At 44.0% G+C, this 144179-nt stretch overlaps 1 protein-coding gene across 2 annotated transcripts; it reads right to left on the reverse strand.

The window, feature by feature from the left end:
• Nucleotides 1-46448: 46448 nt before the first annotated feature.
• Nucleotides 46449-109384, reverse strand: NPFFR1 (neuropeptide FF receptor 1). 2 transcript variants are annotated; one of them, XM_085614854.1, is made up of 2 exons: nucleotides 109305-109384; nucleotides 46449-48000 (listed from the first exon to the last, which is right to left on the reverse strand). In XM_085614854.1, the coding sequence occupies exons 1-2, from the start codon at nucleotides 109382-109384 to the stop codon at nucleotides 47109-47111; spliced, it is 972 nt and encodes a 323-aa protein (XP_085470980.1). In that variant the 3' UTR covers nucleotides 46449-47108. The 2 variants fall into 2 exon arrangements, 1 of the variants encoding a protein (XP_085470980.1); XR_014966075.1 differs by lacking the exon at nucleotides 109305-109384 and adding an exon at nucleotides 87455-87569 and having other exon boundaries at nucleotides 47881-48000.
• Between the last annotated feature and the right edge of the window lie 34795 nt (nucleotides 109385-144179).

Consider the following 144179-nt stretch of genomic DNA (forward strand, 5'->3'; position numbering starts at 1 on the left):
ATAGCTGACCAATGTTTCTCTCTGGGGGTCAACCTTCTGCTAATAAAAGCTACTGGTTGATCCTGACCCTCTGCATTAAGTTGTGACAACACAGCCCCTGCCCCCAACTCAGATGCATCTGTTTGGACAATAATTTGCTTGGAGTAGTCAGGACCCTGCAGAATGGAAGCAGTGCACATGGCCTGCTTAAGATCATCAAATGCCTTCTGAAAGCTAACTGTCCACTGAATTTTCTTTTGCATTTTCTTGGAGGTGAGATCCTTCAAGGGAGTCACTATAGACCCATATCCTTTTACAAATCTCATGTAATACCCAGTCAGGCCCAAGAAAGCTCTGACCCGAGTCTGGGTAGTTGGAGCAACCCAGTCCATTATGGTCTGGATTTTGCTCTGTAGTGGTTGAACTTGGCCTCCACCCACAAGGTGGCCCAAGTATACAACCTTGCTCTGCCCTATCTGGTACTTAGTAGCCTTGATAGTGAGGCCTGCTTTCTTCAGAGCCTCAAAAACAATCTTCAGGTCCACCAGGTGATCCTCCAAGGTGGAGCTAACAACAGCTATATCATCAAGATGTGCTGCACTATAGGCTTCCAGACCTGTGAGAACCTTATTCACCAGCCTTTGGAATATGGCAGGTGCATTCGCCAAACCAAAGGCCATCAGAATAAATTGATAATGCCCACTAGAGGTTGAAAATGCTGTTTTTGGTTTGGCATCCTCAGCTAGTCTAATTTGCCAATAGCCAGCAGTAAGGTCAAATGTGCTTAAGAACTTGGCTGAGGCCAAGGTGTCAATAAGCTCATCTGCCCTTGGAATTGGATGAGCATCAGTCCTAGTGACTACATTGAGCCCCCTGTAGTCCACACAGAACCTCATCTCTCTCTTACCACCCTGGGTGTGAGGTTTTGGTACCAGGACCACTGGACTAGCCCAGGGGCTATCTGAGGGCTCAATCACTCCCAACTCCAGCATCTTTTGGATCTCTGCCCTGATGCAATCTCTGACATGGTAAGGCTGCCTTTAAAATTTATTCTTAACATGTAGACTCTCACCTGTGTCCTCTTCATGGGTACGCCAGGTGGTTTGACTGGGTGTTAAAGAAAACATGTACCTATATTGATTAAGGACCTTCCTGCAATCAATCTGCTGGTCAGTGAGGCTGCCTGCAAAAGCTACACCATCAACTGACCCATCATCAGGGTTTTGTGAGAGGCGTTCAGAGAGAGGCTCACTCTCTTCCTCCTGTCCCTCATCAGTTGCCATGAGCAAGCCCATGTCAGCCCTGTCTACAAAGGGTTTAAGCCTGACACATGGAGCATCCTGTGGGGGCTCCTGGGAGTGCCAAAGTCCACCAGATAGATGACCTCACCTTTTTGCTCAATTATTGTATGGGGTCCACTCCATTTGTCTTGGAGAGCTGCTGGGGCCACAGGCTCCACCACCACACCTTCTGCCCTGGCTGGCAAATAGCCAGAACAGCCTTTTGGTCATGCCAAGCTTTTTGCAATTCTTGACTTGCCTCAAGGTTATTGCTGGCCTTCTTCATGTACTCAGCCATCCTGGAGCGGAGACCACGTACCTAGTCAACAATGTCTTTTTTGGGAGGTTTGAGAGGTAACTCCCATTCCTCCTTCACCAAACACAGGGGACCCCTAACTGGATGCCCAAACAGAAGTTTAAAAGGGCTGTAGCCAACCCCCTTCTGAGGGACCTCTCTGTAGGCAAAGAGAAGGCAGGGCAACAGAACATCCCATTTTCGCCTAAGCTTTTCTGGGAGGCCCATGACCATGCCCTTGAGGGTTTTGTTGAACCTTTCAACTAACCCATTGCATTGTGGACGATAGGGTGTGGTGAACTGGTAGTCCAATCCACACTCCTTCCACATTGCATTTATGTAACTTGACATGAAGTTTGTACTGCTGTCAGTTAAGACCTCCTTAGGGAAACCCACTTTGGAAAAAATTCCCAGGAGGGCCCTGGCCACCACAAGAGAGCTGTGGAGGTTCTAAGGGGAATTGCTTCTGGGTACCTAGTGGCGTGGTCCCCCACCACTAGAATCTAACTGTGCCCATTGGCTGTAGAAGTGTTCATGGGACCAATTTTGTCAATCCCAACTGTCTCAAAGGGGAGGGACCCCCACCACTGATAGTGATATGAGGGGGGCCTTTGTGGTACCACCTGACTTACCACTGGCTTGGCAGGTGGTACAAGAACGACAAAACTCCTTGGTGTCCTCTGACATGTGAGGCCAGTGAAAGTGTGGGAGAAGCCTGTCCCAAGTCGTACTTTGGCCTAGGTGTCCTGCTAAGGGACTGTCATGTGCCACAGTGAGTAGAAAGCCCCTAAACTTCAGAGGTATGACCAACCTCCACGTGACACCTGGCTTGGGGTCTCTACCCTCTGAGTAAAGGAGTCCCTCATCCCAGTATATCCTGTGGGACCCACTGACACTCCTGGCAGCCTCAGCAATATCTTGCTGTCTGAGGGGTACAAGAGAGGGGCAGGTTTGCTGCTCCAAACTCTGCCCTGGAAGGGCCCCCTGTCCCTAAGAACTCAACCTGATTAGGCTCAAGCTCATCTGAGACAGTTCCTCCACAGGGACTGGGATCATCTCCCTAAAGAGAATGATCATCACTCTGAGTTTGGGGGAAGACACAGTCTTACCCTTTCTGCTCCTTCTCTTGGAAGGCACCTGGTCCATTGTTGCAGGATCCAGGGCCTGTTCAGTGTTAGTAAGTTTTGTCTGTGACCTGGTCACAGCAAACACATCTGTAGAGATGCCCAGTATTGCTGCATGAGTCCTAAATTCCACATCAGCTCAGGCTGATGTCGCCAAATCATTGCCCAACAAACAATCCACTGATGGGTCTGAGCTAACCGTAACCTTCTTAGGGCCAGTTTCCCCTCCCCAGCTGAAATTAACAACTGCCAAGGAATGGTGAGTCCTGACATTGTTTGCATTGGTCACTTGGTGCATATCACCAAGTATGATCTGTCCAGAAGACACAAGTTTCTCTTTCACCATTGTGACACTGGCACCTGTGTCCCTGTAGGCCATGGCCTCTGTTCCATTGATCAAAGGCTGCTGTCTGTACTTGCCCAAGTTACTGGGACTGATAAGTAAGGTGGCAATATCCATGCCACCATCGCAGACTAACACAGCCTGAGATGGAGTTCTGACTAAGCCAGAACCCACCTCAAATCCCAAGGTTAATCCCATTAATCCCTTGTTTCCTCTATCACCACTTGTACTTGTGCTAGTGAGAGCAGTTGCCTTAGGGGCCCTAGGGGCAGTGGTGGTAGAAGTAGTCTCCTTGGCTTTTGGACAATCAGCATATTTTGTCCAACGGGTCTTTACCTTACAAAAGTAACGCCAAGGTTTCTTTTGGCCTTTTCCTTTGTTGGACTGTGAGCCCCCCCCCCAGATGCAGGTTTTTGGGACCCTGATGAAGCCTCATTTTTGTCTTTACCCTTCTCCGGACCCTTATCTTGAGTTTTAGAATCTTGCTTCCTCTGGTCACCACCAGTGTTCTGGGTTTTCTGCTTCACCGTGGTCCTGACCCAGTTAACTGCCTTCTTTCCCAATTCTTGGAGAGAAGTTAGATCAGGATCCACCAGGTACTGATGCAATAACTGATTTTGGCAATTATGAAGGATCTGCTCCCTCATAATCAAATTATACAATCCATCAAAATCATGTTCTTTGCTGCTAAGCAACCGGTCTTCCAGAGCCTTGAAAGCACCATCCACAAAGTCTACCCAGTCCTGATTCTGTGCCTTCTGGGTGTCTCTGAACTTAGTCCTGTACTGTTCTGTGGATAACCCAAACCCATCAATGAGAGCACTCTTCAAAACTGAGTAATTGTCAGCATCCTCTTCTCTAACAGTGAGGAGCTTATCTCTACCTTTGTCAGCAAAGGAGAGCCACGAGATAGCTGATCACTGCTCTTGAGGGACCCTCTGAACTTTAAAGGCCCTCTCTAAAGCAGTTATCCATTTATGAATGTCATCCCCAACATGGTAGAGAATGAGGGACAATCTGCTCAAGTTCCTATTATCAAAGGAATGTTCCTTAACTCTAGGGACACTATTGCTGCCACCATGGGACTCTAGTCCCATCATTTTACAGCTCTTTGGGCTTCTAGGGACTCCTTGTCAAGGGCCAACTGCTCTTGCCTGAGCCTAAGCCTAGCTTTCTCAAGATCAAGAAGTTGGTACTTCCTATCAAAAGAGTAGTCCCTCTTGCTAGATACAGAGGTCCATACAGAGTGTCCTGAGTGATTCGATCCTGAAGAGAGAGATCTAGATCGCCTTGATAAACTCTACACTCTTCCAGGAGGAATGAAGAGGGGACCTTCAAGGCCTCCTCCATTCTCCTCTTGAAGATCTGAGTTGTCCAGGTGGGAGCCATCAGCTTCTCCCTGGTCCAGGTTAGAGTCCCTCCTGTCCTATCCTCATTCCCTGTCAGACCCACTCTATCCAAGAAAGAGTGGTCCCCTAACAGGATGGTTAAACACAAGTTCAAAGGGGGAAAACCCTACTCCCTTCTGAGGGACCTCCGTTTAGGTGAAAAGAAGCATGAAAAGAGGACATCCCATCTCTTTTTGAGTTTTTCAGTGAGCCCCATGATCATGCCCTTCAATGTCTTGTTGAACCTTTCAATAAGACCATTGGTTTGTGAGTGATAGGATGTAGTAAACTTGTGCTGCACTCTATACTCTTTTCACATGTGTTTGAGGTATGCAGACATGATATTTGACCCCCTGTCTGACACCACCTCCTTAAGAAACCCTACCCTAGTAAATACACCAATGAGAACAGAAGCTGTAGTTGTCCTAAGGGAAAATGCTTCAGGATATCTGGTGGCATGATCCACTACCACCAGTATACATTTGTTTCCTAATGCTGTGAGAGGTTCCAGTGAACCCACTATGTCCACACCTACTGTTTCAAAGGGAACCCCAACCACTGGTAGTGGAATTAAGGGGGCATTTGGGTGTCCACCTGGTTTGGCACTGGCTTGACAGGTGACACAGGTGCTGACAAACTCCTTTACCTTCTGGGGCCAGTAAAAGTGGCTAACTGGCCTTTCTCAAGTCTTGGTCTGGCCAAGATGCTCAGCTCGGAGGATGTCATGAGCCAAAGCGTGTAACAACTCTCTATACATTTGAGACACTACCGCTCTCCTAGTGGCACCAGGGTTGGGGGTCTCTGGCTTCAGTATACAGGAGTCCCTCTCTCCCAATAGGCTCTGTGGGTACCACTGATATCTCCCTTTCCCTGTGCAGCAGCTTGCTGTCTCAGGCCTTCAAGAGTTGGACAGGTCTGCTGTCCAAGGCACAGCTGTTCCCTGGAGGGTCCCCCTGGGCCTAAGAGCTCCACCTGGTACGGGTCAAGTTCCATGGGCTCAGTTCCCTCTGGGGCTTCTGAGGAGAGGAATCCTGAGTCTTTTGCTGTTCAGAAGCTGGTTTCCCAGTCACTCTAAGAAAACTCCCTCAAGACCTATATTTCTTTTTTTGTGATTCAACTATGAATTCAAACACGGGCTGTTCATACAGTAAATCATAACAAAATCCATAAACATATACACACTTATACTATTTGACTTTGTTTATTTATTTTCTATCTTTTATCAAAATTATTTTTATACCATTTTTTATCATTTGAACATATCAAATAAATATTGTCAGCATGTACAAATAACTTTACAATGTGAAAACTTTTTCATGTATAAACATCATCCACCCCAGGTAGAGAAATAACACAAACATACCAACCAACTCTCATACATTCATACCTCTTCCAATACACTCATAACCCATTCACAACTACATATATCTGCAAAGTGTGAGACATAGGGTTGTTTTCAGTCTCTGCGACCATTTGGGACAACTGCATATTGCAGGATCTGAATAGCCTTGGTCAACGCGTTTCGGTGGTTTATAGAACAGATGAGCACCACCTTCATCAGGACCCGCCGGATATCAGACCAGTGTTCTCTACACCCTGGGGATTCCTAAAAAAGTATAAATACAATCAATTCACAGCCCATGATATAACAATAAAATGATATCAATTGGGCCTACATACAAAACTACAACAAACAAATAAAATGCGGTTAAAACCAAGTGTGCCACATATCACCAAATAGTGCAAACCACCGAAAAGTGTGTCCTAACAATTGTGAAATAATGTTTATCATTCAACCCCTACTCACTAAGGGCCGAATACATGAAAGAAAAACTCCTTATAACTAAGCCACCAAGAGTAGTTTTTCACCACCACCAAAAATATGACATACAAGACTAAAAAATTATAAAAGACAAATCACAAACACAAGTGCACCATTCATTACTCGAAAGTGTACATTTTTAGAGTATGAGATTAGGCCAAAGCCATCCTTTCAATTGCAATCCGTATTAAAATACTTATTACTGCTGTTTCTCCATTAATCGAGGCAAAGATTTATAATTACAACCCTGTAGCACTTAATATTATTGCCGCTCTCTGTCAATGGAAGAATAAGTCCGTATTTTAAAATCAGTGGGGCTTATCAAACTAATGTTACCCCTGAGAGACCCACCACTAATTAAAAACGGCATCTTACCCTAAATAATCAATGTGATGTGCATCAACATCAATCTAGATGCAAGTTTGTTGTTGACGAAGTAGTCTTATATAGGGGATATAAAGAAAGTTTTTTTTCCAATATTGGCTAATATCAACCTCAAATATAGCCACTAAGTGACATATGTGCTTAGATTATCATCAGTCCTTTCATTATACCTTTTATATTTACTTTGGAGGAGCCTTAATGTCATTTGTTCTCATAATTCATAAAACCGGTCGAGCGTCATCTAGAATTGAAGTATGCTTGAGAAACGCCTCAAAAATGTGTTCAACAAAGCTGTAAAAAGATGGTATGTGCTGTTATTGTAGGGCGACACTATATTATTGTGCCCAACCTCTTCAACTCTCATCCATGATTGATTTTTAAAAGATATACAATTCAATATCGAAAAAGGACTTAATATGCTAGTATGTCCTCGCTGCATCATTTAATGAGTTTGCGGGGTATACATCTATCAACCGTCATTTGACATAGATTTATTGCCAGCGTTCCTCTTTTACCCCGTACTAAACATTTAACGGGCCTGACATTCTGGTATATCATATTGGTATCTAGTCCCGCTATCGCAGTTATGCCACGCTGTTACCTCATATGTACTTGACATCTATTCATTGAGCCAATAGTCACAACTTCCCTTGAACCTCTTCAGTGCCCCGCCCTTTCCCCGCCCTGTGCATGGCGTTGAATTAGCGGGCGGGGTTCATGACGAGATAGTCTCGTCATGGGCACAGCGCAACCGCGCTCCATGACGAGACTATCTCGTCATGGGCACTGAAGGGGTTAACAATACAGCGGTGACTTTTCAACGGTGTGCAGAGGCTCGATAAATTACTCAGATGATAGATAATGCTGAACCCTCTATCATATTTTAGGACCGCACAGACTCTCAATTAAGATTACAACGAAAGAGCAATCACATCAATTGAACCATTCGAGCTAACAATCACGGCTCCTTTGAAAAAATAGCACCGACTCTCAGCGTTAAAAAGAGACTCATAATACTTTTCAAAAGACAGATAGCACAGACCTTCGAACTCACCTTCTTATGTCACAAACTCCATATAAGAATCACAGCGGAGTGACGGTCACACCAATTGCCGCATGGAGACTAACGCCTAACAAATCGTGTTGATTTATAGGCGACACTCAAATGTGAAAAGCGCGCGCAGCCTCAACAACACTCACATGGTATATACATCGACACTGATGGCAGACTAACCCTCCACAGAGGGTCAAGCCATCTTTGTTTGGGCAGTGTTTTAGATGGCTTCAGAACGATATATTCTAAGTACCACAAGCAATACCATTACTCAGTAATTATTAGTATTATGTTAGTCATTTTTCAAATGGTGACGCGTAAGTCTATATTTCTCAAAAACTACACGAGATATTCCTCAGTATTGAATGCGCAAAAAAATCGACCTTAAAAACACCACTCATAATAAAATGGCTATTATCAAAAGTACAGTGGTTGTTGTCAAAGGTGCAGTGAACCAGTCTTCTTACCTTTTCTCTTGGAAGGTTGGAACATATTTACATGCTCCAACACTTCTTTTTCACGCTGTTTTAGGCTTTGTTCTCTAGTCTTGACACACACAATATCAGGGATGTCCAGTATTGCTACACAGGATTTCAATTCGACCTCAGCCCATGATTATGTTTCCAGGTCATTTCCAAGCAGACAGGCAGCTGGAAGCTTTGGAGACACCACTACCTATTTCAGACCAGTAAAACCACCGCCCAGTCTAATGTCACCATAGCGATAGCATGGTTAGTAGTAACACTGTCAGCGTTGGTGACTGGATAAGACTTTCCAGTTAGGTATTGCTCTGGGGAAACCAGTGTGTCTCACCATAGTGACACTAGCACCTGTATCTATCTGGGCTTCTATTCTAGTCCCATTTATCCAGGGGTATTGTAAATACTTCTTTACGTTGGGTGGCCACACAGCTATTGTGGCAAACTCAGCTTCACCCTCAGTGGCTAGAACTGCTTCAGTGTGAACCCTGATTTGCTCTAGGCACACTGTTGATCCCATCTGGAGATTAGCTATACCAGTACTCCATTACACTTTTACTTGTCACCACAAAATCCAGCTCCGCAGTAATTCTGGCGTCGCAGCACACCAGGGAGGCACTCAGCCTCTCCTGGTGGGGCCCTATGATGAAGCATGTCACCAACTAGGTTGGTGAGTGAGGGCTTTTTAAAGAATCTAGAAAGATTCTTCATGCTCACTCTTCTTGATAGAAGGCACACTCTTTTGTTGTTTATATTACTTTGATTGGGGGACCAAGAGTTTTCCTATTAAACTATCCCTTACTCTCTTGTTGATACCAGCCACCCCCTTTCTTTTAGTCACCCCCAGTGGTTGTTTTGGTTACCCTAGGCTTGACCCAGTGGTCTGCCTTCTTTCCCAATTCTTGGGGAGAAGTTAGACTTAGGTCTACCAGATGTTGATGTAACTTTTCATTCATGCAATTACTCAAAATATGTTCATATTGTTTCCCGCCAGTTAACCATCCATCTAGTGTCTTAATTGAGTAGTCAATTAAGTCAATCCAGGATTGGTTTTGGGTTTTGTGAGCCCCCCTGAATCTAATTCTATATTCCTCAGTTGTGAGTAAAAAGCCCTCAATCAGAGTGTTCTTCATGAGGTCATAATACCTAGCATCTGCCCCTGTAAGGGTCAGGAGTCTATCCCAGTGAAGAGTTCCCAAAGGCGTGCCACCCTGTGTGACATCCTCTCTTTTCTCATTTCACAATCCCTCTCAAAGAATGTGAACCATTTGGTGATGTCATCACCTTCCTCAAATTTGGGGACAACCCCTTTGGGGATTATGGGATCATATGTCTGCTCTCTGTACCTATTTAGTATGTTGCTGCCACCATTGATGGGAGCTAAACCCATCTCTGCTCTTTCTTTCTCCGGACCAGGAGTCTGGTCTCCAGATCCAATCTTTTGGTCAGCCTCACTAAGAGGTTGGTCTCCTCATAGAGGCTGACCTCAATGGACTCAGAAGTACCCGACCCACCTGTGTGGGACCTAGGTGCTATGAGTTTTATTCTTGGAGTCAGGGGCACAGGGACCCTGTTCTCCCTAGGACGTGAGGTGGAGTTGAAAGGTATCCTTATCCTCTCCATCCTCTTCCCCATCTGTGAGGTCTTCACCTTGCTCATGGTCCTTTGCATACCCTGGCAACAGCTTCTGGAGCCTTAGTTTGGAGGGATGGGACCCCATAGTAATGTTTTTAAGTTTAGATAGAGACCGTAACTCTTTAAATGCTAAATGGAGATAAGGGGTGAGTTCGAGCTCCTCAACCATATTCTCTATGTCATTGGTGATGTTTTCACTAACAGTTGGGCTCTTGTTAAGAGATATTCTGAAAAAAATTCTAACCACTCTCATCCCTAACTATAGAAAGCTTTTGTTTTTCTAAAATTCTAAAGGGACTTAACCAAGGCCCTAACAAGACTTTTAGTAATTTGAAAAAAATTGTCAATTCAAAAATTAGAATTCTAAAGATAATTTAGTGTGGGTGAGCAGTAAGGCCTTATCAGAGGGTAGTGCTAAGCATATATTGTGCAACTCAGGCAAAAAATCGATTCCACACACTCAAGGACTGAAATCTGACCAATTGGTTTGTATAAAAATATTATGTAGTTGTATTTCTTGTGTAGGACCAAGCCAGGCCTGGTACAGGTGCAAGCATATGCAATTTAAATACAGTTTGGATGCAGTGAATTAGTTTACAGCAGAATTACTTTGTATATGCAGATAGACTTACTTTGCAATTACTTTTCTTATGCAGCCAGGCATCTCTGGATGCAAGGCTGGTGCATTTCCTGAGGGATGGAAAAAGGAGACAATGCGTTTTGCAAACTCAATACAAGTTTACAGTACTACTCACAAGCCACATTTAGTCCTGAGAAGGCAGAACTGGGTTTACGGGTCCGTGGGTAAGATTTGATCAAATGGGCACTTGAGTCGCACCGCCAGCAGCACAGAGGCGGCAGGGTGCAGAGTGCAGGGACTGGAGCCATGTCAGTTGGTGTCCTCTTCTTCTCTCCGCATGCCTGTTCGGTCCTTCTTCTCCTTGCTTCTTTTTTAGCTCTAGTCTGAGGAGGAAAGATTCAGGGTTGCCCCTAAATACTAAATTTAGGGGCGTTTACAGGTAGGTACAAGTCGGGACCAATGGGTCCCTTTCTTGGGGTGAGTACACCCCCTATTATGCCACTCTGCAGTGGGATGGGGCATTATCCTTACTCTGATTGGCTGGGTCCCCCCATCTGCAAGATGATAGGGACTGAGAATTGTGCTTCACTTCGCCTCCCCACCTGAGGGGTGGGGCTGGCCAAGGTGGGTACACCTCTCCTTCTAACTTGGTTTTCCCGCTGATTCTCCTGAACCAGTGGAGACAGTTGCTGGGAGCAGCAAATGGCTGAGATAGCTCACAAAGGCGGCAAGCCTTTGAAGCTTCCCCTTTGTGGACCCTGCCCATCCTGGGAGAGGAGGCTTGGCACCTCGTCCCAGGATGTGCTTTGTTTCAGGACCCCGAGAGTGGCAGGCCCTCAACCCAGGGGTCCAGAAACATGTCTGATGGTGGCAGCTGGCGAGCAGCCACTCAACCAGGACATTAGAGTTAGGTAATGTTTCAGGGGGCCTCTCTAAGATGCCCTCCAAGTGCATTTTTCATTAAATCCCACACTGGCATCAGTGTGGGTTTAATGTGCTGAGAAGTTTGAAACCAAACTTCCCAGTTTTCAGTAAAGCCCTTATGGCGCTAAACATTTTTATAATTTCTCTCAGTGTTTCTCTTGAAGAGGTGGTGACATCACCCTCTTTTGAACACAATATATGAAACCACAGCCTATATGTTTTCATGTATGTGTCACGTGTTGTCTAACTTGGTTTATATCACTACTTGTTACAAATCACAAATTCATGCATGCTAGTATTGCATGCCTCCACAAGTACTATACTAGACTACTCTGTAAGGCACTATTTTATGATTTTTTGTCTTTCTCCCCCAGGTCAGTGATTTTCCATTCTGCAGGTACACCAATAGGTTACTTAGTGTTTGGACACTACTTGTTGCATCCTTGGTCCCAGACACTGCGTAGAATAGTTATAGATTTTACGGTCCTAAGGAATTGCCCTAGATCACATCTTGAGGAATTGATGGCCTGAAACATGTTGACCTCATAAGTCACCAGGGATCATTTTCCCCCCTGGAGACATCACATTTCTAATAAGTCAGGCATACTCACAGATTAAATTTTGATTTGAGATTTGTCTAGCCTTTTTAAAGTCACTAATTACAACATCGGCACATACGTTTCCTCAATCTACACAAAGGGCCCTTAACTTGCACTTCACATCACAGCTTTGCAGCGCCGACCCGACGAAGAACAAGGCTGATGATGAAGCATGGCACACGTAACGGTGTGTGAGGGCCCCAATTCTAAAAGGGAACCACTCCCCTTCTAGTGGCTCCTTTTCTCTGACCAACTCCCCTTCATCCTTCGTCCCCTTCAGGAACAGCATACCTTGGTCTTTTGAAAATTAACAGTGGAGCATGCATGCTGTACCTTTATGCGCTCCAGATCCCCATTTTTTGTGATGGCTTATCTGAATAGTCAGGTATTTAATGCTTTTCTGAATTATAAATAACAGGGTGCAGAGGTTATTTCAATGGGGAAAAAGTTCGATAGATTGGGAGCAATGACTGAAATTCTAGTGCTGCCCAGCTTCTTCCTCTTGAACTTGGGAATTAACATGTAGTTTAAATAGGCAAATTGTAATCAGTGCTTGGGAATGTACGTATATAGTTATGTTATGTTATGTTATTTCCACTTGTAACGCGCTCGGCTACTCAAGAGTGTCCCGGCGCGAACCTGAGGGCAAACAAAGACAATCAAGCGAAGAGAAATGTTTTAAGCTTCCTTTTAAAGACTGCGAGCTCCTGAGTGAGACGGAGATCAAGTGGGAGGGCATTCCAGGCCCTGCTGGCCCTAACCACAAGAGAGCAGCTCCCGATACTCTGTAGCTTATAACGCTGGATCAGTGCCAGGCCTAAAGAAGCCGAGCGCAGGGTCCCCACGGGGACATAGAAGGAAAAGCGTCTCTGAAGATATAAAGGACCCTGACCATGGAGAGCACGATGCGCCAGGATTAGAGATTTAAATTTGAAGAGAGTGCAGATGAGACGTGACACTCTTCCTCGAGGAAATACCCAGTAGTAGTCTGGCCGCCGTGTTCTGTACCACCTGAAATTTCTTGATCAGATAGCCAGGAGACCCCACATAGAGGGAGTTGGCATAGTCTAGCCGAGAAAGAATCAAGGCACAAGTAACTGTGACTCTGGCTGCATGCGGAAAAAAAGGAAAAAAATTCCTAAGGGTTTTGATAAGACCAAAGCAGCAGCCAGCAGTTTTCTTGATATGGGTGGAGAACGAAAGATTCTCCTCGAACCAGACACCCAAGTTCTTGGCGGGCTGTCCCTCAGCGAGAGGAAAAGGAAGCTCCTGAGGCCATAGCTGTTGACGAAAATCAGATGGAAAAGCACCTGCCAGCCAAGTGAAAATGGAACGAAGACACTGTTGGGCCGCAAGAACCGAGCTGGGGGCCTTATCCCAAGTAAAGAGTAGCTGGGTGTCATCGGCATAGGCCAAGACCTTAGCACCGAAAGCTTCTGCCAGATGGATCAGAGGCATAACATAAATGTTAAAAAGCAAAGGGCTAAGGGAAGAGCCCTGCGGGACACCCGTAGTGACCGGATGGGGGTGGAATGATAGGGAGGGAGCCAAATCTCACTCAACCCTGTCGGCTAAAAAGGACCTGAGCCAGCCCCATACGGCCCCAGACACGCCAATCTCAGTGAGACGGGTAAGCAGAAGATCGTGCGGGACCATATCAAAGGCTGCAGAGAGGTCCACCAGAATCAAAGCTGCTCTGCCCCCAGCATCCAGGCACGTCCGAATTGCCTCCACAACCTCAACCAAGACCGTCTCAGTGCAGTGGCCCGCCCGAAACCCCAATTGCGCTGGGTGCAGAATAGCCCCCGCCTCCACAAAGTCAGACAGTTGTTTGTGCACCACCTTCTCACAAACCTTAGCAATGGCTGGCAGGAGAGAGATGGGGCGATAATTACCCGGAATAAGCGGGTCTAAGGAAGGTTTTTTAAGCAGTGGTAGAATCTTGGCCTGCTTCCAGACCTGAGGAACCACCTCAGACTGAAGAGAAAGATTAATAATCAGAGTGACTTCAAGATAAATGCTCGCCCCAACATCAGCCAGAAGTCTGGCCGGGCAGGCATCTGCAGGGGACCCCGATTTAAGTCCTCTGAGAATTTTAAGAATTTCCAGAGGGTGGACAGGGATAAAATCAGACAGCAAAGTAGGCGGAGCTGCCCGCACCATCCAAGCCCCTGACCGAGCGCCAATATCAGGAGAGAACGAGGCCTGAATGGCCATGATTTTATCTCTGAAAAAACCGGACAAGGTATTGCACCAATCAAAAGAAGAAGGAGTCGAATTTGTTTGGGCCAACGGGGAGGTAAAGCTCTGCACTATGGAGAAAATGTATTTCGAGTTGTTCCTGGCCGCATCAATGCGAGCCGCATAGAAATTACCTTTAGCCACAGAAATAGCGGCATAATAAGATCTTTGCATCCTTCTGAGTTAGATTTTTGCCAAAGGGCAGTAGTTGCTCCTCCGCCAAACCCGCTCCAAAATTTTGCACTCATGTTTGACCGTTTTTAGGGCAGGAGTAAACCAGGGTCTAGAGGGGGTGACTCTAGCCGGTCTGATGGGCCGACAAGAGGAGATGGAATTCACTGCTCCGGACACCCAACCCGTAAACTCTGACATGCACTCCTCCAGACCTCCAGACAGCACGGGCCTGGCTATGTCCAGAGCCCGAGCAAATTCCAGAGGATCCACTTTCCCCAGAGCAGGCTTCGATGAGCCCAGCACTTGAGCATCAGCCCTAGAGACGGTCCAAGAGAAGTAGGATATGAAATGATCAGACCACGTCACTGGGAGAGGATCTGTGATCAGGATAGGGAAATTGGAGCAGATAGGGTCCAATATGTGACCAGCCCAATGAGTGGGACGGCTGACATGCTGAACAAGTTGGGCAGTGTGGAGAATGTCCAACAGGTCAGTTGCCTCCCTATCCTCAGGCATATCCATATGAAAGTTCAAATCACCCAACACAAGAAAATGGGAAAACCTGACCGCCCTCGATGTAAGAGCATCTCCCCAGGCCTGAAGAAAGGGGCCAGAGGGTCCCGGCGGCCGATAGATCAGGGAAACCCCAAGTGTAAAATGGGCTGACAGACGGGCACTAAAACCAAGAGCCTCGCATCCATTCCAGTCCTCTGAGTCGCCCAGATGAAGGTCCCATTTATCTTTGTATATAACTGCGACCCCACCTCCCCTTGACCCCTGGCGATCGACTCTGAGGACCCTATAGCCCACTGGGGTAGTCAGAGCAACTATGGGAGCAGAAGAGGGGTCAAGCCAGGTCTCAGTGAGAAATAGCATGTCTAAGGAACCATCCTCCATTAGGCAATATACATCCTCATGATGTTTTTTTAGTGAGCGGACATTAATTAGTGCTGCAGAAAGCTGCACAGATTTAGCCCGCTCCTTGAGACTGAGAGTGCCTTTGGAAAGCAAGCCACAACCCTCCCCTAGCTGGAAACCACAGACACTGCATGCTCCTGCCGGCCTCTTTGCCACATCCAAGGAATGGGGGTGATGATAGACCACTACCTCCATGTCTCTGAGAGCATCATAGGATAGGAAACCCGTGGAGTGGGTTCAGCAGAAACTAAAGCTTCGAATGTAGCCTCTCTGGCGCTGGTCGGTAATGGGGCGCGGATGGGCGCAGACGGGCTTGCCTTAGGCGCGCATATGGCGTGCCAGCGGCGCGCCCGCTGCGCGCGTCCGCTGCGCATCCGTTCAGCGCGCATTAGCATTAAATGCACCCTGGAGCCAAAAGTCTAGAGCGCTAACCGGCTCCGAGCGGCAAGATGGCGTCCCGAGGATCGGAGAAGCTCTCCAACCCCTCAAAGGGATCACCGCGCCAGTGAGGAAGGAGTAGATGAAATGTGCAAATGAGCAAAAGTTTCATTTTAAAGTGCGGGTATGAGTAAGTTGTTAGCAGCAGGCAGAGAAAATACAATTAACTTCTAAATCATTAAAATCAGATTCAATAAAAGTACATCCCATTAAAACACGCAGTCACATCAAAGGAATGTCTCACTGGTGAAACCAAGTAAGCCCCTCAGGCGGAGCGCGTCCGTTCGGCGTGCATTAAATGCGCCCTGGAGCCAAAAGTCTAGAGCGCTAACCGGCTCCGAGCGGCAAGATGGCGTCCCGAGGATCGGAGAAGCTCTCCAACCCCTCGAAGGGATCACCGCGCCAGTGAGGAAGGAGTAGATGAAATGTGCAAATGAGCAAAAGTTTAGTTTTAAAGTGCGGGTATGAGTAAGTTGTTAGCAGCAGGCAGAGAAAATACAATGAACTTCTAAATCATTAAAATCAGATTCAATAAAAGTACATCCCATTAAAACACGCAGTCACATCAAAGGAATGTCTATAGTTGGGAAGTGATAAGAGGAGTGTGGCGGGGTTGTAGGAATGGGACGGAGGCCAGGTCTGCTTGTGTAAGGTTTTATTTTGCCAAATACACGTTTGTGTCGGCTTGTAAGTCTTTCAGTGCTGAAAGCGACAGGATCCGTCTTGTACGGGGCCCGTTTGTTCTTCTTCAGGCTGTTAGGTTCTACCTCCCGGGGTCCGGTTTTTCTTGGTGATGTCCCCTCCGTGATGATGGCGAGAGAGAGAGAAAGGAGAGCAGTGTCAGGATACCGGGCCGTGATAATACTAAAAGGGACAAGGGAGTGAAGGGGCACCACACACTTTTGTGAGATCCAAAACAAATAAAGAATAACGGGTGAAAGTGCTCGGGTTAAAGGGAGCAAGCAGGGACGACTGAAAGGACTCTACAACTCCCGATTCAAGTGTTCGGCTGTCCCTCCTCCCGACCCACCCCGAGAACTTCTCCCGCACCTGAGCAAGCCACGCTCCTCCTGGAGCGTGTCTCAGTGAAGCGTGGGGATGGTGGCCTCCTGGCTCAGCCTGGGATCCTGATGGTCTCGTCCCTCGGTCCAAGCTACGGTCTTCTGCTGCTTCTGCTCCGCAAACTGTCACTTCTTCACTCGGATCTTCCTCTTCCCCTCCGGTGTCGACGCACACCCACTTCCTAGGATCGCTGGGCCTTATCGCGGTGAATGCGTTGACGTCACGCAGGGGTGGAGACTCGTTGTCCTGGAAAGCCCAGTTAATGGATCCGTCGTATTGTTCGTCGGCAGGTCTCAATAAAGCGTGACTGTGGGAACTCCAATCATCCTGCTGAGGAGAGACAAGGGGGGAAGGGAGTGGCGTTGCAGTCCACCAGTCTGATTTGTGGTCGTGTCCCCTGCTTATCGACCCCGCCCTGTCACAAGGAGTTTTGTTGTAGAGTGATTTGAAACTGATGCATCCGAATTTAAAGATCGTTCTTTGTTCTATAGGTAGCCAGTAGAGGTTTTTCATGAGACGGATGATATGACATTCCATTGGGTGGTCATAGATTAGAAGGGCTGCCTGATTCTGGACGATTTTGAGCTTTTTAATACGGCATTTGGGTAGGCCAACATAGAAAGAGTTGGCATAGTTAATTCTAGAAAGAACGAGGGTGATGACAGCATGGATAAAGGCCTCCAAGGTGAGGAATTTGTTGATTTTCTTAATTTTGCAGAGCATTAGGAAAGATGAAGAGATTACCGAACCAATTTGAGGCTTCATAGAGAGTTCAGCATTGATAGTGACCCCAAGACTTTTTACTGCTTTTTTTGGAATGGGTGAGGTGCCCAGCTTGGGAGGCCAGAGTGAGTCAGTCTAGTATTCGAGCTTGTTTTTGGTGCTAAGGAGCTCTGTTTGATTAATTTCAAGTGATTGCTGTTCATCCATTCGTGGATATGCAGCATGGTGGATGAAAATGTATCTTGGATTCGAGGGCGTTATTGAGCCTGAGGGGTATTTGCATGTCGTCTCCATAGTAGTACATGCTACAATTCAGTTTTTTGAGAGTATGAACCAGGAGGCAAGTGTAAATGTTGAATAGATGGGGGATAGGGATGATCCCTGGGAGACTCCAAAGTCTAAATGAATGTAGGAAGAAGTAAACAGAGTTAAGTGAACAGGCTGAGAGCAGTCTATCAAAAAGGAGGTCATCCAATGGAGCGTTGGGCCCTTCGGCCCAGCTGCTTCGGCACAGTCTACTAAGATGTTATTGTCCACCATGTCAAAAGCCACTGATAGATCAAGGAGCACCAGTGCCTCGGTGCAGCCGCTATCGCTTTCCGCACACATATCGTCCATCACAGAGAGGACGACTGCTTCTGTAGAGTGAGCTGGTATAAAAGCCGGCCTGACACAGGTCTAAAAATGTGGACTCTTCTATAAATTTGCTGAGGTTGCGTGCTACGAGCGCATCTAGTACTTTTGCTACATGAGGCAGGAGGGATATTGAGCAGTAGTTTATCAAGGTGAGAGGGTCACTGAGCAAACAGTGATTGGTATCATATTATTGGGGGTGCTCATATTTGAGTACTGATTAAATGCTCATTTTTATGGCCTTGAATTTATCCATAAAATAGGCATTGAGTGCATTTCATAAGGACTGGAAAGGGGTACTGGGTAGTGTAATTCTGTCTGGGTTAGAGAGTTCTGAGAATATGCTGAATATCTCCTTTTATTTGTTAGTAGACAGAAGTATTTTATTCATGAAAAAGGCTGCTTTGACTTGGTGAATGAGATATTTGTATTGTTTGAGATGTTGTAAGGTAGATATTTGTATTTTTTTTAGATGTTTTAGGTAAATACTTTGGCCTCTGTGTGATAGTTCTTTCACCATTTATGTTTGTGGCAATGTAGATCTAACTTAGCAAGTTTTAAGTCATTAGTAAACCATTTGGAGACTTTATGGTCTCTGGTCTGTTTTATTTTGCATAGGGGTGCATGGGTGCCACTGGCTGTAGCAAACCAGTCGGATACCGCCTTATCAAATTAGTCAATGTTATTTTCAAGATCGAGTATAGTTAATGCTAGTGAATTGTAATAGGAGTTTAGGTCAACCCATGACCATCTCCTGGAGAGGAGTCCCATATGGTGCAGGGGGGGGGGGGGTTGCTGAGATAGCTCTGTAAGTACAAATATAATGAGATGGTGGTCAGAATAGGCACAGGGGACACTGTAAAAGGACAGTGACAGATGTATGGATCAGACTTGGTCTAACGTATTGCCTTTTATGAGTGGGGGCAGACATGTGTTGCTCAAGATTTAAGTTTCTAAGATGGTCACAAAAATCAGAGGAAATATTTCCTCTCTTGTCATTTTTTGTCCAGTAGGTAAAGTCGCCTACCAGTAGAATTTTAGCATAGGCGACAAAAAATGGGTAGATAGCTTCATAAAACAGCTGTGGAAATTGCTGCATATAGTCTGGGATCGATAGGTTAGGGAGCAGATAAGGGAGGAGAGTTGAGATTCCAGGTTGATTGTGAGATTATATACTCCTGGAATGTTTAACGAAGTAAGTTTGGAGAACTTAAGGTGATCTTTGATTACTGTGGATACGCTGCAGCCGGCTTTTCCAGGGAGATGGTTTGTTTGAAGAATGTAATAATTGTCAGGCAGTGTGGTGACTATGTCAGGGATGATTCCTCTGTGAGCAATCTTTCGGTCATCAGAAGAGTATCTGGGGTTTCAGAGTCTAAAAATCTCAGTTTGATGTTTTGCAATGTTAACATCATTCGCCACCTTCTATATAAGTCCTGCACTTTGCTTCATCTTCATTTTTCCTCACTTTGAACTTAGACTTCTTCTATATCCTTATGTAGTTTGTTATAATGCATTGTCAGTCATTCCATCACTTTTCATCCTCAGCGCATGCTTAACACATTACCTGTTAACTTTGCAGAGTGGTTGAAAATTGTTGCTTTCTGAAGACAGGGGTCACCTTTGAATCACAGTGTTGGACTTAGGTTTGGATTTGCAAATCGTTTAGAAATGACACATTCCTTCAATACATCTATCATTACCCTTGTTTTATTGAAACATTTACACTTTTGGTCTATATTGTCCTTATGGGCCTAATGAGTGGTGCAATGAGCTCCTTTTCATTGACAGTGTAAACATCACAGTTTCTTCTCTTGTAATATAGTTATGAAGTGGTTTGCCATTCTCTCATTATGAACACAGTTTCTCCTGGAATAGGGAGGTAAGGATGCAACCACGCCGCACCGCAACAGACCATGCTCTGCTAGACCCCGCTTACAACACAGCATACACTCAAGACCATGAAGAGCATCCACTCGGGAGCCCCGTCAGATCCTTGCTCGTACAACATCTTCCACAGAGCAGCCGCTGCCATCGCCCCCTAGCTTCGTCTCACCATCAACTGCTCCATCGAAACCACCACCTTCCCTGATGACTGGAAACAAGCCGAGATCAACCCCCTGCTGAAGAAGCCGTCCTCAGACCCGACGGACCTCAAGAACTTCAGACTCATCTCTCTCCTCCCCTTCCCAGTCAAGGTCATTGAGAAGGCCATCAACGCCCAACTCTCCACATTCATAGACATGAGCCACGTCCTGGACATCTCACAATCCAGCTTTCCAAGTAACCAGAGTATGGAGACCACATTCATCGACGCCACCGACGACATCTGCTCCTTCCTAGACCGGGGTGAGACCAAAGCCCTCATCCTACTTGACCAATCAGCCACCTTTGACACCATCTCCCACCCCTGCTTAATCACAAGACTCCACGACGCCAGCATCTGCGTCAAGGCACTTGACTGGATCCACTCCTTCCTCATCAGCCGGACTCAGCGAGTCCACATGGCCCTCCTCGCAGCCATCATCAGAAGCCACAGACTCAACATTGTCTCCTACCCCGACAACACCCAGCTGATCCTCTCCCTCACCAACGAAACCACATCTGCCTGAACCAACTTCCACAGCGGAAGAAAGGCTGTTGGCACCTGGATGAGAAACAGCTGCCTCAAGCTCAACTTGGACAAGACAAAGGACTCATCCGGGACCCTCCCCTTCAGCCTGGGATGACTCTTGGTGGCTAGCTGCTCTGGGACCCCCTCCCATCCTGACGGACCACGCTTACAACCTCTGCATCATACTGAACTCATCGCTCACAATGAACCGCAAAATCAGCGCAGTATTATCAGCCTGCTTCCTCATGCTCCGCCTGCTTCGAAAGACATTCAGATGGATCCCCACAGAATCCAGAAAGATGGTTACCCATGCATTAATCACCAGCAGACTCGACTACGGCAATGCACTCTAAGCCGGTGTCACCCAGAAACAGCTCAAGAAACTACAGAACTTCCAAAACGCCGCAGCCAGACCGGTCCTCGACATCCCCCGCTCAGCCAATTCATGCAGCACCTCCGACAACTCCACTGGCTCCCAGTCTACAAGAGAATCACCTTCAAGTTCCTCACACATGCCTACAAAGCTCTCCATGGCGAAGGACCAGCATACCTGAACCACTGTGTCGCATTTCACGTACCTGCCAGACAATTCTGTTCCGCCCAACTCGCCCTAGCCTCCGTCCCCAGGATCCACAAGACCAGAACCTGTGGAAGTTCATTCTCCTACTTCCCTGCCAAGACCTGGATGTAGTGTATGCCTTTAAGGTTTCTATTGTTTTTATTTAATCCTGTATCGTGGAGCGTGGCGTGGAATCTCTCGTGGGTTCTGGACAGTTTCCAATCCAGAACGTCAGATACTGGCTGATGTACTGGAGAGGAAACTGTATATCCTGGCGCTCGCCTGTTCTTTGTAAAAATAAATATCACTTGGATTATACTGCTCCGACCTTCATTACACTGGCGACGAGGATGGGATTGCCCATGAAGACTCCTACACGTTAACTAAGCACTTCAGTTAATCAACGCGGTGAATCTCCGTCGAGGGACAGATCGCGAAGTGGGACATTATTTATTTTCATTCCTTACAGACTGAAGGAAATTGATCTTGAAATATACTGATATACAGCACATGGATCAGGGAGACCAAGCGTCCCAAACGGAAATACACGTTATGGCTCAACAAAATTTCTCCATAAGCTCCCCACATGCATTTTGGGTAAGTGGAGCACAACCCATTATTAAATGGATGGAATGGAAAGAGTACTTTGTGAATTATATTGAGGCCATTGATGAGGAGGGTAAGATGAAACCAGAACAAAAGAAAAGGCTGCTACTTCACTCTTTGGGTCCGGTAGGTTTAAAGACATACATGAGAATGCAGAATCTCAACAAGATAAGACTTTGACTGAGCCCCGAGTCAATGCGGAATCACATGGGGAGGGTTCCGTTCTTCCGACTAGTGTTCCCACGGTAAAGAAGGGGGAAGTGGGTCCTAGCGCATCCAGTATCAATATGGGAACGGTGAGTGGTGGTGACCCAGTTGGAGACAGTGGGAAAAGGAAAAGAGTTTTACCTGCATGGCTTAAGGAATATGTCAGGTAATGGGTAGGGGGTATAGCTGATTTAAAATTGTTTTGCTTATAGTGATATGTCCCTGTTTCCTTCCTTACCCATGCTCAATACCTTTTGTTTTATTTTTGGTGTATGTTATTTATAGTGATGTGATTTACATTTTTGTTGTTATTCCAAGAGAGGGGGATGTGTAGTGTATGCCTTTAAGGTTTCTATTGTTTTTATTTAATCCTGTATCGTGGAGCGTGGCGTGGAATCTCTCGTGGGTTCTGGACAGTTTCCAATCCAGAACGTCAGATACTGGCTGATGTACTGGAGAGGAAACTGTCTAGCCTGGCGCTCGCCTGTTCTTTGTAAAAATAAATATCACTTGGATTATACTGCTCCGACCTTCATTACACTGGATCACCCTGCCCTTCCACCTCCGGCAATCCGCGTCGCTGACCCAATTAAAGAAGGACCTCAAGACCTGGCTCTTCGAATACTCCTACACCCAGAGGGACCAGCAGCGCCCCCCCACCCCCTTCAGCGTCTTGAGACCCTCATGGGTGAATAGCTGCGCTTTACAAGCCCCTGATTGATTGATTGAAGGATGTAGTGGTGTGAGAGTCAGACTCACTTCATCACAGAGTCTTACATAGAAGTAGTGTCAGCTTGTTATTTCATGACATCCATTTAATTGGGCCTGGTCTCTTCTCTGGGTCAAAATCCTCTCTCATGTATCAAGGTTATGCTAACAGACATTACTGTGTGAACACAAGGCTTCAAACAGCACACACCTTGGATCTGCTTCAGTCAACACACAGGGGCACTGAGAGTAGGGATACAGGGGTGCTGCGGAACCCCCAAAGTAGCCATGCTGAAGCTCAGAAGGTGAACGAGCATTAAAGAGGACCTTAAATGTTGGTTTTATCCTTTCACATTTGTGGTGCCTTTGAAAAACAGAGGTCAAATGTCAGTCTGGTCTTCTGACAAATTGTTGCTTATTTTTTTGACATAGGGACTGGTGTTTACTTTCTTTCTCTTACTGCAAGTGTGACTATTTTTGTAAGTGAACTATGTGAAAATCTTGCTCTGTGAAATGCAAGGCTGTAGGACGTTTTCTTCCAACACACGACAGCATTTAAATACCTATGAATGAACTGTACACATATTTAAAAATAAATAACTAGGAAAGCCCAAAGGAAGTGCTTTATTTTCTAACAATTCTGAAGTGTGATGAAAGAAATAATTTAATAGGATCAAAGCAAATCAAGACACTTTACTTGGTGGTGTGCAAAAAACAAATATTTGCTGAAGCCCAATTTTGGCAAAACTACTGGCAAACTCTTGAAAAGAGAAGGCAGGAGATCCGAATCAAGACTTGGGAAGATTTTAAAAAAGCGTCTAGCCTGAAAGATTCTAGGTTATTTTGGGAAGTTGTAAGCCGGCCCTTTTTTTTACAGAAAACTCCCCAAGTGGTACAGAGTGCCATATACTCGAACAGGAATGGATAACTCACTTTTTGGCCATTTTTAATCTGGATCCGAAACTGACTGGCTGTGATAAGGATATTAGGCTTGATCCACTGTCGATGTAAGAGGATTGTCTGGCTGACCTTATAAGTCTCTGTACTGTTACCGCAGTTATCTTGGCCGCAGCAAGCAGTAAGGCTCCAGGCCCTGATGGGGTACCAATTGATCTTTTTAAACATAATATCTATCTTTGGGCCCCTCTCTTAACACATGTTCTGAAGGCTGCTGTGAGAGGTAGCTTAATGGAGGGAGGCCACAATAATCCCAATTTTTAAAAAGGATGAAAGGAATCAACCTCCCTTTTATAGGCTGATTTCATTAAATAATTCTGCTGCCAACATTTTGGGGAGGGGCATTTTTGAAAAAATGGGAAAATCCTTTTTTATCACTCTTTCAATATGGTTTTGACCTAAGTTAGGAACGGTGTCACAGGCCCTTAGTTTACATCTCATTTGGGTCAAATACGTCAAGGCCAGGAGAGGTGCCCTCCATATGGCATTTATGGACCTCTCGTGTCTTCGACTTTGTTGATAGGGAAAAACTATGGGTTTCAATGGATCAGGTGGGAGTGGACCCTAGCCTGCTGGACCTTGTCAAATGATTGCATTGGGATTCATCCCTTAAAGTGCGTTATACATATACAGGGGATTGCACAAAATCTATAAAGGTGACTAGAGGAGTGAGGCAAGGTTGTATATTGGCCCCCTTTTTGTTTTTAATTTACATTAACTCTCTTGATTCATCTTTGAGGGGCTTGCAGCAAAGACATCCAGTGGATCGGCTCACGTGTGGTGCCGGTTCTATCGTATGTGGATGATGCTGTCCTCTTAGGGTTAACAGCTAATGGCCTTCAAAGTCTTTTAGATGGTTGTAGTGATTTTTTGAGTAATTTAAGCCTCAAGGTAAATCACCAAAACTCGTATATTATGACTTGTGGCTCCAAACGCACTAAATTAAAAAAAAATACTATTGGAGGTACACCGATTATGAAAGTATCCTCTTAATTATTTGGGCCTTTTAATCAGTGCGAAGGGGTCTTGGGAATGTTTAATTAGTCAGAGAACACAAAAGATGGGGGCTGTTTGTAAAACGATATTTAGATTTGCAAAAAAGCTAGGGCAGAAACTGACTAATGTGAAGAACCAGTTAAATAAAAGTAATTGCCTATCCCTTGGTGTCTATGGAGCAGGAGTGTGGGGGTATACATTTCTTGGTCAGCTACAGTCGGTGGAAAATACGTTTTGAACTAGACTTTTAGCTTTACCAAAATCGACCTCTAGTTTTCTTACACATGTGGAAACGCGGGTGGATTTTTTGGAGGAGTTTATTAATTTAGCTCCTTTGCTATTGTGAGTAAAAATCTGGAGCACCCCTAAGGCTGTACTATCCAGGGAAGTTTTGATTGACTGTTTAAATCTTGACAACTTGATTACCATTCAATGGCTTGCTTATGTTAAAAAAAGCCTTTTACTCCCTAGGTTTGATTGATCTTTTTAATTCCACCGGAAGTTTAGGATCTCAGTATAACGAGAGGGTGAAAAAGAGTTTTGCCACACATCGTGAAGCGGTTAGGATTGAAAAGTTTCTTGGCTCTTGTTCCATTATTAATTATATGCAAATTTTTAATGTTTCTGGTATTGAACCCTGCTTAATATGATTTGCCGATCCAGGGCATAGACTTTATCTGACAAGGTTGAGACTAAATACAATCCACCGTTTTGTTGCTTTGCCCCTGGCGAGATCTTGGATCACTTCCTTTTCTAAATGTCTATGTGGCACCGTCTCAACCCATTGAACTGTGCACTTTATGCTATTCTGCTCCCAGTATCGTTTGTTAAGGGTTCGATTCTTACGTCCTATATTTCAACACAAGCACATTACTTCATATAAAGAGGGCTTAGAAAATATTCAGTCTATGGCCTACCCAGAAATCTGTATGGCCACATTTAATTATATTACTACTGCTATGAAACTTAGGAAATGTTATGCAATGTAATAAAATTTTATTGAGATTTTAGTATTTTAAATGAATTACATATATTTTGATTGACATTTGCGTCAACCCTATTAAACTGTGCACTTTATGCTATTTTGCACTTTGTATTGCTTTTTAAATGCCTGTTTTTTCAGCTTATCCCAGCACAATGTACTTTACCTTATATAAAGAGGGATTGGGTTATATTTGAACATGTACCCTGTTAACTAACCTGTATGAATACTTCTAATTATGTCAGTGCTGCTATGAAACTCAGGAAATTGTATATAAAGTAAAAGATTTTTATTGTGATTTTAATATCTATTGTGAAGCTGATGTCCTATCTGTCATTTAATGTGATCTTTGTATTTATTGTATGTGCTTTTATGACCAGTGTACTGGTTGAATATAGATTTTTGATTGATTGAAACACTTGTTCTTTAGTGTGATGCTTGGATTCTTCACAATCCATATGACTTCTATGATGTAACATTGATGGCAGCACGCCCACTCTGAAAATTGTTCTAGCATCACTGAGTCAACATGGCATTTACATGCTTTGTAGCACTTTAACTGAGCTCAGGTGCTAAGATCACATTGGATTTGTGGGAACGTTGGCAGTGTGCTTTCTCATTCTGTTGCTGTGAATCTTTTTAGTTTCAATCTGGATGTGCTAAAAAGGAAGTTGTTTCTTGATGTAAAGATCTAAATCACAGCTTCTGCTTGATAAAACGTTTTGTTTGTTTGTTGTGTTTTTCACAATGATAGTCATATCTGCTCGATTTTCTAAACCCGGGAAAAATCTTCACCCTTTCCAAAGAAACGGAAAACTGGCTTGTCTCTAATCTCTTCTTCTAAATTGCACAAATGTGGCTAAAAGTGTTAGGAGCCAGCCAGAGTAGGCAAATTACTCATCTGCAGATATTAATTTAGAACCCTATCCAAACTGAACTCAGTACACACACACATCTATTTTATAATAGTCTAATATTTAATATGTGCTATTTTTCAACAAATATTGTAAGAATGATCACCATAATTAATAATAACTCTGTGAATATAATGGACAAAAGGGTGAGCACTACAACACCCCAATCATGTTTCATTGATATGAAATTTTAAATATGATATTAATTTTATTTTGATCAAGTCATCCCAATATTGTATATTTAATACTTTTTTATCGTTGTTTTTAAATGTAAAAATTTATTTATAGGCTTTTACGTATATTTGTTCAACACATATTCGTATGTTTTATCTTATATTGATGGATTTTTTAGTATGTCTTTTATGAAGTAATATTCGCAATAAAGACTATTTTGACTTGACTTGTTTCATTACACATTCCTACCCAATTAGTCTAAACTCGAAATATGGGCATCATTTCGGTGCCGGACAGTTGGACTGCCGTCTGCCATCATAGTGGTACGGAGATCCATCGACAGGCTTTCAGTGGTCCGACCGCCCAATTACGAATTGACTGCGGTGGTGGCGGTCAGAAAAGTGACAGGTAAAAGGCTGTAGTAAAAGCCACAGTGTTAGAGAGCACTTTGTGCATATCCCTGCACCGTGTGCCATTCACCAAGTGGTGCATGGCACACGGTGCATGGATGTGCGTGGGGGCACTACATGTGCCCCCGGGCCACTTTGCAGTGACCCACAAGAGATGGGGGCCGGGTTTTGCGCCCCCGAAGTCCCTTTCTGACAACCTTTCATGGCAGTGGGAACGCCATGAAAAGGCTGTGGAAAATGAACATTGTAATCCCGACAGCAGTGCCTGCGCTGGCATCCTTGCCATTTTGGGGATATGAGTCTGACCGCCACCCCGACAGACTCCTAGATCCTCTCGGAGGCAGCGGTCTTCCTCTAATGGCAAATGGTCCAACTGCTGTTATCATAATCAGGCGGTCAGACCGAAGGCCTGTCAGCCGGTTGGACTGCCACCGACAGGCTATCGGTGGTGGTCCGACCGCCATCCAAATGAGGCCCTATATTTCTGTTAGCTGACTCACGGTGAAATTGTTTTAGAATATTCATGCTGTTTCTTTTAAAGCCTGTATACCTGAATGCACCTTAAGAGGGAGACTTCTCTTTCAGTATCCATCTAACAACTAGTCTGTCTACCTTGCCTTGTCCCAGTCACTGGTATATTTCATACCTTATGCGGTCTGTGTAGCGAGGTGGACTTATTTCATGCTTGGCTCTTGTACCTGCTAGGCAGAATAGTAAATAATACCATCATTCAGTATTTAAGGAGCTCTTGGACTTCCCACTGTCCCTCCAGTTCCTTTTATAGAGGAGCTATCAGGCTTCTTTACACTTGCAAAACAGATACCCAGTTATGTGTAATGTAAAATTGTGAGTGGAAATCAAATATTATTTTTTGGGTGTGAGCAATAGAAAAATGCTTGACATCTGAGAACATAGGACTGGCAAGTTTGCATAAAGCTGAAAGACCCACATTAGTAATGTCCAGGCCTGTCCTCTAGGTCCCAAACCACTGCCATGCATCACAGTGAATTCAATGCACAGCCAATTACCATCTTAAATGTAAAATGTAAATGTATGTGTCTTGTAAAGCGCACTGCTGCCCTGAGGCGTCCTGGCGCTGTAGACCGCTGGGGAACCCGTCCTGGCTATCCCTGTGAGATGGTCCCTCCTGAGTATCTCCAAGGTGAAACCAGGCATCCCCGGCGAATGTGGGGGGCCGTTGTGAGATACGGCAAGGCCTGTGTTGCATTCACCATTCATTATACACACAATGAAAGCCTTGCCTCACATGTCATGTACGGAGTGGTCAGTGTTGCTGGATTCAAATGGGATATTCAGTTTACCTAAAAGACATTACAACAGAAGTTGTTTTATTTGAAGTAGCAATGACTGTATTTGGTGCCATCTTCCTTTGTGCTTAATTTCTCTCAAATTACTAACTGAATTTCAAAAAGCCTCCTTATGTCTGACATAGTTACTTTTAAAGTGGCACTGCATTAAGCTATGCCCTTGATTTAGAGAGTGGGACGAAAATTGAAATGCGAAGAATACCAGTGGGTTTTCGGTCCTACACTACTGGCTGGCTAAGAGACATTCGAAGGCACAGCCTTTTTAAGGCATAGATTCCAATGCTTATTTCTGGTCCCTGCAACAATATAAAAAGTGCTGCCACTTTAGCACTGCTGTGGGCCGCTTTTGCACCACTGCTGCCGCTTTTGTTACAGGGGGCTGATATTGCAGCACTGCTGAAAAACCATCCCCCAGTAGGAAAACAGGCCCCCACCGCTCAAAAACCAACCCCCACCCTTCCAACCGACAGGGAAAAATCCCGGTGCCTGCTATGGCTAGTCTGGCCCTGGTGGCCCACGTGACAGAGCGTCTCATCCGTCAAACTATAAATAGGACTATAAATGACATTTTTCACACTTGAACCCATTCAAGAGTGCATTGCCATTCTGGACGTGTGCATAGTCTTCTCTACAACTCTGTTGAAAAAAAGGAAAGTCAAGCTACAGAGTAACTGTAGTCTGAAGCAAACTCATAACAGTCAATGGGAGTGCGTGCCTTTGAATGGAGAGGCTTTGAATATTGGATATCTGTCCTCCTGCAGGAACAGTGCGAGTGACCATTGAACATACTCAGTGTCCTTGTGGATGAGGTTGGGAAAGAGGTTTGGATACTGAAAGAGATGTATAGATGTGTTTCTGAAAATCAGACTAAATACTGAAGCTTAGATCAGGATCTAGAAGAAGACAGAAGCTGGTTACGATAGGATCAAACTGGGATAATGCAAGACACATTTGAGGCTTTAAGGGTGCTGCTAGCTATGCTTGGCATGTGGTGCTAAATGCCCCAGTAAGCAACAGTGTGCGCTCAGGGGTATCGATTATTGTACCCTCCTACACTAAGCACCACTGAGTTCAATGTAAGAGGGAAGAAAGGTGGAGGCATAACATGTGGGAATTATTGAATGAAAACAAGCATCCTCTGAATTGATGAACTGAAGGAGGTAGAGATAAGCTATGAAAGTGGAGCTGCAATACGAAAAGACACTGTCAAAATGACCAAGGGCTAACACTACCCTTATAGTTCCAAACAGACTCCAAAATCCTGATTTATCCACAGTCTTCACAAAAGGCGTGAAGCATCAGGAGGTGATTTGGCCTAGTGGCCAGAGCTGCAGACCTTTGAGTCTCAACCTCTTCTCAGCACCATGTTAGTCTATTGTAATCAGCACCTGGACCCTGCAATTGTGAGTTCTAACCTGCCAAGTAGTGCCTCACTAGTTCTGGACCTTTGGAAGTGGGCCTCAAGGTGTTCTGCCAGTTCATCTGTGGACACAGCAGAACCAACGCATCTCCTCTGCTGTGCAGTGTTTCCCTGAATATAAACAATGCACTGCATCTGCAATGAGGCTTCTTCCAGCTCAAACTCTGCATCGACCTGGCAGTCTGCAGCCTCATTGGAACCACTGCTGTGCAATGAATACCCAACACAGGCCTTCGCATCACAAGTTCCTCGTCGATGGCAGCCTCAATGACAATGAACAATTTCACATCTCAAGCCCTTCAGTCTCTTGGGAACCAGTCAGTGCACGACGTAACCTTGATGCAAGACTTCACATTGCAAGCTACCCTTGTTGATGGCCTCTTTGGCGACAATGCAGGACCCCACAGTGCAGCCTTATAGCTCCCTGAAACGGACTCTGTGTGACATACCTCCCACCTGGACCATGCAGCGCCTCGGCTGTGCCACGCATCCTTGATGCGGGACCTCGCAATGCTCCACAACCAGGATTTAAGGTACTCTTGTTCAGCGGGCCTAACTAGGTCCCTGTAGCCAGCTTCCACTCCATCTTGGTCAGCCTGACCTTGTGACCTTTTCTCGGTCTGACATGACAAGATATCCACAGTTGGCAGTTTGCACTTTTTGGTGCTATTTTCACTGAAATCTTTAAACTTTCATACCTCCAGTTCTACTGTTTGAATGTTTGTTGTTTTCATCTTGTTTTATACATTAACATTTGCTCTTTTTTTCTAATTTGGTGTGGGATCCTTCTTGAGTGGTGTTTTCACATTATTATGGTTTGAAGTATTGAACAAATACTTTACTCATTGCATCTGAGTTACTCCTGACTGCTCTGTGCCAAGCTACCCGAGTGTTGAGCACAGGTTAATTTAGGGTTTGCTTGTGACTTCACCTTGACAAGATTTGTGGTTACTAATGGAGTAGGGTTCCACCCCACTCAATCAGTAACCCATTTACTTACAAACCCGATAACCCACCACTGATGACAGGCCTTGATGTTTTATGTATTATCTGGGATTTGAAGGCCTGAAGGATGCAGCTTTTCAGTATCTGGGGGATTCCAGAATTGAAGTTATATTTCTCCTAGAGAGTCATCTGTCATGCCAGGAACTAATGTGAGTCAGTACCAAAAGAATAGACCAGCAAATAGTTACCTGCCAAAATGTAGTTTTAAAGGGGGCTTCAACATATTTTTAGATAATAGGGATGTGGCCGTGTACTAGCAGAGTTTAGTATAGCAAATCAGAAAACCACCATGGCATCCATGCATGCACCTTAGTCAGATGATTCCTTATGACAGTCCAGTTAGAATACACATAAGTAACTAACGTGTAACTAGAAATTGAAATGTTTAATTTTTCTTTTGATCCTCATATGGATAAGACTTTTGGGTACACTTCCGATCAGAAGCCCAAACATATGTTAGGCATTTTCCTCTTTCAGGTTCCACTGGGTGACCTTTGAAGGGAGCGCCATCTGCAAAACTGTGATTATTCTTTTTTTTCAAGACAATTATTGCATAGACATGATGCTAGTACTGCATGATACTGCTGATACATGCTGCTGCTTGTAATTGTAATTGTCATTTAAAGAGCGCATAATCACCGTCAGGTCTCTAAGCGCTGTGAGAGAGAGCCCTACCCTAGCACGTGAAGGAGATGCAATTGGTTAGGTTGTGCCCCAGGCTTCCGCAAAGAGGAGTGTTTTTAACCTCTTCCTAAATGGGAGGAGGGCGTGTTCTTTAAGCAGATTCTCCGGCAGCTTGTTCCATAGTAGAGGAATTGAGGTTGAGAAGGCTCTGCCTCCTTTAGAGGTCATGCTAAAGCAGGGACAGGCCAGCAGGCCGGCCTCCGAGGACCGTAGTAACCTGCTAGGAGTATAGATTGCTAGACGGTCTTTAATGTAAGTTGGGGCTTGGCCATAAATGGCTTTGTGCGCAATGTAAAGGCCCTTAAACCTGGTTCTCTGCCTGAACGGGAGCCGATGTAGCTGGCGTAAGAGGGGGGTGGCGTGCGCCCTCCTTGGCAGTCTAAAGATTAGTCTGGCAGCATCATTCATGATGACCTGTAGTCTGGCAAGCAATTTTTCTGGGAGGCCGATGTACAGGGAGTTCCCATAGTCCAGTTGTGACACTATCATGGCCGATACTGCCGTTCTGAGTGTTGCGAAAGTGAGAAGGGGGGCAAGTTTTTGTAACTGTCTAAGCAGGCCAACACATGTTCCAACTACGGCCGATACCTTCTGGGTCATAGAGAGCTTGGCATTGATTTTAATGCCCAGGCTTTTTACGGCCTGGGCCGGTTCGGGATTTGCACCTAGCTCTAGTGGCCAAAAGAGGTCGCTCCAGGGGTTGAAGTCTGTGGTGACGGCCAATACTTCGGTCTTATTAGGGTTGATTTTGAGTGAATTGGCCGTCATCCAGTTGACTGTGTATTTTAAAATGTTTTGCATTTGTGTGTGAGCAGCCGGGGAGTTGTCTATCTGGACGATAATTTGGGTGTCGTCAGCATAGTTATAGATCTGGCACTCCATGAGATTCAGTGCAGCTATCAGGGGCTGGAGGTAGGCGTTGAATAGAAGGGGAGACCACGCCGAACCCCGTGGTACCCCGCACAAGAGTTTGCCGGTATTAGACACATGGTCAGCCAGTTGTACTCTCTGTGATCGGTCAGTGAGGAAGGACGTGAGCCACTTAAGGTCCGTACCCTGGGTGCCTAGCTCCGAGATCCGCAACAAAAGTTGGTTGTGGTTGACTGTATAAAATGCTGCGGATAGGTCTAGCAAAACCAGGGCACATGGCTTTTTCTTATCGGCCCTGAGCCTGAGTTCATCCAGCACTGCCAGCATTACCATTTCCGTACTATGATGGGCCCTAAAACCTGCCTGATTGGTTTGCAGGAGGTGGTTTGCCTCTATGTGGTGTGACAGGGATTTCAGCACGTGCTGTTCCAGCACATTCGCCAAGAATGGAAGTTGGGAGATTGGCCTAAAATCTTTTAGGTTCTTCATGTCTGCCCCCGGTTTATTCAGAAGTGGGATGACTTGTGCTTCCGTAAAATCGGTGGGAACGCGGCCAGATTCAAGAGATTGATTTAGTAGCGTGAGGACCTGGCTTTCTATCCCTGGTAGTGCCAAAATGAAAATCCTCGGTGGGCAGGGGTCCGCAGATGACCCTGACTTAACCCGACCCATTAAGGGAGACAGGGAGTCATGAGTGAGCATAAGGAAGACGGTGAGTGGTTTATCATATGCGAGGGGCAGGGTTTCTGATGGTAGGGGACAATGGACAGTAGAAGTAAGGTGAATCTATGTCAATAGGTCCTTCACTTTCCTTGAGAAGAAGGACTGGAATTTGTTACAATCTTCAGGGCCGAAGGGGGGCTTCTGTTCCTGAACCTGTCTCAGCTTGATATAATATTTTTAGATCAAGCATTCAAGACCTCTTGTATATACTTTAGTATATACAGATATCTGTATGTACTTTGTGGGTTCTGGAGATCAGCCATAGGACTTGTCTGCTTCTGCTTAGGGACTTTTTTTTCTGTTCAACTGCCTCTATTTAACTGTCTTGATAGAAAACGACCAGCAGAGGTCAGTAAAATACCACAATTGCTTTCTGCTTTGGGACTTTCTTTTTTTATTTTTCTGGTAACTACCTTTATGAAACTTTCTGAAAGAGATGTAGAGATGTGTTTCTGAAAATCAGAATAAATACTGAAGCTTAGATCAGGATCTAGAAGAAGACAGAAGCTGGTTACGATAGGATCAAACTGGGATAATGCAAGACACATTTGAGGCTTTAAGGGTGCTGCTAGCTATGCTCGGCATGTGTTGCTAAATGCCGCAGTAAGCAACAGTATGCGCTCAGGGGTATTGATTATTGTACCCTCCTACACTAAGCACCACTGAGTTCAATGTAAGAGGGAAGAAAGGTGGAGGCATAACATGTGGGAATTATTGAATGAAAACAAGCATCCTCTGAATTGATGAACTGAAGGAGGTAGAGATAAGCTATGGAAGTGGAGCTGCAATACGAAAAGACACTGTCAAAATGACCAAGGGCTAACACTACCCTTATAGTTCCAAACAGACTCCATCATCCTGATTCATCCACAGTCTTCACAAAAGGCGTGAAGCATCAGGTGGTGATTTGGCCTAGTGGCCAGAGCTTCAGACCTTTGAGTCTCAACCTCTTCTCAGCATCATGTTAGTCTATTGTAATCAGCACCTGGACCCTGCAATTGTGAGTTCTAACCTGCCAAGTAGTGCCTCACTAGTTCTGGACCCTTGGAAGTGGGCCTGAAGGTGTTCTGCCAGTTCATCTGTGGACACAGCAGAACCAACGCATCTCCTCTGCTGTGCAGTGTTTCCCTGAATATAAACAATGTATTGCCTCTGCTATGAGGCTTCTTCCAGCTCAAACTCTGCATCGACCTGGCAGTCTGCACCCTAATTGGAACCACTGCTGTGCAATGAATACCCAACACAGGCCTTCGCATCACAAGTTCCTCGTCGATGGCAGCCTCAATGACAATTAACAATTTCACATCTCAAGCCCTTCAGTCTCTTGGGAACCAGTCGGTGCACCACGTAACCTTGATGCAAGACTTCGCATTGCAAGCTACCCTTGTTGACGGCCTCTTTGGCAACAATGCAGGACCCCACAGTACAGCCTTAGAGCTCCCTGAAATGGACTCTGTGTGACATACCTCCCACCTGGACCATGCAGCGCCTCGGCTGTGCGACGCATCCTTGATGCGGGACCTCGCAGTGCTCCGCAACCAGGATTTAAGGTACTCTTGTTCAGCGGGCCTAACTAGGTCCCTGTAGCCAGCTTCCACTCCATCTTGGTCAGCCTGACCTTGTGACTTTTTCTCGGTCTGACATGACCAGATATCCACAGTTGGCAGTTTGCACTTTTTGGCGCTATTTTCACTGAAATCTTGAAACTTTCATACCTCCAGTTCTACTGTTTGAATGTTTGCTGTTTTCATGTTGTTTTATTCATTAACATTTGCTCTTTTTTCTAATTTGGTGTGGGATCCTTCTTGAGTGGTGTTTTCACATTATTATGGTTTGAAGTATTGAACAAATACTTTACTCATTGCCTCTGAGTTACTCCTGACTGCTCTGTGCCAAGCTACCCGAGTGTTGAGCACAGGTTAATTTAGGGTTTGCTTGTGACTTCACCTTGACAAGATTTGTGGTTACTAATTGAGTAGGGTTCCACCCCACTCAATCAGTAACCCATTTACTTACAAACCCGATAACCCACCACTGATGACAGGCCTTGATGTTTTATGTATTATCTGGGATTTGAAGGCCTGAAGGATGCAGCTTTTCAGTGTCTGGGGGATTCCAGAATTGAAGTTATATTTCTCCTAGAGAGTCATCTGTCATGCCAGGAACTAATGTGAGTCAGTACCAAAAGAATAGACCAGCAAATAGTTACCTGCCAAAATGTAGCTTTAAAGGGAGCTTCAACATATTTTTAGATAATAGGGATGTGGCCGTGTACTAGCAGAGTTTAGTATAGCAAATCAGAAAACCACCATGGCATCCATGCATGCACCTTAGTCAGATGATTCCTTATGACAGTCCAGTTAGAATACAGATGAGTAACTAACGTGTAACTAGAAATTGAAATGTTTAATTTTTCTTTTGATCCTCATATGGATAAGACTTTTGGGTGCACTTCCAATCAGAAGCCCAAACGTATGTTAGGCATTTTCCTCTTTGAGGTTCCGCTGGGTGACCTTTGAAGCGAGCGCCATCTGCAAAACTGTGATTATTCTGTTTTATCAAGACAATTATTGCATAGACATGATGCTAGTACTGCATGATACTGCTGATACATGTTGCTGCTTGTAATTGTCATTTATAGAGCGCATAATCACCGTCAGGTCTCTAAGCGCTGTGAGAGAGAGCCCTACCCTAGCACGTGAAGGAGATGCAATTGGTTCGGTTGTGCCCCAGGCTTCCGCAAAGAGGAGTTTTTTTAACTTCTTCCTAAATGGGAGGAGGGCGTGTTCTTTAAGCAGATTCTCCGGCAGCTTGTTCCATAGTAGAGGAATTGAGGTTGAGAAGGCTCTGCCTCCTTTAGCGGTCATGCTAAAGCAGGGAGAGGCCAGCAGGCCAGCCTCCGAGGACCGTAGTAACCTGCTAGGAGTATAGATTGCTAGACGGTCTTTAATGTAAGTTGGGGCTTGGCCATAAATGGCTTTGTGCGCAATGTAAAGGCCCTTAAACCTGGTTCTCTGCCTGACCGGGAGCCGGTGTAGCTGGCGTAAGAGCGGGGTGGCGTGGGCCCTCCTAGGCAGTCTAAAGATTAGTCTGGCAGCATCATTCATGATGACCTGTAGTCTGGCAAGCAATTTTTCTGGGAGGCCGATGTACAGGGAGTTCCCATAGTCCAGTCGTGACACTATCATGGCCGATACTGCCGTTCTGAGTGTTGCGAGTGTGAGAAGGAGGGCATGTTTTCGTAACTGTCTTCGCAGGCCAACACATGTTCCTACTATGGCTGATACCTTCTGGGTCATAGAGAGCTTGGCATCGATTTTAATGCCCAGGCTTTTTACGGCCTGGGCCGGTTCGGGATTTGCACCTAGCTCTAGTGGCCAAAAGAGGTTGCTCCAGGGGTTGGAGTCTGTGGTGACGGCCAATACTTCGGTCTTATCAGGGTTGATTTTGAGTTAATTGGCCGTCATCCAGTTGACTGTGTATTTTAATTTGTTTTGCATTTGTGTGTGGGCAGCCGGGGAGTTGTCTATCTGGATGATAATTTGGGTGTCGTCAGCGTAGTTATAGATCTGGCACTCCATGAGATTCAGTGCAGCTATCAGGGGCTGGAGGTAGGCGTTGAATAGAAGGGGAGACCACGCCGAACCCTGTGGTACCCCGCACAAGAGTTTGCCGGTACTAGACACATGGTCAGCCAGTTGTACTCTCTGTGATCGGTCAGTGAGGAAGGACGTGAGCCACTTAAGGGCCGTACCCTGTGTGCCTAGCTCCGAGATCCGCGACAAAAGTTGGTTGTGGTTGACCGTATAAAATGCTGCGGATAGGTCTAGCAAAACCAGGGCACATGGCTTTTTCTCATCGGCCCTGAGTTCATCCAGCACTGCCAGCATTACCATTTCCGTACTATGATGGGCCCTAAAACCTGCCTGATTGGTTTGCAGGAGGTGGTTTGTCTCTATGTGGTGTGACAGGGATTTCAGCACGTGCTATTCCAGCACTTTCGCCAGGAATGGAAGTTGGGAGTTTGGCCTAAAATCTTTTAGGTTCTTCACGTCTGCCCCTGGTTTATTCAGAAGTGGGATGACTCGTGCTTCCGTAAAATCGGTGGGAACGTGGCCAGATTCAAGAGATTGATTTAGAAGCGTGAGGACCTCGCTTTCTATCCCTGGTAGTGCCAAAATGAAAACACTCGGTGGACAGGGGTCCGCAGATGACCCTGACTTAACCCGACCCATTAAGGGAGAAAGGGAGTCATGAGTGAGCATAGGGAAGACGGTGAGTGGTTTATCATATGCGAGGGGCAGGGTTTCTGATGCTAGGGGACAGTGGACAGTAGAAGTAAGGTGAATCTCCGTCAATAGGTCCTTCACTTTCCTTGAGAAGAAGGACTGGAATTTGTTACAATCTTCAGGGCAGAATGGGGGCTTCTGTTCCTGAACCTGTCTCAGCTTGATATAATATTTTTAGATCAAGCATTCGAGACCTCTTGTATATACTTTAGTATATACTGATATCTGTATGTACTTTGTGGGTTCTGGAGATCAGCCGTAGGACTTGTCTGCTTCTGCTTAGGGACTTTTTTTTCTGTTCAACTGCCTCTATTTAACTGTCTTGATATAAAACGACCAGCAGAGGTCAGTAAAATACCACAATTGCTTTCTGCTTTGGGACTTTCTTTTTTTATTTTTCTGGTAACTGCCTGTATTAAACTTTCTTGATAGAAAACGACCAGCTGAGGTCAGTAAAATACCAGAATCACCTTAGCATTCTCTAGATTGCAGTCCACAGAAATTGTCTTCCATGAGCATCCGTAGACAATAAAAAAAAATTCAAATCTTGTATTTTCAGTAAAATGACCACTAAAGGCCCTGATTTTATATTAAAAACAGAGGTTTGGACTATACCATTTCCCGCTGAAAGGTAATATTTCTCTCCATGTGTTCCCATACCTGGCATGTCACGCAGTTTGGTGCTTACTTTCCCTCAATGTTAAAGAACAGTAGATATTTCAGGATCCAGGCTAATGTGCTGCATAGCTTAACACATATAAGGTCCCAAAGGCAAGACCGATTGCATTGCAAATGCTTGTTTTAAGTTATGGCGCTCTAAGGGTTATATTTAAGATGAAGGCAAAGAGATCTGCAATGCAAGGTGGAGTGTTGGGAAATGTAATGAAATGATACTGCAAGTGCAGCATATATGGATAACTTCCGGTAGAATTTATTTTGAATGATATTACATATGCCTCTCACTGCTTGCTTTGGTATGCAATAAAGTGCCTTTGAAGTGGACGATGATTTAGGCAGTTATTTAACTGTAATTGGCTATTGTATACAAAATACAAATTAGTAGGAGTCACATAAACTGATAAAGAATTTGAAATTCCTACATTTGCAGGGAGGTTGAACTCAGTTCCAGATATTGCAACAGTAGTAGAGGTCAAGCAAACACTGCGCGCCTTGCCCGAGAACACCCTTCATGTTTGTTGAGAGAAAATACATTAGTACTGCAATTAACGGGTTGATTCTGGTGAGATAACAGACCCAAGGGGGCTAAATGTGCTGGAGAACGGCTCAATGGAGGCTGAAAAAGAAACACAAGGCTGCCTAATGTTAGTGACTTTCATGCACACACTTCCTAGGTTGGGGTTATTTCTGGGTCATGGTGAGTAGAGCCCTATTTAGTCATCCTAGGAATTCAGTTGTGCGCCTGCCAATGTGTTGCGTTGTTTCATTGGCTTTTGAGTCTCGCTTTGCTTCACACCCCTTTTCAATCAGTGACACTTGTAAAGCGCGCTACATACCCGTAGGGTCTCAAGGCGCTGGGGGGGGGGGGGGGGAGGGGGGGGTGCCGCTACTGCTCGAACAGCCAGGTCTTCAGCTTCTTCCTGAAGGAGAGGTGGTCTTGGGTCAGGCGCAGGTCGGTAGGGAGGGAGTTCCAGGTCTTGGCGGCCAGGTAGGAGAAGGACCTTCCTCCTGTAGTCGCTCTTCGGATGCGGGGGACGGCGGCGAGGGCGTGGTTGGCTGATCGGAGGTGGCGTTTGGGAGCGTGGAAGTTGACTCGGCTGTTGAGGTAGCTCGGGCCTTGGTCGTGTAGGGCTTTGTGTGCGTGGGTGAGGAGGCGGAAGGTGATTCTTTTGTTGACGGGGAGCCAGTGAAGGTCTCTCAGATGTCCGGAGATGTGGCTGGTTCGTGGGATGTCGAGGATGAGTCTGGCTGAGGCGTTCTGGATCCGCTGGAGTCTCTTCTGGAGCTTGGCGGTGGTACCGGCGTAGAGGGCGTTGCCGTAGTCCAGTCGGCTGGTGACGAGGGCCTGGGTGACGGTCTTCCTGGTCTCGGTGGGGATCCACCAGAAGATCTTCCGTAGCATGCGTAGGATGTTGAAGCACGCCGAGGAGACGTTGTTGACTTGCCTGGTCATGGAGAGGGAGGAGTCCAGGAGGAAGCCCAGGTTGCGTGCATGGTCTGTCGGTTTGGGTGCGGTGCCCAGGGCGGGAGGCCACCAGGAGTCGTCCCAGGCGGAGGGTGAGGAGCCCAGGATGAGGACCTCCGTCTTGTCCGAGTTCAGTTTCAGGCGGCTGGTCGTCATCCACTCGGCTACCTCTTTCATCCCTTCGTGCAGGTTGGATCTGGCGGCGGCGGGGTCGTTGGTCAGGGAGAGGATCAGTTGGGTGTCGTCGGCGTAGGAGATTATGCTGAGGTTGTGTTTGCGTACGATGGCCGCGAGGGGGCTCATGTAGACGTTGAAGAGGGTGGGGCTCAGAGATGATCCTTGAGGGACGCCGCAGGTGACTTCGGAGGCCTCTGACTTGTACGGTGGTAGGCGGACTCTCTGTGTTCTTCCGTCGAGGAAGGAGATGATCCAGTCCAGCGCCTTGTCCTGGATTCCGATGTTGCTGAGGCGCCGTACTAGGGTGCGGTGGCAGACCGTGTCGAATGCCGCAGAGAGGTCTAGGAGGATGAGGGCCGCTGTTTCTCCATTGTCCATCAGGGCTCGGATGTCATCGGTGGCGGCGATGAGGGCGGTCTCGGTGCTGTGATTGGCTCGGAAGCCGGACTGTGAGGGGTCGAGGGATCCGTTTGTCTCGAGGAAGGCGGCCATCTGCTTGTTGACGGTCTTCTCGATGACTTTGGCTGGAAACGGGAGGAGCGAGATGGGGCGGTAATTCTTGAGGTCGGTGGGGTCCGCTGTAGGTTTCTTTAGTAGGGCGCTGAGTTCGGCGTGCTTCCAGCTCTCAGGGAAGATGGTGGTGTCGAAGGAAGTGTTGATGATGTCTCGCAGGTGGGGTGCGATGACAGCGTCGGCCTTGTTGAAGACGTGGTGAGGGCAGGGGTCGGTCGGTGATCCGGAGTGGATGGAGTTCATCGTGCGGATGGTGTCTTCGGTGCTGATCGGGGTCCAGGCGTGGAGGGTGGTGGTGGGGGGTGGTTGTTCGGTCATGGTGTGCGTTGGTTGGTTGTTGAAGCTGTTATGTATGTCCGCGATCTTGTTGTGGAAGTATGAAGCGAGGGAGTTGCAGAGGTCTTGCGATGGGGTGATGTCGTTGTTTCCTGCGCTGGGGTTGGAAAGCTCTTTCACAATGTTGAAGAGTTCCTTGCAGTTGTGTGCGTTGTTGTCCAACCGGTCTTTGAATGCTGTTTTCTTGGCGGCGCGGATCAGCTGGTGGTGTTTCCGGGTGGCAAGTTTGAAGGAGGTCCTGTTGTCTGGTGTCGGTTCCCTTCTCCAGACTTTCTCGAGGGCTCGGCAGTTCTTCTTGGAGCTCTTGAGTTCGTCGGTGAACCATGGGGCCTTCTTGCTGCCGGGTCTGCTAGGCGGGGTCCTCAGTGGGGCGAGTTCGTCCGCGCAGTTGCTGATCCACTTCGTGAGGCTGTCGGCGGCTTGGCTGGGGTTCGCTGAGCTGGCAGGAGGGTGCTGGTTCAGGGAGGTGGCGAGCTGGTCTGCTGTGATCTTGTTCCAGCTTCTGCGGGCTGCCTGTTGCTGGTGTTGGTGGGTCGTCGTTCTCTTGAAGGTGAAGTGGACGCAGCTGTGGTCCGTCCATTGAAGCTCTGTGGCGTGGCTGAAGTCTATGTCTGTGCTGGATGAGAAGACTGCGTCGAGTGTGTGTCCGGCGAGGTGGGTGGGGGTGGACACCAGTTGCTTGAGTCCCAGGTTGGCGAGGTTGTCGAGCAGGGTGCTGGTGTTGCGGTCGTTGTTGTTCTCCAGATGGAAGTTGAGGTCTCCCAGGAGGATGTAGTCGGCGGAGGGGAGGGCATGCGGGCTGACGAAGTCGGCGATGTCCTCGCTGAATTGTGTGCGTGGTCCAGGGGGTCGGTAGATCAGGGTGCCTCTGAGGGTGGTGTTCGGGTTGGTGTGGATCTGGAAATGCAGGTGTTCGGCGCTGGTCAGGGTGTTGTCGGTGCTGGTCGTGAGACGGATGGTGTTCCTGTGGATGATGGCGATGCCTCCTCCCATCTGGTTGGCGTTTCGGTCCCTCCGGACGACCTTGTAGCCCTCTGGGATAGCGATGGCGATGTCGGGAGCTGAAGAGGCGTTCATCCAGGTCTCCGTGAGGAAGGCGACGTCAGGGGCTGTGGCGTCTAGAAGGTTCCAGAGTTCGATGGCGTGTCTGTGGACGGAGCGGGTGTTGAGCAGGATGCACTTGAGGTGGGTGCTGCTGGTGTTCGACTTGGTGGGTGCTGGTGCGAGGCTGGTCCGGATGCAGGTGAACTTGCAGGCGAGGCAGCTGAAAGGTCCGTGGGTACGTCGTGGAGTGGCTTGATGGCATTCTGGGAGTCGGCCGGTGTTGAGTGCGGTGAGGGTGGCGGCGGAGTACGTCAGGCGGGTCGGTCGGGATCTTCGTTGGCCAGGGGTCCTGGCGCTGGGCGCGGTCCGGTCGCGGACGGGCGCAGACGGGCTTACCTTTGGCGCGCCTTCGGCGCACAATCGGCGCGCCCGCTGCGCGTGACCGCTGCGCGTTCGCACGGTCGCCATATAAGGCGAAGTGCGCGGGTGGGCGGGGCAGCTGGGAGGCGGGAGCGGGGAGGGAACAGAAAGGAAAAAGGGGCGTGGTCAGCGGTGGTGGCGGGAAGCGGGGAGCGGGGAGGGAAGGCGGAGGGCGGCGAGGTAGGCGGGCAGACAGGCAGGAGAACGCAAAGGGCTGAAACTGACTAGAAAAAAATACAGGCACAAAAGTCAGACAAAAGCTGCTAACACGGGAGGAAAATGCAGTTCAAACAAGCACAAATGCTAGACAAAACAAGCAAAAACAGACGCCAGCGGCGTCAGCCGGCAGCGAGGCAGGCAGCGAGGCAGAGGGCAAGGCGAGGGGGCACACACAGCAGCTGGTGGCCGTGCGGCGCGGGGGTGTCCCACAAGTCCCACAAGTCCTTTTGGCATCCTTTCATTGTTTGTTGTTTTTCCCTTTGTCATTCCATTAGTCCCATGCATGCCTTGTATTGCTGGCCATGCTGTATTTTGTCTAGTTTCTCATACAGTCTTACCTGTGTGTGTTGAGCAGTGTCCATGGGTTTGGACCTCATTCCAAGTCAGCTTTCGGTTCGCCATAGAGCAATCTGCTGCGGACACTGAAACACCTTGTCTCAGTTGTTAGTTGATCTAGCCATTCAGCTGGCATATTATACTTACTGCTTGCTCTCTGTTTTCCAGCTGGTCAGACTGGTAACATCCAGACAGAGTGTGACCGACAAAAGCTCAAGGAGAGTAAGATCCAACCGTGCCATCTTATTTCCTCTTTCACTCCCTTTTCTGTTTCTGTCCCTGTTAATGTGACTGGACATACGTTCCACCTTGTTCACCAGCACAGATATCAAAGCACTTCAGGGCGTGTGAAGCCTTTAGAATATTATACCTCCTTTTATAAACTGTGTAAAAAAATTGAGGACATATTGCTGGGCATGATTCTCAGAAATTGAAATATGTGAAGCTGGGTAAAGGTTAGACAAGCGAACAATAGTATCCACAGATTTTATGGCGAGCCCTTGGGCTCATTTCTAATGGCAGTAACTACGCCACAAAGTAATAATCTGCTGGCATTTACCTATCTCTATATTCATCTTTCCTATCAAGACCAAAGAAAAGCAGTAAGGTCTAGCCTACTAAACAGAATTTTTATACAATGCGGTTGGTAAGATCCATTCAAAGGATGTTTCCGGTTTGATACTTATGGTTAAAAACATATTATTACAGTAGATCAACACCGGCCCACGCATGCGAAGATGTGGTGTTTTACTTTTTTTCAGTTACAAATTTTCTTATTTGTAGAAGCAGATAGACTATCTCAATCATGTGCCATGCTGTAGAACAGACCTGAGTTGCCCTTCTAGTCCGTTGTCAGTATTTGTTTACTTTTGAACAGTGAGCTTGTTCTAATGTTCTCTTATGATTGCCCTTTAAATGCATGGTCAGTAGTCCAGGCACTCACTGCAGAGTGGAGGCTGTCTGTACCCTCTTAAATATTAATAAAATTAATTTGATCATTCTGCACACCTTAACTTTTTAAAAGAGCACACCACAGCACCCACATATGGCTATGCTTGCGAATTACTATTTTATAACTAGGAGCTTCCATTGGCTATGTTGATTTTAGATGCCAAGTTTAATCAAGTGTATTTATCAGCAGGTATGACACAAATTAGATTTTACTTCAGATTCATTAAGTGGTATGGATATGCTTTACCGTAGCTTCAACCTTTAAGCAACAGGATATTGCCAGTGAGATTTGAAATTTGTAGGAACACTCAACAAGGGTATTCTATTTTATGAGGGCTGTTTCCAATAAATCTGACATGTCTCACAGTACAGTACACAAAATTGCGAAAGTGTTATCATTCAAATTGAAAAGTATTCTTATTTTTCTACAACAATTCCAGCATTCGAATAAAGAATGAGGAATTTGAATAAATGTAGGATTAGGAATTATGTAGTCACAAAAACCAAGGTATGAAAGTAAATTTGCTAATGGAAATTCCTACTGTTTCCTCTTCAGTCAAGGATATTTATAACGACTGAACAATTTTGGTACAAGTGACTATATGAATATGGTCATAAAAACCAACAAAAATAAGTCAATTGTTCAGGTTGGGGACAACTTAACCAATGTAATTGGTTAGACACATTATTAGGCTAGGAAGAATTTTCCTGATATTATACTTTTATGTTCTTTGGGCTATTCCACTCTCATTCTGAGTACTTTTACCAGTATTTCTAGGGAATATGTTGTGCATGGTATCTAGTAAAATAAAAGAACAAGAAGCACCTTGACCAATTGTGACTGTCAATGGCTGATGGAGAAATAACCTTCTGGATCTTTACTTGAATTACTGGATAACTACTTTAATTTGATGTTAACACCATGGGGAAATAATAATGCACAAGTATTTGTTTGCGAATTTGTTTAAAACTTTCCTAAGATAGAAGGTTTTGAATTCCAACAGGATCTTCAAACTTGTCTAGCTGAAGGTGTTGAGTTCATTACGTATTATTTAACCCCTGATACAGAGTAAAGTTTAAAAGCCTTTCAATATTGTTCTCTTTTGTTGCAAAACCCAAGACTGCCTGAGAATTTCTCTAATAGTTACATATTTGTCTTTGATATTGAGACAGACCTTTCAGGGTCAGGACACCTTAACCTGTGAGCACCTACAGAGAATACAGTATCCTTGCAAGGCGTGGGCTAATACTTCTATGAACATTTTTACATAAATAACATCAAGGATCAATAGTGAGACATACAATTGTTTATCTATTTCACTAGATTGCTTATTTCTTCTGTATAATGTGACCAGTGAAAACTAGAAATTGATTTGAATTCGAAGAGGAACTCAATATCAATAAGGAAGAAGCTGCAGGCATTTTAATCCAAAGGATGTGCAATACTCACAAAGATGCCAATAAAGCCACACATAACTCACATTACTACATTTATTTATGTAGATTTTACTATATAATCAGTGTGCCTTAACATTATTTCATACATGTGGGGTTTGCCTTTTTCAAATGTTTTACTTATGCTCTTCTCTTCAAGGCTTCTAGGCTAAGATAGTGGGTTTATTTTTCTGTGCATGACATTAGATAGTATTTTGTATTGACTCTGAAAATAAAATGTTAAAATGCAGGAATTAATTCAAATTGCTACATTTTGGCAGGCATGGGAAATCCCAAAGTATGAAGCCTAGTAACCTCACTTAATGGGTTATTATTTCATTGAGCCTAATATATTGAACGAGTACAGGCTTTAGTGGAGTGGACCTTTTTAGAAGTTGTGCAAAATCAGTGAATTTATGACAAAATATGAATGTATTGTTTTTAGCAATGACTTATTATGAATAATAATTTACTGATTATGTGAGTCACTACACTACAGATATGTGTTTGTAAGAGTCACTTGATTTGTGTCAACGTTTGTGAATAAATAATAAGGCCAGTGTAATCAGGAACTAGGTTTTGCTGTGGGCGGCACCAGCTCACGAATCACAAAACATCTGCAGACAAACGGGTTGACATGTTTCCTTTTCGGCTGAATCTAGCTGGCCTCTCAGATGATGTGACCTGGAGTTATGAAACCTGCCAGGCTTTCCCCAAACCATGTACTCTAGTAGGTGATGCCAAAGTCCTGCATCTAGACCGCCGCATCCCCCAGGTACCACGCCTTCCTTATTTCTAAAGCCACCAGGGTGAAGGTAGCCGACCATCTTAACCATAAATAAAAACTGATGTCTTAAACAACCGACAAAAAGCCCAAACCTAGAGAATGTGGTAGTCGCAGCACCAAAATAAATAACCCAGGAGGATCGTTACCCTCAGAGTCACCCCTCGCAGCTAGTGCCAAGAAATGATCCTTCTCACGGTCAGGAGCTTCGAAAGCCAATACTAAGGCCTGTGTATTGTTCTGTTACAATGAGCTTAAGGTTGCATCTCCATGTCTCAATGTCAGACAGTTATAGTTAAAAATGTATTCAATGATGCAGAGTGGAGTATGAGCTTGCCCCTTTAATAAACTGAGGGTTCACACTAATTCGAGATTATTCCCTTTTTTCAGGTGAAGTTTTACTAAAATAAAAATGAACACAAACAGCAACGAAATTACATTTACCCAATGTGGGAGAGGAAATTCACATAAAGAATTTACGCCGCCACTCATGATCTTTAATACTGAAAAATAAATTGAGTGCATTTATATCAAGATTCTTTCACTCTGAAATGTAGATTTCTTCGGACTGTGGTTTGCAAAGGGTCTTGAAATACAAATCAATGTATCTTTTTACAACAATTACAAAGGCTTCCTGTGCAGCTTTGATTCCCTGAAGCAGAAAATGGCTGTTACATGATAACAACAATACGTACTATTAATATTTAAAAGTAGTCAGCTATGGGGCCATAGCCTTTTAAGAAGAACATCTGCAAGGGTCTAGCATGAAATGGCATTACCAGGCAGACACTGTCGCGGAATGTCCTATGGAATTGGACATACAGTCTGTTGACCACAGTTAATGTATTTTGTACTTTTCGTAATCTTGGATACAAGAAGAAAAGTGGCTTGAAGTTCTTCTGGTCAGACCTGGTATGGTCCATTAAACAATATATTCACCTAAATAAAAATAGAAAAAACAGGGTATAGCAAACACCTGAGGAAATCAGCCTGCATTTCCTCATCATACTAGACCTTCTAGGCATATGTTGATAGTCTTTTATGCTTTAGCAGTGTAGATTCACTATACCGCCTTTGAATTGTGTTTGTCCTGTTCACAAACAGTTCTCTTTGTAAACACAAATAACACTTTTTGATTGATCGAGCCCTTTATGCGCAATCCTCTGTTAGATTATACTGACGTTTCCTGTAAACAATTGAATCTACAGAAGAGAGTCAGAAAGTCCTGTGTTAAATATCCCATGCAGGGATGCTGACAGTGTTGTGAGAGCACCCTTTGTTGTCCAAGTCCTCGACCACCAGCCCATGGTGAGCAACTCTCCCACTCCTCAGGGAAAACAGTCCACTCTTTGTCGAGGTGCTCGGCCCAGCATCAGAAGGCGCAGCCGATTCATTGGGCATTTCTTCCACAAAAACACGGTTGCGCACCCCAAAGACCATCCTGTGGTGGTTTGACTCAGAATATGTTTGCCTGTGGACTCTTTTTGTGGAGCAGAACTGAACCTTGAAAGCCTCTTGGAATCCCCTGCGGAAATTCTCGTTGAAATAACCATAAACTATAGGGTTTACTGAGCTGTTGAAGAAGGCCAACCAATGAGCAAATGGAAAGATGTAAACAGCGATTAGATTGAGCTGCTGGTCGCTGAGCTTTCCGTAGTCGGTCAGCAACATCAGAGTCCACAGAGGCAGCCAAGAGAGAGTGAAGAACAATGCGACGATGATGAGCATGTTGATGACCTTCACCTTCCTCTTGGAAACCCTTCGCCCCTCATTCTCTTCTGTCTGCGAGCCCCTGATGGGTGCCGAGGACTTGAACAACTTGAAAGCTATCCGTGCATACATGATGACGATCAAAGTGAGGGGGGCAAGGTAGATATGAGAAAAGAGGACTGTGGTGTAGATCTTACGCATTTCCTTGTCAGGCCAAGCCTCCCAGCACGAGTAGAGTGGATAGGAGTTATTGTAGTCATCCACCATGAAATGATACTCGTCCCTGGTGACCGTGAGAGTGACGGCGGAGGGGCACATGATTATGAGGGCCAGCACCCAAATGATGATGATGGTAACAATGGCCTTCCTCAGGGTCAGTTTCTGTCTAAAAGGGTAGACAATGCAGCGAAACCTGTAGAACATACAAGGAGAAAAAAAAGAGAAAAACACAAAGAAGCATTAATCAATTGGTGGAAATGGAGAACTTGAAATAGGCAGCAAGGGTTTACAAGTTTAATACATTTAAATTTCAGGCATATGCATTTTTTCTTCTCTTTTAACTTTGCCCTATATCTCGTCTCCCAACTGTAGTTTACTTCCTATGATCTTCTTAACCATTACTTTTTGTTGCATCATGTACTTTACGCATAGCCTCGGGTGTTACCAGCTTGGTAAAGCTAATAGGTCTGTCTATTTTAATGGAGTGCTGCTTCATAGATTAGCAAATACTGAGTGTTTGTTTTAGTCGATGGGTGGCTGGATGAATGTGAGCCGATTGGTTAATGAATGGTAGATGGGTGACGCTGACTGGTCAAATGCCAAAATGACTCAATGGGTGAATATGTAGATGCATGAGTGTATGAATCGGCAAATGGGCGAGTGATTGGGTGCATGTATGATTGGACAAGAGGATGTGTGATGAATGGATTGGGTGACTAGATTCCAGGAACAAATGCCAGAGCATACCAAAATCATATATATCGGGCTAGACATTGGCTGTGACTGTGAAAACAAAAGGGTTACATTTACAAAAACCACTGACATAGCAGTAGCACAGTTCTGCATGGCTCTTGTGTCACATTATATAATAACAATAGTAAGGGTTATGTTCAGTCTATGAACCAATGCAATGAACCAACTATCCTAAAACAGTAAATATTTGTCAGAGGAGAAGAGCAAGCAAATTACGAATACTGCCCATTAGATGCAAGACTGGTTTCTATTCAGTTAAAGATATCGCACTAGAAAAGGGCCTGATGTACACCTGCTAAAAGAAAAGAGCACAGTCGGTCAGAAACACGATTACAGCTTTAAGTATATGCTGTCATTTTCTCACTACTATGCCCTCTTTTGAATTTTATAAGAACATTGACTGAACAATTGGACCTTTACATGCATTAAATCACCAATAATACTTAAAAGGAGATAAGGGCTGCACAATAACAGCATCCATAGTAACACTGGCATTAACATTTGAAATTGAATTCTGAAACCTATTGTACACTTCTCCTTTTATTTGTGTGCTAACCAGGTTTAAATATGTGCACAAAACATTAAAACATCCATGAATAAAATGTTCACAGGGAACCACAACAGCAAACAAAAGTACATTTTGTCAGCACAGGGCCAGTATAGTTCACCAGAAAGCAGAAACACGAGTTCAGAAGGTTTTTAGTTAAATAGAAAAACATGTTTACAAGCCTTGAAGTGATTATAATCACAGCATACAAGCAGAGTCCACTCTCATTGTTAATTGAGACGTTGTTCAGAAAATGTTGGTCAAAGGTGACTTTAGTCTAAATCATCCAGAGTCAGATAAGAAGCCTTGGGAACAGTGTAATAAAAATGAACACACTTAGGGAAAGAAGGTTAATGTTTCACTAAAGCTTTGTTAGAACTATGATAAAGAGAATGTAGAGAAAAAGGTTACCACTTTAAAGGACATAGGTGATGTGATGTTTATGTAATAGTAATAACTTATGTGTTCTTTCACCTGTTTTTGGCTTTTTTAGACAATTGTGTTTAGATCATCACTTTCTCAACTATAAAAGCAGCTGCCTGCAAGCAGCAAATTGAGGTCAGCTTTTTCACCTCCACAGAGGTGACTGATCTCCCAGCCATAATAAGTAAACCTACTGTTGACTTGCCAAGGGAAGTCTTGTCTCTTTTAATTCCAGTTTTCCCCCAACATTTGGCGAGCCATATAGGCGTACCTTTTGACCTCATGCAGCTGCTGTCACCGGAACACCACCTACCACCCCCCCGCTGTTGCATAGAACAGCTAAAAGCTAAGAAGGCTTTAAGGTATTTGGACTTAAACAAGGCAAGAAGCATTAGAGGCGTGGAGGAGTTCGCAACATCCCATGAAGCCTCTTTTTGCCAACCATACTTGAGACCAGCAATTGGAAAGCATGTACTCAAGAACATTTTATCATTTAGGTTACTGACTACACCCATCAGGGAGTAAAGGGCACATTGGAACAACTGAAACCTGGATCAGGACCAATGTAGGCTGTGTAATTACCACACTGAAACAGTCACCCACATTGTATGTTGCTGTGCAAGCTTATCACAACAGAGACGTAGGTATTTGAGGCCTATCTTTATGCAACATGAGATATAATCATGCAAGGAAGCACTACTACTCATATATACATTTGTCACTCCAAAAGTCCTAGCACAGGTTGGCAAATTCTTTGCGGAAGCAGGCAGAATACTACGAGAGTCTGGATCATCATCAGGGGCAACTGACAACCCTACAAAATCCTCAATGAACCACCCCCCTGCAGTCCCGCATGACAGAACCCAGTAAAACTGCAGTACTTGGAGCTGGCACTCCTATTAACCTGCATATTCGAACGAGCTTGCACATGCCGCTTGCCGCCCGTTGAAAGACTCAGGTACCATCCTTCTCCAAACATTGGCCAACTTGCACAGATTTCAAGCGTATTACATTTTGATACACTTAAGCTTTTAACATTTCTGCTTGCATGAGCCATTCTAACGGACAGAACAACTAGACTGGTTAATCAAATAATCACACTATTTTGACCTAAATTCATCATGAGGTTCTGATAAAGAGACACTGAAAGACTGCCGATAGCGAACCTATCCGAGATTAAACTTTTAATTCCCTGCTTCAAATTGCACTCATTGTTAATAATGAAGCTGGCTGCCACAACTACAATCAACTTCAAGTCACTGAAACATTTGCACATTGTCTGGTCTACTCCCGCACATGGTTTTAACATTGTTAAGCTTCTCTCAATAATGAATTTCGTGTTACCATGTATCATGTTTTATTGCAATAAATGATTGTTATGGTTTTAATTAAAGAAACAAAATATTTTTGATTGACATTGAATATTGTGCATTTATGACAAGGTAAGCCCACACTGTGTTACCTAAAGTTCGGCCTATTCATGGAGGACAGGTAGGATCCGTAGATTTCTGTCTTTTGGGTGAGGACCTCACAGACTCCATTCCATGTTTGTACATAAAATAACTTGTTTCTTTGGCAATTATAAACATGAATGAAATGGGTTACTGCATGCAAGATTGTGTATAACATTGGATAATATTAGGTTAAGGCACTACATAGTCGATAGGGAGTTTTTTTCCAATATAAAGTTGGAAGTGGTCAAATGTGGGTGATTCGAAGTTGGGAGTCCTATATTTGTTCAAATATTTTTATGTAGAGGAACGGCTAAAAGGCAGATGTTACTAAACTTTATATCCAGTAAGAACTGAACACTTGAATCGCTACCCAGGCCTAATGTCTGGAAGTCACTCTAAGGCCTATGAAGCACATGGTGTGAGGGTTGTCCTCTCTTAAATGCAGAGAGATGTGAACAATGGCTACCAAACTAGTATAAAGTTTAGAGTAAAAAACTGTGATTGAGTTTAGAAATAGGTAAAGTGTTTATATTTTAAATATGTTGGTGATGAATGTGTGCTTGTGCATGTAAATAGAAATGTGGCCACAGAGTAATGCTGTTTTATAATGTTATGATCTATAATGTATAACTAAGACATAAATTGATGGATTCCCTATTTTGTGAAAGATAGTGTAAAACTTTAGGAAAGGAATAGTGAATAGATAAAAAGCAAATACATTTTTTATAGAAACATTGGGGCTATAGAGACTACCTATGGTAAAAAAAAAACTTTCCTGGAGATCAAAAAAGGTTACAGAAATATTGTAAAGAGTAGTTTAAGGCTACCCAGAAACACACACTCCCCTGGCCAAAGGAGGGGACATTTGATGATAAAATATTAGAACATACTACCATGTACCTTAAAAATAAATCTATAGGGGTTACGTTACAGAAGTGAGAAGCCACCTTAGCCTTGTGGTGAGTCTTTTGTGAGAAGCCCAAAAACTCTTTAAATACTGAAACATATTTTACCTTGTCTGCTCCCCCACCCCCCCATATGACCCTACAAGTAACTCTTCCAAGGTACCTGGTAGTTACCCATTAACGCAGTTACAGGAAGCTGGAAGCTGTGGTGGGATTTGAGACTCCTCCCCTATCTCCAAAGGAACACCCTAGTGTCGCCCTACAGTCACCAAAGCCGAAACACACAAGTATTTCCCAACAACAAACAAGGGTGGGTGACTCTTGGAACACAGTTACATTGGACAAATGGACGCACAGTTTACTTTATATTTAGATCGGGTCTCTCCCGAGGAGGTTAGGGAAGAAGGGCAGGGTCTAGTAGATGATGACAACCTGTCACATTTCTCTTCAGTGATGTCACATTTGTTACAAAATAGAGATATAACAGGAAGGGTACTCAAAGGGCGGGTGTCTACCCCTCAACAGAAAGGGAAAGATGATGCAAGGTGGAATGATTATGTAGATAGGGCTGTTGGAATGACCCAATGGCCAGTACCTTGAGAAAAAGATGAGGACGTTATAAGGACTGTGGACGATTTGCCTCCTTGAAAGGAGAAAGGAAGCATTATAATTACACGAGAGAACATTCAGAATTGGTTGTCACGAAGTGAAGGGTAGAAAAGATTGGGGAGACGCAGGGAGAGAAGGGCTTTGCGATAATATGTCAGAACGATTTCAGGGAAATTTTGGGAGGATGGCAGACAGAATAGAATCAATACATAGGTACACAGAGGAAATGGTGAAATACTTCAAACTCAGGAGTCTAGACGCTGCACTTCCAACATTAGCTTTTGAGAGAGGCCCCTCATTGACCTTGTTCATAGGGATAGATCGATGGGGGTGCCCAGTCACACTAATCTGTTTATAAAGACAACTAGAGAAGAAGAGCAGGTCACTTTCTCTAATACCAGTAGACCCTGAGCAACAGAGCTCAAACAGTTATGATTTCAGCAAACACATGGTCAGCCATATCTCAGAAGGGGATCTTGTGAGGTTACTGAGGGATTGGGGTTATGTGACAAACCGATAACACAGATGAGTGTCCGTCGGCTCCACGTGGCTATGATCTCACCCGCAATGAGATAGTTGCCCAAGGAGAAAACAGATGGTTTTATGTCGTACCCTATCCAGATAATTTAGCAGGGTGGACTGAAGGCCTAGCCCCACAGATGAGCCCATGGCCAAGAGGAGGGTCCTTCAATCCACATGGCATGGTAAATGCTGAAGATTGTGTCTTCTACAGTGAGGGAGATCCAGATTGGGATTATCCCTATATGTGACAGAATCTGTGGATAGGCAAAAGTATGCTGGACAGCATAATCCCCAACATCCCTTCACCCCAGTGAGCCATATGCCCCTGATACGTAAGGGACCTAGAGCACCTCATTATGTTCCATAGCCACAAATGGATAAGGAACACCTCAAAAAAGCTGTTACCAGTGCTTACAGAGGGAGCAGGGAAGTGGATTTGGACCTTTGAAAAACAAACTACAGGCATCACCCTGGCCGTAGGGGAAATAAAGAGTTTACTTAGCTCCCTTATAGGAGATGAGACACTGTCTTCCATAAGGTTGGAGTGAGAAATGTCACCCTTACTGAAACCAGGTGTGATGGGTCCCCATTTAACTTTGTTCAGACAGTAGTCTGGGATCAGTGAAGAAAATGTATTCTGATAGTTAAGAGATTGGGTATCTCATTGCTCAATCAATGCAGCCATCCAATTCCTCAACAGAACAAAAAAGAAATGGACGCACAAGGGTTCCTTGAGGTGGCAATGACGGTTCCTTTCACTAAGCAGATAGAGATGGAGATAGGGGGAGGGTATGTTGATGGCTGTTTACTATTTTCTCCAACTGTCCAAGTCAATTTATTAGAAACAAATCTTAAGGGACAACTAAACATGACTATTAATTTTGAGCCTGACAGTAATATGATTTGTACCACCCCTGGAGTTCCTACTCCAGGATCATGGCTGTAACAGTAGATATTAGAGACCAAATCAGAGCACAACTTACTAATATGGAGGCATTTACCACAGCGATATACGCAATAGGAGCAGAAACACTCGAGCTTTTGGGAAGGGAGGTTCAATTACCCAAGGAATTCCTTTCCTGATGACAAGGACAGGATTGTTGGATACCTGACAGCGAATTGCTATTACAAATAGAGGTCGTAGAAAATACACAGACCAATGGCACTCTGGCTGCCTGTGATCATAACCACAGCCTATGAGCAAGCATTATTTTCATTGAACCAGGTAAAACCGTCAAGGAAATACTGGCTGAACGGCTATTTGATGATGACATGCCGCTTAGGACAGTATTGGATGTAAGCATGCCCACACCAGGTGCAGCCTTTAATTCTGTCAGGGATGCAGATCTTTCCCAAGTACCATATACTCTGTGGACCAAGAGTCCCGATGATGTAGGTCTTATCCGCACCACCACCCCATTCAGAATAACGTTAAAAGAGGATGATATCATACCTAGGGTAAGGCAGTATCCCCTATCTAAAGAAGCAGATGAGGGCATAGCCCCCACCATACAGGGGTTACTAGAGCAAGGAGTATTATATTGTGGAGTATCTCCTTGTAATACCCATATTTACACAGTTAAGAAATCTAAGGATAATACTTGGAGAATGATGTTAGTTGATTATGATTGTCAAATGCTTGACAAGACAGGATATGTCTAATACAGTTATCTATAGGGTTGCCTGAGATTACTAGCTCAATGTACCATGATTTCAGTAGATAACACAAGTACATGTGAACAAGAAAAGGTTGTAGGGACATCTGTTAAATTCCTCCTTGATACAGGAACTGCAAATTCTTCTATTAGCAAGAACCAATTGAACATGTCCTGTCCTCAGAATATAGCAAACAATGTGTGGGGTTCACTAATGTTCTGGTGTCCAGCCCCATGTATGCTCCTCTAAGCATACAATAGGCCCAATAACAAATAAACACTTATTTCTAAAGATAGACTAGTGGACATATAATTTGTTGGGACTAGCCTGGCAGAGTGTATTTGGAGGAAGAAGGTGGGTTTGAACTGTTTGAATATGGGTCAAACACTAAAACAACATAGGCAAAATGCATATCGATCCAGTAACGATAGACAACGTAGGCAAAATGCATATCGATCCAGTAATGATAGATTTCAAATGCACTAACCATCAGGACAGGATATGCACAGCCCATCTGAAAATAGTACCACCGTTCGCAGTGGTATCACTATTAGACACTAACATAATGCAGACATCAGGTATCAGAACCCCTTAAGGACTGAAGAGGACCTTTTGAATAGAAATCTGTGATGAATTCATGTCTGGTAAAAGTACCATTGTTTTGATTTAGACAAGACAAATGTCTCAACAGTCAGCAAGTGATCAACCGCAGCAGATCCCCAAACTAATTATCCATGTTTATAATGGTCAGGTTGTAGGCCTCTCCAACGGCACTGACCCTATCAGAGCACCTACACCAGCCCAATCTGATAGCCATTAATGGAAGAAATCCTCAAACACCCAGGCATTGACTGTACATCATGTTTAGTTCTCCGGACAACATACATCAATGTGACTGCATCCCCTCAGGACTGGGGGTAGAAGAATTATTACCCCAAAACACACAGGCAGAGGAAGAATTATTGCACAGTGTAGCTAGAGATATAGATAACTCTATTGAGGGTGATCGTGATCGGGACTTTGATACAACTGGGGGAGAGGAGTTCTTAAAACGGATAACTAAAAGTAACTTTGGTACCACTAGAATAGAGGAGTTTGCTGTAGTTTGCGGTTGTCTAACCAATGGCACAGTATCCTCTAGAAGAGCTATTGTATTAGTAATTGTGAGGAAGGGTACATATGTGTTCATTGATCCACCCACCCCGGTGCTGCTGCAACCTGAAACAGTGGCCATCCTGTCTATTAAGAAATGGTTAAAAAAACATTGCAGGGAAAATTATTGATTATAACAGTACTGACATGGCTACTCTTCCTGAATGTGTGTTGTTTCTCGTACATAACTGAGATGCTTTTAACAAAAGGGACAAGTAGGAAATAATGAAACTAAGATAAATAATACAGAATTAGTTCCCTTCACACAATGGTTACATAGCATATCGTATGCGGCCCATGAGAAATATCATGAACATCTCTAAAAGAAAAGGCATGAAACAACAGCAGTATGAATGATGAACACATATAGTGATATTTTGAATGCAACCAATCAATAAGTGTATGTGGTGACCCCTTGTTAAAAAGGCGGATATAATTGGATGTAGATTGCATGAAAACCATATATCAGGGTCTCACATTTCTCTTCTTGGCAAAAGTATTGTTGACTGTCACCTGCAAGGATACCCCTGAGCTACTGTTGTGGACATCAGGTCATGTAACCAGATTTCTTGCATTTCGTCAAGCTCTGTGCGAATCTCCCACTTGAGGTCTATCTGACTCTACTAACAATTTTCACTTTTTTGTTAATGAATATGAAAGGTGTGCTCTTGGAGTTTTTACCCAGGAGGGTGAGCACAAACAAAATACACACACGCATATATACATATATAAATATATCCGAACCAAATCCTTCTCGTTCTGCCGTTTGCTCTAGGCACAAAGAAAGAGCGAGGACCACCAAATTCTGTCGATTGTTGTTTCTTCTTTAAATTCCCAAAAATGAAACAGCAGCCATGATGCGTTTCATCCCTCCCGGGGGACTTGATCACATGACGCGCTATTAGCCATAATAGTTTCCTTAAATGCACTACACTTTTTTGAATTTGATACCATGTAATTATTTTCTTAAAGTGACCAGTGCAACTTAAACAGGATAACAGAATGTCACAGTACTTGAAACTGGTAGCCACAATCATATACTCTACCAGAAAGGGGTGACCACAGCATTATTTCTCCACTATGTTCACAGTTGTTGATACAGTACATGATCAAAAATAAATATATGCATGAATGCAATTTGTCAAAGCTGCCAACTACATGAAGAAATATATAAATAAATATATAGACACATAAATATATAAATATAAATAGGTCATTAAATACTTGTATAAATACCATTTAAAATACATCATATTTGTTTGCTGATCGATGTCTCGGTTTTAATTTCAAAATATTGCTTCAATGCACGACAGTATCCTCAAATAAGGGCTGGTGATGAAGAAAATGACAGCGTCATCAAACCTCACAGTGATCACTCTGTTATCCCTAATTCTGTTAATAAATAACCAAAGTTATTAAAGCTTAAAACCCTGTGCAAAAAAGTGAGTTGTGCTGTGCAACCTAATGTATCTTAACTGTGCTAAGACTAAATAAATTAGATTAAAACGATAGGGGTGGATTGGGCAGCAGGGATGTTTAAAAGTATAGTATTTGGGGTTCTTTGATAGAAGAAAAGGGGGGAGATTTATCAGATATGTGTTTAAATACATTTTTTATATAAACCAAATCAATAAAGGTAGGAAGATTTGAATTTGATCAGTACAAAATATATATATACATATATGTTAAATACAAGTGCCAAAATGTCTTTGCAGATGAAGCACCCCAGACGCACAGAGCACAACATATTTGTCTGAGCTAACAAAGGATGCTAAGTTCTTCCCTATACAGGTGTTCGGGAGAATTGTACCCACCGATGAACAGTAGGTTCACCTCGTTATGTTTGGCCATCAAGTTTACATTCATAACTATGTCTGGAAGTGGAAGGATCCCAAGTTCGAATGACCTTTCTTCGTAGCGATGGCTACTCCCACAGCAGTAAAAGTCGACGGCAGGAAGTCATGGATCCACCTTTCAGACATCCTACAGACCCTGCTGCATGTCAAGCCCCGCCAGAGACGTAAAAGGGAAAAGAGGAGGGGAAGATGATTGGAAGTGTGAAGATCCCACCCTCCACCTCTGCTTTGGGACAATTATTTGATTCTACAAGTGGAAAGTTCGGTATTGTTTTTTCCTTTATGTCTTTTCGTGTTGCTGTTGCATTTTTATAATGATTCACACTCCAATCACTAAGTCTCACAGCTAAGAAAAGTGTCTGCACATGCCAATATTCAAATGATTTTTATGCTAGCATCTTCGATAACATGTGTTATTAACACATGTCAGAAATAGGATTAGAAAGCACCAATCAACTAAGGTTTGAGTGTTCATTGATACCCCATCCTTCAGGATCAGATAGATTATACTCAACTAGGTTAAAACAAGACTACAGAATGGATAGAAAAAGTTCTCGATTAGGTTTTTTTGGAGTGACATATAACAATTACCTAGTAAATCCCTTGCCCCTGGATTGTGCTCGCAGGCCAGGACTCAGAGTTACTGGATCCGTTTATTCCAATAACCAATGGCATTCTAATATCGAGATTCCTTGTAGAGACATATCTTTATGGAATGGCACTGTCATTAGTCAGGATGCAATAGGAAAGTGCGCACATATCTCAGGGCGGAGCCCCTGCCATGGACCGATCACAGGGCCGTGGTCTTCAGAATAGGGGTAAAAACAAGGGCAATAGGTGTTCCCCAAAAACCTAGTAAGATCCTGTTTAGGAGATGGAATAAGGTCACACGTGTGTCCTTCACTGAGGTGCTGGGTAACCCCCCCATACCTTTGATACCAATAATGAGAGGGCTGTTTCCCAGCTCACTGATTGGATCACGGAAGCAATCAATCTGGTCGCCCCTCCCCAGTCAGCCACTCGGAACAGGCGTCACCCTGGTGCCCCATGGAATGACCCAGAGCTCAAACTATTGAAGGTTGAGTGTAGACGGCGGGAAAGGCTCTGGAGAATGGACTACAACTGGGTCCATAAGCAAGCCTATAATCAGTCGTTGCACAACTATAAGCAGGCCATCCGGAAATCCAAGAAGGATTATTTTTCCCAGAAAATTTCGGAGGCAGGGAACTCCACCAAAGAACTTTTTAAAACTGTGTCTTTCCTGGTGAGTCCTCAGCAGACCAACCAGTTTAGCCCGGACCAGTTACTCTGTGATCAGTTGTCTGCCTTTTTTCAGAATAAGGTGCCTACTATCTATGACGAACTGTTAAACTCAGCGGGACCAAAAACTATGCACCCTGAGCAGGAGTTACCCGCATGTAGCCTGACTTTTTTCAATCCCTTGTCTAGCGGTGAGGTCCTGACGCTGCTAGGCTCTATAAGGTCGGGGGCTGCTTCAGACCCCTGTCCCGCGCATATTGTGCACCTGGCGGCGGATAGGATCACACCTGGACTCAGGTACTAGCAGCGGGACCCTACCCGGCTACCTGGAAAGTGGAGAGTGTTAAACCCCTCCTTAAAAAAGCCTCTCTGGACCCCTCTGAATTTAAATATTATCGCCCCATCTCTGGCCTCCCTCTGATGGCCAAGGTCATGGAGAAGGCCATAAATCGGAGTCTTATGGACTATTTGGACAAGAATGCCCTGCTGGACAGGTCCCAGCATGGCTTTCGGCCTAGGCATTCCACAGAATCTGCCCTCTTAACGGTCGCTGAGGGTATTCGAGCCACAGTGGATAGAGGGGGGAGAGTTATTCTTGTCCTCCTGGATCTGTCCGCTGCGTTCGATACCGTGAATCATGCCGTATTAATACAGCGCCTGAGAGAGGTAGGGATTGCAGATCGGGCTTTGGCCCTTCTCTCTTCCTTTTTAGATAATCGAAGACAAAGTCTAAACTGGGCCGGCTTTCACTCGGCTAACTTTGCATTACCGTGCGGTGTTCCGCAAGGTTCCGCTCTCTCCCCGACGTTTTTTAACATTTATGTGAGACCTTTGGCTGGCTTGGTCAGAAAGCATGGTTTCAGGTTGGTGTCCTATGCGGATGATTCACAGTTAGTGATATCAGTTGTGGACCACCCTGATGAAACAGCAGTTAAATTCCATGCTTGCCTTTCTGATGTGATGGAATGGATGCGCCGGAGTTACTTAAAGATCAACACTGAAAAAACTGAAGTAATGGAGTTGGGGAAAGGCCCCTCAGTCTGGAGCACCTTATGGTGGCCGTCGGCGGCAGGGCAATGTCCCATCCCGGTCACCAAGGTGAAGATTCTGGGGGTGCTCTTTGACGAAAAGCTTAATATGTCAGCCCAGGTCAACAGCCTAACCTCATCATGCTTCCTATTGCTAAAAACTCTGCGGAAAATCCTTCCTTACATCCCTTTGGCGCTTCCAGAAAACTGTGATGGCCGCCTTGTTCATGTCCAAACTGGATTATTGTAATGCCTTGTTTTTGGGTATCGACAAGTTTCAGGTGGGAAAAATCCAGTCTCTGCAGAATGCCGCGGTTCGGGTAATTCTGAACCTGCCCAGGGGCTGTCCTACCTCTGCTGGCAGGAAATCTCTTCATGGGCTTCCTGTCAAACAGAGAATTCAGTTCAAGGCACTCTGTTTGGTCCACCGGGCCCGCTTCGGTGGCGGCGCGGAGGATGGTATAAATAGGTTCTTACCCTATATCCCGCCCCGTGCCCTGCGGTCGACCAGCCTTGGTCTTGTCTGTATTTCCAGATTTAAACTAGCGAGATGGGGCGGCCGTTCTTTTGCCATCTGTGCAGTAAGGTTGTGGAATGATCTACCACTAGAGATGCGACTCCAACCCAGCTATGCCCTCTTCAGAAAAATGCTCAAATTTCGCTTATTCCAGGCCCAATAATCATCCCGTTCCCCGCTGATCACACACATCACAGCGCCAAGACACCGTCTCGGTATTTGAGCGCTTTACAAGCTTCTTTTATACTTATACATATATGGGATGATAATATTGTGCAATATACTTGGTTAGATGGTACAGTAAGCCCCCGGACAGTCATGGGATTAATATCTGTTTTCATGTTTCAGAAGAAATGGCACCGTCAATGTAGGGAAAATTATCAACTGCAATGCCACAATAGATAACGCTGACATGCTGGGGGCAACTTCAGCCTCATGGACTATATACCCAGTTGCCACTTAACTGGGACGGCCTCTGGTTTTTGGTTACTTTGCACACACCAGTCTTGGTCATTCTGGGAATCAATATTTGAAAGCTACATGATCACCCCATAAGCTATCCAACAACTTTATTGTATCATCACCGGAGGAGAAGAGCTGCAGAATAACATGGCACTGCCACCTGGAGAGATGCTCCCAAGAGCATAGGTTGTTTAATGATGCCCAGCTGCTATTTGCAAGTGTTTTCACCGTTTGTTCAGGCAAAAGCAACTGCTCAATGGTTACAAATAGCTAGAGGAGAACTAATGAAGGCGATCAATGCAGAAGGATTCAATGTCATTAAGGAAGAGCTGCGTGCCATGAGAATAATGATCCTGCAGCACCGTTATGTGCTTGATCTTATGACAGCCACAGAGGGAGGAGTCTGCAACAAGATAGGAACTGTGTTTTGTACTTGCATCCCAGCAAATTATGCAGACACTAGAACATTGTCAGAAGCCGTATAAACATTGCATAGTTCACAAAAGAAGATGGGGGTTGAGGGAGGTGCCCCAGATGAATGGTTTACGGGTTGGTTCAATTGGTTACCATCCTGGATATCGTGACTGTCTAAAGTTCTGTTCTTCCCTAATGTGGTGTTACTTTTGATTTATTGTGTTTTCCAATTAGGGACAGCTTGCTGTAAGAGTATGAGCATAAAGGCAAAGGGGGGATGTTCATGATTAGGTCACCTATACAAGTAATAGATGCTCAGGGTAATATATCTCACCAAGTGCAGATCCTGAATTAGATAAAGTAGTTGAAATATCAACTAGAGGGGGGATGTTGAAGAGAAAATGAAATGCGAAGAAAACACGTTACCGCAGACATTATAGAGGTCGATGTGGGGTTAAAGAGCAATACTTGCCTTGGTTTCATTGGTTTCATAAAGATGCAATGTAGGTTAAAGTTCACCAGTAAGCAGAAACCTGAGTTCAGCAGGTTTTCAGTTAAGAAGAAAAACATGTTTACAAGCCTTGAAGAGATTATAATCACAGCTCATAAGCAGAGTCCATTTTTGTTGGTAAATTAGACGTGGTTCGAAAAATGTTGGCCAAAGGTGACTTTAGTCCAAAACATACAGAATCAGATAAGAAGTCTTGGGAACAGAGTAATATAAATAAACACACTCAGGAAAAGAAGGTTAATGTTTCATTAAAGGTTTGTGAGAACTAGCAACAGGTTTACTGTGTGGGAACTAACGGATGACCCAGGAGCTCCTGTACAAGCTCAGAATGGAAATAGAGCAGATCGGATGCAGGAGTATCTGAAGTGACCCGGGGAACTCAGAAGCCTAAGAAGCCTCGCTGGCAAGCATTCTATTGGGTCTGAAAAATGAAATCAAGCATCGATTTGAGGTCTCAGAAGCAAATCAGTTAGGCATACTAGCATCCTGCTTGGAGTTAACACAAAAACTGGATGACGTAACCCTTCTTACAAAGAAATTAGAGGAAGAGGTGCTTATAGTAAAGCAGGATGTGGCGAAGAATGCTTCTGGGATCTCTAAGCTAGTAGGCAAAATCAAACCCTAAGGGAAGATATTGAGAGAGTGGAGAACCATTCTTGAAGGAATAACTTGAGATTTCTGAACATTCCGGAAGCCGAGGAAGGGTCGGTTATGAAGGTTTTTGTAATCAAGTTGCTATGGAATACGATTTTGAAGGGCAAGGAAGATATCAATCTTGAGCATGAAGTTCAAAGAGCGCACAGAGAGCCTTGTCGTCGAAACCCTCGAAGGGCCAAACCTAGGAAGATCCTTGTGAATTTTCACTCTTATACCCCCAAGAAGGAGATTCTTAGTGGGGCCCTAAAAAACAGCCCATACCTAGTAGATGGCTATTCACTGCTCGTTAGGTCAGACCTATGTAAAGCTACAGAACAGAGGCAGTGGGAGTTAGGAAATGAGATGGAGGAGCTACGGAAGTTGGGAGCAAAGGTTCAGCTAAAATTCCTCGCAATGCTGTGCATTATGGGGGATAATCAAATTTTCAATTTTCGGTCAGTAGAAGATGTTGAGTCACTAATTGATAGGATCTAAAAGAAGGGAGCTACCGCTAAGTGACAACTTTGGACTACTGGGATAGTTTTCTCTCTTGTATATTGCTGAATTAGTTTAAATTCCTCCAATGGTGCGCCCATAGGCATTGTTATGCCTAAAAATAGAGGGAGGGTTCCCCGGGGTTGGATAAGGGGGGTGGGTTGGGATAGTGGTGGGGGTTGTGGGCACGGGTGGGTTACTGTGGGTTAAAAAAACAGAAAAAGTCCTCGGAACTGCCTATGCGGAGAGCCTCAATAAGCCAGTAATGAAGCAGGAGGTGGAATACGAGAGGAAGTATTATGGCCAGAATCCCAAGTACTGACATACTCACATGGAATGTGAATAGTCTTTAGTCTAAACCCAGACAGAGGAAAGTGCTGAAGTGTTTAGAAGACATTCAGGCACAAATCATGATTCTACAAGAGACATACTTACTAGCAAATTAAAGTAAGGTGTTGTTTGGCAGGTGTGGCTGGGTCCAAAATGTCATTGCTTCTGATCAAGCACAATGCTGTAAGGCGGTTGCAATCTTAATTAGAAATGGCAGTGGGATCGAGTTTAAGTCGTCGAGTATGGACAGCTCCAGTAGATGGGCTCTAGCTCGAATGAGATGGGCGGATAGTGACTTTATATGTGTCGGGTTCTATGGACCCAAAGAGAACGATCCACAGCACATTATAGAATTGAAATTGAGATTGGTGGATATTTCAGCACCTGCGATTGTGGGCGGGGACTTTAACGTACTGTTGGATCCTGTAATGGATCATTCAACGCAAATGGAGAGTGCTCCTGTTCCCATAATGAGGAATGTGTTGAAAAGTCTGATACAGGATCAAGACTTACTAGATGTCTGGAAGCATCTGAGAGGGAGGGTGAGAGGGTACACTTATCATAGTAAAAAAATACCATCACTTCTCAAGATTAGACTACTTTTTGGTTGATAAATGCTTTGCAACCAATATTAAAAAGATTGAGCACCTTCCAGCACACATCTCGGATCATTCAGCAGTCATCATCACTTTACAGGCTGCAGGACCGCAGCCATGCAAGAGATGGACGCTAAAGCACACCCTTCTCCTAGATGGGGGAGTGGAGATAGCTTTGAAAAAGGCTTCATTAGAATACTTTACTGCCTCCCCTGGAATAGTATGGGATGCCCTTAAGGCATATATATGTGGGGTCTTAAAAAGCCTTGCCTGCGCAAAAAGCAGAGAAGAAAGGGCAGAGTTGATAAACATCGAAAAGGAAGTGGGGAACCTTGAGGAAGCTCTGCATTCTATAAGTGTGGGAGAGGAAAGGGAGAGGTTGGAAAGGAGGTTAGAAGAGGTCCAACTAAAATATAAGATCAGGCTGGAGTTAAAGTGTGAGGCAAGGTGGCAAGCTGCAAATGTCTTGGAATTTGAGTATGGCGAGAAAGAGGGGGCTTTGTAGGCCTGGAAGTCTAGGGTTGAAAGAACCAAAAATGAAATAAAGGAGCTGAGGGGGAGTTAGGGGAGGTGTTGGACGGCTGGGACACTCTTTTCACAGCTCTACAAGGAAGATAGTACCCGAGACCCCCAAAAGCTCAGTCTCCCTGTTCTGAATGGTGAAGGGGAAAAATGATGGAAGCTCCAGTCACTCAGGAGGAGATTAGGGGGGAAATAAAAAGAACTAAGAATGGGCAGGCCACTGGTTTAGATGCCGTCCCCTCAGAAGTATATAACATTTTAATAGAGGAAGTACTGCCTGTCTGGGAAAGCCTGTTTAATATGGTATATATGGGGGAGACACAGGCCCCAGAATCATGGAGAGAGGCCTCCATAGTTCTGATATTTAAACCAGCCAAGGACCCGGCAAAAGCAGAGTCATATCGACCGATATCCCTGCTAAATGCAGACTATAAAATATTTGTTAGCAATTTAGTGGGGAGGCTGGCTAGAATTGCCCCTCAGCTCATCAATGAGGATCAGAAGGGCTTTATCCCTGGGAGGCGGATGCACAAACTGACCCAGCAGCTGATTGGTTGTATCGACATAGCTACATCAAGAACTGTACCCATGGCGTTGGTCACACTAGACGCCACAAAGGCTTTTGATCGTGTTTACTGGGAGTATTTATGGGCAGTATTGGAGATCATGGGGTTTGGGCCACATTTTATAACAATACTAAAGGTTCTATATCATCGCTCTACAGCTAGGATCCTCCTCAATGGCTCTCTCACTAGGAGTTTTCCAATTCTTAGAGGGATGAGACAGGGGTGCCCCATTTCCCAATTATTGTTCGATATATATATATTGAACCATTTGCCCAGATGCTTCGCCAGGATGATCAGTTTATCGCTTTCCGTGTAGATGCATACGAAAAGAAAATTGCGTTATACGTGGATGACCTTACAATTTACAGAGCAGATCCGGCTGTTACAATTCCCAGGGTGGAGCTGTTAGCGAAAGAATTTGGAGCTTTTTCAGGCTATTCAGTAAATAATGAGAAAACCGGAATAATGTGCTGGAACATCTCAGACTGGAGGGGAAGTGTCCAGAGAGAGATCAGGTATCTCGGAATAGATATTATTAACTCATTAGAGGGAATCCCTCAGCACAATCTAGAGAGGGTAGCAAAGGAAATCGAGAAAACACTTACTAGATGGAAGAACCTGCCTTTGTCATTATATGAAAGAGTAAACTTAATTAAAATGGTGTTACTTCCCAAGTTGACATTCCTCTTTAATTGTGTCCTTCTTACTTTTACCAAAGGCTTGATCGATAAAATACAGGACAAATTGGACAGTTTCATCTGGGTAGCCAGGGGAGCACGGTTGTCTTGGAAAGAATTGAGGCATAAACTGGGAAAAGGCGGGTTGGGACTCCTGGATTTAAGATTATATTGCATGGCCTTTCAATTCAAGAATTACAGAGCTGTCTTAGGTACACCGGGGCCCTTGGAGTGGAGTGGGCTACTGGAGGAGATGGTTAATGAGTGGGGCTCAAAAGGGTTTCTCTATAAATTTGGGACAAAAAAAATATTTTAAAAAGTTAGGCTGAAGACGCTTAAGGCAGCACTTACCCTATGGGTAGGAATAAGGAACATACTTGGAATAGAGTACTTTTCGGATGGTGCACCCAATATGGGATTCACCAGGTACACCAGAATTTATAACAACAATAACAGTGGAGCCTTCAATCGACCAGCACCTAACCTAATATAACTCTCCCTGTACTAACCCTCTGTTTTAGGGAAAATTGTGTGCACACTCAGTAGCACCCACTGTTACAATGCCTATTCCCTTAGGAATCAAAGTATATGTCAACAAAAGAGAGGTGCACCACACGAGGAACTTAAGATCACAGAATTCATACGTAGTTATAAACTTTCTTCAGAAATCATTTCCTATATTCATTTTATTTTCATTTCTATGATAATTCCAAGAGACATAACATTCAGTTCATATGCCTCTACGAAAAGACCAGCCGACGCGTTTCGTCCTGAACAAGGACTTCTTCAGGGCTGTTAATCATAAGTAGAAAAGTACATATAAATAACGCACATATAAAAATACATATACATATATAAAAAAACACTTATACATATATAAAAACGCCAAACAGACAGAACGACATTATGTACTAGGGAAAAAGGAGGAATAATTCCCCATTCTGCAATACATTTACAATTAGTAGCTACAGTTTTCCTATGTTGAGAATTCAAGCAAAACATTCCATACATTACATTCTATTTGGTGAAAAGTACAACATAGTTTTTTATATATTTTTTTATTATATATTTTTATATTAAATATAAAAGATTGGTGAACACTTATGAAGATACTCCCTTCTATGATCTCTGTTACATCTCAGTGGTAGGTTAGACCTCTCTACCTTCTCTTTCCTTTTTTGTTTAACTCTTCTCTTTTTTACTTTCTTTCTTACCTTATGACACAACCTCTATATGTGGTTTGTTTGGTTTTAGTTATTAACATAAGTCATTTCTCTCTCGCTTGGCCCCTGAAAAATATAAAAATATATAATAAAAAAATATATAAAAAACTATGTTGGAGGCTCAGATGTTAATGCTCCCAAAGTAGAGGGATTGAAACTAAAGTTTCAAAGACTGGAAAAGTTGAAAACACATGAAATGTCCAGATGGTGGGACGGAACCACCCTGGAAAAATATATTGAGAATGATAAAATACCACGGGGCCTACGAATTTTAATCTTTCCAACGCTCCACCGAGGTGACTGATCTCCTGGCCGTAATAAGTAAACCTACTTTTGCTTTTCCAAGAGAAGTATTGTCTCTTTTTATTCCAGTTTTCCCCCCAACAAATTTCAGCTTTTTCCCGCATGGAGATCTCCATCACTCCAACAAAATCATAAATCCCTTTCATCATTGGGACTTTAGAGAGTTTTCAAGTAAAACTGGAAAAGCTTTAGAGTGTCATCAGGACCAACTTGCTTAAAGTTTCTGGCCTGTGGGTCCACAGCTGCAGCTACAGTTTCAGCTGTGAACTACTGAGAGATGATTGTCAACTCAAAAGGCTGACAAAGTCCCTTTTTGAATTGGGACTTTGAAATTATTTTAGAACACTGCAAGATATCAACGGTCAGCCTCATATCACACCTAGGTCAAGGTCTACTGAGACCTTTGACTACCATTGGTTCCTTATGCCTTTAGGGGCTATATTTAGCTAAAACTTTGAAAATTAATATAATTGGTTCTCCTGATTAGATTTTTGTCATTTTGGTCTCGATTTGTTTATTGAAATTTACTCATTAAATTCTTCTAGTTCAGTATGGGATTTATATTGTTTGGCATTTTCAATTTATTGATGGTACGCCATAAATACTTTACACTTTGCCCTAAGTTAACCCTGTGTGCTCTGTGCCATAGCTACCAGAGGGTTGTGCTCAGGTTAAATTAGTGATATTGAGGGTTCACCCTGACAATAGTTGTGGTTATTCCTTGACGTGGGCAGACGCCCATCTTGAATAATAATTCACTAACTTTACATTATTAGCTGGTGGTACTTTGGTGCTGCACTGCTTAGCCTCATTACTTAGTGTTAATTTGGCACTGCTATGCATCAGTGGCTAGTGTTACTTTGGCACTACTAAGGCTCAAGGTGTAATATTAATTTGGAACAATTGATTGCTTGGATATGACATCAGGATACCAATGCGGAAAATCAAGGGTTTATAGCTGTTAAAGCCTCATCTCCCACCCCTAAGCATCCCTGCCAAGGTTAGACTAAGGCATTTCAGCAGTGGCTGTCTGTCCCTTCATCACAGCACTGAAATGCAAATTTGTTGACCTCTGTCCTTTCACACTTCTCCAAGTGCCCTAGCAATAGTGTTCCACCCATACAACTTTAAATTCATGGATTCGCTCATCCTCTAACCAAACATCTGTCGAGGCTCTTGTGCATGCCCCACCGATCGAACCATGCCTTCACTCAATCAGAACTCAGACTGAGATTGACTCTCTGCTTCCTATTAAGGATAACGATAATCATATCAGGGCAATTGATATTAATGATTTGGTTAACATTATTTCTGATTGTGTTAAGCCTTTACTTAATAATTTTCTTTCTACTTTGAAAGGTTGTATTCATGATGTTCAGTTCGTACAAAATGAACAGTCTGCACTTCAGACTATGAATGCTGCCATCCGAGTTGATCCTAAGGTACCAGACCCTACCAGTGTTAGACAGTCGGCTCAAAATGTACCTACCATTAATACCGTTACCACCCATAAAAATATTCTTGCCCCTTCTAATCCAAATCTGAGAGTTATCGACTGTGTGACATGCAATAAAATCCGTTCATGCCTTGATAAGAAGAGCACTATGGGGGCAAAAAGCCCATTAGAACATATTACTAGAATTAATAATGGTAATTCGACAAATAACATGATAACCCGAGCCAATGCATCTATTCCCTCACATTATGGTGATAGTATGGTTAATATACAAGAAGATGTCAACACTGATCTAATCCCTAAAATTCTTACCGAGGGTAATAATGTGGTATTAAACCTACCCCCGGAGGCCTGCCCATATGTTGTGGTTTTAGCTGGCGTCCCCCCCCTAAGGAAAGATCAGATTGAATCTTGGGAGCAACTACATGTAAATGCGTCGATTGGCTCTCTAAACATAAGATATTCACGCCATCCCTGATTGAGAACATTATTATGGTACGGCGCGTGGGTTGGCTGGGAACATCCCCTAAATCTTTCAAAGGGGACTGTATAATCATTAACTTCCGCAGGCAATCAGTGGCGAAAACCATATTATCACCACAGATAGAGCAGAGTAATCATAGCACTAGTATATGGGCATTACCCCTAGGCTATTTTTATAAACCCACATTTGAAGCAGCCCGTTCCAACTCACAAAATTTTACTTCAATTTCCAACAGATTTGCACCTTTATCAGGTTTGGATTGTCAAGATTGACTGCCCACTCTGTAAATGAGTGAAGTATTGAGTGATGTATCAGTATTGGTCCCGTCTGATAAATGCTTCCAACTTAGTAAATTGGGCACACCAACTATTATGAATGACGATCTGACACTTAAAATTTTGAGCTGGAATGTTGCCGGTCTGGCATCTAAGTTAAATTTACCAGATTGGAAGGAGCTAATAAGTAGCCAGGACATTGTAATATTCCAAGAGACCTTGGCGACCCAGGAGTTGTCTATGGAGGGTTTTGAATGTTTTAATACTAGAATTGTACACACAAACAGCGATATATTTCAAGTATCCCTCTATACACAGGGGGCTTCATTGTACTTGATTAATTTTTATAACAACGATTTTAAAACTGAATCCAAATTGTTGGAGTGGCACACCACCAAGGTATAAACAAAGTTGTTTTGACAATGAGTCTCAAAGTCTTATGGTGGGTAATCAAACAGTGTCTTTAATTGGAAAAGGTTTGATATTTTAGGTGATTGTCAGCCTACGCGTTTCGTTCATAAAATGAACTTCTTCAGGGCATGAAAGAGTATCGTCTTGTGCGCAATGAGGCGTGTTGATTGCCAGTCTGGGCATCCTTGAAAAGGGCTCGTGGTCTTTTAGATCAGAGAATAGCTGCTTCCTGCTCTGTCCAGTGATGTCCGACACAAGACGATACTCTTTCATGCCCTGAAGAAGTTCATTTTATGAACAAACGCGTTGGCTGACAATCACCTAAAATATCAAACCTTTTCCAATTAAAGACACTGTTTGATTACCCACCATAAGACTTTGAGACTCATTGTCAAAACAACTTTGTTTATACCTTGGTGGTGCGCCACTCCAACAATTTGGATTCAGCATTTCTCTGCTCAGCAGTTAGCACCAAACAACGGCAGGTGCTGGAAGTGGTTAATGCACACCTTCTCCATACGAATTACGGACCTTTACACTAAGGGTACACAATAGGATAGTGCGGTCACTGTGTCCGCCGTTGTCTGCAACCATTGAACGATTTTAAAACTGTTCCCAATAGGAACTTTTCCAAATTGTTCGATTTTATTTTAAAATTAGAAAAAGATTGTGGTGCCCTAACCAAAGGTATATGTTTAGGTGGTGATTTCAATGTTAAAATTCCAAGAGATAATTATTCGGCTATTTGGCCCACTACTATTGGTCCACTAAGTAAGAGAGGAGAGCAGCTAGTGAATCTCCTGAGTTTGCATAATTTCCTAGATGTTATGGAGATTGCGGCTGCCACCCCTACTGATGGATGTATAGTTCCAACTTATAGAAGTCGGGGTTCAACCTCTATTATTGATTATGTCTTTATAACTACTCCCCTTGTAAGCCACGTGCTAAAGGCTGAGGTAATTCCAACTACACTAGGTGACCACAACCCTATTAGCACTATTTTAAGTTTCACACGCCGCCCAACGTACGATTGCACGCATGGGGCACGTGATCTAACGATAACAACTGACAATCTCCGACTTGTGTGGCATGGTATTGATAATAATGTATTATTTCAAACAATGATTAAGCTCCACCTGAATTTGATCAATACCTGTTTGTCACACACTGAATATAATACAGAGGTAGTCGACGCCTTCTCAGAACTCTGTTTAGGTATCAAAAACATACTGTCCAAGCCAATTAGGAATACTAAATTGGACCCAGGCTGGTTTAACGCAGATTGTTCTGCGGCTAACAGAGCACTAAGAAAGCCACTTGTAAGTAAACCTAGAGATAGCTCCCTCGTGTCGCTACTGAGGAGAAGCTACAAGAAGGCTATCGTACGTAGGAAGGAGGAGATTATTAATGATCACTGGACTAACCTCGTGCGTGCAAACGCACTAAAAAACGGTAAGAACTTTTGGAGGGCTGTTAAAGAGGTGAAACTTGTAGGAAATACATCCACACTAATCAGCTGCAATATCTCTAGTGAGTCCTGGGAGGCTCATTTTAGTAAAATCTATGCCACCCCTGACAGTTGTGAACCTAATAAGGAGTTTATAGATACCGCTGAGATTAAGATCGAATTATCTGAAGTTGAAGAAGCTATTACTCAAAGTCTGTGAGGTAAAGCTCCCGGTCCAGATGGTCTTCCAATTGACCTCATTAAGGGCCATATGTAGGTAAATTACATTTACCGATTCTTAAATACCGAATTTTACCGATTCGGGATTTATGAATCGGTAAATGTAATGTAGGTAAATAATTACCGATTCGGTATATGTTGGTATTTTAGAATCGGTATTTACCGATTCGGTAATGGCAACTGGCTTCCCATTCATTCCTATGGGCCTGGAGGCCCATAGGAATGAATGGGAAGCCAGTTGCCATTACCGAATCGGTAAATACCGAATCGGTAATGGGGGAGGCATCATCATGGGTGGCAGGGTGTCACATTGACACCCTGTTGCACCCCTGATTCGTCCATGTGTGCACATGTGGCGCACATACATGCCCTAAGGGCATGTATGTCTGCCACATTGCACACTTCAAATTGGAAAAAAATGCTTTTTAACGGGTATTCGTCATTTACCATCAACTTTTAGTTGGTGGTAAATAACGAATCCCCACACCAACGACACACTCCCCCTACATATCATTTCAGGATTCGGTATTTACCGATTCTGTAAAATTACCGATTCGGTAATTTTACCGACTCTGTAAATTACCGAATCCTGAAATGTGCCCCCTACATACCAAAAGCCTAAATACCGGTCGGTAACGGGATATTTACCGAAAATCGGCCGTTACCGACCGGTATTAGGCTTCCTACATATGGCCCTAAGAGTCATCCTGAGTTTTGGGCACCATTATTAACAAATGTTTTTAATAATCTGACGAATTCATCTATCCCTGAAACTTGGTCTTGTAGCACCATAGTTCCAATTTTCAAGAAGGGTGATCGGTCAAATCTGAGTTGTTACAGACCAATATCGTTGACTGACAACACTCTGAAAATTTTGGGAAGGGTGCTGTTTAATAGAATTAAGTCATGGGCTGAGGAATGCCAGGTTTTACATCCATGTCAGCTGGGATTTAGGAGTAAGGTTGGCACTGTGGAGCAGTGCCTCAACCTTAATCTGATTATTAGTAAATATAATGTAGCCAAGAAAGCTCCCGTGTACCTGGCTTTCAATGATCTCACATCGGCCTTTGACTTTGTAAATAGATCACGGCTGTGGCTAACTCTGTTGAATCTTGGGCTAGATGATTCGTTAGTTTCTTTTTTGGCATACCTGCTCAGAGACCTGAAAGCTAGGGTGCGCATCAGCACGAATGGTGAGATCTCCAAAGCCATTAAAGTAGGTAGGGGGGTCAGACAGGGTTGTGTACTGGCGCCCCTCCTATTTATTTTGTATATTAATGACTTAACTAAATCTTTGCTGATCTCGACTAAAGACGTCCCAATTATTGGTGGAAATAAAATTCCTGCATTGTTATATGCTGACGATGCAGTCTTAATGGGGCGTACTCCTAAAGCTTTACGTGCTTTGGTTCAGGACTTTGTAAAGTTTATGGCAACTTTGGATTTATGTATTAATTTTAGAAAATCATTTTTAATGTTGTGTGGGTCCAACAAATATCCAAATTTTACAATTGTCACAAACTCTAATCAACTATTAAGCACTCGCACTTTTCCGTATCTCGTCCTAATATTTGCATCGAATGGATCATGGAATGACCATGTAGCCCATTGTAATCGAAAGTTCACTAACTCTATCAATACTATACTTAGGCTACCCAAGCCAAGGAATACAGAGGTAGTGTCTTCTATTATCAAAATTTATAGATTGCAATGTACACCAACTGCAACATATGGGGCGGAGGTTTGGGGGAATACGGCCAGCACGCCTATCCAGCGTGAAGAGAACAGATTCTGCCGCAAAATCTTGGGCGCACCATTTTTTTCCTCTACGTATGCTGGCCATAGAGAACTTCATCTACCCTACATAGAGGATTTTATCAAGGCTCGTCCAACTTTGTTTTGGCTAAGAATTTGGAAAAATCCGGCCGCACATTTGACAAGGGAGATCATTTTAGATTGCTTAAAATGTGATAAAGGGATGGACATACCATGGTTGGCAGGGGTCCACAAAAGTTTAAGTAGCCTGAATATGGAATATCTTTTCCTAAACCCATTAGATCATAGCTCAATTAGTATTAAAACACTGAAAAAGATTCTCTATGCCTCATTTAAAGAAGTAAGACTAGCAACTGAATGTAAAAAAACCTCAGTTGCTAGATATATGCAGATAGAGAATGTGTTCCCTGCTATGCCAATATATCTTGTAAAACCAATTAGTTGTTGGGAAAGGGGTTTATTCTTCAGGCTAAGGACAGACACAATGAAATATCTGCTGTCATTTCCCACTAGTTTTACTTTTAATTCTGACCTCCCATTGTGCCCTTGTAACAACTCCCAAAGGCAATCAATGTTACATTTCTTATTCTTTTGTAATTATTACTCAACCCCCACTAAGAAATTCCTGATCCCATATTTCAAAACTCGACATATCATTGATTATAAGGTGGCTTATGAGATGGTGCTAGCTATAACTGACGTTGACCTATGTTTGCGAGTTGGAACATTTTTAAAAATGGTGGTGCGTCTGCGAAACTCTACGCACCCTGGTTAATTGGATAACTTTTATAATGTAAATACATTTCTGTATTTTTATTAATCTTTGAATGAAATTTTATCTGTACTTTTATGGATATGTTGTTTTTATCCGAATAAAGTTCATATTGATTGATTGATTGAATAGTGTCTTTTATAGCCATTGTGAACTGTCAGCCGGAATGCAGCCTGGTTGCCTGTAGTGTCTAGGTTAAGGAGAAGTGAGAGGTTTCCATGGATACTGGCAACCTCTCAACTCTCTGGTGAGAAATAAACTGTAAAAAACAATAAATCCACAACTGTGGCCTGTGTCTAGTGATGAGCTCATTTGTTTGGCAAATCTAATTTTACTCCCTTAAAGAAGAAACTTCAAGTTTTCTTCAGAAAGCAAGACTGACTCAGATGTTTACACGCTCTGGGTGAAAATAGGTTTAATTTGCATTACAAATAAGATTTTCAAGGGTGAATGAGATGCAAAGGAGGATAAGTTATGGTCTTTTTTGAGGATGTTTGTTAACGAGGGTCCTTAAAAAAATAAGGCGGGCAGTAGATCTCTCTCTCTCTGTTGGGTTATATCAGTCCACAAAATCTGACGGAAGTGCAAAATTGTGCTTGTTTGGCCTTGTGTAGTAGTGCTGTTGTTTCACTGTAGGAAATGATTTTATTATTTCATGCTTACTCTACATTCATATCATGAATGAATCCTAGCTTTTCAGAGTGATTATCAGGCATGTGTGCTTTCCATTAAAATGAAGTACTGAAGGCGTCTGCCCTTGCAGACTAAATGCTTAAAAGGTGCACGCTATGCTAATGCTTGTGCTTGATGAATGTATCTGTCTAGAGTGCAGCATATGCAGTGGTACAGGGCCAAGAAACTATGCCACTTCAAACTCCTCACACATGCTTTCAAAGCTTTGAACAACACCTGTCCCTACCACCTCAACCACCACCTCCTCTTCTACCAACACTCCAGGCAGCTTCACTCTGCCTCCCTCTCTCTCACCCACACACCCCACAAATGCAGAATCAGAGCCGGAGGCCAATTCTTTTCCTACCTAGCAGCGAAGTCCTGAACAACCTTCCACTCAAAATCAGGACCTACATGTCACTGCTGGAATTCTGAAAGAAGCTGAAGAGCTGGCTCTTCGACTATCACTTTAGAGTGGCGGCTCCCCAGCTAATGCGGTGGAGCGTCGCCCCCACTGAGTCGCAGTAGTTAAATGAAGAAAAGATAAAATAATAATACCTCAATTAAATAATAATACCTCAATGTTATTATCATTTAATGTGTTCCTGCTGTGGCAGCTTTGTGGGCGGGGCTAGGCAGCTCACACAGGAGCAGGAAGTGGTAGTGGATTGCCCACTCCAAGTACACATGAATGTTTGGCTGGCCGTCTCGGTCCGGCCAAACATTCATGCGCACATTGCATGTTCTCCATGCAGTCTGCAATGCAGCCTGGGTGGAGAACATGCCCAGGCTCCCACAGCCCGTCCGAGCCAAGAACCACGACGCTTAGACCGATCACAACGCTGCATTCCAACATTGTGATTGGCTATGGGGAGCCTAGTGCTTCCTGTTCTGGCTGGGAGAGACGACAGAGGAGAGACACAGATCTCAGGTTAGGTTTATTTCTTCTTTTTACACCCACTTAACCCTTACCCACCCCCGATTAGTGCCAGCTGCCACTGTCACTCTATTCCCTGCATCGTCCACTGCCAGACTCAGATGGCGAACGACCTTTACAGCGCAGTTGTTACACCACGGTACATTTACATCGCGGTCATTACAACGCAAGTCGTTACAATGACTTGCGCTGGATGGCGCTATACACTAAGGAATAGTATGAATTACTATTCCAACACCTTCCCTACTGTTACATAGGCTGGAGTCGGAATAGTAAATCATACTATTCCTAATTCCAGTGCCCTCCAGCTCATGTCGTTGTAACGACTTGCATTGTAATAACTGTGATGCAGCGTACCACGATGTAAATCATCGCGTTGTAACGTTACATATTCGACTCAGACATCACTTCCCAGCGCATGGATACCCTCACGGGTGATAAGCTACAAATCCACTAACATAACACATTTTCACTTCTAGAGATGTCATCAGTAAAAAATAACAGTTCTGGTGATGCCACTGAATCAATGCCATGATGTCACTATCTTTGTTGTCATTGAGGGTCAAAGGGCACATAATGTCACTTCTGCTCCCCCTGGCATTTCGGTGCATTGATGCCTGTGTCCTCCAGCCCAGCCCTAGCCCTGATTCTATGCCAAATGAGATCTGGCGTCAGATACATAAACCAGCTCTGGGTTGGGTCCTCAATCTCATGTGGACCCAGTGCATTTTGTCTTGTTCCATGTCGGCAGGTGTTGTGCTATGCTCACTCTCAATTGTTTTTTCAATGCTCTGGAGCACCCTGAGATGCTATCAAGTGTATCTTCTGCAGGTTGATAGTACAGAAACATTCAATGTTATTGAACATCATATAAAAGAATGCTTGTGGGGAATCTTGTTAGTGGCCATCCATTTCAGGGTGTTTTTAGCGGTTTCAAAGCCTTTCCAAAGCTTTTCATTACACAGGAAGGGGTCGTTTTTAGGTTGAGCTGGACAGAGCATACACTATTTCTTTGAGACCTGCTGTAATCTGTCTGTGTACTTTTAGTCCATCCCCTTTCTTGTCACTGCTTTACACTTGTCTATGTCAGTGTCCTTTAAAAATCATTGCTTGCTAGTGGTCAGTCCTGCCTCTTTGTCCCTCCTTTCTCTCTTCTGTTCCTCCCATAGAGCAGGGTCTCATTCTGCAAGGGTTCTTTATCTGTTCTCTGGGGAGGGCTATTTTTTTTTTGGTTTCCTGCTCTGTTACTAATTGTCTGTGTTTCACTTCAGTGCCCTAGCTCCTTACATTCAAATATAGCATTCATCCTCCCACTTAATGCCACAGTTGTGTTACTGCTACCTCCCCCACCATGCCTCCTGCTCCCTTGCTTGTATTTTTTTTATAAGGCTTTTTGCACTTTTCGATCCCCACCGTCATTTGGGTTTCATTTAGTAGGAGATTTTCTTAGTTTGTGCTTCCTTTTAGGGGGATTGGGATTATTTTTTAGGTAGGCCTGCAAAGATTTCACATCCCGCCCTGTCTCTTTCCTGGCTTTTCATTGGTTCCTGTGTGGGTCACTAACTTTCCTGCAGTTCTATTGGGTGTAGCGTATTTTCTTGCATTGACCAATTCTTTTTGGAAAAAAAAGGCATCACGCTTAACGTTTCAGCACGGTGACCACTTTTACTTTCCCAAAAGCAGCGCCTGCATGTACTGCCACCCCAGGGCGAGAAGGTTTCTTGGCACTTATGTGACCTTGCTTCGGACAAAATAGCCAGAAACACGGCAAGATTTCTTTTCGAAGACCCCGAGTTGTGGTGGAGAGGGCTTGTTTTAATAGGCAAACTCTCAGGGGCTGCATTTGAGGTGTACTACATGGTTTCTAGCTGTTTTCCTGCCAGCAGTAGTGAGACCGATACTACAGGACCCAAGCTATTTTTGCGGCCATCACGAGGGGTACACTATAGAAGAAACCACATCTGTCATGTTTCTCCAGTGGTCGTGCTCTTCTGTTGCACACGTAGCAGATGCTGTGCAGCTGAAGACAGCACTGGCAGAAATAATCAGTTGAGGCAGTGGTGCATAGATTTATCATTATATAGAACTTTTTGTTGTCGCGTGTTCTTCGCTCTTATAGGTTCATTAGGTAACTAGGTGAAGCAAAGTAAAAAGTTAACACGGAAGAATACTTAATTGTCAGGGTGCCCTGCTAAAAGAAGCAGGCTTCCAAAGCGCTAATTGTCCAGCAATCTGCTTGGCCTCTCTTTCTGCTGCCTTCTACATTCACACAGACAGTGTGAAACCTGGGCTATTTATAGCCATGCTCAACAATATTTCACACCAAGGTTTACAACCTCAACTTACAACGATTCTCCCAGAAAAGCCACGATTTCACTGAGGCTTGCAGGTCGCCATCTGCAAGACAGGCTGCCACGCACACCGTCCTTGTTCATTATTATTACTGTTATCAAGGTCATAGTGGTGGTAGTAGCATTTTGTTTGAAAGTGCAAATGTGCACGAGAATAGTGTTTAGCGACATGCCAGTGATGGAAGGCATGCTACAACACCAGTGACGTCTCAGCAGGGGAAGCAGAACACTCCCCTTCATCTACAAAATAGGCACTGTGACCTCTGCGGCTGCCTGTGGTGCACGCAGTGGGCCCCTTAAGAAGACGGCCCCCTAGTGCCGCTTCGGGCACCTCACTGCCCCTTGTTGCCGGGACCCCTTCCTCAGGGAGTCCCTCCTCCTTTGTGTCTGGCGCCTCTACGGCATCATTTCAGGTGTGCAGTGGGCTGGGGACAGGTATTTAGACCTGCCCCCACCCACTGGCCACCCTCTGTGTCCCCCGCTGGACACGCTGTCACCCTTCCAACCGCTTACCCTGCTTGCCAGCTTGAGGGCTGGGTTAGTGAAGTGAATGTATTAATGTATTCATTTGTGTAGCAGGCAGAGCTATAGGGCGATCCGTAGGCGTATTGGTATGTGGGTTACATTTTCAGGAGCACAATAAGGATGCATTATGCCAAAATGTCAGGAGTCTTTCCGGCAGGACCCTGGTTGAAAGCGACGGCAACCCGCTAGTCCTTCAGGCGGTTGTAAGTCTGAGCAACCAGGGGCTCGTCTGGTTATGCGCCTCCCTTTAAAAGGCATGAGTAAAAGGTATGGACTGGTTTTCCATGCTATGTAAAGGGGATAGCCTCACATAAAAGGTAGCACCAATTTGATTGGCCACAGTTCAGTTTGGCTCATCAGGTGGGCAGGGCGGCTTAAGGTAGTCACCGCCGCCTGCCCTTGATTCGCCCGTAAGTTAACCCACCTAAGTAAGTTGGATTACTCCTAGTATGTAATAAACCTGCAGCAAAATTTCTCCAACAAAATCTTGTAGGGACTGTTTATTTTGCGCAGCGCGACGAATTACTGTTGAGTGGGGGGTTGCCGATATCGGCACTATGTCAGGATTCACTGGAAACGCACACAAATTCCTTCATGCAGCAATTATTCATCCAGAGACCAGTAGGTTGTGCCGTGTTTATCTTGATGCTGCTGGCTGCAACCAGAGTTAATTAAATTCTGCAAGGTTGGGCATGTACAGCCAGCATATGTCCAGTTTAGCACCAAGTCCCCTCTGCAACGATGCATCTGAAAAGATTTCTCACCTGGCTTCAGTGCACTTGCAGTAGCTGAATTTCCTCTGAGTATTCAGTTCCGCCCAGGGTGTGGATGGAAGCAAGCTGGGGGCACCTGGGAATTGGCCTCCTGACAAGTTCTGCGAAATAGGTTTTCTGCCTAGACAGAACGTGGAGAAAGGCAGTGTTCTTTCTTCATCCAGGCCGCTCTTCAGGTGTAACTGCACTTTTTACACATTTCACTTGACTTGTTTCCCTAAAGCCAGCGATGTATAGTAAATCCATTTCCTACCATAACATATGAAATGTATGATTCTGAATTTAAAATAGACATCAGGGGCCATATGTAGGTAAATTACATTTACCGATTCTTAAATACCGAATTTTACCGATTCGGTATTTATGAATCGGTAAATGTAATGTAGGTAAAAAAATACCGATTCGGTAAGTGTCGGTATTTTAGAATCGGTATTTACCGATTCGGTAATGGTAACCTGTATCTCATTGATTCCTATGGGCCAGGAGGCCCATAGGAATCAATGGGAAGCCAGTTACCATTACCGAATCGGTAAATACCGAATCGGTAATGGGGGGAGCTCAATCAAGGGTGGCAGGGTGTCACATTGACACCCTGTTGCACCCCTGATTCCTGCATGTGTGCACATGTGGCACACATACATGCCCTGAGGGCATGTGTGTCTGCCACATTGCACACATCTAAGGGCCAAAAAATGCATTAACTGAGTCATTCGTCATTTACCACCAACTTTCAGTTGGTGGTAAATAACGAATCCCCACACCCACCACACACTCCCCCTACATCTCATTTCTGTATTCGGTATTTACCGAATCGGTAAAATTACCGATTCGGTAAATTACCGAATACAGAAATGATCCCCCTACATATCAAAAGCCTAAATACCGGTCGGTAACGGTATATTTACCGAAAATCGGCCGTTACCGACCGGTATTGGGCTACCTACACATGGCCCTTTATGTTTAATATTTTAGGACAGTGTCAAAGTAAGAATACAAAGACTTTTTCACTAAGCAATTTAATACCAAGCAGACGATGGGTTGGTTAACCAGGTCTTGTGAACTTTTAATCGTGACATCCTATCTACATATACATCACTGCACTCTTTTTACTGCAATAGACAGTTCTCAAAATAAGAACAGTGTCCGCACAGGCTGCATTAACTTCAACCTTATGCATTGATACACTGTCACTTTAAATGCCTGTCCAGAATGCTAATGTACACTGCCTTTACTTGCACAGACTGCGTTCTTCCCATAAGATCAAACAGAACATATCTAACTTTCCGCTGGCTTTATTTTGTTTCATCAGGGATACAGCAATATCTCTGCTGTGCCCTGTATGCTGCTGTGCAAATCCCACCTGTGTTTCTCCTTCGCTACCTCGCTGCCATTTGAAAGGCATCAGAAGAATACTATCTGGTGAGCAGCACCATCAGTACACAGCAAGGTACCACATTCATTTCTGGTTTGGAATTCGGAAAATGTAAGCCGGCCCCCGATTGGATGCTTGAGGCAGCTTACCTACGTCACAGAATCTAGTTTAATTGGGCACCACAACTTCCCACCTAACTATTTCTATCACTGCACATGCACAGCTGTAATATTTGATACGTGTGACTTGCAGTTTCACAAGATTGTCATAATAAATGCTGATGTGATTTAAACAGGAGAATATGGTTATTCCAGTATAATACGTGAGGGCCTGCAATCTTTGTCAAAAATGATCTCTAATTTCCTTATTACAGACTAATAGTGCAATCACCAGTCACCTGTAATAAGAAAGCGATACAACTGGTCAACTGTGATAAGTAATTACAGTTTAATTATGACACCACAGTGGCAGCTGCCAGAGATAGGTCACAGAGCAGAATTGCAATTGATATTTAAACAGGGAAAAGAGAACTCCCTTTTCAGCACTCCTGAAATCTGTTATATTCGTTTTCTGAGATTAACAGAAAGGCGCCAATTATGGCAATGTGTTTATTTTATTCACTCCTGTAGTTCATTATACGAAAGAAGGAATCTATTTGAATGTTACCACACGTTATTAACTACAATTGGTTTTTAAAAGTGACTTACCTCCATAAATTGCCATTTGTATCAAACTATGTTTAATATGTCATTATATCCTATTCAACACACTTTAGTTGTTAATGAAAAGGAGCAAGAGTTCCAGGATTAATGCCTGTTGGGGAAACGGTAATAAATATTGTGACCATGTATGATAAAAGCAACAAAAGACAGTCTGCTGGGCACTGTTCGATATTGCCAGGGAAACTAATGGCAATCTGGCTATGATCCTCCTGGATGCAGAAAAAGCATTCGACTGGGTGGCATGGGAGTACTTGCGGGGAGTTTTGGCAGTCAAGGGATTTGGCCCCCAGGTTGTCACTGCAATCAAAGCAATGTATAGGGTTCCATACGCGAAGCTACAGTTGATGGGTAGAGAATCAGACACTATAAGGGTGTCAAGGGGAACAAGACAGGGATGTCCCTGTTCCCCAATCTTGTTCACCCTGTATATTGATCCGTTCATTCAATCGATAATTGAGAATCAGGCAATTATACCAGTGACAACCCAAGGGTTCAATACTAAAGTATTAGCCTATGCGGATGACATTGCGGTCATATAACACCAAACCCTGAGGGAGCAATGAAGGAAATAGAAGCTATGACTACCATACTTGGAAAGGAGTCGGGGTATTTACTGAATAAATCTAAGACCCAAATAGTCTGTACTGAAAATGTTATCTTTCAGGACAGCCGGCGAGTACCTACTCCTACCTATCTCGGGGTCAGGGTTAGTCCGGATATGGATCAGATCACCCAAATTAATTTTCGCCCCGTGATTAATAAAATAGCCACTGGCCTCAGGCGGATGAGTTCACTTCACCTGACCATGAAAGGAAGAGTTAACGTTCTTAAAATGGTAATGCTCCCCAAGGTATTGTATTTGTTCAGGGCGCTCCCGGTAGAAAATGAAGGGTCTATAATCAAAACTCTAGACTCCATATTTAGTAAGTTTATCTGGCAATATGGTAAGGTCAGGAGATCCCTAAAGTTTCTTACTCTGCCACAAGCACAGGGAGGATGGGCTGCTCTTAATCTTACCTTTTATTATTGGGCATCTTTATTACAACATATGAACATACTCTTCTTTGAAAATGTTGGCAGAGCTAGTGGGGCACCGGCTAAGGGTCTCCCAACAATCTACGAGCTGGCGCTTGGGGAAAGGGCAAGAGCACTGCTACTCCGCGAGCTGGAACCCAGTTACTATAAAAAGGTTTGATTTAAGATTATTATGAATGCATGGAAAGTTTGGGGTAAAATGCAAAAACATATGAATATCAAGAAATTTACAAAGTGTACACCCATTTGGAGATCATCACTATGTCCCCCCCGGTCTATAGGGAAACAATGGGAGCAACTTGGATTAAGGACAGTAGGGGATATCCAACCAAAAGGCCAACTATATTTATTTGCTGAGCTACAAAGAGAGTATGGAATTCTGGATGGGCACTATTTTAAATACCTACAAATAAAGTTTTTTTTTGGTAAACGGAGACAGGCAATTCCAAGTGCCAAAATCTTATTGTTTGAGACTATGGGGAGGCCCATCTGTAAAATTAAACATCTATATGGTATGATGATGGAGCCAGTTCTGGATGATATTGATAAAACAGAAACTAAATGGACCAGCAGATTAGAGAACGATGATTTAGATATCGATATGTCATTGCGGCTAGTAAAGAAAACGCTCTTATCAGCCAATCTAAAGGCACAGCACTATAAAACGATCTATAACTTATACTTTACCCCAGCCAAGTTATTTAAATGGGGGGAAAGGGAGGAAGACAAATGCCCTAGATGTGAGGTAGGACCAGCAGAGGAGATCCACATGTTCTATGGTTGTCCACAGCTTGATTTGCTAAAAACAGAACTGGTAAAGTTTTGGGAGAGAATTTTTGGCAAAACTGTGGTATTAACCCCTTCGCTCATGATGATGGGGTATGACAGCTGTGCTGGGCTGGATCAAGTCCAGATTAGTATTATATTTATCTAAGTCACTATAATTAGGCTACTTATTGCAACTAGATGGAAGGATCAAATGCCCCCATGCTTCCATGAATATCTGGCCCGCTTCATAGCTGTATATAAACTTGAACATGCCCTATATGCTTGTAAGGGGCACCAGGCTAAAAAGTGGGGTATGAAATTATGGGCTCCAATTGCAAAGTGGTTAATGAAGGTTGGGTAATGCATATAGATTAAGTCTGTGTAAACGCTTTGATGTATTATTTCTCCCTTCTCTCTCTTGTTTTTTTTTCCCTTGGAATTCTCATATGTAATAAGCATTAACTTGGATTATTTGATGATAATTGATATTGTATAACTGAAGAACCGGGCTCATTAAGCCTGGCGGCGCAGGGTACACCTGAAATCTTCTGAGTTCGCCTTCCAAATTACAGAGACACGGAACACTCTGTTTGGCATAGGAACTTCAATTTATTAGCTGCAGCTGGGTACAGTTGTCCTAAAAGTACATCAGTGGTAGGTTCTCAGGAAACTGCCACTTCAATCCGTGGCTCACAGTCTTTTGTAGCGCTTGAATCCCCTAAAGCAACAACCCCCTCAATGTGCAATAAAAATACAAATCATCCACAAGAAAACATTCTTTGTACAAGATACAGGATAATGGGTAATAGAAATTCCTTCCCTAAGGTCGTGTTCTCTACCCGACATTATAGGTCAGGTGGCATAGCCATTCCTTGGTTAAATTAATTTACGACAGGAAGTGTTTGCGTGTTGAAGATGGTGATTCGTAAAACAACTGGAGAGGCCGAGAACGGTCACCAAGGGTCAATAGATGGTTATCTCGGGGATTAGTTGCTTCGAGCCGGGTCTCAAAATGGACTTAGCTCAGGGAAACAGGAAAGGTCGTGTAATATGTGCAACAGTATAGAATGTGAGAGAAACGCTATGAAGGTTGAAGGTGCCTGAGTGAGGGCAACAGCGTAATGGTGTTACTAGGAAAGATGGGGCCGTATTTGAATTTCCTCATAACGAATGAATACGTTTTGAATATGACTATATGTATAATACCTCTCTGAATCAATAAAAAGTCTGCTGAAAGGTTATTACAAGCACCTAGGAGTTCAATGACACTAGACAGAAACTTGGCCTTCAGCTCGTTCCTCTAGGTGGTCTCGGAATTCAGGGAGGCTTGTAATATCCTTATAATGTGTGTCATTGGGCACTTTATCCCATTGATTAAAAAATGTAATGCTGACCAGAATAAGAAAGGTAAACTTGCATGCATGTCACACAAGGCAATACACCACAAAACTCCACATTACCTAGCCCATAAAATTACGCTGTCCGGAGGCACTAGACCCCCAAGAGGATCGGAGAATTTTCTACTGAAACCAGCCTTATTCCTTAACAAAAAAAACTTATGATAGAGCGTTCACGGGTGCTGCACCAAGGATTTGGAATTCGCTCCTTCAGAATATCAGAAGAACCACAAATGCTCCAGGATTCAAAAAGGAGACTAAGGGGCTTATTATGATGGCGGAAGGACCGCCACCGTCGGGCCGGCGGTGGCGGTCCTTCCGCCATCATATGGAAAATTCCCACCGCCAAATTAGGATAGCGGTGGGAATCACAATGGTTCCGCGGCAGATGGAAAGTCCGTCTGCCATGGTTCCGCAAGGCGGTACTTTTCCGGCTTCCTTGCAGAACCCAGAACCAGTGCAACATTGCGGCAATGCCGTGCAAGCACCGCCGATGGGATTACGATATCCCTTTCCACCTGTCTTTTTGTGGTGGATATCCCACCACAAAAAGACAGGCAGAGACTGGCTTTGGGGGCCCTTTGTGGGCCCCCTCTGTGTGTGTGGGGAGGGTACACTGGGGGTACCCATGGTACACCCCTGCAGTTCCATGCACCAAGTGGGAGGTACCACGTGGTGCCTGCCACGTGGTGCAGGGAAATGCGGTGCAAGCTCCTTTAACATTGCGGACGGTGCTGCAGCCCTCTACTATGGCGGGCGCATTCTAATAGCAGTTGTGAGACTGCCGCATGTCTGGCGGCGGTCCCAAACACTGCTATGGTGGCGGGCGGACTTGTAATGAGCCTCTAACTCCTTTCTGATGGGTACATTTCTCCCATAACAAACAATGTGTTTTAACATAACAATACTATAACCAGCTTGGTTGTAGAAGAACTCAGGAATTATAGTATCTTAAATGTAGGTACAACACAACAATCTTGATTGTAATCTATTCATCTCTATTATTCCGCATTATATCTGTCTTGTGTATGGATAAATATATTCCAATGTTAGTGAATACATAGACGTGTTTTTGACGTGAAAGAATTGGATATCTTCTCATATAGAAGGTGATTTGAAATGTAAAGCGCACTGACACCCAATCTCTGGGTCTGGTTTGCGCTATAGAAAACATTGAATAAATAAATAAATAAATAAACTTGAGAGTCGACAGAGAATACCTAAACATGAACAGAATAACTAACCGGCACGTCTGTTGTCTCATGAAACCATACAATGTAACATGTCTATATCTTGTAATTGGTTTTGATGATTACAATTCACAAATCAGCATCTTTGTACAATGCATCAATCAACTACTACTGGTTTGTATTCTGCACCATAACTGCATTTCTTGCTATATATAGCTTCTGCCCCAGTATATCAGGTCAAAATATCTGATCAACCACATACCATATAAAATAAAAATAAACCACCCATACTTCAGCCCAAGTGCAACTAGGTCTATGTTGCTATGACCCTAACACGTGGAAAAAAACAATGTTCACTGAAATTAAAAAAAAACATAAATAGTTACTTATCAGTTCTGTTTAGTTTTCCCTTTTTTGCAGGAGCCCACTATCTATAGCACCATGAAATCCCTTCAAAGTTGGACGTGCTTAGAAAATGCACACATACATGTGTACACGTGAGACCTTGTTCCCAGGGTCCCAGAGAGATCAGAGGCTACTGGACTCCAAATGTTACAAACATAGGCCCAGGGCCCAAAATATTATTGAACCTCGAATGTATTACCAAGTACATCTTTACAACACTTGACTCTCTCAGCAAGTCTTGCTTCCCGTAAGCAAGTACTATAAGTATAAAGTGCATGTTTAGGCACCTCTTGCAGTTTTCAAAACATAAATAAAAGGCATTGTCATTAACAATGCCAATAGCTCAAACTCTCTCAAATGCGAGACCTATTGCATTGCAAATGCTTGTATATATTTATCTCTTTACATGGCCTTTACATGGCTCGCTTTTACTCGCAAGAAAGTGTCACTCGAAGTGCCACACTTTCCGCAGTAGAATGTCATTCATACATACACTGAAAACCATAGAAATGTCACACAGAGGTAATTTGGAAACTTGGCAGCTAATCCTAAACTGGGAAGCAGAGTGCCAGCAGATCTGCAGACGAGCAAGGGTGAAACATGGAGTTCAATTTGGCATTTGGAATTACAACATGGACATACCGCTGAGGTGGGAAAGACTGCATCCCTGACTATGCAGACCCGCACTCAACTCCGTCAGTGAATTCCCGGATGCGGCAACTGCACTTTGTTCACCATTAACCGCACTGCCAAACCTAATGGCTGCACTGTGGACTGTTATTACAAAATGTGAGTGCAATATACAGTTCACATTGACACGAGGTTGACCCAAAGCCCCATTTAGTATTTTATTATTTTTAATTAATTATATGAGCTCTGGCAGATAGCTAAGGCTGCCTTCAAGTCGCAACAACAATTGTACCATGGGTTTGTTTCTCAACTTGTTTCCTCACTCTACATGTACTCTTTTTTTTTAACTTGGTTTCCAAATACATCTACATAATATCTACATCTGCAGTAATGAAGGAGCGTTTAGAATGTTGATTTGTTTATTTTTCCTTTGACCTGCCTTGCAGGTCTCACAGTGCATTGTGCACACCAGTTACATTTGGGTTCACTATGAATAATTCTGTAGAAACATTGTTATTTCTAGTCTTTTTGTTTTAAACGAAAAATATCGCGCGCACAGAGCAACTGGTATATATATTTAGAGAGTTATTACCTTGAACTGCTGACTTCAACTAATAATTTGTATTTGTGGACGCCCACCACTGATATGCATCATAGGTTTTTGATAGCGCATGTGTTTTTCGCAGACGTGGTGTCATCAAGTGCTCAGAATTCTGCGTTTCAGGAACTCCCCCGAAGACTCCTGCCGGGGAAAGACGGGGGTGCAGCGTCCCGCGGATTTGCAGCTGCGTTGTCACAGCGTGTTATTTTCTGTCCTAGAATCACTCTTATCTTGGAATTGAGTCACCAGCCTTATTTCCGAGCGTGCAATGCCTGACGTCTCGGTGAGCCGAAACTCCACAGGCCACCGTGCATATTATGGAGCTCTGAGCTACGAGTGCTTTCCAACGCTGACTGAACTCTGTGACCTTCAGTCACTAGTCGATGGGACCGGATCCAGCCCAACTATGGAGGCTGGAAGGCGGAGGCTGAGTTATTAGCCCCCAGTAGCACATTGGTACTTACATCTCTTCAACCTGCCGGAACTTAATCTACAGGCTGGAGGATTTCTCAATCTCAAAGAAGAGATATGCAACCCTAAAATGGCAGCTTTATAGCACTTCATGGAATTACTGCACACTTTCAAGATGCCGAAGCTTGCATTTAAGCCCCAGAGTGTGATAAAGAAACGTGTGATTTATTTTGATGAGAGATAGCTCAGTCCACCAGATAAAAAATAGCCTTCTAATGAAAACACTTCAGAAACAGAACAGACAAAGCTTTGCATCGGAGTTTGATGCCCCATGCTGGGACTATAAAAAACAAGGGGTTTCATACGAATACGTAAATGCCATTTAATTTACTAAAAGACATTACACCTGTAATGCCAGGGAAATGACAGTGGTAAGGTGGTAAATTTGTCTCAGCCAATCACTTTCTTATCTGTGTGAGCTGCTGAGTCAAAGATTCTTGACTCAGAAAGTTTGGTCTAGGGTTCAATCTTCACAGTTATATTTGAAATATACGGTCTGGTAGCACAAAACGGGTTATTTAAAATACTTATTTCAATATAACGTTTCAAAGAAACGGGTTAAATGTATTAATATGTTATTCTACTTTGTTGGGTTTAGTTATTTATAAAGCAAATATACACTGGCCACCAGTAGTTTTATTTATTTATTATTACTAAAGCACTGTGGGACAGATTTACAAGAACTGGCGCATCTCTGCATATTAGCAGAGATGCGGCAGTTAAAATGCGTCATTTGAAAATACCCTTGAGCCACCATGGATGTGTCGCATTTACAATGCGGTGCACCGTGGCGCAAGGAAAAACAGATGCATGACGCATCTTTTGGCGTACAGGCAGCGCATTGCTGGAGTCGTGTCACAAGCACGACGTAACTCCAGTAATGGTTAGGAATGCCTATTCCTAACATGCTGCGTCACTCCTTATGCCTGCTTGAAGCAGGCGTAAGGTTTTGACACAGTGGCGTCGTAAAAGTAACTCCGTGAAATCTTGTAGATTTCACTGAGTCACTTTTACGAGGCGTTTCTGCGTGGGTACGCCCACCCTGCATACATTATACCTGACACAGGTATAATGTAGCGCAGGGCTTTACAGCGTGATTCATCTCCCTATCAAGCTATCAAGTTGTACATACATACTGTGTATGGAGATGGGTGAGATTTAATAATTTGAAGGTGTGCATAAATTATAAATTTAAGATATACATTTAGAAATTTACATTTTTGGGTAGTTTAAGTTTGGTTTGTATAACAATAATAAATTAAGTTTTCTTAGCTATAACAAAGTTTAAGCCATTGTTTTTTCCATTGAATTTCAATGTTTCTTTATTTTTAATAAAAAAATGTGTTACAAACTGTAGCTTACAGTTGTTGAGTGAAGTGTCATTAAGTGGAGTGTGGTACAGTAGAGCGGAGGAGAGTGTCGTACAATATACTGTCGTAGAGTAGAGTAGAGTGGAATGTGGTGCAGTGGAGAGTCATACAGTGGAGTAGTGAAGTGTTGAACAGCAGAGTGGGGTGCACTTGAGTGGGGTAGAGTGGAGTGGTGTAGAGTGAAGTGGAGTAGAGTATCGCAGAGTAGAGTAAAGTGGAGTAGAGTTGAGTGGTGTAGCAAGCTGTGGAGTAAAATTGTTATGTAGTGTAGTGGCATGTTGTATACTACACTGGCAAGGAGTGCACTAAAGTAGACAGGTGTTGTGTAGAGTGAAGTAAATTGTTATGAAATGGAGTAGTATTTTGTACAGTAGAGTGAAGTGGTGTGTCGTAGAATGTTGGAAAGTGTCGTAGAGTAGAGTGTTGTGTACTGGGGTGTAGAGGCATAGGGTGGAGTAGAGGGTTGTACAGTATTGTGTAGGGGCATAGAGTGGAGTAAAGTGCTGTATAGTGGTGCAGAGAGTAGTAGAGTCCTGTAGAATGGAGTTGGATAGAGTGGAGTAGACTGTAGTACAGTGGGCCATTGTAGAGTGAAGTCTTCTACAGTGCCATAGAGTGGGGTAAAATGTCATGCAGTGGAGTACAGTGTAGGGGAGTCCAGTAGAGTGGCGTTGCATAGAGTGTGGTAGCATATTCCAAGAGTACAGAGGTGCGGAGTCGAGTAGAGTAGAGTGGCCTAGCATACAGTGGAGCAAAGTGTTGTAGAGTGTAGTGGTGGGTGGTACAGTACAGTAGACTGGTGTGTTGGAGAGTGACATAGATTGGAGTAGAGTAGAGTGCCACAGAGTGGATTAATGTGTTGTACAGTGGAATGGATTTGGTAGAGTAGAGTGTGGCACTGTATGGTAGAGTGGAGTGGTATAGACTGTCGTACAGTTGGGTGGCATAGAATAGAGTGGTGTAGAATGAGTGGTTGAGTACAGTGGAATAGTTTCTCAAAGATAGAGTATATTAACTTTTGTGGAGCGGTGTAGAGAGAGTTGCGTAAAGTGTTATAGAGTAGAGTGCAGTATCGTAAAATCCTGTACAGTAAAGTAGAGTGCTGAAAAGTGGCATTGAGAGGAGTACATTGCTGTACAGTGTAGTGCATGCCAGGCTGTGGATGATGGGCCTTGCTACAAGATGGTTGAAATCTTACACATCATTCTCCTTTTTTACGGCCAGCTTCTGAATCTATGATGATGTTGTATGATGAATAGTGTGATGGTGTTGGTTGAGTGTGATTAGTGTGTGTGTGCCTTGGCATCTGTTAAGGGAATACAATGCACCTGATAATGTTTGCTGGCATGCTGATATGATATTAGACTAGGGCCCTGATTACGAGTTAGGCAGAATTCCATGCGGATATTCCCAGCAGTTGGAATTACCATTAATGGCTAATATCCCAGCATGGAGTTTCACCTAATACAAGTTAGACCTCTCACAAAAGGGAATAACTGTGCAGACACAGAATTACCATGAATTCTGGATAATATTCCCTATTCTCAGGTGTTTAACGCTGCCATTTACCACCTACTTTGAGCAGATGGTAAATGGTTGCAGTGGCATCCCTGCAGGGTAGGGGTGGATAGTGGGGGGCAAGGAGGATACAGAGAGGAAAGGGAAGACTATGTTTGGCAAATGGAGCATTGCTTGCTACAGCTTGTGAAAAAAAACTCATGGCAGGAATGTAGGGAAGAAGGTTGGTTGTTTTTGCAGCCACACCTACCTTCGATTTTAGCAGATGGCATTTCCGGATAGTAAATTGGGTAATTGATTTATAGAAACATCACATATGAAACAAGCTTTGACTTGCAATATTCAGCAAAGGGAGAAAATGGTCAGTGATAAGCGATAATCCTGACAGGGATCAGGAAAAAGCAAAAACATTCAAAGGGACCTTCCAATAAAATGTGTATATGCCAGTAGCAGTATTTTAACCTTCATTGGATGGGGCCATGGGTGAGCCAGGAGGTCTGCCAGGACTCCCATGGAGGAGGGTAAGATGATGCATCAAGAGGCGGGCATTGGAAAGGAAGAACGAGATGGGTGTGTGAAGGGATGGACCAAGTAGGGTGGGGTATAGCGGGAACCAGGATCAGGGATACAGTGGTGTCATGTCCGTGGTGGCTGAGGAAGATCATGAAGATGCAGTGGCCATTGGTAAGCCAGTCGGTGTCGTTAGGGGGAGGGCAAGAAGTGTGCCCTTTCTAGGTGAGACAGTCTCATCTATCACCAGGAAGGGTCCTCACACTGCATTTAAACATCTACATTGTCGTTCAATTTGTATGTGATGTATTCATGACTAGCCACTCTGTGAAGCTCAATCCCACATTCAGTACATGTGGGCATGGTGATCTGTCTCCAGTATCTCAGAATGCATAATCATAATTTGGTAACATCAAGGGAGGTTGCAACCACCTGTGGTTATAAACTGTCAGGTCTGACTGGTCAGAGATATCATGCAGTAACGCTAGGTGTGTGGGGTTGGGGTGATGTCATGGAGGCGTAGCTAGTACCAGACAACTGCCCAGAAAGTGCAGAGTGTAGGGCAGGACCAGAGGATATGAAATTGGCAGCAACAATCCACATTAGAATTCCAACACTGGTCTTGGGGTGGGAAAAGGGTCCTCTTGAGTTTCGTTGGGGACCAGTCATGGAGTACTTTAAGCAGAGAAACTTTAGTCTGTAGTCCCTGAGACCTTGATCATGATCTGCCAGTATGGTTGCCCAATCATCCGGCAAGTAGTCCTTACCCACCTATAGTTGCCAGGTGACCCTAGTCGAAATGCTGGATGGGTCACAGTGTAAGGATTTGATATGCACTTCATCCAGTCTGGAGACCACTCCTTAGAGGCGTCTAAGGGCATAGAGGTAATGAAGTCTAGGCGAGACTGGAAACTCCACCGGCTGGTTGCCAAGAGCGTCCCACAGGCAGTGAAGCATTTGTTAGTAATGCTAATGGTCTGCGGGGAGACGTCCAAACTTTGTCCTCAGAGCAGGGAATAACTTGAGAAGTCCGCCAATATACATTTGATCCACATGCTTTTTGCATCCCAGGACACCCAGAAGAACAGCAGCTTTTCCCCTATACAGAGGGCTGGATTGTGCCATAGTGGCGCATAGTGGTGCAGCAGATGTGGCGCACCCACAAATTTATGTGCTTTCTTCCAGGATACCACTCTCATCACAAGGAGTGGATTGGAGGTCACTAAGCGGTTCGAAGTAGTCAAGTATGGTGGTCATGGCTTCCACATTGGGCAGCTCAGCTCCGCTATACAACTCACCCTGTGTTGTCATGTATATTGCCATGGAAGGGAGGTCCACAAGGCCAGATTCTGTTCAGATGTTTGGGAATTGATGCCGTGATGGTCAGCAGCTTACGAGGGAGTGGCCATTTTTATTGCAGGCTAGCCATGCCCCCTTAATAATGGGTAATGTTGATCACCTTACAGGTAGCACTCGTGGTGAGGTTGTAGGATACAATGTCTTGACTTTAATTGGTGACGCCAGTTGTGTGTGTTAATGGATCTGAGAGGGGCAGAGTTCAGGGAACATGGCATGCAGTGACTTGTAGTTTGTTAAGTTGTGAGAGCCAGGTTAGGTGGAAGAAGAACAGTTATGCCAGATAATTCTTTCGCTAAGTCAGCTCCAACTGTTCAGCAACTAATGAGGAAAGATTTCGTATTAACATCACACCAGTACTCTATGCAGTGCAATCCGTCACCTGCACTGTAGAATCTACGAAGATTTAAAGTGAACCCACTTGGGCACTTCCAGCAGCAGTCTCTTTCAGTTCTGAATGCACATGTGCTCCATGCAGAAGCACATCTATATTTGCAACCCCCAGTACCACCTGGCCCAGACCACTCCTCTTAAATGGACATATCTCAAAATCCCAGGGATCCATGTCGAATATCAGGGTCAAACAAAGATTATTTTCAAGTGGTCACTCCCATTTATCTACAATAATACACCTACTAATTACTACATTACTGCCCAAGAGTCTTATCACATGACATTGGGCCATTTGATAGCTATGTACATTGTCCTGAAAATGAATCTTTTTGTGATTAAGCTGTAAATGTAGGTGTAGGGAACTGATCCTTTTCATTATAAGCCCTAACTATGCCCATTATAATTCAATGCCAGAAATTCCGATGAAGAATAAGAGCTTAATCTTGCTAGATATGAGGATGATGTGACACCTAGCCTGATGTTCACGAAGATGTGACTGCTTAGCATACTGAGGTGAACATTATGCTGTAAAATGCACTATTTGACCAAATGTTTCAAATAATTGTTGGGGAGAACCCCCGAACCCCAATTCAAGAAGGCTGACTCGCTCACTTTGCTGACTGGCTGCAATTCAGTCAGGTATTACACCAGCCTTGGGGCAGGGTCTATACAGGCAGTGGGCGCTGTCAGTGGCATAAGTGGGCAGTGACTGTGGTGGAAGAAAGAAATTGCTTCCTTTAATTTATTTTACAAAGTAAGCACTAATCCTTAGACTCAACCAAGAATGCCAGCCCTCATCCTTTCCTGCAACGACAGAGGCCAAGCCCTGGGACCACACTTATCAATAGGAGAGCTGATGTTCATGCAGTTGCTCACCTGATAACTGTGGAATGGAAATAGGATCATGTTATCCCCAAACTCTAACTCTACTAAACCTCCTTCTGCCACCCCACCCCCATTACATTTCAAATCTCTGCGACGTATAAGTATGCCCTGCTGACTTTGGAGCCAGCGAACCAAGTTCGAGTCCCGGCGTCAGCTCAACATCCTGTGATTCTGGGCAGATCACTTAATCCCACACCCATGTCTTAACAATGAATCTGGCCTTGTATAATGAAACTGGTCCTGTTGTAGACAGCACTCTCAAAGGCAAACTTGGTAGACCAGTACAGGCACTATAATCTTATGAGCCTCCATGTGAATTCTGGTGTTGGCAGACTGACTGCTCAGTTTCTCCAAATTAAAATTAATTACAGGAGGGAGGAATTTCTTGACCTGATTTTTCCTGCTGTTGCTAGGAAGGTGTACTTTCAGCTGAGAATAGGCAGTCTACCACTTAGGTCTTTCACCTCCAGGTGGGAGATAAATAAAAATACCGATTGCCCTGCCTGTGGTTTCCGAATGGAAAATGAAAAACATGTTTTTTTCTTTTGTCCTGTGTATCACCAGTTACGTAATCGTTGGGTAAAACCTATTTGTAAAAATCTGGTATTTAGAGATTGTGAAAATGCTTTAAGAGTATTGAAATATGATACTCACCCTCCGATTATCTTTGCAGTCTCTCGTTTTTTAAATGGTATGTGGATCAAACGAAGAAAATTCTAGACTGAGTTTGCACTATTTAAAATTGTAAGAACAACAAAGAATTAACCCAGTTCCACCTACTGATCCTAAAGCAAACAAAGAACAAATAGGGAAACATTCTCTTCCTTTTCCTGTACCCTCTGGAATGAACTCCCCACCATCTAAGTATGTCTCCCTCATTGCAGATCTTTAGAAAAGAAACTGCATCCATGCAACCCGAACGCTCTGCTGAGTACTCCACTAGCTTATGGACTCCTCCATTTGTGCATGACATTAATATCATCCAATGTTTATGTAATTCACACACGAAGGGCTGTTATTATCCCGAACAACATTATATTCCCCCCTCTGAGCATGGCACGTTGGTGATTTAAAATAACTAGGTACTTTTATGAAATGACAAGCTGATATTTGAAAACAGTTTGCTTTTGAAAATGAGTACTGGATGTGTACAGACAAGATGAGTTCTCTCATTGAAATTGAAAACATGACATTTGGGAGAAACTACTTGTCCTTTCAGATTAAAGCAGTACTTGAATGTTACGTTGGTGTTTGGTGTTTTCAGATAATAGCATTCTTGCAATGTGATACATGGGAGCACACGAGTGCATTTTGAGATAATAACTCGAAGTTTAAATTCAAAATGTCTTTATTTTGTAAATTTGCAAAGTTGCTGCGGTGGCCAAATAATGTATTTTCAGAAATAAACAGCTGGATGACGAACCAGGTAGTTTATTTATTACAAATGCAAAACAGGTAGCAAAATAATACTTATTTAATGATAAACTTATTCTTAGCAGAAAACTCCTGATTTTACAAAATATTTCCAATTAATGCCTCAGTAAAAAAATATGCTGATTTAGGGGTTGCGTGTTGCTCAGTTTGACTTAATTTCCTTGGTGGCAGGATAATAATTCTTGTTGTTATGCTGATTTTTTCACGGCCCTGAATTGTTCGATAATGCATTATCAACACTTCCTATAAATTCTCTGACTTTTATCAAAATTTGTGTGCAAAATTGTATTAGAAGGTATTTCTAATGGCAAAAATTTATCAACCTTTTCATAAGTAGAGAATCCCTAATTCTCTATGTTAAGTGAGTGGAGCAGGGTTGTAGTCATTAGAATGGCATGCATACAATTCCCGTAAACTCCTAATATTGCATCAATGTGAACGTTTAACAGCCGCTATAGTAGCTGTACTTGAGATGTATCTCTTGAGCAGTCGCGGGCAGAGCAGTTAAGTGCAGTGGGGCGGTGGAGAGGGTCAGGCGGGGAGAGTTGACAGACAACGGAATAGTTTTTTTCAGGGTTGGATTGGAATTAGAAATCGGCCCTGGCACGCTAAAAAATAGTGGCCCACATTTGTATATTGCCTTTCCGCAAAAAACACTGCTTCGGTGAAATTTTATAAAAAAGGGGGGGGGGGAATACACGGATTAGTTTACACTGGTGAAAAACACCTGAAAACAAGTGAGGCCATTTTTGCTCAGGCCCCCTGCCCCAGCTCAATATGCCTATATTAATGGGCCGGCTCATAGAGAGAAAGAGTGACACCTCTGCCCATTGGTAAAAGGGAGGTAAAGGAGGCCCATCTGCCTCCAGAAAGGCCACTCAGGCACCCACTTGGCCGCAGGCAGCATCCGAACAATGCAGAAACCGCCCAAATCGGCACCCAGGCTGCTAAAAAAGAAGCCCACAGCTGAACTCGGATACCGGCCCCTCAGGCATTGCCTGAGTGCCTGCGTTACCAATCCGACCCTGGTTTTGTTTATTTATTTAATTTTAACTATTCTGTCCTCTGTCGTCTTCAACCCCTCCCATCCTGCCCCGCAACACTGCACTTACCTGTGCTGGCCGCCGCTGCTCTTGAGACATTGCAAATTTGAAAATCGCCTTTTTGGAAGTGGTTAAAAATGTTTTCCTTCTTTAAAGAGATACCTACCTACAGTGATTAGCAGGCGTCTCTATCTTTGCTTATGTGACAAAACCATTATATTGCGGAGGCCTTACTTAGCTAGACCTCTGACTGAGATAAACAGACTCTACAGCAGGAGTCTCTAACTTATACTGTAGTGATAGCTACTTCTAATCAGTCAAAATCATCGTGAGCTATTTAAGGCTAAGCAACTTGCATATTGTTACCAGTAACCCCCACACCCAGACTTTAAGCCTAATGTCCATAGAACCAGATCCGATGGCTTGAACAAAATACTTTGACTCGGGGCACTATGATAGGGCTGCCATGTGTGTGTCATTGAGAGCGTGGTCTATGAGGATGTATGAACATGTGTTCATATTTATGGGATATATGTGTATGGGTGACTGATAGCCTGTGTTGTAGGTACTTGTGGTACAGGACATACCTTACACCATATCTGGTACTGTTACATGTACATCAAAAACATACAATCATTCTTTTAAACATGAGAAATTTAAAGTGCAGAAACATGTTCAGCAAAATGGAAAATGTTTCTGCCCTTTAAATTTCTCCCACTTTTAATAATGGCTCTATTTGTCACTTAAAACTATGAACCCTGTCTACCAGCCACTGAGATCAAGCTACTTGCTGTGTGTAAAGAGAAAACTTTAAAATGGAATACAATTAAACTCATCATTTACATTTTCTCCCATTTCCAAGTGCCACGTTTACAAACAGCAGGCATCTTGCTCTCAGTGGCCTGTAGACACCATGCCATATCTATAACAGAAAAGTATAGCCATTTGTTTAAGCGGGAATTGCAAGTGGAGAATCAGGCTTCATAAAACATTAAGATGCAATTGTTTTAATTGAAAGTGGAAAATAACATAAAGACCTAATGTTTCGTAGAAATATTTTTCTCCACTTTAAATGTCTTCCATTTAAAACAATTACCGTATTTTTCAGTTATAAATATGGCACAGTGCCTACTGGCTACTGGGAGCAAGAGGGCTGCTCTTTCTACATGTGACACTTTGAATTTTAATTTTCTCCTATTTAAAAGCATTCAGAAACATCATTTTGTTTTCACTCTCCAATATTGAGTTTACAAGGACTTTTATTTAAGAGTTAAATACTTCAGTGCTTCAGGGCTTTACCTCTGTGCCCCAGCCCGGGTCATAAATCTGACTGAGCACTGCTCATTATAAGGCCCTGCTATCTGCAGCCTAATGATAATAATGTGAAATAAATCAGTCTTCCCTTAACATTAAAAGGAGAATGTGACCCTGCACTCATTTAAAAATGAATTCAAGGCTGCGGGCTACTATGAAGGTGTCTGTGAGATACTGGTAGCTGGTGATCAATCGGTTGGAGACCCTTACTCTGCAGTCGCTGTTTTTGTGACTACTCTTAGAGGCCAGGCGTTGGGAAATAACAACGTTCTGACTTAAAAGGGATACAAAAGCAATATTCTCTTTAGCTTGAAATATTGAGCCAATGTACGGATCAGGACAAGTCGAGGTCTGTAGAACTTAAAGAAAAGTTAAGAATAGAAAAAGCTTTTGACATGACATCAGTTCAGCAGTATATAGTTCTCTCCGCGTGCACTGGGATGGAGTGCTATCTTGTGTTGATTAGAACTCCTAAATATAGATTTTATATTACACGTTTTCCTGTGAATATGATTCATTATTTAGGGTCGTTCCCGTTCACAGGCTCTTTGTTTGCCTTCCTGCACCCTTGTCATTGTGACGGGATCTCCTGTCAATCTACCAAGCACTTTATACTATTTTGCCCACTCTATGCAGCCAATAGATCTCAATTCCCGTGGCAAATCCTCAAAGAAAAGGCTTTTAACTCGCATCTTGAAGGACTGAATTTTTTGCAGGGCTTATATTCCCCATTGACTTATTTCACTGTTTTAACTTATTATTCAGGCCCTGAGCTTGTATTTTTATTATATATTGTTTATTAGGTGAAACATGTATGAATTATGAATTTAAATGGGTGATGTGGGCTACGAGGTCCTGTCCAATATTTATATTTAATCATACTTTTTACACTTTTTATATCTTGCTGTTTTTAAAATGTTTCTTTTTTATGAGCTTTTATGGATAAAGATTTATTGATTGATTGAGCCAAAGTACCCTGGCAGCTTTCCTATTTCAAAATGTATTCAGTGTCTTTAAAACTAACATGAGTATGCATGTCATTGTTAGAATGAGGATGTTACAAAAGTGTAAGACCCTCTTTCCTCATCCTCCATGGAGTAACTTCCAATGTGACACAGGCAGAAGAGAGGTATTCTTCTTCATCAATGAGGTGAAGGAGAGTGCAAGGCAAAGGAGTATTAGTCTGCCAATAATTGCCAAAAAGTATTTTCCCACTACTTGAAATGGCAATGTCTTCACTTGTTGCTTTTGGCATTAGGAACGTCTCATTATATGCTGCGGTTTAAAGCTCTGAGCTCTGCCAAGCTGCTTATTGGTAGGCGAAGAGTGTCTTAAAGACTTAGGCTCATGTTTTTGAGTGACTGATCTGTGACTCAAGTCAAGGAAAGCTTTTTTCGATTGTTATTGTACCATCATAAAAGCACAAATACATTAGAAAAATTCATCTAAAATTTCATTAGAAATTACTAGAGGTGGGCGAAATTTGCGTAGTTGCCCTATGCAAATTATCGCGAAATTACTCTAAATCTCCACGAACACGCGGAACTTTCGCGAAGAACCAGAGATTGCTTTTCCCGCTTGTTCACGATGTGTTTTTGCGTGCTCTTGGGGAAATATATCTCTAACTTGCCCATGCGGTCGCTAATGGGCGCGGCCATCTTGCTCACAATGCTTATTTCCTGTTCCGGGTCGAATGACATGTTTGCGATCGCAAACTCTCGCGGGATAGCGCGAACGGCTATCAACAATCCAACATCTCGTGGTGCACGCGAACGGATAGGAAAACTTGTTGGCGAACGCAGAGATCCGGTAAGTCGCTGCCGCTCGCACAAGAATGCATTTTTAAAGCGCGAACAAGAAAATACTTCGACTTTTGCAGTGGGTCGCGGACGTTTCAACATCTCCGCGTTCTCCGCGTAACACTTAAATGGCAAACCTTCGCAACTTCTGCGAGCGAAACGGAAATTTTCGCCCAGGCCTAGAAATTACACAAGATAAAATCTAAAAATATGCAACAATATGTTTAAGATGCCATAAAACCATATGAATACAAATGTTTCATTTTAAAAACCTGCTGTTTACTGCAAAGGAGGTGCCCAGGGTTTACAGCTCATCAAATATCATGTGTTTTTGCTGCAGGATAGCCTTCTTTAAAAACTTTGTTACTCTCCACGCAACGTGTTCATCTTCCAAGAACTGAAGCCAAATAAAAGCTGGACGGCATTGCCTTATACCTTGACGTTTTAAAAGTGGAAGTATCCACACTTTCCTCAACTCTTCATAAAATTTACAAAAGAACATTAAATTAATCGTGGACTGCTCTGAATGTCTGTCACAGGGGCAAAGTGACAAGTTACGTAACCAATCGTTCATAGATGGTGTTGTCGTTATTCTGTGGACATTACCCAATCTCAATCTTGCCAGAAGCATCCTATCATAGGCTCCTGGTACAAATAGTAAGTAGGGCTCCATTTGTATACAAGAGAGCGTTAACTGATGATGCATAACGCTAGGTTTCACCATTTCCCCTGCCATTCTCAAGGAGCCCAATAATTGTAAACCCTCCATTCTCAAAGGCTTTGTCGACACGGCTAACATAGTGGTGGGATTCGTAAAGTATTCCGGGTGACCTAGGTCCTTCATGAAATTACATATAAAGTTGATCCACAGGATCTTTAAGGCCCCAGACTATCCTTCATAATGTCTCTATTTAACTTTGTCTGCTCCTTAGTCCAGAGCCTATGCCACAGGAGTACTGGTTCCAATCTGATAAGGCCAGAAATAAAAGGAAGACCCAGCTCCTCGTGACAAACAAAGGAGGACGTGCTCGGAGGGGCAGATAAAATGTACTGCAAGAAGGAATTTTCCACCTGCTGGAGTGGGAGAGTATTAGCAAAGCCCCACACCCCTGCCCCATACATTGCGGCTGTGATGCACTTTACTTTAAATATTTGCAAAAGTTCCCCTGGTGGCTTCTTCCCCAATTTCTTAGCGAAGGATGCTAGGGCTGTAGATGCTCTTGTAAACTTGAGCTTTTTAGTAGTCATCGCTTGGGACCAGGTGTCATTCTGATTAAATAAAATGCCCAGATACAAAAAGTTCCTTGTTGTGGCTAACTTATTGCCATCCAGAAACATTTCTCTTACTCTCTGAGTCCTCTTACAGCATCTCATGACAAAAGTTTTAGAAACATTAATACTAAGTCCCAGATCTTTCATGAAGTCATTAAAGCTGTCTAGGACCCTCTGCAGACCATTTTGTGTCCGGGCCATTAAGACTGCGTCGTCTGCGTATAGAAGGTCTGGAATAGGTCACCCTCCAGCTTGAGCGAATTCTTGTCCCTGCCTAATCAGTGCTTCGCCAAGGCCATTTATATACAGATTAAAAAGGAAGGGGGCCAGGACACAACCCTGCCTGACCCCCCCTCCTAATGGGGAAAGAATCAGTACGCTCCCCTCCTATGCCATAGCGAACACTGGCTGAGGCTCCATTATACAGTTGTTGCAATAACACTATTATGTTTTGGTCAACCTCCATTGCTACCAGGACTTCCCATAGCCTCCCATGCCTTAAGGAGTCGAAGGCCGCAGTGTGGTCCACGAACACCAAAAACAAACTGCCCTTTTTTGCTTTGGTATATTTGCCAATCAAAATAGACGGGTTTAGGCTTTGATCTGTGGTGCCTAGCCCTTCTCGAAAGCCATACTGTAGGTCGGACAATACCTGATTGTCTTCTCCCCAGTCTTGCAAACGCTCCAAGACGATGCGGCCCACCACTTTTACCATTGAGTCAAGAAGGGAGATTGGTCTGTAGCACCCCGGGTCGTGACGATCACCTTTTTTAAATATTGGGATAATTATTGACTCAGCCCAGGTCTTTGGTACTGATGTTCTAAAGCTGGCATTTATAACTTGAGTTAGTATGGGACCCCAGAGGGAGATGTTAGATTTGAATAGATCAACCGGCACTCCATCTGGTCCTGGGGCCTTGCCCCCCAAGACTGTTAGAGAGCACTCTGTTTACCTCATCCAGTGTAACTTGCAGCTCTACACTACCTGGCTCAGCTGTGATGGAAGGGAGCTGTTGTGGATCGGATGCTCCTTGCCCATTATAAACCTTAGTATAATGGTTAATCCATACCTCCTCCGAAATTGCGATTTCAATTGTTGGTCTGTTACCGTCTGATAGAAAGGGGGCCCTTACTACCCTCCAAAATGCTGCACTGTCTTTCAGTAAAGCCGCTGTGTGAAGAGTTTCCCAAGCTTCCTGCCTCAAGATATATTTTCTATCCATGATGGCCTGCTTGTACTCTAATCTAGCCTTTCTCACCCGATCAAGGGATCTAGGTTGTCTATGCAACTCCTGTTTCAGGTTGGTGTGTACTTGTGTGCAGTGTTAATCAAACCACCCTTGTTCTTTATGGTTATTACGATGTTTCGCAGTTAATAAACTCCTGATCTCATTACATATAGTTAAAAAAGACTGTTCAATGCTGTCACAGGGGGATGTCTCATTCAAACAGATGTCAAAGGATTCTTAAGTAGTTTAGTAATAATCACCACTGGGTCCACTTTGGACCAGCGTACAGAATATCCATTAGTTCTGTTTAGTTCAAGGTTGCCTGTTATTGGAAGGTTTTGTTTGACCTTCTTAGGTTTACGAGGAGTAATTTTAACCTCCAAACAAAGCGGAAAGTGGTCACTCGTTGGGTTGTCACCGACCTTAAAAGAGGAAACCCTGGAAGCAGATGAGCATGAAACTAACATAAAATCGTTTGGAGACACTAATCCTCTTCCGTTAAAAGTACATGGCATGGGTACAGGGGGGGTTAAAAGGTCATTCACAAAGCCCAAATTATTCATATACACAATCTCATTAAACAGATCTCCCAGTGGCGTGTGACAGAAGTGAGTGTTACGCACCCCACCATCATTCTCAAGTCCACATGTTCTGGTGTCAACAGAGTTACATATTGCGCAGTTAAAATCCCCCATCAAAATAATCATACAATCAGAGGTGTCCGCATTGCAGATATCTAACAAAGTCTCCGATAGCTTCCCAACCACAGTGCTAATTTCCCCAGGTGGTACATTGTTATACAAGTTGCCCAAAACTATGCTTTGATTAATGCCCAAGGAAAACTCTAAGGTATGATAATAGGGGTCCCCCGCACCAAAGGCTATATCTCCAGTTACCAGACTATTCGAAATGTAAGTACAGAGTCCGCCCTTAGGTCGTCCCCCTAAACCCTTTGTTGCTGGAGTATTAAACTTCTTAAAACCATTGATGTGGATTGGATCCAGTGACCATTTTTCCTGCAGTCCCAATACATCAACTTTAGCTATGACCTCACGCCAGGCAGGATCTTGGGTTTTTGAGCGCAGCCCCGCAATGTTCCATGAAGTAATCCTCCAAGTGGGGTCCACGGAATTGGGCAGAAGACTACTTAGCAGCACGCCTGAGGGGAGGATCTGATCCAAACCTCGTATCTTCCGTGGGCTAGTACAATATACATATGGGTCTGTTTGCTGACCTCGAAATACTGGGTCGCCATCCCTTAGTCTTGAGTCAGGTTTCAGCTGCATATGTGGTTAGTCAGTCGATCTCCTCCAGGTTATTGAGGGGCTCAAAATAATTATTAATCGGGACAGCATAGCTGAACTGCGATGGCCCTGCTGAAAGTCCTGCTCTTGGGGAAATTACAGAGATCAAGGGGGTTGGTAGAAGAAACCTAATGGAACAACACTTATCCCATTTCTCCTAACCGACCAATTGCCCACCCTACCTAGAATTGTTCAAATTAAGGCTGGAGTCCTAAAATGTAGCACAACACAATCGCCAGGCAGGGTTTTGTTAGATATTCCGACCCACCCAATTTGTCGTGCCATCTTAAATTCAGCGAAAAGTTTTGAATTCAGCCCTACTTTTCCAATCAAAAAATGCAAGGCTTTATTTCGCAGGGTGGACCAATGTTCGGCCTCTCCTTCTGGTAATGGGGGAACATTTACCAATATTACTGAATACGGTGTGGCTTCTGGCGGAAGGTGCAAATTTCCTACACCCTGTGAACTACCTTGGACGGGCAGCTGGCTACCCCTCATAGCTTGGTTGTGAGCCCTTTCACCTAGTAATGAGCCTTCCCCACCTATTTTCACCCATTCAGAATAAGATGTACTATTAGCATGCCCTTGGGGGTCTGCCCTGTGCAGGATTGGGAGTCTCCTGACGTGTTACCCTCGCTGGTACTGATTTTGAGCCCCGGGGTGCAGATTGTACAGGGGTGCTAGATGTAGCACGGTGGGTCAACTCACTATGTGGTGGTGGAACGCTAGGTGTGGTATTACCCTTGATGTATTCTGTCCCATGAACATCACTATTAACAGGAGTGGGGGCTATAGAGCTGCCCGGTGGACCATTGCCCCTTGCTCCTAGGAAGGACTTAATATGACTCATCATACCATCCAGTCTACCCCCTATGTTTTCTAGCCAAGTATATAGAGGCTTTAAAAGGGACGAGGATGTTTCCTCCAACCTATCTAAGAAAGCTCCCTGGTCTCAAGCTAAGGGTCTACTAATTGCATTACTCGCATCAGGGGAGTGAGCATACTCCTGATTTAACTGGCTCACATCCACCGTGGGTTCACGTCTACAGGTGGTTTGTCTGTTGGGACCCTGCCCCTTTCTATTCTTCGCAGGAGGAGTAACACCTCTTGTTTGGCTATTTCTCTTTTTTCGGGCCCTGGTGTTAACAATAGGTCTAGATGGACCCACACAAGGCGACTGGACGACAGGGGGGTTGGCGTTTTCTCTACTTATTTCCGGAGAATGGGACAGAGTAGTTACTGCAGGGTTGGATGCTTGAGAGTTATTAGCATCCTGTGGGAACGATACTAATTTGGCTGTGGCTACTAAAGGGTCTAAAGACAGCCTACGTTCAGTCAAGACAGTTTCGTACATTAGGGCGGACTCAGCTCTTGTCAGGAATTCGTCTCATGTGCCCACAACTCCCTTCCTTGGTGGCATCTTGCTTTTACTCATATCGTACCCAGAGAATAAAGTGCATTAGAGGCGAACCCACAGGCACAATTAAACCAAAGATCAGGTAAGTGCAAAAATTAAACTCAAAAGGAAAACTATAATGAAATTTAAAAAAAATGTCAATAACCTGGCCCGGGCCGGGCTCTTTCGGTCTCTGACGGGCCTGTCTTGGCCCGGTCTTCGCCCGAACGCCGTCCGCGCGCATCCCTCGTTGCGTGACTGACTTGGAGTTGAAATAGCGTGGAGCAGGGGCCGGGCAGAAAGTGCAGCGTGCCGGTAGCCCAGGCGGAGGCTAACAATAAAGTGCTGGGTGCAAGGTCCAAACGTTGCAGAGCGGTCTCCCCACCTTCTGTGACCGGCTCTGAGTTGAAATAGCGTGGAGCAGGGGCCGGGCAGAAAGTGCAGCGTGCCGTAGCTCAGGCAGGGGCTAACAATAAAGTGCTGGGTGCAAGGTCCAATCATTGCAGAGCGGTCTCCCCACCTTCCGTGACCGGCTCTGAGTTGAAATAGCGTGGAGCAGGGGCCGGGTAGAAAGTGCAGCATGCTGGTAGCCCAGACAGGGGCTAACAATAAAGTGCTGGGTGCAAGGTCCAAACGTTGCAGAGCTGTGACTCAGAAAATCTACCAGGTAATGAGCCTTTGGGTTCATTATGGAGACGATAATTCTTCTTGTTAATCACTGTTTTTCAACAGAGACTTTTGAATTACTCTAGTAAATATACCACTATTCCATCAGGGGGCAAGTCCAATAATGCGAACATCCTTATAGAGAAACATGGTTGCTCTCTCTGAACAGCTGCTGAAAAAAAGTTTTTCCTTTTGAGACCATGTCCTAGTCGTGCAATTTCAAGTTAAATATTTACCTTTACCACCCTCTTACTCCTTCCTACCATGCCCTGAATCCTAAATACCCCCTTTTTTAAAATCTCCTAAATAATTATACATATCTATAAATAGATCAATAGAATGACTGCCGTCTTCGTTACTTAAAGTTTTCTTCTCTTTAAGTAACATTATCTTCCCCATATGTTTGCCTTTATTTTTTCTATAATGCTGCATTTTTTTTTTTTGGTCCTTTTCGTTTATCAGGCCCCAGTCTTTTTCGGGACCTTTTCCTGCTTACATTTGCAAGACTATCCTAATAAACTACTTAAAAGAGCATGGTACAATGATCGGGAGTCCTTGCTGGAGGTCAGACAGAAGACTACACAACCTCAGTTGGTGTGAGTGACTACCTATGGGACGGCTACGAATGAGTTAAAAAAAATAGTGAAAAACACTGGACTCTTCTATCCGCACTCCCAGATTTGGTCGAGAAACCATTATTCTCCTTTAAAAGGGGTACAAATTTTAAAGATCGGTTGGTCCATGCATATAAAACATCTGAGCAGAATGTTGTGGTCAACATGAGACAGCTTGCATCAGTGACTGGACATTACAAATGTAACAGTTGCGCTGCATGTTCGAGTACCGCAAACTTAAAATCTTTTGGACTCAATGGTGAAAAGATCATGCTTAAGTCTTTTTCAAATTGCAACACCAATAATGTTGTCTATTGCATTCAATGCCCTTGTGGCTTGAAGTATATAGGCAAAACGACACAAACGATTAAAAAATGGATCTTACAGCATCAATCTAGAATTCGATGCAATGTTGAGAATGCACCACTTGTGGAACATTATGTTCGATTAAAGCATACAGAGAAAGATAAATTGTGGTGGGTACTGGAAGTAGTAAAACCCACTATTAGACAATCTAATGTAGATCAGGTTCTCACGTTAAAAGGGATCCGATGGATATGTCTGGCTGACAGCATCAAACATGGTTTGAACTCCGCCACTGAATGGCACACTCTAGCCTGTCTCTGCTAAGATTGTAGCCTAGATTCATGCAAGATAAGTATGATCCCCATGGGAGATTGTCAACACTGATACATTTGATTTTAGTTGCCTGTGAACACCATAAAGTATCCAGATAATTAATCTACTGTTATGTATCAGACTGAACTGTTTATTGAATTGTGACTGCTATGGACAACTTTATTCTGAATGCCACTTATTAATATTGCTTTTCAACTGTATATGTGTCTATTGCAGTCTCTATACTGTCAATGATTGGGATAATATAAATATCACATTAAGACTTCTTGTAAACGATGTTGTTGTCATGTTGTAATGTTATAGCTGACATTAAGATACTTGTTGTTCATACAACACTTCAAGACTTTTATATTGTCTATTCAAGCATGTGGCCTCCGTGACTGTTTGGTCGTTTAAGTTGATAAATATACCCATAGAAGTGTTATTTGCTTTGTACGCATTTTGGGTGAAACCAACAATATTTTTAGCGAACAGAGATTGATATTCAACTACTGTTCATGCTTATAGAAGGTAATGTAGGGCAGGTTAAAATGGCCACCATTTTAGTCATGGTCTCCTTTTTGAGCCCATTTATCTCTATCTCCCAGGGCACAAATGCGTTCACTTCCGGTACTTGTAGCGTTAAAAGACGTCCGCGTAACAAGCACAGGTTTGTTTCGCCGTTTCAAGAACTGACGCTAGCTTTTCTTACAACGTTGCTTTCGAAGTAAGTAGACAGACTCGCTGCATATGTTCGCTGCATTTGTTTGCTGCTCAATGTTTATGTTAACTTTTACTGCGTGCCTCCGACTTCACAATATATGGAGGCTCGAACTTTAATATAGATAAGTCCATCTGATACAAATATTGTGGTACGATGTTACCTTTGTTAAACATCATCAAATTTATTTAAATCTTCTTTTTCATTTTATTTTAATCATACACGAGTTTCTTTTGTGTGATTACATTGGTACGAAGCAACAAATCTTGATAGAACGCTGGTTGTCTATGTGAGCTTATTATTCGATTGCACTAAAAAGTCTCTGAATAGTTAACTCATGATTATTATGCATCGTCTATTAAGTACAAGCCGCTAGACACACCCAGTTACACTGCTGAGTTAACTGCAGTAGTTAGATGTCCTGAGTATTTTGGAAATTCATATGCAGTTTGCCTTTTGAGGGCGATATTGATGTACATTTTTTGATTCATGGGTCTGATCTGTTGCGAGTAATTACTACCATTTTGGTAGTTCACCTGTAAGATATTTAAATAATATCAGTGAGCAAAATGTGACCTAACAAGGGCATATTTTATATGCCCTGATATGCCAGAACTCTATAAATTACAACACATGAGATTTGTGGTATTCATTTGAGTTGGTATACACAATAACATTAATACGATTTACATAAGATGTTGTTTTATACTCTGTAGATACTATTGAGAATTTGCTATTGGATGAGTGCTCTTCCTTCTCCAAAATTGGCGTGAATGATTTGGACCGACTTTCAAATTAGTGCCATCTATCTGACTTGACCTTGATCCATTGATCAGGTATGTCGTGTTATGACTCCTTGCTATAAGACCATTTTCATATGAAGTTAATATGTCTTTAGTCTAATCATTGTTTTATACATGTTTTGACTTTATAGCGACAGCCCCGCAAATGATATAAACGGCGTGAAGTATATCCCCACGAGTACAACTAATCGTGGCGAACTTGATTACAAAAGTAAGCATAGCTACTTTATAAAGTAATTTTTTTAACTTAAGGTGGTGACAGGTTTGAAGCATGCTGTTTTCACCTGGAAAGTGTACAAACTATAACATTGTATTAAAAGTTGGGACAATTGGGTCGTCACCATATTCATCTGTTCTCACACGGGTATCTTGTTATGTTTCTACAGCATAAGTTTCTATTGCAATGATGTCTACATTTTTGTGACTTATTGTATTACATTTGTGTATGGGTTTTTCGGCATTTGCAATATCCATTGTCCTGAAGATGGTCTGATGGACTGATGCCTGTTAAGACCGAAACGTCGACTTTTCCATGTATTTCCGAAATATCTAGTGTATTCAAGTGATCATTATTCTCATTAAGAGATATGTCATTATTGATTTTATTGGAATAGATGTTTTGCTCATAAATTGTAGGATTATTTTGTTTGTACCTTTTTCATGATCTATTGCTGAACTGATTGTTCATTTGCGCTCCTTTTAACTTGATTTATTTATATAAATAATCTTGTATTTTCTACAAAAAGATATTCCCGTGTGTTCTATTTTTTCTTGTGATCTTCATACTCATTTATTGATGTTGTCGGATGACAAATTGGGTTTATGTTCTTATCAGACTCACTCGTAAAGGAATTTTTAAAAACAACTAATCATTAATCTCTTTTGAAATAAAATCCCTTGTAGGCATTCTTTACCTGTTACTATTTGTTTTGTCCAAGCCTCCAAGGGTGTATTGGGTTCACCCTTTCTTTTTACTTTTCCTGCTTGGCCACTTTTTCCTGTGTGCTAATGAAAAGCAGTTGAACTCATTCTGTGCACAATGCCACCCAAGCACCCAGGTATTGTTACGAGCGCACATTATAAAACATGCCTGTATTAGTTGACTAGATCGTGAATGCAACATACCTTTCCACGGCGATGGCCACAAGAGTGAATACCGAAGCAGAAACAGACATTCCTTGCACCAGCCCGCTCATTTTACACATCACGTTGTCAAATGGCCAACCTGCAATAACACAAATGCATTATGTAATCCTGTAGTATCCCACGCTGCTTTTAATGATAACGAAGCTAAGTGAGGAGTTCTTACATGTACACATAACAACATCATTCATTATATCACTCCCTTTTGCAGAAACATTACCTTTCTGCAGTATTAATACGTAGATGATGACTATGGATGTCTTGCAGTTCAACAAAGTGGGATTTTCGTTATTCCCACCTATTCAGCACCACAAACTGAGTTTAGTTGAAGTCACTGGATGTTTACTATAAAGTATCTCCTCATTTATGGGCCATTTCATTTAAATAAGTTGGAGAATTGGCAGTAAAGGGTTTTTAGGATTCAGGGATGGGTAGTGGAAATCTGTAGTAAGGGGTATATAGAATTCAGGGATGAGTAGGAGTAGTGTTTTTAGGTTTCAGGAATGGGTAGGGATAAGGAGTAGTAAAGGTGTTTAGGGTTCAGGGATGGGTAAGGGTAAGGGTAAGTGATACTAGTGTTTTTTTTAGCGTTCAGGGATCATAGGAGGAAAGAGTGGTAAAGGGGATTTCAGGTACAGGAGGGTGTCGAAAATAATGGATCATATGGTGGGAGTCGGAGTGAGTCTCTCATAGACTTATTCCAAGGCTAGACAAGGTTCAAAAGTTAATAGCATCATGTTTTTATTTGAAACAGTGTCATTACATAAAGCACAAATATTAATTAATACATCAAAAGAATTAGTATGATTATAATTCTTTAAATTAATTAGCAAAATAAACTGTCATAGAGTCTGTCTCCAAATAATGCCTAAAAGAAAACATCTTTTTTATAATGTTTTTTGGACAGAAGGCACACTCAAACCCATAGCAGGATATTACATAGATGGGTTGGGTTAAAAATGTTTCATTCATGACAACCAATCAATCTACTAGTTGGTGGAACACCACCTGTAACTTCTTCTCCTAAAGCATTCTTATCGGTCAAAACTGTATTAAAGTCATCAAGGAAATTAAATTTTACATTATGAAATAGAGGAATACAATAGCTTTTCCAACTACAGGAGAGCTATGCTAAGTAACCTTGAACGTGTAACAGAATCACATCATTCCCTCATGAGAGAAGAACAAATTATTTTACATTTTTATTTGGAAAGACCATGGCTGAGGCTGTATATTCATTGATTTTCCGAAATAAAGAAATACAAATGCATGGGAAAACTTGTACTTCCAAAATAAACATGCACTTTTTCTGCAGCATTGCATGAATGATTGAATGAATGAATTTAGATGCTAACGAAAGTATACCTAAATTAATCTTTATTATCTAGCAAATTAAAACGCTTAAACAGGTTTAGAATTAAAGGGCAGAAAATGTTTTTTAGGGTTCAGGGATGTGTAGGGGTAAGGGGTAGTAAGGGGTGGGTTTGGGTTTCAGGGACGGGTAGGGGTAAGGGTGAGGGATAGTAAGTGGGTTTTAGGTTATGGGGTGCTTCATTTAAAAAAAAAAAAACATATATTTTAATTCAACAGGTTTGAGGGTTCCCTGCAACACACATATTACCCAATGGGGGGTCACTATTGGGCAGTTATAGTTGGGCCTGCTTTTGACAAATCTTCATGAACTATTTCACAAAAATTTTTCATCTACTTCATCTCCTGTATAAACCAAGGACCCCCTGTATCTGCTAGTAGTTCCTAGGGCAGGGAAACAATTCTGAAAGTAATAACAATTCCTAGGCAACAAGAAACCTGGCGAGAATCAGGTTTTATACATACAAACAGAAACTCAGTGTACTACTGAAAAACCGTTAAGCACAATTCATTTTATTCATACATATCATTTTGTTAAAACAGGTGTACCAACACCAAAAACAATAACATGATAATAACATGACAATCAATATGACCATACATATATGTCTATTTTAATTCACATACATTCAAATATAAAAATATATGAGAAACACATAAAGGTACATTGTATGGTAAAATAACCCAAAGGTGGCTAAATCTAAGTAGATGAAGATGTAAATGGCAGGTGGTTTGTGAAGCAAGAGCTGAGAAAAATGAGGGCTCCCAAAACCAAATTTCCCAATTCATTTTATGTAGACTTATTTGGGGTTCTGGAAAGTTGGGTTCGAGGGACTCTTTCAAGCATTCTGTGAACTCGACTTAAAAAAATAGAGCATACTGTATGCCTTCAGGGCTTTTTTTCCCATGGGCCACTTCTTTCCTGCAGGAGTGAGGGTTCGGCAGAATTGAGCACCATGAAAGGCAGGCCGCAAACATAAAAGAAAATGTTGCAGCAGCCAATACAGGACACCGGGGACTTAGTTCCAGGTCCTAAAAATACTGAAAAAAAGATTTAAGGGAGCAAGGTAGAAATACCCTGCCACCGTAGCCCTTGTGGACAGTTCCCAGATAGAAACCCCTTCCCGGGCCAAAAGTATTTTTGTGACATGATTCCACAATATTCCAGCAGGAAAAGAAACCCAAAATGGCAGCCACCACTTTTCTAAATATTAATATTTCCCCCGGGTGAGCAAGGATGTGGCCACGCTCCCCGAGCTGATCACGGCCCTGTGGAACCCATCCCCTGGGGTCAGGCATAATAATCCAAGGGAATGGTGGCACTCAGTTCCCCTTCTCGAGCCAATCATTGCCCTGAGGACCCCATCCTATGGGGACCAGGATAAACAGAAAAGGGGACATAGTCAACCATAGATCTGGGGATCTCATCAAAATTAAATAGGAATGACTCTGGGTATTAAAATAAAATGGAAGTGATTCCTAAATAAAAGTCTTTGTAAACTCAATATTGGAGCGTATGGTTAAAATGATGTTCCTGAATGCTTTTATATAGGAGAAAATGAAAATGAAAAGTTACTTTAATTTTCTATAATTTCGAAGTTTTGCATTTACAAACAGCAGGTCTCTTGCTCCCAGTGGCCTGTAGGCACTGTATCATATTTATGACTGAAAAATGTAGTCATTTTTTAATTGGGAGAAATTTAAGTGAAGACAAATATTTCCATGATACATTACGGGCCTGGTTCCGATTTTGTTCGGAAAGCATTGGGACCGAATCGTGTCCAGAATGCTTTCTGGACGACTCAGACCTGGGGAGTCCGACCGAACAAGTACGATGCATTTGAATGCATCCGGATACGATTCGGTCAGACTCCCATTGACTTCAATGGGAGCCTGTGTACCTAACACCTACACAGTCTCTAATTGTCAAAAGGGGTGGTTGGGGATAATCATGCACCCTGTGGCGGGCACGCCATGGTGCCTGCCACACTGTGCATGGTCGGGAAGGGGGGACCCATGGGTACCCCCACTGGCCGATTCCTAGGACCAAGGGTGAAGGGGGGCCTGCTATGGGTCCCCAAAGACCAAACCGGCAGCTTTTTCAATCTGGGCAAATCGACTCATAAAGGCTGTCGGAATTGTTCATCGTACTTGCTTGCTTGGAAAACCTAGTCCATAGAGCTGTACGATTCAGCTCCGGATGGCTCTATCGCTCTGAATGTCTTGCGGAACCGATTCGGTCAGCTCTAAGGCTTTTACGGCATCGTACTTGTTCGTTCGGAACTGTGAACGATGCGGTCGGGAACAAGGGCTCCGGATAGGTTTAGGCACTTCTGCATATGAATCAGAGCCCTTCCAAACAAAACCGGAATCGGCCCCTAAGTCTTAATGTTTTTCTTCACTTTCAAGTAAGTCAATTATGTCTTAATGTTTTATGAAGCGTGCTTCTTTGCTTTAAATTCCTCCAATTTAAACAAATGGTTTTACTTTTGTGTTATAAATACAGCACCATGTCTAAAGGCTATTAGCAGCGACAAGCCTCCTATTTATAAATGTGACAATTTAAAATGGGAGAAATTTAGTGATGAGTTTTATGGAATCCATATTAGCCTAAAATTAACATTTCAATTAAATTTCCTCCTATTACAAAGTGTCGCCTTTACAAATGCAGCCATTATTTTAAGTGGAAGAAATTTAAAGTGCAGAAAAATGTTCCGTATTACGAAAAAAAATTCAAAACATTTTTCTGCACTTTAAACTTCTCCCATTTAAAAATTAAACGGTTGCATGTTTGTTTTAAACATGTCATGGTGCCACATATGGCGAAAGGTGTGTTCTGTGCCCCAAGTACATATGACATAGGCTCTCAGTCACCCATACACATATACCATTCGAAAGCATCAGGTTCATACATCCCCAAAGACCAGGCTCTCACGGCCACACATGGCAGCCCTAGTGGCCATAGTTAAATTATTTTGTTCAAACCATATTATTTGGCTCTATGAACATTATGCAGTGAAGCTGGGCATGTGTGTATCTGGTAACAATGTGCACGTTGCTTAGCCTACTGTAGTGCAATACAGAAAAGGTTAGAGACCCCTTGTTAGAAATGGGATCTCTGGTTGGCTAAGGCTTGCGCCAAAGCCAGGCAGAGACCACCACTCTAGTCAGGGCAAGGAATTTACACGCCAAAGATAACCCCTGCTCACCCCCTTGGTAGCTTGGCACGAGCAGACAGGCTTATCCAGGAGGCAATGTGTAAAGCATTTGCACACGCACACAGCAACAACATCCCAGGCACACTACAAAAGGAACTCCACACAAGGTTATATATAAAAAATAGCCTTTGTATTATCATAACACATTAGAATAGTAAGCACATATTATGCATGGTGCCACCTGGCACTAGGTCATATTTACAAGGGATTATTTACACCTGACAGGGCTATTTGGACCACTGTCAGTACCATCACAAAGTGAACTTAGTAAATGTAGAATTTATCATAAACATAGAACACAACCAGTACTACTGGTAATCACTGTACTTAGCATCAGCCTGTAACATAAACTACATTATACACAGTATCACATCAGGCGCGAATTACATTCTGCGCCAACCTCACCATCATAAACATATGAGGCAATCATCTCACAAGTCTAAACGCATTAGACCCTGACCTCCTAAGCATAACTGCATTAGGGAATAGCTCTCACTAGCATAAACCATAATATGTGAACCAACCTCATAATCATTAAACACATTTAGAGGTATCAACACAGGGTGCGTAAATGATTCTACATGAATCACATTTCCTAGCACCCAAAATCACAGTAGGGCCTGGCGCCCTATAAACCTAACAATCCCCCTAGCCAACTGGCCATCCCAAAGGGGCTCAAATGCCCTGTGTCCCAACAGTCAGGGCGCGCTGCCTATGTAGCGGAAGTCCAGGGGCGCCATTGCGCAAACCTAAATGTTGCAGTTGGCACTAAGTGCTGCGCAGCTGTGCAGGAAAAGATGGGGGCGAAGGAGTGCGTCTCGCTCCTGAATTCAGCTTGTCCCCTAAAATAAGACAAGGCCTAAACGGTGCAGCTGCCCACTACTTGCTGGGCAGCTGGGAACAATAATAAAAGGCTGGACACTCACTGTGCCTCTTGCGCTAAGGTTCGCAAAACGTTGCAGCTGCCCTCTGTCTTGTGGGGCAGCTGTGCATCAGAAACTGGCCCTGGCACAACTGTGCCCTCTGGCAAATCTGCGCAAAAGCTGGAGCCACACGGGGCTCTAAAACAATCTGAAAATGAGGCATGGGCTCTCACAGGGAAGTATGGGCACCACTGGCCCTCGGGACTCCCACTGGGGCCCTTTAAACAAATAGCTCATCGTTGGAGCAGCCCGCTGCCAGGCGGGGCTGCTCGGACAGAAGTGCAGGCATTGGCAAGCACCCACACGGTGCACGTTGGAGTCCCGCTCGGGGACTCTGAAGTGACATACACCAAATGCCCAAGACATGGCCACAACGGTGGAGCAGCCCGCTCTCTGGCGGGACCGCTCGGGATCTGTGCCTCGACCGGCACCACCCCGCCCCCTTGAGCCCTCACTCACCGGCTCTGGGGGCAGGATTCCGGTCCAGCTTCTCTCCTGTCGCTTCTCCTGCGCTGGCGTGGCTCGGGAGGCTCGTCTCTCTTCGGGCGCCGCCTCTCCTGGTCGCGCTGTGGTTGCCTGCGGGACTCCCTCTTGACTACGGGAGTCCCGCCTGGGGTCGCGGCATCACAGCTCTTCACCCGGCCCCCTCCTGGGACCCAGGACTCCTCTTGAATTACGCGGGGCTCTCCCTTCCACACAGAAGCCCCGCGTCACATCTTCTCGGGCGGCAACAGGGCCCGCCCATGTCCCAGGCAAGGCTTGCCTGACTTCCAGGTCGCGCCGAGCACGGCCCAGGGAGTGATTCTTTAGTAGCTCGGGCCGCAGCGGTGAAACGCGGGGTGGGCTCCCGCTATAAAATCAAACAGGCGCCATGAGGAGTAGGCTCCCTCCGAATTGGGATATAAAGCAGGGTGGGCTCCTGCTATCAAAAATAAAACATGAAGCGGGGTGGGCACCCGCGAAAGGCACCATGATGCGGGGTGGGCACCCGCCTCCATGTAATAAAGAAAAACTCGGCAGAAACGCGGGGTGGGCACCTGCCATTAAGGCATAACGGGGGAATCCCTACGATGGGGATTCCCTCACCAAGGGCTGCAGCTCAGCGCTGCGCAGCCCCCAGGCTCCTTTTCTGTGGTCCAATTAAAAATATAGCGCTCTCAGGGCACTAGAAGCATGCAAAGATCCAGGAAAGGTTTCAGGGGCAGAGTTGGGCCCAGGGGCCAGCACACAGGGTCCTCCAGCAGGGAGGCAGCCCCCATGGCAGTCCCTCCTGGGCCCCAGCAGCAGCAAGCCCCCTCCTCCATCAGGATCAGGAGCCCTGAACAATTTCATGGGGACACAGCCCCTATATTTATATTACATTTTCCCTTTGTGACACAGCACAGGGCTGGGGGAAAAACCAGATGCAACTGGTTTGGAGGAGGTTTGGAGCACTTTGTTTTGCTCAGCTCCTCTCTCCTTTGTCAGGTGGGGGCTAGGTGCTCAGACGCACCACAGGGGGCAGAGCCAGTATTGTGGAGGGAAGGCACAGTCCTATTCAAGTCCCAGGTGCAACTCCTCCCTCCCATCTACATGCAGATCTCTCCATTCACCACCGGGCAGACTCGCCCTGACTCCTGGAATTCCCCAGCCCTTTTAGCTCCTGTCAATCACAAGCCAGACATGCACTCCACATCAGGCAGGCAGACACACAGTACACAGAAAGGCCAACTTCTAGAAGTGGCACTTCTCCACTAGTCACCATAAATCTGCGCACACCATTGCGCAGCATTTATTCTCATGAGTTTATACATACTAAATTCGACCCTGCACTCCTCTCACATCAGGAATTACCATGGACACACATATCCCCCATGCATTCCTATGGGAGGGCAGGCCTATCTCACCACACGCACTCAGAGAGCGCACACACTTTACACTGGGCCACAGTGCTAAAGTGCGCGGATGCCAAATATCACTACCAATATGTCAGAGTTTAAGGCAAAAAGTTCATGGGTGAACCTGCCAGAAGGGCCAAGTCCAACACCCCTGGTCCACGAAGTTCACGGGGAGGCCAGTCCCTCACCACACCCAAGCTTCTTTAAGTGGCCAAGCCTCTACTACTCACAGTCTTTGTCCTTTACAGAGCTCTTTCTGCAGAGGCCAATTGCTCACCAAGTCCCTGTCCTGTTAAAGTGATAAGCCCCTACTACGCACAGCTTTCTTCCTGCAAAGAGCTCTTCATGAAGAGGTCAGTCGATCGTCACAAGCCCGTATTACACACCACACTGCCCTCACCACACCCAAGCCCAATTGCTCGGGAAAACCCCTTCTATGCACTTTCCAGAGGTCTTCATTCAAAGGTCAATCCCTCACCACAGTCAAGACCCATTACGCTGACAAGCCCATACTACATAGAACCTTCACCTTGTAGAGAGCTGTTCTCGCAGAGCTCAGAACCTCATACTGCAAAAGCCCCATAACATGGCCAATCCTCTACTATGCACAGCCTTCACCCTGTACAGAGTTCTTCACACACAGGCCAGTCCCTCACCACATCCCAGTTCAATTACAGGGCAACCCACAACTAAGCACAGCCTTTGCCCTGCAGAGAGCACTTCATGGAGTGGAGAGGCCAGTCCATGATTACAAGCCCCTACTACACCCAGCCTTCGCCCTGTACAGAGCTCTTTACGCAGAGCCCAGTCTTTCACCACACCCAGTCTCATTATGAAGGCAAGGCCCTACTATGCACAGCCTCACCCTGTACAGAGTTCTTCACACAGATGCAAGACCACACCTAAGCTCTTTTACATGGGTGAGCCTCTACTATGCACAGTCTTCACCCTGTAGGGAGCTCTTCATGCAGAGGCCATCACGGCACCCCAGTCCCCATATGTGGGAAGGCCCCTACTAAGCACAGGGTGGGAACATCATATAAATGATGCCAGACATTGATTTATAAAGGGAGCACGAAGATTAAAAGCAGGTGATTTCTGCTCATAAACCTTTAAGGGATCCTCATTAACTGATCTACTTAGAAAAACCCCTACGCTCACACTTAAAAAAAAACACTCTTTAATAGTAAATATAACTCTTAAAATCTTTTGGGGTGGTTCAGATGGTCTCTCACAGGAACCAGAACAAAAAGTCAAACCCCTTTGAAGTTCTTGCGGGGGCTTTCCATTGACTGAGAACTGTGGGAGTCCAGTGGGAGCATGGAAAGTGGAAAAAAATAAAAACTCTTGAAAATGCACATTAATTATTAATTGTAAAGGCTACCTTTGAAGATTGACTACAGAATCGAAAATCAAAATTACCACAATAGATTACTTTGAGAATTAAAGTCCAGATGTAAGAAGCTTAGTGTTTGCGATTACCAAATTGCAAATTTTTGATATTTGCTATTTGGTAATCGCAAACACTAATGTAAGTGTGTAATATAATTTCTGTGATTCCCATTGGGTCACGAATAGACCTACATCATTTTTATTTATTTTTTTAAACAGATTTTCTATTAATGAGCAATAAAGCAATAAATAGCATTACAGAGATAAGCCTGAACTCACAGGCTGGTTCCAACATGCAGCCGTCTACAATAATACACAATGAACCCATACCAATTATCCCCAGGAAGCATTGGTTTTGCTCTAGTGCAAGAAGTTGGTGAATCGTCTAGTGCAGTTCGGGGTCCTCAGGCTTGTCAAATTCTGTACCCCTTGAGTAGCTGCGCATCGCCTCAACAGTCTGTTCCGTTATTGACCCGTAATGACCAGCAAAGTAAAACCCCCTTTCCCCCTCCCCCCAATACTCGCCTCCCCCCACCCTCCAGGCATGTCGCTCATTCATCCAACTCCCCGTATGGTACTCGTAGTCAGTCTGATAGGGCACTAAGCATGCTATTTCAAGGAGTGTAATTCCATAAAAGGGCCCACTCTCATCCGGTCTCTCAACGAGCATCACAGTCATTCAGACGGTCCCCATGATCGTTCAGTATCTCAGGCCCTCAGTTCTCCACAGCTGGATGTGCCCCATCAGGGGGGTGCTTCGTTCTCGCCTTTCGGCTGCTTCAATGCCTCCACAAATGCCACCCATGCTCTCGCTGCTTCCAGCGTCTTCTCACTTCCAGTCCTCTGAGCCATCCGCAGTCTAAAGATCCCTTCGCAGTCCGCCCACTTTATAAGCTCCCGTGACCATCTCAGTACCCTAGTGGCGTTTTCTGCTTTGTAAATGTAAATGTAAATGTACAGATATTTATATAGCGCAAATCACCAACCGGTCTCTAAGCGCTTGCTTAGGGAACCCATCCTGGTATTCCCCTGTGAGATAACCCAGCAGGGCATCCACAAGGTGAAAGCCAGGCATCCCACCGCGAGGGGCCATTGTGGAGATTAAGCAAGCTATTGCCCAGAGTCGCAGAGTGTGAACCCATGAATCGAGTATGCAGGAGCGAGTTTCCAATGGCTAGTGAGTTCCCTTTTGGCTAGCACCTGTAGTCTGTAATTTTGATGTGACCTTATTCCTGGCAGTGTGAGGGAACCAGTGTAGGAGGTAATACCCTGGTGTCAGCGCCATGCCTTCTAGTCCAGTCGTTACCCCTCTCCAAAAGTCTCCCAGTAGTGGGCAATCCCAGAGCATATGTAAGAACCCCACGCCTTCCAGGTTGCACTGTGGACAGGCGGATCGGGCCCCAAGATATTCATTAATCTTGCACGGGGTAAGGTACGCCCTGTGGAGGACAAAAAAGTGTATCAGCTGGAAGTGCGTATTCCTAGAGCTTTTCCAAGCTCTTTCTACCACTTCTCCCCACGGTTTCTCATCTATGGGCTCACCTAGGTCCCCTTCCCATTTGAGATGCAGGGCCGTCAGGGGTCTTCACATCTCCGGCATAAGGCATCGGTAGAGACAAGTGACTGCTTTAATCGTTCCAGCCGCTACTACTATATACTGACAAGCCAACGAAGTTGGAGGTTTCCGTCACCCCCCCCCCCCTTCCGGTGTTTACGAATCGCTGCTGTCAGGGCAGCATGTAAAAGGAAATCCCCTCTGGGGAGGTCAAATCTCTCTAGTAAATCATTAAAAGGGAGTAAAGTATTGTCTTCATAAAGATCTCCAATAGTAGATATCCCTGCCTCCTCCCACGTTCGTAGCCTGTGCCAGTCCCCACCATGGGGGAGTGCCTCGCAGACCAGCAGCGGGTCTTTGGCACATAAGAATAGACCTACCTCATGAATATTAATAAGTTAGCTCTCAGTTTGCGACCCATTGGGAATCACAAAAATCACAGGGATGGTAGCCTGCTGTGGTCAGCAGACCACCATGTCTGTGATTGCTTTTAAATAAAACAATGCTGTTTTATAAACGCAGCTAGTTTTCCTTTAAGGAAAACTGGATGCATTAAATAATATAAAATGTAACTTTGAAGTTTCATTTTTTAAGAATGGTCTGTGGTCCATGGAACCACTGCCTGCTGTTAAAAAATATTTTACCAGCCATTCTCAAGGTGATGGGGTTCCTTAGGGACCCCATTCCATTCGCGAATGGGTTACTACCAACTTTGAATTGGTGGTAAATAGGCCTGGGTGGTGAACTTTGCTCCGTTCACAGAATTTGCAGAGTTTTATGCACTCCGTACTCCGCGGAGCTCGCGGAGTGCAGAAAACTCCGCTTTGCGAACTGCAGCTCAGTTTTTCCCCCGCTCGCGATCAGGAACGGTAAGTTTGCGAGCGCGAGCTGCTGCTTGGGTAGATATTTACTCGAGCGGCAGGAATACCAGCACAAACTGCAGTTCGCACTGCACTCCGCCACTCGCGGAACTTCACTGAGTTTTTTTGTAACTTCGCGGAGTTCCATGTACCAAAACTCCGTGAACTACGCCTAGGCCTAGTAAAGTCCAAATGTTTTGGGACTGCATTTTGGTCTGAAAGCATTTGTACATGTCATTTCTATTTGGTATTTGGAAGGGACACCTACAACACGGCCCTTCCAAATACCAAATCGCAAAAACCAAATAGCGATTAGGAAACAAGTTACTGAATCACATTTTGGGCTTTATACATCCCCAAAAGCATTTTCCAATCACATACGGGCGGATTCTGCAAACTGGCCCATTTGCAACTGGAAAAAAGCTTTGTACATGTGACCTTTAATTTTTGTGATATTAAAAAAAGAAAATCACAAAAAAAGCCAAAGTCTAAATGAAGGTTATAGTTAAGTACACAAAACAAACTATAACACAACTCCAGCCACACTACACCATCGCAGCCCCCGATGTTCACGGACAAAGCTGAGCACAGCACACTCCTCGGATCAAGCGCTTGCACGGGGCTCCAGTCGTCAACAGGTGCAGAGGCGAAAAAGTTCCCAGGCACCCATACTGCTGATCTCCACACAGCCGCATGGGCAGCAGCGCATTGCTGATACACGTCCTCTGGCGCCTCGTTCCCCTACCAGCTCCAGCGTCAGAGGTAACTGCAGTCTTCAATGTGGGGGAGGGGGATCAGGCAACTTAGGCCCCAATCCCAGTGCTGGCGTCCCCGCAGGCAAAGGGGGGCTCCACAGGCTCTCAACGCCGAGCTGATCACAAGCCCTGCGACTCCGCAAGGCAGGCCATGTGATCAAGTGCAGGTCTCCCATTGCCATAGGCCAACAGTCACATCGGAGCAAGACACCCGCTCTCCGCTTCAGGCTGCAGCCGTGTCAAGCGTCTTCATCCTGTTTTTATGGGGTCATGTGGGGCATAAATGCGAAGGATGAAATACAAGGGCCCAGACCATCTTGGTCACCCAATGGAAAAGAAAAGGTTAAAGGGACGTTATATTTAAGAATAAAAAAAGATTTTAACTTATGCTAAAAAAACAAAACTATAGAAAGTTAGTAAAAAAACAGAGGTTAAAGAGAAGTTATAGTTGAAAATACAAAGATGATTATAATATGTGCTAGAAAAACATAGAAATTCTCTGAAAAAAACAAAGGCTCAAGGCTCAGTATAGTTTGGTGACAACATCAGTCATAACGTAACATATTAAACTTTAAAAACAACTGAAAATCACCAGTTATACTTCAGAGTCCTAACTATATTTTGCACCCCACCATGCAGTGCGTATAACCACACACATTACATCACTCATGTTATGATCAACAAAATCAGTGATGACATTTGAAATAACATAATTGATCACATCACTGACAACATTATCCACCATGCTACTGTTCACTTTACTTCACAAACCAGTATAGCCTTTGAATACGTGAATAAGTAGTTAATGGCTCAGAATCATACAAAGCATATATAGTTACATAAAATTGTTATAATGTAGCCCACTCCGTCTAGACACACAAGCCACATTAGGTGGCCAAGTCTCTACTTGGCACATACTTCATCATATGCACAAGTTTTTACTTAGAGTCCATTACTTCAAGACATCTAAGCACTTTGGGGTGTCCAAGCCCTACAACATACAGCCTACACCCTGTACAAAACTCTTCATGTAGTACCCACTACCTCCAGACATCTAAGTCCAATTAGGGAGTCAAACTCCCACTATATAGAGACTTTTCCCTTTGCACAGCTCTTCATGAAGAGACCTCCCCTTCCAGGTACCCATGTCCCATTAAGTTACCAAGCTCCAAATATGCTCAGACTTTGCCTTGTGCAAAGCTTTTCAAAGAGAGGTCGCTGCCTCCAGATACACAACCCCATTCGGTGGGGATACACATACTACGCACAGTCTCCACCATGTGCACAACTCTTCACCAAGAGACCACTCATTCCAGACACCCAAGCCCCATAAGTTTATGAACGCCATACTATGCACAGCCATCACTCACTGTGAAACATTTTGCAGAGAACCCAATACCTGCAAACTCGCAAACCTTGTTAGGTGGTGAAGTCCCTACTATGCACATACTTTGTTCTATGGGCAACTCTTGATGGAGAGACCACACACTCCACATATGCAAGCTCCATTAGAAGACCAAAAAATGTTGCAAATCCATGCACTGTTTTGGCCCAGGGAGGGCCCTGTGGGAATTGCCCACAAATGGGTTGGGAAGGGTTAGGGTGTCCCACCGCTGCCCCCTTCTGTCCTTTTTGTAAAACCTTTACAGGACAAGGGACCAGGTCCCGGAGTCTTGTAATGGCCACTGCAAACTTTCTGTTCATTTTGAGGCCAGCCAATCAGATTTCTCGTTCCAAGAAAGCCCCCTCAGCCAGTCAGAAGGCTTGAAACTTTGAATGTCAGACTCCTGTTAATATATCTATCAATGCTTGACCTTATTGTCTCCAAAACTACTGAACATGCAAACCCCAAATCACAAAAAGCCCACTTCCTGGCTAAAGATCTAGCTTTCTGCCAAATTTGGTGCAATTTCTTTCAGCCATTTGGCTGGAACACTATCTAAAAATCCCTATGCAAAATGCATGGGGAAATTGCATTTTGGGGCCTCCTCTTTTCTCTGCGCCAGTAGACAGATCACCCCAAAACATTTCAGGAAGGAGCTAAAGTGGATTACATTTTTTTTAATTAAAGTTTTGTGAAGATTCATTAATCCTCTGGAACCTCTGACCTAACTATAACCAGGCCCACTGGAAATATGCTATTGTCTGTCCAAAGCATTTTTTGCATGTTTATAGATTTGCCACATTTGCTACATAGTCCATCATCTGCTGCATAATCTGCAAATTTTAACCAAAAATAATTGTTTCTAGCTCAAACGGCTCAAAAGTTCCTAAAAACGTAGTTACACTTCTTGCGATGCTGTGGAAGGCCCTTTGCAAAGGTTGACTGGTCATGTTTCTATTTCTTATTGCTGTATTTGGGGTATTACACTGGTTCTAATAAGGAGCAACCCATGCCCAGTCAGTGTTAGCAAGTGTAAAAATGACAAAATAATGAGTAAATATTATCACAAAATGTGGCGCATTACATCGCATAAATTGCCTTTTCTTGACGCATAATTTACTCAACCCTACCGCATACCTTGGCCCTCCCTTGCCGCATAATACCAGTGACCTTTACTACAACTAACTAATATATATATTACTTACTGGCGGTCACCAGTAGGTAGTTATAATTAGATAGTTAGACCTAGTTTCCAAAGGAAAAGCATTTTTTGACTTGGCTATAAATTTTGCATTGTTTGACCAATCTGCATGAAATTTTCCCCAAAAAGTGTCACAGTGGGTACTATTGTTATGCAAAGTTTGCCGGTGATCTGTGCAGTGGGGACCACGAATTTGGGGCGAGAAATAAGGTTGCATTTGGTAATGTTAATTCCCATAGGAACCTTTAGCCACAGCTACGGTCTGAACCGCTGAACCGACTTACACCAAATTAGGCAGGAAGGTGGATGTTGGTTCAAGGAAGTGCCTTTTGCTTATTTGGTGTAAATCTGTCCAGTAGTTTAAGTTTAAAATTATAGTGACATCTCTGGCCGTGGAGTCTACAAGAACAAAGAGAGCTCATGCAGGGAAATGCACTGCTGCCAATGATTGACTGCCAAAACTTCAACCAGGAACTGTTGGCAGCCATCTTGGGACTAGGCTTCAAGCAGGGTCCCAAAAAAAGAGTGAAAATAAAGAAAAGGGGGTAGGGTAGGAATACCCTGAGCCCCAAGCCATGGTCTTAGAGTCCCCCTGGGACCCTGCCCCTGCACAAATAAAAAAAAAAATTAAATAAAAAATTGCTGCGAATTAGCAATAATCATGAATTTGCAGCAAATTGATTTTTTTTTTTAAATGCAAGCGCGGGCTCCAGCACTTGCTTTAGAATAACCCCTGGGTGGACCTGGTCCCGGGGGAATATACTAATTATAGGAGGGGGCGCACAGGGCCCCATCCTAGGGCTTATAAAAGCCCGGGGACCCCCAGCTCCCTGGAGCTATTTCTTATTGTGGGGGGGCCATCGTGGACCCCCCTGCCCCGGGGACCGCCACCTCCCCAGGGCTCATTAAATCAATATGGGGGGCCTTGTTGACCCCCCTTCCCCAGGGTTGCCACCTCAGCCGGTGCAAATTAAAATTATGTGGAGAGGCCTCGTGGACCCCCCGGTCCCGGAGAACACCACCTCCCTGGGGCTAATTAAATTTATGAGGGGGGTCTCGCCCTGGGGACCACCACCTCCCAGGGCCAAATGTTATCAAAAGGGGGGCCGCTCGGCCCCCTCCAGGAACCCTAAATGGCCCTGGGGACCACCACCCTCAGGAACGGCTCCTGCAACGTCCCGGGTGCCCACCCTGGGACATTGCTGTTTGCTATGGTTTGGTTGGAACTTTACCGCTCTCTCCAAACCATAGCAAACTGTGCTCACGTTCAACAAGCGAGATCATACAAAATGCTCTCGCTTGTTGAAAGCGAGCTAAATTTCTTTGATACAGAGGGAACAGCATATTAACAGTTCCCTCTGTATGAAAGCAACGCTGGCTCCCGCAGGAGGTGGGGAGCCGGCAAGGAACGCTGGGGCCTCAGGCTCGCCATGCAGCCCCTAGTGCAGAATGTGGGTGCCCTGGGTGGCTTCAGGGCACTCAGAAGGGAGGCCAGGCCCGGGGAATGGAGTCCTTGGGGCCCAAATCGGCCTGAGAAGGGGGCCGCACGGCCACCCTCATGTTTAAAAATAAAGAAATGGCTGGGCACCTACCATTTTTATTTTAAAAAATCAAAAAAGGGGAAGACCTCAGGGGATGGGGTCCCCGTGGCCGAAAATGGTCCTTGCTAAACAAAAACAAAAAAAGAAAAAGCCGGCAACTCGCCGGAGGCCCCACCCCTGTCTCCACTACTCTGCAAACACGCTCCTGGCATACTCCTCGTTGGGAGATGAAGCCCTCTTGGCTGATGAGGGTCTGTAGGGGCCAACAAGAACTCCTGTTACCTCCAGTAAGGCTCACACAGCGGATTCCAGAGAGGTGGTCAGAGACCATGCCCCGTTCCTCCACCACTCTGCAAGTGTACCTCTTGGCGCACTGCTGGTGGGTGGATGACATTTCCTTGCCTCCTGAGGGCCTCAGGACTAAAGTGGACTTCTTCCCCCAAGCAGTAGTGTGCCATGAGGCGCGTTTGCAGAGTGGTGGAGAAAGGGGGCTTGTCTGCCGACCACCTCTCAGCAATCCAGCTGTGTGGGCCTTACTACACGTAACAGGAGGGCTAATAGGCTGTCAAGGACCCTCAAGAGCCAAGGTGACTTCATCCCCCAATTAGTAGTGCGCCAGACGGCACGGTTGCAGCGTGGAGGAGAAAGGGGCGTGGCCACCTAAAACATATCAGCAAACCCACTGTGTGGGGCTTGCTGAAGGTAATAGGAGGAGTAGTTGGCCCCCAAGGACCCTCATTATCGAAGGGAAATTGTTCCCCTTACTTGTAGTGAACCAGGAGGCACGTTTTCAGAGTGGTAGAGAAAGGGGGCATGGCCTGCTATCAGGTCTCAGCAATCCTGCTGTATGGGACTAACTGGAGGTAATAGTAGGGGAAGTTTGACTCCAATGACCCTCAATAGCCAAAATGACTTCATCCCCCCACAAGTAGTGCACCAGGAGCTGCATTTGCAGAGTGGTGGGAAAAGGGTGCGTGGCCTGCTATCAGATCTCAGCTATCCTGTTGTATGGGACTTACTGGAGTTAATAGAAGGGGTAGTTGACCCCAAGGATGTCCTTGGGGTACAACTACATCTCCTGTTACCGCCAGTAAGTCGCACACAGCAGGATTGGTAAGAGATATTCGGAGGCCACGCCCCCTTTCTCCTCCACTCTGCAAAATCCATGTTGTCTCTGACCATGTCATGAGTGAAGTAATATGTGAGGTCATAAGCAGTGCATTGCGGGGGCACAATTAAAATTAGCTCAGCTAACTATAACTGCTGAATTTCTCTGGTTTTGTACGAGTGAAATGTCAGCCTAACTATAACGTTCCTGTAACCTTTGTTTTTTTTCAGTGAATTTCTAAGGTTTAGTATTAATTCTATTTCCTAACTATAACGTGCCTGTAACCTTTGCTTTTTTGCAGTGACAAAGGCAGGATTGCCGAAAACGCATTTGTTTTTCTAAGTTTTTCGCCAGTAAATCTATAAGAAGATCTAACTGACGTGAGTGCTGGTCCATTCTACTTGTTGTGGGGAGCTGTGTGATTGCCACACATATTACATCACTCATGACATCTTCTGCGATATCTTGATAATATCACTGCAACATTTGCAGTGAAACTATTGATGAGAAAACTTTGCATGGCGGGGGCATGAGTTAGGGCATGAGTCAGAGTTACTTGAGATAACTATAATGGCTGAATTTCTATGGTTTTTTGTGTGCAAAATCTGAACCTAATTATAACTTCCCTGTAACCTCAGAGTTTTTTAGTGTATATATATATATATATATATATATATATATATATATATATGACCGTGATCAAGGCTACGGCTGAACCACACTGCTGAAGACCTACTTTGTGATTAAACTCATTGAAACTTTAAGAGAGTCCATGACATCCTTCACTTTTGAGGATTGTTTTGGGAATATTTGGGGCATCCGGAGCCTGACACGGACTACCGCTTTCTGATCCCCTGTACTCTGACTTCATTTCGTGTTTGATATATATATCGGGGGTTACCCCGACAAAATCTTGAAACGGAGCTGTAAAAGGGCCCGCAATCAACACAGAGAAGTTTTGTTGGAAGACACTATGAAACAACTTGAAGAAGTCCCCCTAACATGCAGAACCACCTATAGCACTGCATCCAATGCCATCACAAAGTCAATAAAGAAACATTAGCGGATTCTTGAGAGTAATAACAGAAAATTGTAAAAAACGTTATTCTCTTTTCCAAAAGCAAGAAGCATTAGAGATGCCTTAGTGCATACACGTTCAAAGAAAACTGTTAATGTCAGTTATCCCACAGTACTCAACGCCTGGGGTCTGCCAAGTGTCACAGGGCATTTCCCCTGTGGCTCATGTAGCATTTGTCATTTGATCACGGCGACAAAAACACTGGATTTGGAAACAGGGAAGATCTAGACACAACGTTCACATACAAACTGTAATATGACCAACGTGGTCTACTTTATCACATGTCCATGTGGACTGCGATATATAGGTATGACCACGAGAAAAATAAAGCAGCGAGTATGTGAACATCGTAGCAATATACGATGCAAGAAAAATACCAGTAAGCTAACTGAACATTTCCTCAATGTTAATCACACACCTAACGATCTGCACTGGACCATTATAGAACATTTAACACCAGGCCACAAAACACCGCAAGTACTATTTGAAAAGGAGCAGCGGTGGATTTATCGATTAGCCACAAACGTAAATGGGCTTAATGATAATATCCCTTGGGGTACAGTGATGCGCTGTTGAACCTCTATTGACCCCCTTATTATTTCCCTGTTTGACACTTTTGATCAGAGTTTACTGCAAATGCCCAATCATATTGAGTTATGACATTTTTGACATCTTTTGGGCTCAGTCAAAGATTGAAAATAGATTTTTACGCCATGATTGGCTTCCAAGCAATGGGCAGTTTTTATCACAATAATAATGATAAAACAAGATGGGTTATGACAACTCTGACATGTTTGTGGTTAAGTATAAACTTTGAATGCCACGTCCGGCTTACTGGAAAGTACCTTCCTCGCAATGGCCAGCTTAACCACAACGGAAACGATAAAACAAATATTGATTGACTTGTTCAATACTTGTGTAATACCCTGTGGTCCGCAATTGTGCACTGCTTGATAACAATCCATCCAGAGAGTTTTTGTGCCATACCCACTCTAAAGTTTTGTTGAAACTGCCCATTACCGCAGTAAGGTGAGCGCTCTTGTCTTCCGCAGCGTCTTTAATTGCCTGATACAACGCGTGGGGAGACTTTTTTCTATACGTACGAAGGAGGAACAGTCACATGACTGGTGACGTTCCCTCTGCTTCTGATCTTTTGAACGGGATATTTCCTTTATAAACCTTTAGGTTCAGAGGCAGGGTCCTTGCGAAGGGAGCAGTTAGGAATCCTATGGGCACGACACTTTGACAAAGTAAGTGATGGAGGGGCACTGTTACCATCAGCTTTGGGTCGTTCCGGAGCATTATACTGACTGGCCTCTCAGTTTTAGTGTGTGACTACAAGTGAATGCACCCCTCCAGGACCCATGGTGTGAGGCTTAGCCACGCTTCACGTGAGTAGAACTCTTCCCTTTTAAAAACTATATGGTGTATGGGTGACACAATTTCTGCTTTCCTTTCGGGCCCCTGAGTCATGGACACGTTGAATTTTTAATGAATTCATTTTTTTGTAATTTTAGTTCTCTTGAACTCGAAACACGGGCGTGTCAAAATTGAATCACACGTGTTAATTATTTATGACAACGAGCTGATTAAAACTATTGAGTACGGCACAGTTTAGAAGTCAATGGGCTGAATGACAATTGATAAAAATACAGCACCTAATGGCTAATAGCCGACTTCACAGAGCACCAAGCAGCAGTATGAAATAAGTCACCATTGGGCACATTGTATCACTATATCACTATATGCATTGTCTGTAGCATATTTATGTGTGTCTTTGTATTTTTCAGGAGCACAAGGTTTTTCAGAAATGCTGAAGACTCATTGAAGAAACCGTGAGGTATAACGGTTCTCCACCCTTCTTTTCCCACCAACGGTTAGGGTGCGCCTTAGCGTGTGCACCCCGCCGGGGTGGTACGGTCCTGACGAATGCCTCAAAAATAATTCAGAAGAGGCAGAAACATGTTGACCATCATTTTTAATCACACTTGAGGATACAACTGGTACGATTTAACCGGCTGTTACATTTCTCTTTTATTTATGCCTGGTTTTCCACCAATAAAGTATTTGGGATAAAATCAAAGCATTTTTAAATTACATCTCCCCATTTATTGCACTCACTACCTTTGCACTTTCTCTTCACACAAACTAACCTGCTCCGCTGTAAACAGGCGTCATAGCACACCAGGGAGGCATTCGACCTCTCTGGTGGGAACCCAATGATAAATCATGTCACCAACTAGGTTGGTGAGTGAGGGTTCTTTTTACAATTTTCAGTTACTTTTTTGCTGCTGGCTATTTTTGATTGCGCTCTTTTGTTGTTTATATTAATTTGTTCCAGGAGGACTAAGAGTGTCTTGACAACCCTCTCTCTGCTGTTGTTCGAATATATATATATATATATATATATATATATATATATATATATATATATATATATTCACTTAAAAAACCATAGGTTTCACACATGTTATAGTTAGGTGGATATTTCACTCGTAAAAAACCAATGAAATTCCCCCGTTATAGTTAGTTGAGATAACTATAACTCGCGCGCCCGTAATCCTCTTCTCATGACGTCACATATTACATCACTCATGACATGGTCAGTGGCATCACTGATGACATCACTGATGACATCATCCTTGTGATAGAGTGGCGGTCGCGCGAGTTATAGTTATCTCAACTAACTATAACGGGGGAATTTCATTGGTTTTTTACGAGTGAAATATCCACCTAACTATAACATGTGTGAAACCTATGGTTTTTTAAGTGAATTTGCAAGAGTTTTTAAATGCTAATTCCTAACTATAACGTGTGTGAAACCTGTGGTTTTTTCAGTGAATGTGTACGTTTTTTTAAATGCTAAGTTATGTATGTATGTATTATTAATATTTTTATATATTTACTTTACTATAAACTAAGTATTAAAACTTTTTTTTTTTTGGGGGGGGGGTTTTCACCGTGCGCGCAAGGTGCGCGCACCCCCGCGATTTAAATTATTATTTTTTTTTTAAATTTTCTGCCTTCGGGGTCCTTCTGTGACCCCCTGACAAAGGCTAGGGGGTCAGGAACTCTCTACCCTGCCCCCTTTTCACGTTCGCCACCTTCCTTTTTCACTCTCGCACTGAAAACAAACAAAATGGCGGCCGACACTTCATGATTTCGACCGATTCGAATGTTGACTAACATGTAACCACCAATCCGAATTACGCTCGCGCACGTTAGGGTGCTCGCACGGTGCTCGCACGGTGCGCGCACGGTGCGCGCCTATAGATATGTATATGCTATTAAATGCTATTTTCTCAGGAACTACTGAACAGATTGTCTCCAGATATGCAAAAGGCACATCCCTGACCTGAGGACTACCTCTTTGCCAAATTTCAAATAATTCTGTTCAGCCGTTTGGGCTGTACCTTGGACTAAAGGTCCCTATGGAAAATTGCATGGGAAAAACGCGTTTTGGGACCCCCCTTTTTTCTCAGCCCCCGCTTGACGGATCCCCCCGAGACTTTCAGGGTACGAGCGGAGCGGAGCGCCCCACCTATTTTGAAAATTTCGCGAGGATTCGTCAACCGGGGCCAAAGTTATTCCAAATAGAATGTTGCAGATTTCCTATGGAAACACGGTCCTAACTATAAGTATCTACTGGCGACCGCCAGTAGATAATATATATATATATATCTATATACACACACACACACACCGTGTTGTATTACATGCAGGGTAACTGAAATTATACGATACTGCTGGTCCAGCTTTTTCCACATAATTATGGATATGCCAGATTTTCCATTTAATTCATCATTTGCTACATGATCTGTAGATTTTTTTTTTTTAATTGCTGGCTCAAAAGTTACTAAAAACACAGAGACGTGTTTCCGTGCAGTGGGAAGCACATCCCAAAGGCTGACTGGTCATCTTTTATTTGCTTACTGTTGTGTTTGTTTGGTAAACTAGTAGCAATGAATTTAAATCGTTGTCCAAGCAGAGTTAGCATTAGTAAAAATTATGGCGGTGTGTGGGATTCCTATGGAATATTAAACAATTTGCACAGCAGTTTGGGTCCGTCTTCGTCCTTCCTGTCAACCGGGTTTATGAGGCGAAGTTCTTTGGATATATATATACATATATATATACACACACACACCGTGTTGTATTACATGCAGGGTAACTGAAATTATACGATTCTGCTGGTTCAGCTTTTTCCACATAATTATGGATATGCCAGATTTGCCATATAATTCATCATTTGCTACATGATCTGTAGATTTTTTTTTTTTTTAATTGGTGGCTCAAAAGTTACTAAAAACACAGAGACATGTGCTTCCGTGCAGTGGGAAGCACATCTCAAAGGCTGAATGGTCATCTTTGATTTGCTTACTGTTGTATTCGTTTGGTAAACTAGTAGCAATGAATTTAAATCGTTGCCCAAGCAGTGTTAGCATTAGTAAAAATTACAAAATAATGAAGTAATACTAGCAACAATTATGTCACATTAAATGACATAATTTGCCCTTTCTTGCTGCACAATTTAGTCAACTCTGTCAAATATTTTGGTCCTCCCCTGCCGCATGATTCCAGTGGTCCTGATTACATGTCTTGTAACATACCACATGGTAAAGGTATGCATGATAAAGTCTGCCATTCGGAAATTGATCCGCCATCAGCCTGCACTTAAAAAAGGCAAGCATTGGCAGAATCAACTGTTTTCCGTTGTGCATCTAAGGAAATGAGTGGTGAAGAACAAATTGTAGTAAATGTTATTATTAAAAAAAACAAAGTATTCGGATACTCAGATAAAAAAATTACTATGTCATATATTTTTTAGACATTGTCTGTGAAGAGGTTGTATGTGTATTTAAGTGTGACTTTATAGAATGGCTATGATACCACTGGTGAACCCGAAAACTGCAGATTTCAGTGAAAAAGTCGCATCATGTATCACTGACCTACCCCTCCTCTCATGAAATGTCTGCCCAGTATCGAAGGAATGAGGCAGTGCAGCTGTGTTGAAATTGTGAACTGCAGCTGACACAATTCTATATTCACCTTCGGTCCCATAAAAAGTGCCTAATAAGCGTTGCACTGGCCAATCAAAGCACAGCCTGCTCTGAGTAGCCGAGTCTCCTGGGGATGAGCAACAAACAGCGTAGCATTTATCTTACCAGGGTGCCAAAGAAAAAGTAAGTGCACACAGTGTACAGCCCTTCAGGGAATCAAGGCTGCCTTATGAAATTAACGCATGAAGCTAGGATATTGTCTAAAGGTTGAGGTTTTGCTGATGAGACTTCAACCTATGAACTGCACATATCAGTAACAGGAGAGACAGGATTATGAGCTATCCTTCCGCAGAGAAAACATACAATGCAGAAAATGAATCGAGGTGGGGGATTTCAACCTATAAGATGCAGGGTTCAGTGATACTATAATAATAAATAAGGTGATTTGTAAAGCACATGGCTACTCCTTGCAGAGCATCCCAGCACTAGGGTACTGACACAGTAGACGAGGGGTTACCCGGTCTGATGGAAAAGCTCACTCTAAGCCTAAAAGTCAGGGGCCTCATTTATTAATGGTGCAAGGCATCGCAGCAAGGGACTTTGCTGTGCTGGTCTGCCCCGTCATAAGGAAAGGGCAGGATTGCACCATATTAATGATATACAGTGCATTCCTGTCCTTTCCTACTGTGCTGGTGCCATTTTGGCTGCATTGCAACAACTCAGGCACCCTTGTACCATGGTGCAAGGCTGTCTGTGTTGTTGGCAGGATTGTTTTTATGCAGGAAGGGACACCTCCCTGCACAAAAACAGTTCATGGAGGTGTTTTCCTCTTTCTATGTGGGCTGCAGTATCAAAACACATAGAAAGAGTTAAAAACAAGGATTAATAGATTTCTCCTCGTTATGCCTGCTCTGGGGAGGTGTGCTGTTTTGAAGCATTCCAAGGTATACAGATCCTTGTAAATATGGGAAATCTTCAACACCCATAGGTGTTGCTTGGGAACACCCACTGAAACGCCAATGGAATGCTTCCCTATGTAGTGTGAGGCAATGAAGTGACTTGCTCTGCATTGTCTTATACCATATCTATGAGGCCATGAAAAGCCATGGAAAGTGGCTTTGCGTGGCCTCGTAGACATGGGTCTGCACTATGAACCACCGGAGCGTAAAAAAAGTGATGCACCGGCGGCCAAAGGGGATTGTAAATAAGCCCCTAGGTCTTCAACGTCTTTCTGAATAGGAGTTCGGATGGTGCTAGCCGAATTTCACAGGTAGGGTATTCCAGGCTTTAGGAGCTTGGCGACCAAAGGAACTGCCTCCTGCTCTGGCCTTTTGAATTTCGAGATGATGGCCTGTTTAGCTACAGCTGATCTCAAGTTTCTAGAGGGCACATAGGGTTTCACCATCAGCTGAAGGATGTAAAGACCTTGGTTGCAATCACTATCCAAGGAGCCCGGTCGACATCGCTAACGCGTCAAAAAAGGAAAGGTTATATCATACCAGTGACGCCTCTTCAACAGTGTTTTATTTCAACTTTTTATCAAGACCGGCACATACAAAAATTCATTATATACCAGGTTTTAATATACTTAAGAATCACTTAGATGGATACATCGAAAGAAATACCAATGCAACACTAAACTTCAACTTTATAAGGTTGCGCCATCTTCTTGGATTCCCCAGAATACGACTATAAAAGAATAGCTAGCTTATTATCAAACTCTCCATTTTCCGAGCGCATAAGCTTCAACTAAGGTATTCCTCAACAAGAAAAAACATTTACCTACCCACCTGGAAATAAGCCTCCTTCTGAATCTTGAAACACAGGAATTGTGGCCTTAGTTTTCCTGACGAAGGCGTAAACTACGCCGAAACGCGCGTCGAACTATAAAAATCTGTGCCACTACATTTGTTTATCTTTTATCTTTATGTAATTCGTTATTTATTTTATATCTGTTATGATTTTTTTATTATGTTTAGAATAAAATTGTTTTTAATTGTGAACATGTATAGAATTTCTAATTAAAAAAGAACCACAATCTTATTCTCTGTTTCGTCTCACTGTTTAAACTAGTCGGTTAGTAAAAAGTAGAATACTGACTATCATTGTCTACAAGAATTGCCTAGGTTGTTACTTTACAAATATAAGACCTTGGGAGGAAACAGCCTTAAAGCAATACTTGTGTGCTTTAAAAAGGATTCTATGTTTTATCGGAAGCCAATGTAGTTTCCGCAGTGCGGGTTTCTTAGAGGCCCGCCTAAGGAGCTTCAACAGTGCCCGAGCTGCTGGGTCTTGGACCCGTTGTAGTCTGTTCAGATGGGCTTAGGGCACACCCAGATATAGGATGTTACAAAACTCCAGACAAGGTGACAGGGTTGAGCTACCCAGGGACATCTATAGATTTTGGGGGCCCTGGGCCAAACATATTTTGGGGTGTCCCTTTTCGAAACAGCTTTGAATCTAGGATCCAGTTTCAGCTCTTTCATTCCCTCTTTGGCCAGGTCACTGACAGTGCACAGGGACACTGGTCCAAATTCTGAATGTTTTTACATCTAATATTTAGGGATAGTGATATGTTTTTTCAATATTGCAACACAGCAGCAGCTCACTAATATTACTGCAAATAATCTCTGTGACATATGAATATGCGATCTTCTGTTTTGATCTAAAAGAAACTTTTTTATGGATGTCGCATAAAACATAAACACAACATTTCTCTACAAAATGTCTGTAATAGATTCTCACACATCACCCAAATTAGAAATAATGAATAGGAAACTGTATTTCAAACCATCTGTTGAAGAATTATTCAAGGTGATCAAGGCAAGACTCTCTACAGAACAGAGCTGACTCTATAAGGAGGTCCCCTGAAAGGCTGGGGCCCTGGGCCAGAACCCATTTTGCCCATGTCTTAAAACGTCTCAGCTACCCTTTCACTTAAAAACAGCTGCAAAATCACAATAACTTAGACTCAAAGCTCCGAAGCTAGGATTCAAACCATGAACTGCCAGGTCCACATACACACTGAGCTATGCTTCCCCTTAACGAAAAAAGCAGCTGAATATCTGATGGTTCAGGCTTGCTTTTGGAAACTTTAACCATGAGCTACATGGTTTGTGTGTGGCATCTGAGGCCTGGTTATGCTGTTAAATTATTCTTTTACTTAAAGGAACAACTGCACAATATCTCTGGCTGTGTAACTGCATATGGAATCCAAACCTATGACCTGCAGGTTTCAGCATCATAAGATAAGATAATACTGCTGCACAATGCTACAAAATAAAAATAATGCACAATATATATAAAGGTTGTGGACTGGCTGGTGGAATATTAACCATGCACCGCAGGTGTCAGCAATACGAAAAGATTAGATTAGAGTGCAGCGCTGCCCGGCATTTAAAAAGGAACAACAGTATAATATCTGTTAGAAATGGGGTCTCTAGTTGACAATGTTTCGCACCCTGCCCAAGTACGGACTCTTACTCTAGTCAGGGTAAAAAAGGTACAAGCTGAGAATAACCCATGCTCACCCCCTTGGTAGCTTGGCAAGAGCAGTCAGGCTTGTCCCCAGAGGCAATGTGTAAAGTGTTTGCACACACACCCAGTAACACCGTTAAAACACCACAAAAGTACTCTACACCAGTTTAGGAGACTAGCCAATATTTATCTGAGTAAAACAAGACCAATTCGACAAAAACAATTCAACATACACAAATCAAACTACGAGTTTTCCAAGATTAGATAAAGTATGACTTTTAGAAACACAATAGCCCCATCTGGTGTCAGATAACCCAACTGATAACCATGCAAGAAATACAATGTTGGTTGGCAGTGGAGCCAGAAAGAGTGGGTGAGATAAGAGAAAGAGAAACAGAGACACTGGATATCTAATTTCTAGTACATTTCCCCTGATAGACTCTGGGACTTCATAGAAATAAAATACAAATGCAACCTCTATTATATGTAAGAATGCACTCGAGCTATAATACTTGTGTCTATGTCTGTAACTACCCTCAGCCATTTGTAAGTTAACTCTGGGCCCTGAATAAATTGTACAGGAAGATCATTATCTGCAACATAAGTGTGAGAAATATTGATTATTGTGTGCTGTGGTTGTGTGACTCCCAACGTGTAATAATAACACAAACTGTATCAGGACCAGTCAGGTTCATTTGTAAAGCCTTAGCTCAGTCCTGTGTAGCTGTGGCACAGAGCGGTCAAAAATAGGTTGTATTTTATATTTAAATACCTCAATGACAACAATATAATAGAGGGTTTAGGAAATTAATTTTTAAAGAATCAATAAATCACTGCTTTTTATTTGATGCAATAAATCTTTCCAATTTACTGCAAAAGCTGTTTAGAGTTAGCAAACGTGAAAACATCTATAGGCACTCTTCGACGTGCCAACTCCAAAGGGAGCCAGTCACATGGACCAATCAGGTCCAAGGGGACAGTTACCTATCAGTTTATTAGTCTACAGTCGAGTTCTAAATCCTTAGGTCAAACCAGTATTGAAGTCAATGGAATGGTCCTGATGTAAGTGATAGAGAATGGTGAAGATGCTTGAAGATGATGAGGATGCTGAGACCATCAAGGAATGTAAAGATTTAAAACACAGTCCTTCTTTTTGATATAATGCACCCTGGCTTTAGGCCTTATTATGCCTGCCTTAGGTGTGACTTTTAAATATTAAAAAAGAAGGTTTGGCCTTTGCCATGGGTTGAAATGGCAAAGTTAAGTTAACAGTTTAAAGACAGCTCTACCAGTCTGCAGTGGCAAAATGGGAGTCATGTTTTGCTGTGCCAGTCTTGTGGTGGCACAATCGGTGCTTCAGTACTCAAGAGACACTTAACTTACAGCCCCATGCTACTCCTGGTACCATATACTAGGGGCTTAAAAGTAAGTTAACTTATGCCAATTGGGGGTAAGCCAATTAAACAGATACTTTTAAGAGGCAAAGCACTCGCACGGAGGCCTGATTGACAGGACTCAGAGCCCTTTCAACGGGACCAGACTGGCCGTAGTGGGCATCGGACAGTTCCCCAGGAGGCTGGAAGGTTGAGAGCTGATTTTTGCAGTGGTGGGGGCAATTTTTGCTACTGGGGGCTGGTTTTGCAGCGGTGCTTCAAAATTGCCAGGGCTGCTTTGGGTTCCCAGTTTGGACCTGCCTTTCAGAGTTCGAAAACTAGCAGCATCAGTTCAAATATTTAGAGTTGAGCATGCAAAAATATGTTGTTTCTTAAAATGAGAAACACGTGTTAGTATTTCATCTTCCTTCTTTGTAATAAGCAATCACTTCCCTACCACTGTCAATATCTTATAAACATATCATGACTCAAAGAAAATATATAAACGACGTCTGTACATGTGATGAGTCTTCTTGATTCACTGGTTGAGTAAATAGTTCAAGTTGAAGTTAACCCCTTCGATGCTCATGACGGAGCGGTTCCGTCATGAGCATTGGTTGGGCTGTGCTCATGACGGACCGCTCCGTCATGAGCACAACCCCTGGGGGAAGGGCTGGCGCTTCCACCCTGGGGCATCGATCTTGCCCCCACAGAGGGGGATGGCAGCGGAAGAGTTTCCGCTGCCACCCCCGACCCCCCACGCTTCCCCATGACGTCAGCGCGCACAGCGCACGCCAACGTCATCAGGAAGCGCTGGGACGCCTGGAAGCCATTTGCTTCCAGGCGTCCCAGCAGGAGGAGGTAAGTTTTGCTCTCTGGGGGGGCCGCGGGGGGATTTTTTAAAGTATTGAGGCATCAGGGGTAGGGAAAGAGTATTTCCTCTCCCCTGATGTCTCAATACAGGGCATTCCTGCAGCAAGATCGCGCACAGGGCAAGGGTCACTTCCTTAACGGAGAAAATATTTGAAAGACTTTTCTGCCCCCCCCCCCCCTGGGGCCAGATCTCCTCGGTTTTTTGGTGTTTCTGGCCCCAGGGGGGGGGGGGGCAGATAAGCCCACTAGACCCAGGGATTTTTATTTTTTTTAAACGGAAGCGTCCCCTTGGGGAAGGGTCGCTTCCAGCCCTTGTATTTAAAAAAAATGTGTACTCTGCCCCCCCTAGGGGCAGATCGGCTCGTATTTTTGGCCTTTCTGCCCCCGGGGGGGGGGGGCAGAATACCCCACTAGACACTAGGGAGTGCTTATTTTAGCTAAAGGAAGCGACCCCTTGGTCAAGGGTCGCTTCCTTACGGGGCACATTTTTTTAAAGTCTTTTCTGCCCTCCCGGGGACTGTTTTTGGTGTTTCTGGACCCAGGTGGGGCAGAAAAGCCCACTAGAGCCAGGGATTTTTTATTTATAAAAATGGAAGCGACCCCTTGGGGAAGGGTCTCTTCCAGGCCCCTAATTTCTTTAAAATGTGTACTCTGCCGCCTCCTGGGGGGCAGATCAGCCTGTGTATTTGGCTTTTCTGCCCCCCAGGGGGGGCAGAATACCCCACTAGACACCAAGGAGTCCCTTTTATTATCTAAAGGAAGCGACCCCTTGGGCAAGGGTCGCTTCCTTAGGGGGCACATTTTTTAAAAGTCTTTTCTGCCCCCCCGGGGACTGTTTGCCTTGGTTTTTTGGCGTTTCTGGCCCCGGGGGAGTGGGGGGGGGCAGAAAAGCCAGGGATCTCTTTTTAAAAAAATTAAAGCGACCCCTTGCGGAAGGGTCGCTTCCAGGGGCCTAATTTTTTTTTAATGTGTATTCTGCCCCCCCCGGGGGCAGATCGGCCCATGTATTTGGCTTCTGCCCCCAGGGAAGGGGGGGCAGAATGCCCCACTAGACACCAGGGACGTATTTGAAATTAAAATGGAAGCGACCCCTTGGGCAAGGGTCGCTCCCAGGGGGCAGATTTTTTTAAATCAATTTGGTTATTGTTATTTCTGCCCCTCCTGTGGACAGATCTGCCCCTTTTTTGTGGCCTTTTGGCCTTAGGCGGGAGGGGGGGCAGAAAACCCTACTAGGCACCAGGAATTTATTTCTTTTGCAAGGGGGGCATATTTCTGTCAGCTGTTTTCTGCCACGCCCTCAGCCAAGCTCACCCGATCCCTTGGGCAAGTTCACCCCCATTTTTGCACAGCCCTATTAGAAGGCCCATCTGGCAGATTGACCAATTGGGTAGTGACAGTGTGTTCTAATGTTAATTATTTAATTTTTTGTGAAGTTCAATTGTAATGCTTTTTAGACTGTTCCAGGTTGCGGTTTCGTTACTTTTGGTTCTGCTGTTTGTGTAGTTGCTTGTGTTTGGTAAGAGACTTTTTTTTGTACAATGTAAATCTTTTTCCTTTCTCTGCATGAATGTGTTTTTTACAAATGAAGTGCAGTATGTTTGGCTTCTGTTTTTTGAGTGTCAAAACTTTTTGTATTTGTGCTCGATATGCATGTTGTTCTTTTGTGAGTAATTGGTTTGGTGAGTGTAGCGGTCTCTTGCAAGTGAATCGTATAGTTTTTGAGTATATTGATCTTTGTGATAAAGGCACACATTTTTTTTACTTACTTATTTTGCACAGTGTTGGTTGTTGTTGACTTGTTTGTGCAGTTTCCGTTCTTAGTAAGGATAATGGCTAGCTGCAGGATTACTGCTCAGCAGGTTGTTGGTATGCTTTTTGAGTCTTCCTCTGACCATGGTCCAGAGACTGACTCTGATTCTGAGGCAGAGGTGGGAGGGGAAGATTCAGGCAGTGAGTTTTCTCTCCACATGGTATCATCGGATGATGAAGCTACTCTCAGTGCGGATGAAGCTACTCTTAGTGCGGATGAAGTGCCAGTGTTAGAGGAGGACATTGATGTGCCGATAGTGCGGCAAGAGGCATCTGGGCTACAGCCTGGGGCTGCAAGGCTTCCCGTTGGTGGAGTGCGGCAAGAGGTATCTGGGCTGCAGCCTGGGGCTGCAAGGCTTCCCGTTGGTATAGTGCGGCAAGAGGCATCTGGACTGAAGCCTGGGGCTGCAAGGCTTCCCGTTGAAAGTGCTGACGACTGGGTTGCCCCAGGGATGGTGCAGCCCGCATTGCCAGACTTTACTGGTGTTCCAGGGTGTGGAGTGAATACTGAAAACTTTTTGTCGATAATTTTTTTTCAGTTGTTTATGGATGATGTTTTTTTGGCAGAGATTGTTGAGCAGAGTAATTTGTATGCTGAACAGTTTTTGAGTGACAACAGTGCCAGCCTTAAGCCCCACTCTAGAGCTACCCGGTGGACTCACATAAATCTGGATGAGATGAAGTTCTTGGGTTTAACTTTTTTGATGGGCTTGCTAAGGAAGCCATCAATGTCTTCATATTGGTCTACTAGTCCCTTGATGGCAACTGCTATATTGCCGGCAGTCATGAGTCATGATTGGTATTTGCTTCTGCTTCGGATGATGCATTTTGTCGATAATGGTTTAGCGTTGCCACGAGATCACCCTGATTGTGACCGTCTTTTTAAGATTTGGCCTGTCCTTGTTCACTTTGTTGATCGATTTTCTGAGATCTATACTCCATGGTAAGACATAGCAGTGGATGAGTCTTTGGTGTTGTTCAAGGGCCGCTTAGTTTTTAGGCAATTCATTCCTAGTAAGAGAGCACGCTATGGAATTAAGCTGTATATGCTGTGTGACAGTAGGACTGGATATGTCTCTAATTTCAGGGTGTACACCGGTAAGGAATCCAGGATTAACCCCCCTGTTTGTTCGTCCACTTTTGGAGTGACTGAGAAAATTGTGTGGGAACTTGGTAGAGGATTTTTTAACAAAGGCCACTATTTATATGTAGATAACTTCTACACGGGTGTGCGGTTGTTCAGGGAATTGGCCAAAGTGGACACTGTTGCTTGTGGCACAATCCGCTCTAACCGTAAAGGTTTCCCAAAAGAACTTGTTTGTTAAAAGCTTGTGTGGGGACAGTGCAGTGCGTTGCGTTGCGAGGAGCTTCTAGCTGTGAAGTTTTCAGACAGGAGAGATGTCCACATGCTGACTACCATCCATGATGAAAGCAATTCACCTGTGACTGTTTGGGGTCAGGTTGCTGATGTGCGCAACCTGTGTGCATTTTAGACTATAATAGGCACATGGGTGGTGTTGACAGAGTAGATCAGAGGTTGGAACCTTACGCTGCTCTTCGTAAGGCTTACATTTGATGAAGTTGGCTATCCATCTTTTCCACTTGGCAACCTTTAATGCTTTTGTTATTTTCCAGGAGTCTTGTCCTGAGTCAAAGATGACTTTTGCTAAGTTTCAGGAGTCTGTAATAAGCAGCCTTGTTTTAGTGGAGCAGGCAAGTGTTCCTAGAGTTGGAGTCGTGGAGGATGTTGCTAGATTGAAAGATCGCCACTTTCCTGATCACATTCCTCCCACACCCTCAAAAGACTTTCCCAGTAGGAGATGTAGAGTCTGTTGGCGAAGAGGTATGCGGAAGGAGACTCGTATGTACTGCCCCAAGTGTCCTTCTAACCCTGGGATGTGTGTGCCTGCTTGTTTTAGAATGTACCACACGCAAAATAATTTTTGGGAGCATCCATGATTGGTAAAGTGACCTGCCTGGCCTCTTTGTGTGAGCCCGGTGATGCCACAACTTTCCCACACAAAAATGTGTGAAAAAAGTGATTTTTTCAGCTAAAATTGAGGTTTGCAGGGGATTCTGGGTAAGGAAACATTGGGGGATCCACACAAGCCATACCTCCCTGGAAGCCCCCGGGTGTCTAGTATTCAGAAATGTGTGGGTTTGGTAGGTTTCCCTAGATGGCCGCCGAGCACGGGGCCGAAAACCCAGGTGACCCCACTTGCAAAATCAGGTAGTTTTGAGAAAGGCAATTTTGATTCGCCTCACTACGTTTTGGGCCCCTGCCTGTCACAGGTACTTGAGCCTCCCACACAAGTGAGGCACCAATTTTATCGGGAGACCTGGGGGAATGCTGGGTGGTGGGAAATTTGTGTGAGCCCGGTGATGCCACAACTTTCCCACACAATAATGTGTGAGAAAAGTGATTTTTTTTCAGCTAAAATTGAGGTTTGCAGGGGATTCTGGGTAAGGAAACATTGGGGGATCCACGCAAGCCATACCTCACTGGAAGCCCCCGGGTGTCCAGTTTTCAGAAATGTGTGGGTTTGTTAGGTTTCCCTAGATGGCCGCCGAGCACGGTGCCAAAAACCCAGGTGATCTCCCTTGCAAAACCAGGTGGTTTTGAGATAGGCAATTTTGATGTCGCCTCACTACGTTTTGGGCCCTTGCCTGTCGCGGGTACTTGGGCCACCAACACAAGTGAGGCACCATTTTAATCGGGAGACCTGGGGGAACGCTGGGTGGTGGGAAATTTGTGTGAGCCCGGTGATTGCCACAACTTTCCCACACAAAAATGTGTGAAAAAAGTGATTTTTTTCAGCTAAAATTTAGGTTTTCAGGGGATTCTGGGTAAGGAAATGTTGGGGGATCCACGCAAGCCATACCTCCCTGGAAGCCCCCGGGTGTCTAGTTTTCAGAAATGTGTGGGTTTGGTAGGTTTCCCTAGATGGCCGCCGAGCACGGGGCCAAAAACCCAGGTGACCCCACTTGCAAAACCAGGTAGTTTTGAGATAAGCAATTTTGATGTCGCCTCACTACATTTTGGGCCCTTGCCTGTCACAGGTACTTGAGCCTCCCACACAAGTGAGGCACCAATTTTATCGGGAGACCTGGGGGAATGCTGGGTGGTGGGAAATTTGTGTGAGCCCGGTGATGCCACAACTTTCCCACACAATAATGTGTGAGAAAAGTGATTTTTTTCCAGCTAAAATTGAGGTTTGCAGGGGATTCTTGGTAAGGAAACGCTGGGGGATCCACGCAAGCCATACCTCACTGGAAGCCCCCAGGTGTCCAGTTTTCAGAAATGTGTGGGTTTGTTAGGTTTCCCTAGATGGCCGCCGAGCACGGTGCCAAAAACCCAGGTGCCCCCCTTGCAAAACCAGGTGGTTTTGAGATAGGCAATTTTGATGTCGCCTCACTACGTTTTGGGCCCTTGCCTGTCGCGGGTACTTGTGCCTCCCACACAAGTGAGGCACCATTTTTATCGGGAGACCTCGGGGAACGCTGGGTGGTGGGAAATTTGGGTGAGCCCGGTGATGCCACAACTTTCCCACACAAAAATGTGTGAAAAAAGTGATTTTTTCAGCTAAAAGTGAGGTTTGCAGGGGATTCTGGGTCAGCAAACGTTGGGGGATCCACGCAAGCCATACCTCCCTGGAAAACCCCGGGTGTCTAGTTTTCAGAAATGTGTGAGTTTGGTAGGTTTCCCTAGGTGCCGGCAGAGCTAGGGTTCACAGACTACAGCTAGGCACTTTGCCAAAAAAAGGGTCATTTTTCAATGCGAAATTGAGGTGTGACCACATTGCGTTTTGCGCCATTTCCTGTCGTGGGCACTAGGCCAACCCACACAAGTGAGGTACCATTTTTCTTGTAAGTCTTTGGGTGGGTGGAAATTTGTGGGTTCACGCAGATTCCAGAACTTTCCACCACAGAAATGTGGGGAAAATGTGGGTTTTTTGACAATTATTTAGGTTTGCAAGGGATTCTGGGTACCAGATCCTGGTGGGAGGCACTCAAGTCACCCCATCCTGGATTCCCCTGGGTATCTAGTTTTCAAAAATTTAT

Source organism: Triturus cristatus, chromosome 1_2 (genome assembly GCF_964204655.1).
Source record: "Triturus cristatus chromosome 1_2, aTriCri1.1, whole genome shotgun sequence".
In the NCBI taxonomy this organism is placed as follows: domain Eukaryota; kingdom Metazoa; phylum Chordata; class Amphibia; order Caudata; family Salamandridae; genus Triturus; species Triturus cristatus.

Bases quoted from the DNA above. Each gene is read 5' to 3' on its own strand.
- NPFFR1 (XM_085614854.1), bottom strand. From the start codon at position 109,384: ATGTGTAAAATGAGCGGGCTGGTGCAAGGAATGTCTGTTTCTGCTTCG. The intron at 48,001-109,304 runs GTATGTTGCATT...TATGTTCTACAG, and splicing joins GTGGCCATCGCCGTGGAAAG to GTTTCGCTGCATTGTCTACC.